Source organism: Ovis canadensis, chromosome 15, assembly GCF_042477335.2.
Source record: "Ovis canadensis isolate MfBH-ARS-UI-01 breed Bighorn chromosome 15, ARS-UI_OviCan_v2, whole genome shotgun sequence".
NCBI classification, from domain to species: Eukaryota; Metazoa; Chordata; class Mammalia; order Artiodactyla; family Bovidae; genus Ovis; species Ovis canadensis.
This window is the reverse complement of record NC_091259.1, coordinates 89,324,558-89,467,066: the sequence shown is the minus strand read 5'-3', so window position 1 is coordinate 89,467,066 and position 142,509 is coordinate 89,324,558. Positions and strand designations below refer to the sequence as shown.

Below are 142,509 nucleotides of genomic sequence, written 5' to 3'. Positions count from 1 at the left end.
GACTTTCCCCCAGGGCACGAGTGAAGGAAACTCACATTCCTCCTGGTGGCGGTCAGGGGATGAATTACTAAGCAGTGGTATGAGTGTGATGGGCTCACCTCCACTCCTTAGCATTCAGGACAACACATGACCCACCCGAGGGGCAGCAGCTTGCTGAGCTCTGGCTGATTATTGCCTCGTGGGCAGAAGGTCAGCTTTGGCCAGATCTGAGATTTCAAGAGAGCTGTGAATGAGATTCTGCATCAAAAGGACCTATTTTAAAGTGTTAGCATCTGAACCAACTGTTTCCAGAAACACTACACGGACCTCAGTCCACAGACTTGAGAGCCTTGGAGGACGGGCTTCCTTCCTCTCCACCACCTGCTCCTTTGTTGCTAAGCACCTTCTTGCATATTTCTGCTTGGTGTGTTAGTTGCTGATGGTGTGGCTCTGCAGGAAGCGAAGGAAAACCCAGAAGAATAGGACAGCTTGTTGACCTCAAGGAGCTCGCGGTGTGGTAGTACAATAGGATAAGGGCAACAACTTTAATAAGACTGCAACAGATGTGGAATAATAATAATAATAATCTTGCTAGTTACACGGATGGAGGCACCTTGTTGGCGTTCAGTAGTTGGAATCTCTTCTTCCAATGCCAGCAGTGCAGGTTCGATCCCTGGTTAGGGAGCTAAGATGTCACGTGCCTCTGGGCCAAAAAAAAAAAAAAAACCCCAAAACATAAAACAGGAGCAATATTGTAAGAAATTAATAAAAACCCTTTAAAAGCGGTCCACATCCAAAAAAGAAAAAAAAAAAACTTGAAAAATAAAATGAAGAAATTGGAGGGTATCGTGCTTAGTAAAATAAGTCAGAAGAGACAGACAAATGCTGTGTGTAATCATTTATATGCGGAAGCTAAACGTAAAACAAAGGGAGCAGATATAACGAAACAGAGACGGATCCCAGATACAGAGGACAAACTGGCGGGCACCCATGGGGATGAGGAAAGGGGGAGGGCGGGGCAGGGAGTTGGAGGGACAAACTCCGGGGTGCAAAATACAGGAGCTGCAGGGACGTGCGGCGCAGCAGGGGGAATGTGGCCATTCTCTTGTGACAGCTTTAAATGGAATACAATCTACAGAAACTCTGGACCACTGTGTGGTACGCCTGAAACCATGGAAGTATTGTAAGTCAACTATGCCACAATAAAATATGTTTTCCCTTGAAATAAATGCAGACATAAAACCATTTAACAGATGGAAAATGCACCCCCTCTTAAACTACAATTGCTGTTTGAAGAGGAGAAAACATATAGGAGAAACTGCAGGGTCTCTGCAAATCCTCTTCTTTTCTTCTCTTTAAGCTGGGTATCCTGGTAGCTGTTGAAACAGCAAAGGGATAGGACCTACCTTGAGTTAGTGACACGCAAGGGCCAGCTTCAAGGGCACAGCAAAGAGGAAGGCCCTGGGGTTCCACTCGCAGACCCAGGAAGGGAGCTGATGTGGGAAACAGGAGCCTCTGAGTCAGACGCACCCCTATGCAGGTGGCGCAGCTGTGCCTAAGAGATGGCACTTGGTCCCCCACTTGATTGCTCTGCAACCTCAAATGCCAGAACGCCTGCTACACACCGAAAGTCCTCGTGTGATTCTTGACTTTTAATGCTAGAGAATAGAGGAGAGGGGCTGTGCTAGACAAAGTGAAGTGAGTCAGGAAGAGAAAGGTAAATACCGTATAGTGATGCCTACATATGGAGTCAGCAACACGGTACTGGCGAGCCTATTCGCAGGGCAAGAACAGAGACAGACTGAGATACCAGGCTTGTGGACGCAGTGGAGGAAGGCTGTGGGGCAAAGGGAGAGAGGCGCGCTGGCATTTGTGCACGGCCCGTGCAAAGTGGGCAGCTGGTGGAGGAAGCCGCTGTTCAGCACAGAGAGCTCAGCTCTGAGCCCTGTGATGACTGGAGGGGAGGAATGGAGGCGCAGAGGGAGGCTCAAGAGGCAGGGAATATGTGGCTACATACAGAGATTCGAGTTGTTGTACAGCAGAAACCAGTACATGGTTCTAAAGCAATTATCCTCCAATTAAAATAAATAAATAAAACCCGAACTTGAAGGGGGCGGGGGAGGCAGAGAGACTGAGTTTCCCTGGGGTGACTTTGACACAGAGACAATGGTAGGATGGTGACAATAATGCATAATCTGAGCCCACTCTGGACCAGGATGAGGATCGTATGTCTGGCAAACTCAGTCCCCAGTTAGCAACTGCAGTGTTGAAGGGATCAGGACCTCTTGGCAACCACTGGACAGTCTGTGCTCTATCTGAAGAGCTAACAAGCTATTTCTTGAGGACCAGATGTTTGGTATTTTAAATTATTGCCGCGTTCATTCTTTAGGTGTTTCTAAGGTGGATGACACTTTACCAAGTGAGGAAGATGAAAACCACTGAAGAAAATATAGGAAAGAAATCACTGCTACTTGAGCTGGGAAGAGGTTTTTCCATGGGACACCAAAAGCACCATTCATAAAAGAACAAATTAATAAGTTGACTTTGAAGGAAACCAGAATGCTAACCCCAAAAGTGAAAAACACACAGTTTATTCAAACATGAAGTGCACATCTTTCAGGAGAAGTCTAAACCAAAAGTAGCTCAAAATGGTACCCTGGAATTCCGGCTTATGTAGTGTCTTCAGCAAGAATAACAAATTTGTAGAGAAATGATAGGGTGAAGGAAGAGTTAGGCTTCCAAGGAGGGCAAAATATGAGAAGTTAAATGTACGGGAGGAAAATTATGGGGCAAAGTTTGTTTGCAGATTCCTCTGGGCTGATAAGAATCTGGCTTAGAAAAAAATAGAATTTAGATTCTGCCTTTAAGCAGAAAAAAAGGAGCTTTTCTGTTTGCTGGGACTTCCCTATAGCTCAGATGGTAGAGAATCTGCCTGAGTGCAGGAGATCTGGGTTCGATACGGGGGTCAGAAAGATCCTCTGGAGAAGGAAATGGCAACCCACTCCAATACTCTTGCCTGGAGAATCCCATAGACGGAGGAGCTTGGTGTGCTACAATCCATGGGGTCACAAAGAGTTGGACACGACTCAGTGACTAACACACACAATTTCTGTTTGCTGCTTCTTCAGTTCAGTCCAGTCGCTCAGTGGTGTCCAACTCTTTGCCACCCCATGGACTGCAGCATGCCAGACCTCCCTGTCCATCACCAACTCCTGGAGTTTACCCAAACTCATGTCCATTGAGTCAGTGATGCCATCTAAACATCTCATCCTCTATCGTCCCCTTCTCCTCCTGCCTTCAATCTTTCCCAGCATCAGGGTCTTTTCAAATGAGTCAGTAATTGAATTTAAATCAAAATAATTATGTCAAGGAGCCTATTTGGGATAAGATTTTGGTTTCCTTCAAAGTCAACTTATTAATTTGTTCTTTTATGAATGGTGCTGTTGGTATCCCATGGAAAAATCTTTTCCCAGCTCAAGTAGCAGTGATTTCTTTCCTGTATTTTCTTCAGTGGTTTTCATCTTCCTCACTTGGTAAAGCGTCATCCACCTTAGAAGCACCTTAAGAATGACCACAGCAATGATTTAAATAAAGAGTGAAAAAGTCTTCGCATCTTCCTTACCTGCTACTCTGCCTACCCTCAGGCCTCATGCAGTAAACAATCTGCCCGGAATTCAGGAGACCCAGGTTCGACCCCTGGGCCAGGAAGATCCCCAGGAGAAGGTCATGGCAGCCCACCCCAGTGCTTTTAGCTGAAGAAGCTCATGGGGATGTGCATGGGATCACAAACAGGTGGAAATAGCTGAGTACCTAACACACACACACTCACTTCCCTACTCTGGACTCTCCAAGCCATGAAGCACAGCAAAGATTCCTCACAATCTAGTCTGATTTTTGAGCTTCCCAACATTTTTCTGACTTGTTTGCCTATAACTTAATGATTGCCTATAACCTCAGATATGCAGATGACACCACCCTTATGGCAGAAAGCGAAAGAGGAACTGAGGAACCTCTTGATGAAAGTGAAAGAGGAGAGTGAAAAAGTGGGCTTAAAGCTCAACATTCAGAAAACTAAGGTCATGGCATCCAGTCCCATCACTTCATGGCAAATAGATGGGGGAACTGTGGAAACAGTGACAGACTTTATTTTCTTGGGTTCCAAACTTACTGCAGATGGTGACTGCAGATGGTGATGCTTGCTGCTTGGAAGAAAAGCTATGACCAACCTAGATAGCATATTAAAAAGCAGAGAGATTACTTTGCCAACAAAGGTCCATCTAGTCAAGGCTATGGTTTTTCCAGTGGTCATATATGGATGTGAGAGTTGGACCATAAAGAAGCTGAGCACCAAAGAATTGATGCTTTTGAACTGTGGTGTTGGAGAAGAGTCTTGAGAGTCCCTTGGACTGCAAGGAGATCCAACCAGTCCATCCTAAAGGAGCTCAGTCCTGGGTGTACATTGGAAGGACTGATGCTGAAGCTGAAGCTCCAATACTTTGGCCAGCTGGTGCTAAGAACCAACTCATTGGAAAAGACCCTGATGCTGGGAAAGATTGAAGGCAGGAGGAGAAGGGGACAACAGAGGATGAGATGGTTAGATGGCATCACTGACTTAAAGGACATGAGTCTGAGTAAACTCTGGAAGATAGTGATGGACAGGGAGGCCTGGCATGCTGCAGTCCATGGGGTCACAAAAGAGTCAGACACAACTGAGCAATTTTCAGTGCCGAAATATTCTTTTTACAACAAACACACAGCCTTCTTTTTTGCTCCTCTAAGCTGTTTAGAAAACAACATCATAGCTTTACAATTAAATTTAAAATTAGTCTTCACTGTCAGATTTTCAGGAACTCCTTGAGATAACCAGAAAGCTATCTGATTTACAACAGTCCATCTCTATGGAGTCAGTGCAGTACAAGTCAGTCAGTATAAGATGAGTCAGACCAAGCCTAAAGCTTCAGGTGATGAGATTGTGGCTGAGATAAAGAGTGGGTGTGGAAGCTGGGGCTCAGAATTGACCAGGTTCACCCTTGTGACTGCTCAGCTGTTATCCATTTCTTTATACTTTAAAATAACATGGTTTTTTAATATAAATAAAAAATAAATCTTATAAAATTTGAAAAAGTGAGCTAAGAAGAAATAGAAGTGCAGAAAAATTAGAACCAAGATGGAGTTTAGTAACAAGAATGCTGTAGACAGGGCCAAATTTGGCTCAAAGCTCTCTAAAGGTCAAAATAAGGAGAGAGACCTCTTTGTTCTGTGGGACTTAGCATGAGATCGAAAGCACCCGGTGTCCCAGAGAAGCCTGTTTCAGGAGGAGGCGCTGTGTGATGTCCAAGAGCTCCTCCGGGTGGCACGTGGTCCCTCAGTCCCTGTTCCATTCTCGGCTGGGATGGAGTTTCAGCAGCCCCTCCACCCTGCTCCTCAGAGTTCTGAATGGAACCTGGAGACTCGGGGGCCCCGGCCAGCACCTCCCCTTTCCCCATGTGTTTTATTTTTTGTCTATCTGCCTTGAATATCTTGAGTCAATGAAAATTGAGTTATATTGATCATTGTATTTATTCAAGCACTTATACTGGGCAAAATAAGGCTTAAAACTCATTCCTTTGTGACATAATATACGTAAGTATCCCGGAAGGGCAAGGAACCTAAAAGGATTTGACGGTTGAGTCTCATCACCTGGGGCTTCCCAAGATCTCTTCTGGTTTTCTTTCATCCAGCAAACTTGTAGAGCAACCACTGCGTGTTCTGTCTGACATTGAGCTCTGGAAGCAAGTCCAGTGAGCACAGCACCTTCCCTTCCCCGATTCAGGGAGCTCCTGATCAGGTTGGATGAAGAACTCATGCCAAGGGTCAGGCTTACAATTACATGCTAAAGAGGTTAGGAGGAGTAAGAGACAGATTCTTCCTGGGAAATGGAAGGAGTGTGTGGCTTCCCTGGTGGCTCAGACGGTAAGGAATCGCCCTGCAATGCGGGAGACCTGGGTTCAATCCCTGGTCGGGTAGATCCCCTGGAGAAGGAACTGGCAACCCACTCCAGTGTTCTTGCCTGGAGAATCCCACGGACAGAGGAGCCTGGAGGACCATGGGGTGGAAAGAGTCGGGCACGACTGAGCGACTCCCTGATGAGACGGTGATGTGGGGTGGGGGAGAGAGGGCAACCAGAAATGCATTCTCCTGCGGCCTCAGGGAGGTGACCTTTGACCCTAGTCCTTTTCTTCCTTTATTCGCTTTTGGCTGTGCTGGGTCTCCGTTGCCGCCCACGGGCATTCTCGAGTTGCTGAGCAGGGGCTGCTGACCAGCTGCAGCGCACAGGCTTCTCATCCTGGCGGCTGCTCTTGTTGCAGAGCCTGAGCTCTTGGGCCCTGAACCCAGTCTGGATTGATGAGCAGGATTCCATCCGTCATCACATGCCATGGAAGTCAGCGTGTGCAGCAGAGAGAGTGTGCGACACGGCAGAGGCTCAGGGTGACAGAGCCGCCTGTGCCTGCTGATACTGCTGCTGCTGCTGCTAAGTCGCTTCAGTTGTGTCCGACTCTGTGCGACCCCATAGACGGCAGCCCACCAGGCTCCGCCCTCCCTGGGATTCTCCAGGCAAGGACGCTGGAGTGGGTTGCCATTTTCTTCTCCAATGCATGAAAGTGAAAAGTGAAAGTGAAGTTGCTCAGTCGTGCCCGACTCTTGGCAACCCCATGGACGGCGGCCTATCAGGCTCCTCCCTCCATGGGATTTTCCAGGCAAGAGTACCGGAGTGGGGTGCCATTGCCTTCTCTGGCCGACTGATACAGTCACCTCCAAAAGCGGAGTGAGGATTTCCCAGCTGGCCCGGGGGTTGGGCGTCCACCTGCCCACGCAGGGGACACAGGCTCGCTCCCTGGGGCAGGACGATGCCACAGGCCGTGGGGCAGCTGGACCTGCGCACCACGACTGAAGCCGGAGGGCCTGGAGCTAGCCCCCAGAACGTCGTCCCTGCGAGCCCGCCTCCACGAGCGTCACTCCGGCGAGACGCCCCCGCACCGCCGCTAGAGTAGGCCCGCTCACCGTAACTAGGGACAGCCCAAGCCCAGCAAAGACCCAGTGCAGCCAAAAACAAATCAACAAATAACTTAAAAAACTATAGAGTGATGCGTCTTTCAATCAAGAGGCTCTAGGTAATTATTATTTGGCCTTCCCTGGTGGCTCAGATGGTAAAGCATCCGTCTGCAATGCAGGAGACTCAGGTTCGATCCCTGGGTCAGGAAGATCCTCGGGAGAAGGGAATGGCAGCCCACTCCAGTATTCTGGCCTGGAGAATTCCATGGACAGTGGAGGCTGTTGGGCTACAGTCCATGGGGTCACAAAGAGCTGGACAAGCCTGAGCGACTAACCCTTTCACTTTCGTGTAGTTATTTATAGAGCTTCGTTTTGGTCTCCACAAGGGTCCAGATTTGGCTGATCCCTCACATAGTCAGTCTTAAAGGGTGGTCGATTTGCCCCCTTCCTATTTATTCCACACCAGATCCTTTTATTACACCCCAACCCCCGCCCTGCTTGGAGAGAGCTCAGGTTTTGAAGCCTTGAGGATGGTTGCAGGAAATGAATTGAGACCATCAGAAATGGGCATTCACCTTCTGTTGAAAGGATCTTCCCAGGCCAGTAGAACAGAACTAACCCAAAAACATGCCAAGTTGATCCAAGAGTCCAGTCCCATGCCAGAATTCCTATGAGCGCGCCCCACCCCCCACCAGCTAGAGTTTGTGGCCCTCATACGCTCTCCCATATTTCGTTGGAAGCTCTGTAACATTTTACTGCAGGTGATCTATGTTTTGTCAGTGTCTTATCCACTCAACTGAGCCCCAAACATACACCTCTGTGTCCTGAGGCCTCATGATGAGACAGCTCGCTGGGAGCTGCTGGATGAGAGGCCCATACCAGGGGACTTCCACGCATTTCTCATTTAATTCTCGGAACAACGTATGACATCAGTCTATGATCATCCCCATTTACCAGCTGATATTAGTTCTCAGAGGGGTGAGACCGTTTTCTCATAGTCACGGAGCTAGGAAGTAGCTGTGCTGGGACTCAAACCCAGTTTGTCTGATTTGATTCTGGAATGCCACTCTTAAAGCAGTGGCAAGTCAGACCCCATAATGCTGGTGTCAACAGTTCCAGATTGAGAAAGGCCAGGCTATTTAATTTTGGCCACCTGATGTGAAGAACCAACTCACTAGAAAAGACCCTGAAGCTGGGAAAGGGAGGAGAAGGGGACGACAGAAGATGAGAAGGTTGGATGGCATCACCGACTCAATGGACGTGAGTTTGAGTAAGCTTCAGGAGTTGGTGATGGACAGGGAGGCCTGGCATGCTGGAGTCCATGGGGTTGCAAAGAGTCAGACACAACTGAGAGGCTGAAAAACAACAAACCATTTCAAGGGACTGCATCCATTAGCTGATTTAATCTTCTCAAGTAACCTGAGAATTTAACATGCTATCTACATTTAACAGAAGACCAAACTGAGGTATAGGGAATTTCCAGAGGTGCATATCAGCCCCAGACCAAGCCAGTGGATTTATTGTGGTCCTCAGCAAATAATTAAATGAAATAATCTCTCCAAAGGGCACATTCTAAATACTCAGAAGGCATGAGCCTTTTTTTTTTTCTTTTCTTTAATTTTCAGACCATGCCATGAGGCATGTGGGATCTTAGATTCCCAACAAGGGATTGACCCCATGCCTCCTGCTTTAGTGGCATAGAGTCTTAACCTCTGGGCAGCCTGCAATGTCCCACAATTATTGTTTTTAATATTTGAGTCATGTAACTTTGGGCAGGTCAACATCTGAACCTCAGTTTCCTCACTCATATCATGAGAACTACTTACCTACTTAAGGTTTGTGAAGACAAAGTAAGATGCTATCATAAAGGTAACATTCATGTAAAGAAAGCCTCTATAAATGGTAATGACCACAAGTCTGGAAAAAGATCAGGAGAGCCACCGGTCAGTCAGTTCTTAGCTGACAGCCTATTCCAATATGCATGTATAGGAGCAGGGGAAGTAGCTCAAACATCCCGGAATCACTTGGATTTCTATTGTCTGCTCTCTCGGGACTCGAGACTTTGTGCCAATACCACCCCATCAGGACCCTGGAATAGTCCACTGTGTAGCTAGAGTTGGTGAAACGGCAAGAAGTAAGACGACTCACCTAGGTCACTCAGACCATGGAAATACAGGTCTTGTCCGCCCTAGGGGGGCAACACTTGCTGCTACCTAGGGCCTCTCCAAGTGCCTTCAGACTTGGCTCTAAAATTCCCACATGAGGGAACCATCTGGACTTGGTCCTGCAGGTCCGAGGGTTTAATGGGACACTCTTGAGTTTGTCCTTGTGACAACTGCAGACCCACCCACACTCTGGGCTTAAATCGCGATGCGCCTTTTGCTGCAAGCCCATCACGAATGGGACACTGGCCCCAGGAGACTTTGGTGTACCGGAGAGAAACAGAATATGCAAACGGAGACGTCTTCCACCGTGGGTGAGGACTCTCAGCTCTCCCAAGCTGAGTTTCTCAGAACAGAGGAGGAGATGGAAGAGTTCTCCCACGGTGATCATAGCTTGTATCATAGTTTACAGTGGGGTCCCATGCGTGTGTGCGTGTATACATACCTGCCATTTCAGGGTGAGTCAAAATGGGTGGATCTGGGCAATTTTATGTGATTGACTTATTTCACAAAATATAACATTATATAAACATTGTAGCTGTTTCATGCAATATACTGTTTTCTGTCTTTTAAAAAATTGCTTTTAAAATGTGGTTGAAAAAACAACCTAATTCATTCCATCATCCACAAGTAGGTCAGCCCCTATTTGGAAAACAAAAATAACAGACCTAACTTAAAATGAGTCCAAGAGGGAACTTTTGGGGTTCAAGGCAATGATTCTGGGGAAATGAATGGACAAAATGAATTTTATAACAATTACAAAAAAAAAAAAAATCTAACACAAAGCTATGCCATATATCCTAGGGTCAATACTGATTCTACCTTCTCTGTCGCTTCCCCTCCTACCCCATCCCAGCCCCCACCAAAGAATACCAGGAACACACCTGCATTTGAGCAAAGCTGGGTTTATTGGCTTTTTGCAACAAAGAAAGTGCCCAACATAAGAATATGGCAAGAAGAATGGCGGGGAGGGCGTGGGGTTGCTCTCGAGAAGCCTTTAGGGAAAGAGATTGTTCCAGGAATTGAGCTTGAATTAGGTGATTTGGGGCAGACTTGAGAAAGCACCGTTCAGTCCCTGTACCTTGAGAAAGGGGGCCCATTCTGCGAGGAGGTATCAGACATCTGGTTACCCAGTCCGTGGGGGACACAGAGTGGACTGAAGCCCTGACCAGGGGCGAAGGGTGCTGCCGCTTGGGCCAAGTCTAGACGGAATTGTTGGCATTCTCTGAGCAGCCAGACGGAGTGGGGCTCTCAGCGGTTTCTGCAGTCCCATAGACTGTCTGCTCCTCTGCCAGGATGCCCTCCGGCAATCTCCTGTAACCCCGCTTCTGGTAGCGCCTGAAGCCCCAAGTTACCCCCAGAGCCAGAGCAATCACGCCCAAGACGGCCCCCAGGCAGGTGGCCGCGATGGTCCCAGCACTGGGCCGGGAACCCCCCTTATCCAGGAGCTGGGCTGCCACGGATGGGTCGTGGATATCGGTCTGCCGCCAGAGGCTGGAGCCCTGCAGCTTCACCCAGGCCCGCTGCCCGCTGGCGTCCACCAGGACCGAGGCCCTGAGGCCGCTGCTGTTGCCCAGCAGGCTGGGGCGGGCCACAAAGGGCGGCAACCGGACCATGAGCTGCTGCGGGTTCAAGAGGAACCCAGCCCGGAGGCAGTATTGGACCTGGCAGCCGCTGCTGAGGTAAGCTGGGTGTTGGCTGTAGCCTTCGGGGCAGGTCATGGGGTAATCCGTGGTGACGTTCAGGTGGAAGACTTCCTTCAGGGATTCGGGGTCCTGGCCCCTCGCCCGGGCCGCCAAGGGGTTGCCCACCTGGCAGCTGAAGAAACCCCCGAAAGGGACCGCGTGGGCCGCGCCCAGCTCCCAGTCACTGCTGACGCACACCTTTAGGTCACCCAGGAGGGTCAGCGGGAAGAAGGACGAGGGGCAGGCCTGGGCGCCGGTGCGGGCGTTGGGGCGGCCGGGGCTGTAGAGGCCTCCGAAGAGCAGGCCGGCCGCGGCTGTCGGGGCGGCCCCCGAGGGCGCGCACCAGGACGCGTTGACGCGCACGACGCGCTGCACCTCGCGGAAGCCGCACATCCGGTGGCAGCAAGTGAAGATCAGCCAGCACCTCTCGCAGCGCGGCCAGCACTGGTAGCTCCTCTCGCTCCACACCTTGACCTCGCTGCTCAGCAGGCTGGCCGTGTAGTTGGCGGGGCAGGAGGTCCGGCCGGTGAGCGGGTTCAGGATGGTGTAGGGCGCGCACAGGCGGCCACCCTCGGGGCCCGTGATCGCCTCGCACTCCTGGAAGACGCCCCCGAAGCTGAAGTTGGCGTGCTGGCCGTCAGTGCACGAGCCATCGTCCACGTTGGCCAGCGGGTCGAAGTTGGGGGCCCCGCGCTTCACGCATCCGGGGTGCATGTTGACTGCGTAGTAGCGGCCGATGGCGCGGCTCACGGCCGCCTCCACGCGCCGCACGGCGGGCGCCGGGAGCTCGGGCAGCGCCTCGGGCTGCAGCAGCGCGGGCAGCGGCAGGCCCGAGCGGTCGATGGCCACCAGCCGGTTGGCGACGCCTTCCTGCCACTTCTGCAGGGTGAGGCCCTCGTAGAAGGGCGGGCCCCCACGGCTGTGTATCTTGGAGGCCACCGTGCCCTGCTGGTACGCCTGCACCAACTGTCTCTGCTTGTCCCAGGACACCACGTCGCCCACCCCGATCTTCCGAGCGAACAAGGCGGAGGCGGCGAAGGTGACGTTGAGCCTGTTCCTGTCCTCGTGGCCCACAAGCTCCCGACTCACCTGGTCCTCCTGCACCAGGGTGGCCCCCACCTCCACCTCGGTGAGGACGTGCGTGCCGTATGTGAACACGAGCATCTCCGCCAGGTACTCCGCCTCGAGGGTCTGGTTGTTCTCCAGGTGGTCGCTGAGGGTCAGCAGGCGCTGCCGGAAGTCGGGGTGGAAGTCAGGGGTCCCCCGGACCCTCACGGAGTAGATGCTGTGGCGCCGCTGCACGCGGGTGGTGATCGTCTGGTACTGCAGGCTGTACCTCCGGACGTTCTGGCATTCCACGGAGAACTTGCCGTTGAGGAAGGAGAGGAAGGAGAACTCGGCATTGACCGAGGCTGCCCAGGTGTCGGTGTAGTTGACCCAGCTGTCCATCAGGTCGGCGCGGGTCTGCACCAGGCTCTCGCGCCGCGGCACCGCCAGCATGCCGTCGGGGATGAGGTACTCGCCGTCCTCGGTGGTCAGACACTGCGAGTAGGCGCGCCCGAGCACCAGCCCCAGCTCCATGTTGCGCAGGTTGTCCCAGCCCGCCCCAGGCAGCGCCCCCAGCACCGACACGTTCAGCTGCTGCTTGCAGCCTTGGAAGCCCCAAGGCCCCTCGTCCGCCCTGCCGCCCAGCCCGACCCAGAGCAGAACCAGCAGGGGTGCCAGGCCCAGGCCCAGGGCCGGGGGCGAGCTTCGCCGGCACAGCTTGCCGCCCCTCATCTCCTCCAGGATCCCGAGGTCGCTGAGGGCGGCCGTCCCCGGCCTGGAGCTGAAATAGGCTCAGCCTCAAAGCCCGGAGGGACTCAGCCCCACTCGGGCCCCTCCCCAAGCCGGCGGCCCCTCCCAGGCGCCTCTCCCGGAAGTCCTCCCAACAGAGGAGCGAAGCGGTCTCTTATCGGAAGCACGGAGGCGCGCGTGAAGCTGATTCCAGGCTTGAGGTCAGGGCGGGGTAGATTAGACCAGGGAATCGCCTGAAGACCCACCAACAACAGTCCAGGACCCAAGAACTTTTCTCCTCCCCTTGTATCTGCGAGGAGCTCTCTAGGGCCCCCCTCCCTGAGATCCGGAGCTGCTCTAAATACACTAGGCTAGGGCTTTGCTGCTGCTGCTGCTGCTGCTGCTGCTGCTGCTGCTGCTGCTGCTGCTGCTAAGTCGCTTCAATCGTGTCCGACTCTGTGCGACCCCATAGACAGCAGCCCACCAGGCTCCCCCATCCCTGGGATTCTCCAGGCAAGAATACTGGAGTGGGTTGCCATTTCCTTCTCCAGTGCATGAAAGTGAAACGTGAAAGTGAGGTCACTCAGTCGTGTCCGACTCTTCTTGACCCCATGGACTCCATTTTAAACTCTCACCAGTCTCTCTCTATTTCTCCTTTCTAACCTCAGTGTAGCTCAAACGGTAAAGAATCTGCCTGCAATGCAGGAGAAAGTGTTCAATCCCTGGGTTGGGAAGTTACTCTGGAGATAGGAATGGCAATCCACTGCAGTATTCTTACCTGGAGAATTCCATGGCTGGAGAATTCCATGGACAGAGAAACCTGGCAGGCTCCAGTCTGACTAACACACGTGATAGTCTCTTTTTACACATTAGAAAATCAGCCCCAGAGAAGTACCCCAAATCGCAGGTTCACACTGGAGCCGGCATTGAGTCCAGGCTCATCTGCTGCCAAAGCACAGATCTTGGTTTAGGGCTTCTTCTTCCTATACACTGTCAGGATCTTCTTTTTCAGAGAGGAAATGTGCGTGTTGAGTCGCTCAGTCCTGTCCAACTCTGTGACCCCACAAACTGTAGCCCACCACGCTCCTCTGTCCATGGGATTTCTCAGCCAAGAACACTGGAGTGGGTTGCCTTTCCCTTCTCCAGGAGATCTTCCCAACCAAGGGATCGAACCCTTGTCTCCTGCATTGCAGGCAGGTTCTTTACCATCTGAGCCATCAGGGAGGAGCTTGTTCTTTATTTCAAAACAATGTTTATCAATTTTCAGTATCAGAACAGCTACACTATTGTTTTCTTTCTCCAAATTGATCCCTACAGAGACCACACCAAAGGAGAGAATGTTTTAAGCCAATTAAGCTGCAGCATACTCACCTAGCAGACCTCACTGAAACCTCATCCAAAAGAGGGGATTGGGTAGGGAAAGAAACTTTAAAAGATCAGCACACTGCCAGCCCACAGATTATAGAGCGCTCTCAGCCAGAGGGGTCACTGGTGTGCCCAACCCCAAAGAAGCAAAGTACCACAATAGTGTAAAATTTAAAAACAGGTTTGTACATAAGCTCTTCGTGCTTTCTCCAGCAGTAACCAATACAAAGCACAATGAGATGGCCCTTTTAGACAGCACCTTCAGACCCAAAAAAGGGTGATGAAATGAGTTTCCTATGGCTAAATCAGTGGCAAAACATACTTTACTTTCTTTCAAGGAGGCAGGCGAGCAAACGTGTTTGCCTCAACATAAGGACCACATCATCCATTCTGTGAGCCCAGGTTGGGAACACGGTAGAGCTGGGACAAGGATTTGGTCTCAGAGGTTTCACCATCTTAAATTTGTTGGGTCACTTCTGATGAAAAAAGAGAAAAAAAAAGTTTCAAAGAAACCGTAAAGCTGAAAACTGGAACAGACTTTTTTGGCTGTCTCCTCCTGCAATCATCTTTGTGGGTTGGGGGTACTTTTTCCAGAGCAATGAGGTTTCCCCAAATGGAGACTTTCTCTGGGCTGTGAGGCTCTCAGTAAGGCAGGCCCATACCTTTTCCCCTCCCCTGTGGAGAAGGTCTTTGAAAAGACCCTGATGCTGGGAAAGATTGAAGACAGGAGGAGAAGGGGACAACAGAGGATGAGATGGTTGGATGGCATGACCGACTCAATGGATGTGAGTTTGAGTAAGCTCTGGGAGTTGGTGATGGACAGGGAGGCCTGGCGTGCTGCAGTCCATGGGATCACAAAGAGTCGGATATGTCTGAGCGACTGAACTAAACTGGTGGAGAAGGCAATATGCATTAAGCCGAAACGTTACCTTCCAAAAGTGAGAAAGGGGTTAGACTGTTGCTTCAGAACCATGGAATTGTCTGGAACATTTTTACAAATGGTTGTTACATCAACAATACGAAAAGGTAATTACAAAATGTGTACATCACAGCAGGCTTTTAAAGACACTTCAAACCGTGCTCACATTCCCTTAAACTTTGTCCCCAAAGGTGTTCTGCCTCTGGCCCAGCTGGGGCTCGGGAAAGGCAGAGATAGTTTGGCAAAAGGGACACGGGGGTGGGGATGGGAGAGGTGTCGAAAGGAGAGATGCAGACTTCCAGTTAAATAACTATCAGCCCTCAGTTTCCAAGTGAGCTTCAGGCAGGGAGTTCTCAGCAGAGTCGGGGGTCGAGGGAGGAGCCGCTAGCGGCAGGGGGTGACCGGGCGCTCTATATTTCCTTCAAGTCAAGCAGCGTCTGCTCCAGCATCCCTTGCTTACAGAGGTGCTGCTCTTGGTTACATTTCACTTTCTCTTCCAAATCGTCCATTGTCTTTTCCAGCCCAGCTACCAATCTCTCAGCAAACTCAACCCCTGTCTGCCTCCTTGAGTTTATAGGTAGGAATCTTTGTCTCTTCCTCATATTTGTCTCCTTTTCGAGAGTACTTCTCTTCAGCAGCTCTCAGGCACTTCAGGTTCAGCTCCATCAGTCTGATTCGCTCATCCATCTCTCGACAATGGCACTCTGCCAGCTCAGCTCGCTCCTCTGTGCGTGCCAGGTCTCCCCCAATAATCCCCAGCTTCAGATCAGTTCAGTTGCTCAGTCGTGTCCGACTCCTTTTGACCTCATGGACTGCAGCAAGCCAGGCCTCCCTGTCCATCACCAACTCCTGGAGTTTACTCAAACCCACGTCCATTGCATCGGTGATGCCATCCGACCATCTCATCCTCTGTTGTCGCCTTCTCCTCCCACCTTCAATCTCTCCCAGCATCAGGGTCTTTTCCAAGGAATCAGTTCTTTGCATCCCAAGCTTACGAGCCACTTCTTCCTACTTCCTGTCTGCCTCTTCTACAATGTGCTTAGCCTCTTTGAATTGGATTTCCCAGAGTCCCAGTTTTTTCTTCATCTTCTAAGGCTCGGTTTTCATACCCTCATACCTCTCTCGGTCTCCTCCCCAGCTCTGTCGGCTTCCTCCAGCTCTTGCAGGGCAGGGGCCAGGCACTCTTGAGTTCAGTCCAGCTCCTCTTAAACCAGCTGGATCTTAGGCTCAAGGAAGCCACCTCAGCCTCCCCTGCCCCGGGCCCGCCTCTCTCCCTGAACCTCCCTCTGGAGGTGTTCAGCGCTCTCGCCTGCATCACCAGCCCGCTGCTGTGGAAGCTGGACCTCCTGCTTCACTGCCTCAGTGGTGCTGATCCTGGCCGCGGGCCCACCCAGCTCCCACTCGGCTCTGCAGCTGCCTCTCGGGGTCGTCTTGGTTTTTGTCTCTCCTAGGACTTTCGGTCCTAAGAAGGCTCTTGGAGAGGGCATAAGGAGTCACCTGACCCAGTGATGTCCCTACCAGTTACACCTGTTGGCAGTGATGTGTTGGGAGCAGAGGTTTATTCACCCTACCTTGTGCGGGAGACGCAAGACTCTCCCTTCCCTGAGGACTGGAGACCGGCCTCACCTTCCCCGGGTCTGAGTCGGAGCCCAGACTCTGCCGTGTCATCAGCTGGGCGCTCCCACTAGCATGGTTTCCCCTGATTCTGCTTGCCTCGTCTGCCCCACGATGAAAGCAATACAAAGCTGTTCAGGCTCCAGCCACTGATGAATGATGCCTAGCACGTTTCCTGGCACGAAATAGGGTGTCCACTCAGTGGAATGGGTTCCGGGGCTGGCTCAAGGTCTGTGTTTTCACCGAGTCCATGTGAATCCAAAGCCCAGCGCCCCTTCTACCCCCGTGGGCTCCCCTCCCATCTCTTTGTGTGCTTACGTTTGCATTTCTTCGATCCAGAAGTGTCACCGGTTTATCATGAGATAATTTGGGAGGATGGTTTGCTAGGGAGAAGGCTGTTCTCAAAGCAAGCAGTAAAGCTCTCCTCCAGCTCTGAGTGCATCTTCCTGTGACACGGACAAGTCCTCATGCTGCTTTTCCCCATTCTAGACTTGTGACTTAGGAACAAGCACCTCATGTCATAAATTCAAAAGAAGCTGGGTATTTACCACGTTGGGTGATGGCTCTTACATTTGATAGCAGTGGATATAAGAAAAGATAGACCTGCTTCGGTGGAATGGTAGCTAAGCATTTGCCAGTGGGGATCGGATGCCAGCAGGAGGAAAGCAAGGAAAACTGTGAGGATATTTTCTTACCAGCCTGGGCAGCATTGGCTAAGACTCGGGAGTTAAAAGGGTCAACAGGTGCCCAGCACTTCCATCCCCCAATTGTCCCAAGGCAACACAAGGAAGACACAGGCAGGATGGTCTTGAGTCAGATGCCATTGCCCTGTGGGACCTTGGACCAAAAGTGTGACTTTCTGTAAAACAGGAACCAATAGGACTTTTCTAGCTACTCACTTCTAAGTAAAAGTGAAAGTCGCTCAGTTGTAATCTGACTCTTTGTGACCCCATGGACTGTACAGTCCCTGGAATTTTCCAGGCCAGAATACTGGAGTGGGTAGCCTTTCCCTTCTCCAGGGGATCATCCCAACCCAGGGATCAACCCCAGGTCACCCACATTGCAGGAGGATTCTTTACCATCTGAGCTACCAGAATGGTAGCTACCAGAGCCCAAGAATACTGGAGTGGGTAGCCTATCCCTTCTCCAGCAGATCTTCCTGACCCCGGACTCTAACCCGGGTATCCTGCATTGCATGTGGATTCTTTACCAATTGAGCTATCAGGGAAAGCCCATTCACTTTTAAAAAATCACAAGAAATGATCTTATGGAAAATGAAAAGAGTCAAGAGATTAGATAAATGAAAAAGCCTCCTTCGCCCAGTTCTACTTTCCATAAATAGGCACTGTTATCAGCTGGGTGTGTGTCCTTTCAGCCACATGCACCCAGGCACAGAGACATCTTTGCACGTCTGGTGCTGGGCCATATGTTGATTTTACTGCGGAGAAAGGGGTTCCCAGGGAAAACGGGGCCACACAGAGATAGACTTGGAAGGAAACCAATCTAAGTCCCCAGGTCCTGATTCACAGGCTGAATTCACTCCCCACCCTACCTCACAGCTCTGGGCCGTGGGGATTCCAGCTTAGAGCCTGGGAGGACTCACAAGTGAGTACTGCTTCGGAGAAGCTGTCCGAATCCCTAACACCCTGCACGTGGCAGGGGAAGCCAGAACTCACTGGCTGCAAGCAGGCCTCCTGAGGTTACTGGCTGAATATTGGCCCCTGCCTAGAGGGGTCTTCTGGTCAAACCCAAGTTCCAGTGTGCGATGCTGCGACCCTAAGAATCTGAGGTTTTCCTTTTTGTTTGTTTAGTATTTCTTCATGGCTCCACTGAGTCTTTGCTGCCTGGTGCGGACTTTCTCTGGCTGCAGTGAGCCGGCGCTGCTCTTCGCTGCAATGGCCTGGCTGCTCTTGTCAGAAACCACAGGCTGGAGGTTCTCTGGCTTCAGTGGCTGCTGTGCGCAGGCTCAGTAGCTGTGGCACATGAAGCTTGTGGGACCATCGGATCAGGGCTCAAACCTGTGTCCCCGTATTGCCCGGAGGATGCTCACCCACTGAGCCAGCACGGAAGTCCCGAGTCTGGAGCTCAAAAAAGTTGTTGCAAGTTGCCAGGCCAGGAGAGCGGGCAATTCACGCTGAAAAGAACTGCACTCCCCCCGAGTTTTCTGGGGGAGCATTTAAAAGGCTAAATTTGGGGCAAGGACCTCAGAGTGCATGAGTTTCTTCTGATGGGTTGATGGTGGGGTAATAGGAATCTCAGGAATCTCCGCCTTCTGGTTCCAACCAGCCTGGATCTGCATGCCTCCAACCTTGTGGTCCGCAAGTGTTCATCATCCTCCAGCAGGGCAGAGTTGGGGGGAGGAGGAGAGTAACTGAGAGATGTGAATCAGACTGTTATCTACAGCCCTTCAGGAGCTCAGAGTCCTGTGATTCTCTGCCTAATAACTGCTTGAGCCTTCTCTTTGGAACTTGGGGAAGGCCTAAAAGATTAAAAAAAATTTTTTTTTAATTTTTAAAATCTTTCTAAAATGTGAAATTCTTTATTTATTTTGCTTTTGGCTGTGCTGGGTCTTCACTGCTGCCTGCGGGCTTCTAGTTGTGGGGAGCGGGGACTGCCCTAGTGGCAGGGCTTGGGCTTCTCATTGCGGTGCCTTCTCCCATTGCAGAGCTCAGGTGCTAGGGTGCGTGGGTTTCGGCAGTAGCGGCACACAGGCTCGGTTGCCTCGTGGTGTGTGGGGTCTTCCTGGACCAGGGACCAAAGCTGTGTCACCTGGAGTTGCAGTGCATTCCTGACCACTGGACCACTAAGAAAGTCCTTTCTTTCTTATTTATTTTTTTAAAATAAGAAACTGGGGACAGGTAGGAAGTTTTATACCCAAGAGAGCTCCTCAGGGTCCTGTTTAATTTCAGTCTCATTTCACTCACTACGAGTCTCTAGGTGCTTAGTTGAGAACGGAATAGAATGAATGAGGATGAATGCGAAGTGATCTTAAATGGCGCCATTAAGGAGGAAATTCCTTTCAGTAGAACCACAGTATTATTAACTGCAGCATTACATATGTATATATTTTTTAAATAAGGACAAACACAAAGTAATCCTGTTGCTTGAAAAATACCCTGCTGCTTGTCAAAGAGAAGGAGGCAGTAAAGATAAAGAAGTGGTCAGGGGAGCTGAAGTTCAGCAGAGCAGGGTTTGGGGCAGAGCACGGCGCTTAGTCCCCGGTGGCTCAGATGGTAAAGATCCTGCCTGTGGTGCAGGAGACCCAAGTTCAATCCCTGGGTCAAGAAGACCTCCTGGAGAAGGAAATGAAAATCCACTCCTTGCCTGGAGAATTCTATGGACAGGGGAGCCTGGTGGGCTACAGTCCATGGGGTTGAAAAGAGTTGGACACGACTAAGTGACCACCAGTTCCCACTCATTAGCCTGTGAAATTGCCCAGCCCGTAAAGCTAATCACACCATATTTCTAGGGCTTCTCTGTGGCTCAAATGGTAAAGAACCTGCTCAATCCCTGGGTTGGGAAGATTCTGTGAAGAAGGGAACGGCAACCCACTCCAGTCTTCTGGCCTGGAGAATCCCATGGACAGAGGAGCCTGGGGCGGGCTACAGTCCCTGGGATGGCAAAGAGTCAGACACAACCGAGCGACTAACACCTTCACACTTTCACTTTCATGACATTTAGTGGCTCTGTGATCGTGGGCAAGTGACTTTATCTCTTTGAACTTCTTTTCTGAAGCCTCCGTGAATGTGAGGGGGAGGAGAGGAACACAGTGATTTAAGCAAGATTATACCAGCCAAGGGTCAGATACGCCGAGGGGTCTGGGGGACTTTTAGTTCGGTCTGTTTATAGTTCAGTACCAAGGGTGTGCGTGCTCATCTGCTCAGCTGTGGCCTGCAGCCCACCAGGCTCCTCTGTCCATGGGATTCTCCAGGCAAGAAGACTGGAGTGGATTGCCATTTCCTCCTCCAGGGGATCTTCCCGACCCAGGGCTGGAACCCTGCATTAGCAGGTAGATTCTTTATCGCTCAGTCACCTGAGAAGCCCCAGTATCAGGGGCAAACCAGATTTCAGGATTTCGACATCCTGAATTTGAGCTGATGGGGATTCTGAGTTATCTAAGCAACTCCTGTCTCCTCTGGGAGCACCTCCACCCCCAGCCTGCCATCCACACCTAACAGTCACCTGCCCAAGGGCCTTGCAGGATCAAAGACCAGCTCCCCCTCCTCCCCTCCATCCCCAGGCCCCTTGGAATCACTGCCTCTTGAATTCTCCCTTCCTTTCCTGTGATAAATTTCCCCAAGGATTCTTCCTGGGTTTGCCTCACCTGGCAATGGATATATGTATGCTCTGCAGCTTAGCTTGGAAAGCTCAGATGGTAAAGTGTCTGCCTGCAACGTGGGAGACCTGGGTTCTATCCCTGGGTCAGGAAGGTCCCCTGGAGAAAGAAATGGCAACCCATTCCAGTATTCCTGCCTGGAAAATCCCATGGATGGAGGAGCCTGGTAGGCTACACAGTCCATGGGGTCGCAAAGAGTTGGACACGACTGAGCAACTTCACTGGTCACTGGTAGCTTGGAGAAGACCTAGAATCATCAAAGACATGAGGAAATTGGCAGGGGACATAAAATCTAGGAAAACCCTGACCACATCCCTGATTTAACCTGTATTTATACCATCATTTTATATATATATATATATTATTTGTTTGTTTGGGCTGAACCTCGTAGCTGGTAAAACTTCCCCAACCAGGGATGGAACTGTGGTCCCCTGCAGTGGAAGCTTGGAGTCTTCACCACTGGGACCAGCCCTACCCAGAATCATTATATCTCAAGCTACAGTGGTTCACAGGATTCCAAAGTGGCTCAGTGGTTAAGAGTCCACCTGCCAGCGTAAGAGATGCCAGAGACTCAGGTTCAATCCCTGGGTCAGGAAGATCTCCTGGAGGAGGAAATGGCAACCCACTGCAGTGTTCTTGCTGGGAAAAGCTCATGGACAGAGGAGCTCTGTGGACTACAGTCCATGGGGTCGCAAAGAGTTGGCACAGCTGAGCATGCACACACAGTGGTTTGTAGCTCAGTAGAAGAGGAAAAATAATTTCCCTCCACCTTTCAGAGCTTGACTGTGACCCTCTGTAATAAAAGATGGACCGACAAGAGAAAGACACATTTAAAACATGTCTACTTCAAGTATGTGTGACAGAGAGCTAGGGGGAAATGAATAGCTTAAAGAGGTTGGCTTTAGAATTTAGGCTTAAATGTCCTCTTAATGGGAAAAGAGGAGGGCCACGTGGAGACTCCTTAGGGCAAGGGTCTGCAGCCTCTGGGACCAAAACCTGCTGATCTGAGGCGAAGCTGAGGCAGTAACAATAGAGACAAAATGCACGCAAACGCCACATGCTTGGGTCATCGCGAAACTACCCCCCGTGCTCCCTGGACCATGGAAACATTGCCTTCCGCAACACCAGTCCTGGGTGCCAAACAGTTTGGGGACAGCTGTCTTCAGGAACAGCAAGGGATTTTTAGGAAAGGTGAGTGGGCCCTTAGGAGGCAGGTGGGAGCTGTGGTTGTGATGAAGTTCATCTGGGTCTGTCTGGTGTTCACCTGTGTTGAGTCCATCTTCCCTGGATGATGAACTCCTCAGGAGGGGGTTTATGATGATAAAGTTCCTTTGGGATTATCTGTCTTCAGGCAGATAAGAAAAGCTCAAAAGGAATCTTCCAGCATTTGGTATTTTTCAAATGCCTTTAGCTCAAAATAAGCAAAACGCCAAAGTCCCTTGTTTGTGCGGACCTGCTCTGCTACCCACCAGCTTATAGCCTTGATTCCAAGCCTGTGAAAAATAGAGGTTTTTGGGTTCCACCGAACAGGAGATTTTGAAGATGAGTTCTGAGAATCTGTATGTTGACCATGTTCTCAGACCCATACTACCTACGCTCCGCAGAGCTTACTCTTTATTGTAACCCACCACTCCATCCTCTCATTAGCATAACTTACTGTTCCAGGAGGTTCTTCCCTAGACAAGTGGCCTAGTTATTCACTGAAATTTTCCAAAATATTCCTCAGCTCCTCAAGGATAGCATCACCAGTTTGTGCCCTAAGGTTATGTAATTTCTCTGCCTTCCCTTGCTTCTGCTGCCAGCCTTAGACTGTTGCGTTCTGATCTCTGCTCAATCTGCATCAAGACGACCCCCACCTCCATCGCAGGACTTCCCTAGTGCTCCAGCGGCTAAGACTCTGTGCTTCCAATGCAGAGACCCCGGGTTCCATGCCTGGTCAGGAAACTAGACCCCCCATGTCACAGCCAAGAGTTGGCATGCTACAACTAACTGGCTAGGTCACATAAGGCCAGGAGTAGACAAACGAATAAATTTTTAAAAGGACCTTCCCCACTCTCCCGGTGAGGGACACGCCTTAAACCAAACTTCCCATTTTCAATCAATTCTAACCTTGCCCTTCCTCCTCTGAGAGGCTGCCAAATCTCTGTGGAGTTGGAGTTCTCCTTGTCTCATCAAGGGGTTGTTTTGATAATATTTGGGGAACTGGCATTCCCTGGTCTCCAGGAGATTCCAGGGCGCAGTTTGATCAGAGAACTACTGGACAAAGTCTCGTCCAAACTGCTGAGCCTAAGGTACAAGGTCCCCCGGAGTTTGACTGTTGCCCCACTTATTACACAAACCCACTGCCCACTGACTCTTTACGAAGCCGTGCACCGTCCCTCATTCTTTTGTGTCTTAGGTACTCTGTGTTTTTCTCCATGCTTCTCTCTGCTCATCCTTCTGTGTCTCAGTGTCTTTTCCACACCTATTCTTGGAACCAGTCTCCAGTGGTCCTTAATTAGCCCCCTCTCCCAGGATTGGTGCGCCCTGTGAGGTCCCAACCCACAGTGAACCCGGACTGGCACTGCGGCTTGCTGTGACTGATTCAGCGTGGTAGGCATTCAGCTGGGCCATCACCGGGCCTAAATGTAAGACCTAGAGACAAGGAAGCATGCCGTGCCCAGAGCCCTGAGCCACCCAGCTCGCCGCCCGTGGAGGCCACGCAGGGCAGGCCAGCCCGGGGAGCTGTGTGCACAGCTGCAGGGTTGCTCTGCCAGCATCCCGGCTTCGCTCAGCCTTTGCGTCATCTCTGTGGAGACTACGTAGGTGAGCTTCCAGCCAACATCCCCTGGATAGAAAGACTGTCCAGGGACTTCCCTGGGGGCCCAGTGGCTAAGACTCAGGGGGCCGGAGTTGGATCCTGGGTCAGGGAACAAGACCTCGAATGCCTCAACTAAGACCTGTACAACCAAATTAATCACTTAATTTGTTTTAAAAGCATTCAGCTCAACCCAGAATAGTTAATCATACAGAATTGCTATCTTGAGCCAGCAGTTGTAGGGGTCGTTTGTCACACAGCAGCAGACCACCAAATACATGTTTTTTAGACTTACCTTGAGAGCCACTCGGTGGAGCTTTTTTGCATTATCTCACTCCACTGCCTTCCTGTGGCCAGAGTAGGAAGTAGAAATCGCCTAGTTCCCTGCTGGAGTGGCAAAGAACACATTGCAGCTTCCAGAATGGAAATTTCCAGCTTTTTCTGGCCTCCTCCTGAAGCGCCTTCCATAAATTCAACCTGTTTCATAGCCAGTGGGCCTCTTTAGGTGAGACAGCAGTTTAGGAAAAACTCTGCCAAGGATCAGAAAAATTTATGATACACACTACTGCCAGGAGATCGTGTCTTGCCTTACAGAAATCAAATCACTTTTCTTTTCTTACTTTCAACTGTCTGACTTTACTGTGATTGATATGTCTACTGGAATATTTAAGAATACAACGTGTGCGTGCCTGCCAAGTGCTTCAGTCGTGTCCGACTCTTTGTGACCCTGTGGACTGCAGCCTGCCAGGCTCCTCCATCCAGGGGATTCTCCAGGCAGGGACACTGGGGTGGGTAACCATTCTCTTCTCCAGGGGGTCTTCCCGACCCAGGAATCAAACCCCTGTGTTGTCCGTCTTCTTCACTGACAGGTAGGTGGGTTCTTTACCACTAGCGGCACCTGGGAAGCCTAAGAGCTTTTCTTTTAAAACCTTTTTGTCTTTCATTTTTTTGACCACACAGTGTGCTGCGGGAGATCTTAGTTCCCAGATCAGGGGTTGAACTATGCCCCCTGCAGCCGAATCGTGGAAAGGGAAAGTGTTAGTTGCTCAGTCTTTGTGACCCCATGGACTGTATGGATTGGGGCCCCCCGGGCTCCTCTGCCCATGGGTTTCTCCAGGCAAGGATACTGAAATGGGTTGCCATTTCCTTCTCCAGGAGATTTTCCTGACCCAGGGATCAAACTCGGGGTCTCCTGCATTGTAGGCAGATTCTTTACCCTGTGATTCTTTGTGACCCCATGGACTGTATGGATTGGAGCCCCCCAGGCTCCTCTGCCCATGGGTTTTTCCAGGCAAGGATACTGAAATGGGTTGCCATTTCCTTCTCCAGGAGATTTTCCTGACCCAGGGATAGAACTCGGGGTCTCCTGCATTGTAGGCAGATTCCTTAACCTGTGAGCCACCAGGGAAGTCAAGATTTGTGGAGTCTTAACCATTATCCTGAGAGCTTTAAAAAGTATTTTAAAATTTTTATTATTAAAATCTTTTTGTATTGAAATATATTTGATTTACAATGTGTTAGTTATAGTTGTACAGCAAAGTGATTCAGATTTATATATATGTATATACACACACGCACATATATATATCACGTCTATTATATATACTGCTTTGTAGAGGAGACAGCAGGCCTTCCCTCATAGCTCAGTCGATAAAGAATCTGCCTACCACAATGAGGTACCATTTCACGCCAGCCAGAATGGCTGTGATCCAAAAGTCTACAAGCAATAAATGCTGGAGAGGGTGTGGAGAAAAGGGAACCTTCTTACATTGTTGGTGGGAATGCAAACTAGTACAGCCACTATGGAGAACAGTGTGGAGATTTCTTAAAAAAACTGGAAATAGAACTGCCTTATGACCTAGCAATCCCACTGCTGGGCATACACACTGAGGAAACCAGAATTGAAAGAGACACATGTACCCCAATGTTCATCGCAGCACTGTTTATAATAGCCAGGACATGGAAACAACCTAGATGTCCATCAGCAGATGAATGGATAAGAAAGCTGTGGTACATATACACAATGGAGTATTACTCAACCATTAAAAAGAATACATTTGAATCCGTTCTAATGAGGTGGATGAAACTGGAGCCGATTATACAGAGTGAAGTAAGCCAGAAAGAAAAACACCAATACAGTATACTAACACATATATATGGAATTTAGGAAGATGGCAATGATAACCCTGTATGTGAGACAGCAAAAGAGACACAGATGTATAGAACAGTTTTTTGGACTCTGTGGGAGAGGGAGAGGGTGGGATGATTTGGGACAATGGCATTGAAACATGTATACTATCATGTAAGAAACGAATCGCCAGTCCAGGTTCGATGCAGGATACTGGATCTTGCCTGGAGAATCTCATGGACAGAGGAGGCCGGCAGGCTCTAGTCCATGGGGTCGCAAGTTGGACACGACTTAGCAACTAAAGAGAGAGAAAAGAGAGATACATAGATGTGTATATACTTTTTAGATTCTTTCCCACTATAAACTTATTGATGGACTCTTTGCAACCCATGGACTATAGCATCTCAGGCTCCTCTCCAGGCAAGAAGACTGGAGTGGGTTGCCATTCCCTTCTCCAGGGGATCTTCCCAACCCAGGGACTGAACCCGCTTCTCCCACGTGGCAGGCAGATTCTTTACAATCTGAGCCAAGAGGGAAGCCCCGTAGTTCCCTGCGCTTTACAGTGGCTCCTTGTGGTTTATCTCTTTCATATGTTTGGCCACCTGACGCGAAGAACCAACTCACTGCAAAGACCCTGGTGCCAGCAAAGACTGAGGGCAAGAAGGGAAAAGGGCCACAGAGGCCGAGACGGTTGGATGGCATCACCCAGGGGACTTGAGTTTGAGCAAACTCAGGGAGATAGTGAAGGACATGGAAGTCTGGCCTGCTGCAGCCCATTGGCTTCCAAAGGGCTGGCCACAGCTTGGCCACTGACCAGCAACGAATGAGAAGAACAAAGCATGCCTACATATTCATGCCTCTCTCACCCCCATATCAGCAACGCCTAATTTATCCCCCTCTCTCTCCCCTGGAATCTAGCTTTTTATGTTTCAAATCACTCAAGTTGCAGTTATCGGATGGAGGCTGGGTTAACTTTTGACACGATGTGAACATATGAGCACAGGGGCAAGTGTAAGGGGAAACAGTGGAGGGTGGCTTTCAGCCCTTTTGGTTTGTGCTGCAGGTTTTTGATGAGATATATTTGCTTTAGAACGTGGTGCTACTTTCTGCTGCACAGCAATGTGAGTCAGCAGTGAATACGCATACATCCCTCTCTCTCGAGCCCCCGGCCCAGGTCATCACAGAGCTCTGGGCAGAGCGCCCTCTGTGGTGCGGCAGCTCCCCACTCGCTGCCTACTTGGCCCATCATAGTGAACACATGTCAGCGCCACTCCCTCGATTCCCCCAGCTCTCCTTCTCTGAAAGCGAAATGAAAGGGAAAGTCTCTCAGTCCTGTCCGACTCTTTCTGACCCAGGCCAGAATACTGGAGAGGGCAGCCTTTCCCATCTCCACGGGATCTTCCCAACCCAGGGATTGAACCTGGCCAGGTCTACTGTATTGCAGGCGGATTCTTTACCAGTTGAGCCCCAGGAGAAGCCCAAAACCATTGCCAAAACCCGGGATTGAACCAGGGGCCTTTAGATCTTCAGTCTAACGCTCTCCTAACTGAGCTATTTCAGCTATTTTTTCTCCTTCCCCACCTGTATTTAAAAGCCCTGACAACGAGAGTGAATGGCTCCCCTCAGTTCAGTTCAGGCTCTCAGTCGTGTTCGACTCTTTGTGACCCCATGGACTGCAGCCAGGCCCCCGTCCATCACCAACTCCCGGAGTTCACTCACATTCATGTCCATTGAGTCAGTGATGCCATCCAACCATCTCATCCTCTGTCGTCCCCTTCTCCTCCCGCCCTCAATCTTTCCCAGCATCAAGGTCTTTTCCAATGAGTTGGTTCTTAGCATCAGGTGGTCAAAGTATTGGAGTTTCAGCTTCAGCGTCAGTCCTTCCAATGAACTGCCAGGACTGATGTCCTTTAGGATGGACTGGTTGGATGTCCTTGCAGTCCAAGGGACTCTCAAGAGTCTTCTCCAGCACCACAGTTCAAAAGCATCAATTCTTCGGTGCTCAGTTTTCTTCTTAGTCCAACTCTCACATCCATACATGACCACTGGAAAAACCATAGCCTTGACTAGATGGATCCTAGTTGACAAAGTAATCTCTCTGCTTTTTAATATGCTGTCTAGGTTGGTCATAAATTTGCTTTCACGGAGTAAGCGTCTTTTAATTTCACGGCTGCAGTCACCATCTGCAGCAATTTTGGAGCCCCCCAAAATAGCTGTCACTGTTTCCACTGTTTACCCATCTATTTGCCATGAAGCGATGGGACTGGGTGCCATGATCTTAGTTTTCTGAATGTTGAGTTTCCATGAACAGTATGCAATAGCTCCCCCTGGTGGTATTTTATTCTGAAAGTGGGTAATACCCAGCAGAAGGCAGGGCAGACAGCACCTGGCAGGCTGTTTTGTGAGCCAGAAAGTCCTTTTCCTTTTCCCTCAATTACGGTGAAAAACACGTAGCAGATTTGCCATCTTACCCTTTTCTGACTGTGTTGTTCAGTAGTGTTGAATATATTCAGTGTTGGGGAACCAGTCTCCAGAACTTTTTCCTCTTGCAAAACTGCAGCTCCACACTCATCTAACGCCTCCCGCCCCTACTCTGCCTGCCTCAATCCCTGGGACAGCTCTTTACTTTCTGTCTCTAAGGATTTGATTATACGAGATCCCAGAGGTAAGTGGGACCACACAGCATTCTCCTTTCTGTGACTGGCTTGTTTCAAGCCGCCTAATGCATTTCAGTTAGCTTAAAGTCTTCAGGTTTCATCTGTGCTACAGCATATACCAGTCCACCCTAAAGAAAATCAACCCTGAATATTCATTGGAAGAACTGATGCTGAAGCTGAAATTCTAATACTTTGGCCACCTGATGCGAAGAGCTGACTCTTTGGAAAAGACCCTGATGCTGGGAAAGATTGAAGGCGGGAGGAGAAGGGGACGACAGAGGATGAGATGGTTGGATGGCATCACCGACTCAATGGCTGCGAGTCTGAGTGAACTCCGGGAGTTGGTGAGGGACAGGGAGGCCTGGCGTGCTGCAGTCCATGGGGTCGCAGGGAGTCGGACACGACTGAGCAGCTGAGCAACAGCAACAGTTCATGAGAATCCCCTTCCTTTTTGCAGCAGCTATTTCTGCACATGTCTTCTCCCTCTTCCCTTTTTTGTTTAATCTAAGGGTTATAGGGCATTTTTTGGTAATTTTATTTATCTCTTTATTTATTTTGGCCGTGCTGGTCCTTCACTGCTACTCACCTGCTTTCTCTGCAGCAAGCAGGGACCGTGCTGTGTGATGCCCCGCCTCTCATCATGGTGGCTCCTCCCACTGCAGAGCTTGGGTCCCAGGCACTCAGGCTGAGTCGTTGTGGTGCTTGGGCTAGGTTGCTTCTGGGCATGTGGAATCTTCCCAGACCAGGGATCAAACCATTTTCCCTTGGATTGGGAGACAGTTCTCATCCACTGTTCCACCAGGTAAGTCCCGTCTTCTCTTTCTTGATTTGACACTTCATGGTATGTCAGGCAGCCCACTCCAGGGTTCTTGCCTGGAGAATCCCCTGGACAGAGGAGCCTGGTGGGCTGCAGTCCCTGGGGTCGCAGACGTGACTGAAGCGAGCTAGCGTGCATCTATTTGTAAGTGGGGCTGTCAGTGTCTCCCTTTAATTTCTTCCTGGGCTGACCACACATACTTGTTTATGTGCATGGGCTGTGTACATGGGGTTCTGTGGAGGAGAGAGCGGGAAACTGATGCGCTTGCTGGGCTGCCCCTCAGCAGGGCATTCTGGGTCTGGGTCTCAGAACCTGGCCATTGTTTATACTCCTTCCTCAATTCAACATCTCTGTGTCTGGGAATTTATTCCAAAGAAATGACTCAAGGAGGAAAACAGTATTCACATTCAACAAACTTGGAGCAGTGCATGGAGGCGAGAAGGGCGGTGCGGCTCTCACATCTCCGTGAGAGAGCCGGCTCTGTGGGCAGCAGGGGGCTGACTGCCTCCAGCTGCTGCCCCTTTGGGCTCTGCTGCACCGTTTGCCCCGGCTCTATACTCTGCTTGGGAATAAGAAGGGCCTCTCTTAGGAAGCGGGCTTTAAGGGACTTCCCTGCAGCTCCAGCGTCTAGGACTCTAAGCCCCCAGTGCAGGGGCCATGGGTTCAGTCCCTGGCCAGGGAACTAGATCCCCCATGCTTCAACTAATTGTTCGCATGCTGAAACTCAAGATGCCACGTGCCACCATGAAGGTCAAAGATCCTGCGTGCTACAGCTAGGACTCAGCGCTGCCAAATAAATCAATAAGTATACAAGAAAAGGGAAAGTGGGCTTTAGGTTAAAACGTCGAGGATGAACACAACCTACTCAGGCAAAGAGAGGGTAGAAGAGTGTTCTTGCAGATGGGCTACTTGTAAGCCAGAAAAGAATGAAGCTTCACCCTGTGACCTTGTTTACCAGGGGCTGTGCTTCCAAAGAAGCCATCTTTTTTTCCACAGATGGCCCCAAAGATGCTTTCCCCTTGAATCTGTAAATGCTACTTCCAGCTGAAAATCCCTGGCCAGACAGGGCCCTCTTACCAAGGCCCTGGATCTTTCGAACAGACTTGGTAAGTGTTGGTGTCATGACTAAGGTTATCTGTCATTTTCTGGATGGTTAGGAAAAGAAAGAAAAAAGAAGGGTCTCCAGAATACTAGGGAATCTATGCAAACAGAGCACTTGTTCATTTCAGCCCTGGTGTAAATACCACAGGGCAATGAAGTGGGGTTTCCACAAAAGAACACACACTCCTCCCTGTTTTGGTGGCCGGATGATGCCTGTTAAAATTAGTCCACCTGCCGCCGGCACCTGAAGCTTGAATGGGCTGGTCCTGTTTCTGTGGAAAAGGGTATCACAAACCTGGAGCAGCGCAAAGACTGGGGAGAGTCAAGACGTTGGGAGAGGGTCACAGAGCATCCCGTGTCTGTGGACAAACCTGGAAGCAAATCCCTAGACATTCAGGGCTGCCGCGGTTGGGGCCTGTGTGCAGCCTGCTCAGCCAGTGGCGTCCGCTTGAGCAGCTCGAGAACAGGATGATCATGACCTTCAGAGGCAGCCCAATGTGCCCCTGGTCTGCTCTGAACATTACACTTGCGCTTTGCTCGGGAGAAATTGGTCTCCTCGGTGATTTCACATCTCGGTTTCATATCTGGAGCCGCGGTGAAAAATTACAATGAAAACATTTTGTTTTGTGTTGGTTAGAGCTAGTGCTCACTTGTGTCCAGACCATGGACTGCAGCCCGCCAGGCTCCTCTGTCCGTGGGATTCTCCTGGCAAGCCTAGTGGAGAGGGTCGACATTTCCTTCTCCAGGAGACCTTCCTGACCCAGGGAGTGAACCGTGTCTCCCGTGTTGCAGGCAGATTCATGCCGATGTTTCCTTGTTGTTCAGTCGCTCAGTCACGTCCAACTCTTTGCGACTCCATGGACTGCAGCATGCCAGGCTCCCCTGTCCTTCACTATCTCCTGGAGTTTGCTCAAACTCACGTCCATCGAGTCAATGATGCCATCCAACCATCTTGTCCTCTGTTGCCCCCTTCTCCTGCCCTCAATCTTTCCCTGCATTAGAGTCTTTTCCAACGAGTTGGCTCTTCATATCAGATGGCCAAAGTATTCAAGCTTCAGCTTCTGCATCAGTCCTTCCAATGAATATTCAGGACTGATTTCCTTTAGAATTGACTGATTTGATCTCTTTGCAGTGCAAGGGACTCTCACGAGTCTTCTCCAACACCACAGTTCAGAAGCATCAATTCTTTGTCACTCAGCCTTCCTTATGGCCCAACCCTCACATCCATACATGACTGTTGGCAAATGATGTCTCTGCTTTTTAATACACTGTCTAGGTTTATCATAGATTTTCTTCCAAGGAGCAAGGGTCTTTTAATTTCATGGCTGCAGTCACCATCCGCCATGATTTTGGAGCCCAAGAAAATAGTGTCTCTCACTGTTCCCATTGTTTCCCATCTATTTGCCATGAAGTGATGGAACCAGATGCCGTGCATGATCTTAGCTTTCTGAATGTTGAGTTTTAAGCCAGCTTTTTCACTCTCCTCTTTCACCTTCATCAAGAGGCTCTTTAGATCTTCTTCACTTTCTGCCATAAGGGTAGTATAATCTGCATATCTGAGGTTGTTGATATTTCTCCCGGCAATCTTGATTCCAGCTTGTGTTTCATCCATCCCAGCATTTCTCATGATGTACTCTGCATATGAGTTAAATTAGCAGGGTCACAATTGACGTACTCCTTTCCCAACTTGGAAACAGTCCATTCTATGTCTGGTTCTAACTGTTGCTTCTTGACCTGCATGCAGGTTTCTCAGGAGGCAGGTAAGGTGGTCTGCCATTCCCATCTCCTTAAAAATTTCCCACAGTTCCCAAAGATAGCATAGTCAATGAAGAATAATTAGATGCTTTTGGGAATTCACTTGCTTTCTCTATGATGCAACCAAAGTTGGCTATTTGATCTCTGGTTCCTCTGCTAACGTCTTTCAGTTCAGTTCAGTTCAGTTGCTCAGTCGTGCCCAACTCTTTGCGACCCCATGAATAGCAGCACGCCAGGCCTCCCTGTCCATCACCATCTCCCGGAGTTCACTTAGCAGCATGTAACTGTAAGCCTGTCCCTTTGCATGAGTTCTTCATCCAGCCTGATTAGGAACTCTTTGAATGGCAGGAGGGAAGGTGCTGTGCTCATCAGAATCATTTCCAGAGCTCAGTATCAGGCAGAAATCCAGCAGATGCTCTGTAAGCTTGCTGATTGGAGAAAACCAGAAGAGCTCTTGTGAGGCCTCAGGTATATGACTCAACTCTCAAATCCTTTTAGGTCACCTGCCCTTCTGGGATTCATAAATTAGTTCATGTATGAAACAGTTTTAAGCTTCATTTTTCCTAGTATAATGCAATGATCAATATAACTCAGTTTTCATTGTTTCCAAATATTGGAGGCAGGCAGACAAAAAATAAGGATAAAAAGGATGGGGAAAGGGGAGATGGCAACATGGGAAAACCCTTGAGTCTCCAAGTTCCTTCAAGAACCCTAAGAAACAGGGTGGAGGGGCTGCTGAAACTCATCCCAGCTGACGACAGAACGGGGACTGACGGACAGCGTGCTGCCCGGGAGCTGCTACTGGACACCACACAGCGCCTCCCCCTGAAACCGGCTTCTCTGGGACACTGGGTCGCTGTGATCTCATGGGCACTCTGAGTCTTGTCTCTCGGACACTGGGTTGTCGTGATCTCATGGACACTGTGAGTCGTGTAGAACAAAGAGGTATTTGTCATTAATTTGACCTCCAGAGAGCTCAGAGTAAATTTGGTTCCTTCTACAACATTCTTGCTGCTAAACTCAATCTTAGTTCCAACTTTCAACACTTTTGTTCCCTCTTGATTAACTCACTTTTTCAAAATTTTACAAGATATGCATTTACATAAAATACCACATATTATTTTTTAAAAATAAAGAAATGGATAACAGAACTGAGCAGTTGTGGAGGGAAATTCACAAGGGTGAACCCGGTAAATTCTGAGCCCCAGCTTCCATGCCCACTTCTTATCTCAGCCACAGTCTCACTACCTGTAGCTTTAGACTTGGTCTAAACTATCCTGTACTTTACAGAAGACAGACTGGTGTTAAACCAGATAGTCACTAGTTAACTCATGGAGTTCCTCAGAATTTTACAATGAAAATTAATTTTAAATTTAATTTTAAAATTATGATGATGTTTTTAAAACAAGTTGGAGGTGCAAATAAAAATGGACTGTGTGTTTCTTGTGAATAAATGTTGCAGCATTGAAAGGCCGGCAATCACTAAGTCATAGGCAAATAAATCAGCAAAGCTGGGGTTCAAAACTCAGACTGGAGTTGGAGCTCTGCTGAGCTTCATGGTCCAGAGAGACCTGAGAGAGTTGGAGATAAGACGTGAAAGGAAGAAGGCTTTTCCATTCTTTCATTTCAATCGCTCATGTGTTCGTTCTTTCGGCTTTGCCAGTGGCGCTGGTGGTAAAGGGCTCACCTGCCAGTGCGGGAGGCACAAGAGACGTGGGTTCTATCTCTAGGTCGAAAAGATCTCCAGAATTCTTGCCTAGAGAATCCCATGGACAGAGGAGCCTGGCGGGCTACAGTCCAGTCAGTCAGTCAGTTCAGTCGCTCAGTCGTGTCCGACTCTTTGCAACTCCGTGAATCACGACACACCAGGCCTCCCTGTCCATCACCAACTCCCAGAGTTCACTCAAACTCACGTCCATTGAGTTGGTGATGCCATCCAGCCATCTCATCCTCTGTCGTCCCCTTCTCTTCCTGCCCCCAATCCCTCCCAGCGTCAGAGTCTTTTCTAATGAGTCAACGCTTCACATGAGGTGGCCCAAGCATTGGACTTTCAGCTTTAGCATCATTCCTTCCAATGAACACCCAGGACTGATCTCCTTTAGAATGGACTAGTTGGATCTCCTTGCAGTCCAAGGGACTCTCAAGAGTCTTCTCCAACACCACAGTTCAAAGCATCAATTCTTCGCACTCAGCTTTCTTCACAGTCCAACACTCACATCTATACATGACCACTGGAAAAACCATAGCCTTGACTAGACAGACCTTTGTTGGCAAAGTAATATCTCTGCTTTTCAGTATGCTGTCTAGGTTGGTCATAACTTTCCTTTCAAGGAGTAAGCATCTTTTAATTTCATGGCTGCAATCACCATCTGCAGAGATTTTGGAGCCCCTCAAAATAAAGTCTGACACTGTTTCCACTGTTTCCCCATCTATTTACCATGAAGTGATGGGACCAGATGCCATGATCTTAGTTTTCTGAATGTTGAGCTTTAAGCCAACTTTTTCACTCTCCTCTTTCACTTTCATCAAGAGGCTTTTTGGTTCCTCTTCACTTTCTGCCATAAGGGTGGTGTCATCTGCATATCTGAGGTTATTGATATTTCTCCTGGCAATCTTGATCCAGCTTGTGCTTCTTCCAGTCCAGCGTTTCTCATGATGTACTCTGCATATAAGTTAAATAAGCAGGGTGACAATATACAGCCTTGACGTACTCCTTTTCCTATTTGGAACCAGTCAGTTGTTCCATGTCCAATTCTAACTGTTGCTTCCTTACCTGCATATAGGTTTCTCAAGAGGCAGGTCTGGTATTCCCATGTCTTTCAGAATTTTCCACAGTTTATTGTGATCCACACAGTCAAAGGCTTTGGCATAGTCAATAAAGCAGAAATAGATGTTTTTCTGGAACTCTTTTGCTTTTTCCATGATCCAGCAGATGTTGGCAATTTGATCTCTGGGTCCTCTGCCTTTTCTAAAACCAGCTTGAACATCTGGAAGTTCATGGTTCATGTACTGGCTTGGTTCAAGCCTGGCTTGGAGAATTTTAAGCATTACTTTACTAGTGTGTGAGATGAGTGCAATTGTGCGGTAGTGTGAGCATTCTTTGGCATTGCTTTTCTTTGGGATTGGAATGAAAACTGACCTTTCCAGTCCTGTGGCCACTGCTGAGTTTTCCAAATTTGCTGGCATATTGAGTGCAGCACTTTCACAGCATCATCTTCCAGGATATGAAACAGCTCAACTGGAATTCCACTAGTTTTGCTCGTAGTGATGCTTCCTAAGGCCGATGGGGTCACAAAGGGTCAGACACAACTGCAATGACTTAGCACAGACGCACAGATTCATTATTTTTTTAATTTTATTTTTTATTTTTATTTTACTTTATTTTACTTTATAGTACTGTATTGGTTTTGCCATACATTGACATGAATCTGCCACGGGTGTACATGAGCTCCCAATCCTGAATCCCCCTCCCACCTCCCACCCCATACCATCTCTCTGGATCATCCCCGTGCACCAGCCCCAAGCATCCTGTATCTTGTATTGAACATAGACTGGTGCTTCATTTCTTACACAATAGTATACATGTTTCAATGCCATTCTCCCAAATCATCCCACCCTCTCCCTTTCCCTCAGAGTCCAAAAGTCCGTTCTAAACATCTGTGTCTCTTTTGCTGTCTTGCATAGGGGGTCATCATTACCATCCTTCTAAATTCCGTATATATGTGTCAGTATACTGTATTGGTGTTTTTCTTTCTGGCTTACTTCACTCTGTATAATCGGCTCCAGTTTCATCCATCTCATCAGAACTGATTCAAATGTATTATTTTTAATGGCTGAGTAATACTCCATTGTGTATATGTACCACAGCTTTCTTATCCATTCATCTGCTGATGGACATCTAGGTTGTTTCCATGTCCTGGCTATTATAAACAGTGCTGCAATGAACATTGGGGTACATGTGTCTCTTTCAATTCTGGTTTCCTCAGTGTGTATGCCCAGCAGTGGGATTGCTGGGTCATAAGGCAGTTCTATTTGCAATTTTTTAAGGAATCTCCACACTGTTTTCCATAGTGGCTGTACTAGTTTGCATTCCCACCAACAGTGTAAGAGGGTTCCCTTTTCTCCACATCCTCTCCAGCATTTATTGCTTGTAGACTTTTGGATTGCAGCCATTCTGACTGGCGTGAAATGGTACCTCATTGTAGTTTTGATTTGCATTTCTCTGATAATGAGTGATATTGAGCATCTTTTCATGTGTTTGTTAGCCATCCGTATGTCTTCTTTGGAGAAATGCCTATTTAGTTCTTTGGCCCATTTTTTGATTGGGTCGTTTATTTTTCTGGAGTTGAGCTGCATAAGTTGCTTGTATATTTTTGAGATTAGTTGTTTGTCAGTTGCTTCATTTGCTATTGTTTTCTCCCATTCAGAAGGCTGTCTTTTCATCTTACCTATAGTTTCCTTTGTTGTGCAGAAGCTTTTAATTTTAATTAGATCCCATTTGTTTATTTTTGCTTCTATTTCCAGTATTCTGGGAGGTGGATCATAGAGGATCCTGCTGTGATTTATGTCAGAGAGTGTTTTGCCTATGTTCTCCTCTAGGAGTTTTATAGTTTCTGATCTTACATTTAGATCTTTAATCCATTTTGAGTTTATTTTTGTGTGTGGTGTTAGAAAGTGATCTAGTTTCATTCTTTTACAAGTGGTTGACCAGTTTTCCCAGCACCACTTGTTAAAGAGATTGTCTTTAATCCATTGTATATTCTTGCCTCCTTTGTCAAAGATAAGGTGTCCATAGGTGTGTGGATTTATCTCTGGGCTTTCTATTTTGTTCCATTGATCTATATATCTGTCTTTGTGCCAGTACCATACTGTCTTGATACTGTGGCTTTGTAGTAGAGCCTGAAGTCAGGCAAGTTGATTCCTCCAGTTCCATTCTTCTTTCTCAAGATTGCTTTGGCTATTCGAGGTTTTTTGTATTTCCATACAAATCTTGAAATTATTTGTTCTAGTTCTGTGAAAAATATCGCTGGTAGCTTGATAGGGATTGCATTGAATCTATAGATTGTTTTGGGTTGTATACTCATTTTCACTATATTGATTCTTCCGATCCATGAACATGGTATATTTCTTCATCTATTAGTGTCCTCTTTGATTTCTTTCATCAGTGTTTTATAGTTTTTGATATATAGGTCTTTAGTTTCTTTAGGTAGGTATATTCCTAAGTATTTTATTCTTTTCGTTGCAATGGTGAATGGAATTCTTTCCTTAATTTCTTTTTCTACCTTCTCATTATTAGTGTATAAGAATGCAAGGGATTTCTGTGTGTTGATTTTATATCCTGCAACTTTACTGTATTCATTGATTAGCTCTAGTAATTTTCTGGTGGAGTCTTTAGGGTTTTTTATGTAGAGGATCATGTCATCTGCAAACAGTGAGAGTTTTACTTCTTCTTTCCCAATTTGGATTCCTTTTATTTCTTTTTCTGCTCTGATTGCTGTGGCCAAAACTTCCAGAACTATGTTGAATAGTAGCAGTGAAAGTGGGCACCCTTGTCGTGTTCCTGACTTTAGGGGAAATGCTTTCCATTTTTCACCATTGAAGATAATGTTTGCTGTGGGTTTGTCATATATAGCTTTTATTATGTTGAGGTATGTTCCTTCTATTCCTGCTTTCTGGAGAGTTTTTATCATAAATGGATGTTGAATTTTGTCAAAGGCCGTCTCTGCATCTACTGAGATAATCATATGGCTTTTATTTTTCAATTTGTTAATGTGGTGAATTACATTGTTTGATTTGCAGATATTGAAGAATCCTTGCATCCCTGGGATAAAGCCCACTTGGTCATGGTGTATGATCTTTTTAATGTGTTCTTGGATTCTGATTGCTAGAATTTTGTTAAGGATTTTTGCATCTATGTTCATCAGTGATATTGGCCTGTAGTTTTCTTTTTTTTGTGGTATCTTTGTCAGGTTTTGGTATTAGGGTGATGGTGGCCTCATAGAATGAGTTTGGAAGTTTACCTTGCTCTGCAATTTTCTGGAAGAGTTTGAGTAGGATAGGTGTTAGCTCTTCTCTAAATTTTTGGTAGAATTCAGCTGTGAAGCCGTCTGGACTTGGGCTTTTGTTTGCTAGAAGATTTCTGATTACAGTTTCAATTTCCATACTTGTGATAGGTCTGTTAAGATTTTCTATTTCTTCCTGATTCAGTTTTGGAAAGTTGTACTTTTCTAAGAATTTGTCCATTTCTTCCACGTTGTCCATTTTATTGGCATATAATTGCTGATAGTAGTCTCTTATGATACTTTGTATTTCTGCATTGTCTGTTGTGACATATTCATTCTTAAGGGGCTGCTAAGAAGGATGACCCTTTACGAAGTGGGGAAGTTGAAAAACACGGAAGAAGAAAATATAGGAAAGCAATCATTGTGGTTTGAGTTAGGCAAAGATTTTTAGATGTGGTGGCAAAGGACCATTCATAAAAGTACAAATTAATAAGTTGAACATTGAAGGAAACCACAAAATTATTTTGAGCTAAAGGTTAGTAAGAAGCAGCAAACACAGAAGAAGCTCCTGCTTTTCTGACTAAGGGCAGGATTTAAGTTCTACTTTTTCTAAGTCAGACTGTTATCAGCCCAGAGACGGCACCAGAGGAATCTGCAGGTAAACTTTACTCCATTAGTTTTCCTTTCAACACACATATATTTACCGTCCCACAGTATGCCCACCTCGGAAGCCTAAGCTTTTGTTCATCCAGTCATTTGTCTACAGATGTATTATTCTTGCTGAAGATGTTACAGAAATTGGAATTTTAAGGCACCATTTTGAATTACTTTTGGTCCAGTTTTCTCCTGAGTAGAGTTCGGTGCATGCTGTAATAAACTACTTAAAAAAAAAAAAAAAAAAGAGCTTCAGCTGAAAATCTAAGGGGGGCAGAAGTAATGTTTTACCTTCCCTACAACTTCATCAAAGTTTAAAAACTGGGCTGAGGGGAGATGGACCCAAAGCTCTGAAACATAAAATTCATATGAATCTGAGGTCAGCAGACATGGCCCACGGTCTGGGACCTGTTTTTTGTCAATAAAATTTTATCGGAATGTGGCCATACTCATTTGTTTCTGTGTCACCTGCAACTGTCAATTTTATAAAACTGTGGACCTTAATATGTCACCACCTCACAGCTTAAGATTCCCAGTGCTTTCTCTTTGCAGTATTGATACCCTTTAGCCAAAGACCACTCTGCAATGGCAGAGTTGAACAGTTGCAACAGAGACCCTGTAACACAAAAGTCTAAAATACTTAATATATAGTCTTTAGGAAATAGTTTGTTAACCCTTCATATAAAGCACAGAATGTCCAACGGACACCCAGAGCTATTGACCCCTTCAGCACTAGAATGACTGAGGACGGAGGTTGTCAAACACACCATCCTTGTCATGGTCCCCCACTTCTGTCCAGCCCAGAGTGCCTCTCTCCTAGAATCCAGACCCCCTCCAAGTTACCCCAGTGTGTCCAACAACCAGTATCATTTCCATGAAAACGTTAGGGAAGCATCGATGTGAACAGTGATCACCCTGGCGCACACCAGCTTCCCTTCTCTTCATCTCTGTCTCCAGCTGCGTCCCTCCTCTCGTCCTGGTCACCTTGGCTGAGCATCTACATTATTCCAGGGAAGACACAGCCTGGGCCTTCAAGGAGCCCACCTTCCAGCAGAGCAGAGACATAGACATAGATAACACTGGGCAATGTGCTGAGTCATGCAATAGCTACGGAAAGAGAAAGTGCAGCTGGAGCCTCACAGAGTGACAGAGAGAACCTTTGATGGCTTGAAATCAGCACTGTGTTTCAAGTGGGTGACCAACAAGGGCCTACTGTGCAGCGCAGGGAACTCTGCTCAGTGCAATGTGTCAGCCTGGATGGGAGAGGAGTTGGGGGAAGAGATGCATGTATGTGTGTGGCTGAGTCCCTCCACCGTTCACCTAAAATTGTCACAGCATTGCTAATCAGCTATATACCCATACCAATTTTTTTTTAATTTAATAAAAAAAAGTATGGCTTTTATTGAAGGCAAGAGGAGAAGGGGAGGACAGAGGATGAGATGGTTGGATGGCATCACCGATGTGATGGATGTGAGTTTGAATGAACTCTGGGAGTTGGTGATGGACAGGGAGGCCTAGCGTGCTGCAGTCCACAGGGTCGCAGAGTCAGACGCGACTGAGTGGGTGAACTGAACTGATGGCTTTTGTATTCAAATAGTTTGGTTTGAATTGCAGCTCGGCCAGTTCCCAGCTCTGCCGCTGGGAAAAGGGTCGCTGATCTAAACCGAGACCCTCATGGTTTGAGCCCCAACTTTCCCTTTCAGCTTCCTTCTCCCCCACCCCTTGCACCCTGCTTCTGTGCTCCACACTCAATGTATTTAAAAAACAGGCTTCCTATCTCCTACGTTACCTCTGGTAGCTCAGCCAGTAAAGAATCTGCACACAATGCAGGAGACCCTGGTTTGATTCCCTGCTTGGGAAGATCCCCTGGAAAAGGGATAGGTTCCCCACTCCATTATTCTAGGGCTTCCCTGGTGGCTCAGCTGGTAAAGAATCCGCCTGCAATGTGGGAGACCTGGGTTCAGTCCCTGGGTTGGGAAGATCCCCTGGAGAAGGGAAAGGCTCCCCACTCCACTGTTCTGGCCTGGAGAATCCCATGGACTGTACAGTCCATGGGGTCACAGAGAGTTGGACACAGCTGAGCGACTTCCCCTTCACTTCCCTTCACGTTCCACCCAGCGTCTGCAGGCACGGATACTCCGCGTCTCCTGTGTGTTCCTTCTCCTCCTGGTTGGAGGGTGCTTTGTGGCCTCTCTTTCTGGGGCTCACTAGCCTTATCACCATCTTCCCGCCCCAAGCCCTCTGTGCTGGTCTTCAGAGATGTTCTCTGCGCTCCATCCCCACTGTCACTTTTAATTCAAATTTTCCATCATCTGGATTTTTCTGCTTTTTTCTGGTCTTGCCCCCATAGACCCATCTGTGCGTAGTGGTTTGATTGCTCATTTTAAAAATGCAGACCCTAACATGTTACTTTACAGCTGAAAACTTTTCCAATGCTTTCTCTTTGCAGGGTTGCTATTCTTTAGCCAAAGACCACCAGAACAACACCTGGAGTAACCAAAGCCGGGTTTATTGGCTTGTTGCAACAGGCACCTCAGAATGGATGTGTTGGGGGGGGGGGGTGGTTTGAAGCCATAGGCCTTGGCCTTGGGTTGGTTAGTTTGGGGAAGGATTCGATCAGGGGTTGTGTGTTCTGGAATCGGAGTCTGTTAGAAAGTAGGGCCGGTTCCGTGACTGATGTCTTGGTCCTTTTTATCTGGAAGGAGCCACCCTTGGTTGCCACATGGACGTGCTCGTCACACACCGACTGCTGTCAGCCTGCTGGCTGTGGTCAGCACTGCAGAGAAAGCTCAGCTCCCTGTCCTCACAGAACTTTATTGTTAGGGACGGAGGAAGAAAGTAGCCCTGGTGTCCAGGGATGTCCAGAATTGAAACGATGATCCCCCAGCACCATGATACTCTTACAGGGTCGGTCTGAGGCTCACAGCTAGTGACCCTGCACATTTCAACAATCTCACAGAGTTGAAACCTCAGGCAGAGTTATCCTGAGCCCGTGATACACGCCGCAGAGCGAGGTCACTGCGTGGATTTTTCTAATCACACACAAAAGTAAGATCGCTGCGCCACCGACAAAATAACCGGTTAGGAACTCGCCTCACTTTCTTTCCTTCTAAAATATATTCATTTATTTATTTGGCTGCACCTTCTCGCTCACATAGACAGACTTTATTTTTTCCTTAAAACTCTCTCGAAGTTTGGCGTTGCAGACACATTTTCCCCCCGAGAAGCTAAACAATTACCTTTTTATCTGGTGGCGTGTGAGGCCTCCTGGCTTCGCTGTGGCTCGAGGACTCCTTAGTTGTGGTGGGTGGGAGCTAGCGCCCTGACCAGACAGGGAGCCCAGGCCCCCTGCGCCGGGAGCTGGGTGGCTTTGCCCCGGACCACCAGGGCAGCCCCAGCTCGCCCCCACCTTGTGAGAGCATCCAGACCAGAGCAAATCTCTGATTCCTTCTGCCCTGCCCCTAACCCCCCAGCCAAAGCCTGAGTGCTATGGCAGGCTCTCTCCAGCAGTGTCTTGAGGACGGGACGCTCCTTCCTCCTCAGCACCCACGGGTAACACTCCCTTTGACGTCGGTGCTCTCCCTGCAGGTCTCCTGGCGGCCAGCTCGGGTCAGTATTCAGGTCTCGGGGGACATAACCAGCTGAGAAAGGCCTTGATGGCTTCCCCCTCAGTAATCCTGCATCACATCTTCAAGCTTCTATATACACTTTATCACTCCCTTGGTTATATTACCATCACTCTTTAGAGGCCGTCTTTTAAAGTGTCGCCTCTGCCTTCGGCTGTGCTGGACGCTGGCGCCTGAGGGCTCTCTCTGCTGACAGTGCGGCCTTCTCACTGTGTTGCTTCTCCGCCGCAGACGGCAGGCTCAGAGTCAGGCTCAGGAGCTGTGCCCCTGGGATCTTCCCAGACCGGGTAGGGAACCTGTGTCCCCTGAACTGGTGGGCAGATGCGTAACCACTGGACCCACCAGGGAAGCCCCTCGGTCATATCACTCTGTGCTGCCTGCCTCGCCCCACCCGAACACTGGGTCTAAGAGAGCAGGGAAGCCCCTAACATTTGCACAAAGAGCCGGACGTACCTTTCCAGGAACAGAGGAGCATCTTTTTAACGAGTCTGTCTCTGGCAGCTCCCACCTCTGATTGCTGTCTGAGTCTGTTTTCTAAAACAAAGGGCAGATACCAGCACTACCCATCTTCACAAATGTTTCCTAGAGTCCTTCTTCAAGGCGTCATCCGCTTGCTCCTCTTGCCGAACCTCCCACTGGGGCTCTTGGTGAACCCCGAGCTGCAGGCATGGAGAACATTCTGGAACATGCCACATGCCTTCTGGCAGCCAGACCTTGACAAGGGCTGCTGCTTCTATCCGAGATGTTCTTGCCCATACCCTACCCTGCCCCCCGCCCCCGGCTTATATTTTCTCCTGAGGGCAAAATCCTGGTCATTTTTCAAAGCCTGGCTCGCAAAGAGCCTCTCTGAAGTGGCTCTGCACACTTCCCTCCTCGCGGCCCCTCCAGGCCTCGCTTAGACTCTGGAAGGACTGAGTCTGCAGCCCGCTTTCTGTTGTCGTTTCTCAGGAGGACGTGTGTGTTTCCGGGGCAGCGGACCGTCAATCCTTCATGCCTCTGTTTCTCCAGCTGTAACACCGGAACCTCAGCACCTACCTCACCTGGTTCTTGGGAGGTGCCTGCCACTCTGGGTGTGAAAGAGTGAACACATGCAGCGGGACCGCCCAGAGGCTCCCTATGATGAGGCTGGTCTGATGGAGAAGCTGGGGGGCCCATGCGGAATGCCGGGACCAAGCCCGTTCTCCTAGCGCAGCTGGGGCAGCGGGTGCGCCTCTGGCTTCCTCGGGCAGTGCATCTTCTGTTTGCTTTTTATTCACTTAGTTTTGGCTTCCCTGGGTCGCCACTGCTGCGTAAGGGTCTCTCCCTAGTTTCCGGCAAGCAGGAGCTACTCTTCATTGCGGTGCAGGCTTCTCATCACGGTGGGCGGCTCCTCCAGTCGTGGGGCACCGGCTCTAGGGTGCCAGGCCTTCAGGAGGTGTGGGGCATACACTCACTTGATCTGCGGCGTGCGGGATCTCTCTGGACCAGGGGTCGCACCCGTGTCCCTGGCATTGCAAGGCAAAGATATTCTTAACCCCTGGACCACCAGGGAAGTCCTCCTGCACGGTGTTTAATGATGCGATGAAACTAAATGAAGTGTGAGTTCCCTCCCGTGTGAGGAGCAGAGTGCTGCTACACGGCAGGATGACTCCAGGTCTAAATGCGTGCTTTAACGCGTCCTGGGGGTGTCTTGGATCTTCCCTCTAGCTCAAGTGGTAAAGCATCTGCCTGCAATGCAGGAGACCTGGGTTCGATCCCTGGGTCAGGAAGATCCTCTGGAGGAGAGCATGGCTACCCACTCCAGTATCCTTGCCTGGAGAATCCCACGGACAGAGGAGCCTGGTGGGCTACAGTCCATGGGGTCACAGAGTCAGACATGACTGAGTGACTAACACTGCTTCTGGAGGGTGCCTTGGTTTGCACACTTCCTTGGCTCTTTACCACGCATCTCCAGAACGTGTCTGATGCTTGTGGAAACCGTCTTTTGGATGCAGTGGACAGCCTGGTCTCAGCTCTCCAGGGCGGTGGGTGATTTCCTGGAGGCTCTGCGTGAAACCACATCGGCCTCTAGTGGCCAAAGGCCCACAGTGCAACAAGCCGGGTGACATCTAGGCTCTGGCGGAACGACCCCTAGGAAGCCCCCGGGACTTATCCGTGAGACACTTGTAGAGCTCTCTTCTCAGCAAGAAGTCTGCCATTAGTCCAAGCTGTTGGAGGCATTAAGTATACTCGATGTTCGCATGTCACTGACAAATACTTTCAGATAATCAAATGTGTCTGCGCTGTATAAAATCCTGTGAAGTGAGTTGTTATTGCCATTTCAGCTCAGGAGAAACTGACTTGCTCCCGAGTTTGGGAACCTAGTACAGTTTGTTGCAGAGACTGTGTAAGGTCTGTCACTGGCTGTGTGCAAGGAGAGTGAATCACAGGGAGGGAGAATGGATATTTCAGGCTAGAGCCATCTCGATGCCTAGGGGTCCCATGACAGCCAGGGGTAGTGGGGTGAGCTTTGGAGCCAGAACTCTCCAAACCTCTCGTATACCAGAGGAGGGAACTCAGACAAGTTACCACCCATTGGTGTTTGCCCTGTTAGTGAAAGTATTTCAGGGGAGTTGCTGTTCAGTCGCTAAGTCCTGTTCAACTGTTTGTGACCCCACAGACTGCAGCACACCAGGCTCCTCTGTCCCGCTGTCTCCCAGAGTTTGCTCAAATTCGTGTCCATTGAGTCAGTGATGCTGTCAAACCATCTCATCCTCTGCCGTCCCCTTCTCCTTCTGCCTTCGGTCTTTCCCAGCATTAGGGGCTTCAGAAGGCTGAGTCAATGGCATAAAGCAGCGTAGAGGCGTCTAACGTGAGTCAGTGCAGCACCTCCTCTCATATGACTTTGAACATGTGAATAAAAATGCAGAATCTCATAGGCGTGTTTTAATATTTTCCACTGTGGATTTTCCTCAACTTGGTTTCTGCCTAAGGTTTCTTCTGTTGCATGTAAAGCTGGATAAAAGAAAATCTCCGTCAGCTGCAGGCAAGCTGGTAAATGTAGGCGAAATCTATCTTTTTGAGGCTGCCTGGCCGGCCTTGGGAGCTGTGCCCAGTGGCCTGGCATCACAGAGCTTTGCCCAGCACGCTCGAGTGAGCCTGGCCCTGGCCGGAGGGATTACGTTTCATCCCATGTTGAAATCACTTGAAATTCCCCCTGTTCATCCAGATACAGAAATAAAAGCAGCAACTCGTGGTCTTGCTGAGCCAAAATCTTTATTGTTAGCCATTACCGAATCCCTTATTCTTTCATTTTGGCATCCATCTGCCAAAAATAGACTGTTGTCAAAATAGGGTATTTTAAGAGCCACATGCGTGCAGATTTTCATACCTCACACCCCACAGGTATTTCATCAAAAGACCAAATTATGCTTTTATCATTTTTATCTGTAGACCTTAGAGTTCAATAGAAGCTTCTGAATGAAATGATGACTTTCTTTTTTATCATCTTCACTTTTTAAAAACCATTTGTCTGGCTGTGCCAGGGGTTCAGGGCGGCACACAGGGTCCTCAGTCTCCACCGCGGCATGCAGACTCTTTGGTTGTGGCATGTGGGATCTAATTCCAGGACCCGGGGTCAAAGCCAGGCCCCCTGCGTTTGGAGCTTGGACTCTCAGCCACGGGACCATCAGGGAAGCCCCTCGTTTTCACTTTTTACATGTACTGCCATCTGGGTGGGTCACTCTTGGGTCTGAGGCTTGAAGCTGAGGCAGGATGAGAGGCAGGAGGTCAAAGCATCCTTTTATAAATGCCCTGGCCCCAACACTCATACAGACACACACACAGATTCATCAACTGGAGTGACATCCGCATCTTTCTTTTTCCCCTTTCTTCTCTTCACCAATCCCTTTCTCATCCCCCTGCTTCCTGCATTTCTATTTCACCCAAGAGAAAGAGAAGGCGCCCAGCTACATCATGAGCTGAGGGTTCACAGACAGAAATCCTTCTAAATGACTTTTCAGCTGTTTACCGGTCCTGTCCCTCTTTGACTAGCGCTCACCATCGGGCTTGAATCCACAGCCGCCTGAAACAACTGTGACTCCCAGGCTGCAACCTCACACTTTCCATTTGTATTAAAACTCTCACTTCCCTCGAACCTGACTGTCTTAATGTCAGTTTTCTTCCAGGCGTGGACTTTCAGTTTGTTCTAATTTTCAAGTCTTTTTCCAAATTACCTTTGGAAATCAATGCATGAAGAATTTGCCAACTCTCACCCATGCAGTTCCTGGACAGGTTCAGGAGTCTGTCCCCACAGAGAGGCCTTCTCTGGCGGGAGTGTTTATTTCTCTACTTCTGCTGTGCCAGGTCTTCACTGCTGCATGCGGGCTCTTCGTTGTGGGGAGAAGGCTTCTCTGGCTGTGGAACGCAGGCTTAGGTGTCTGGCAGCACGTGGGATCCTAATTCCCTGACCAGGGATCGAACCCATGTCTCCTGCATTGGAAAGTAGATTCTTTACCACCTGACCATCAAGGGAGTCCCAGTTCTCTTTACAAAATAGGAGTTAGGGGCTGTGAACTAAAATTTTGCCTTTTCAGACCTTGTTAAGCCTGGTGCTCTGTGACAACCTAGAGCAGTGGGCTGGGGTGCCGGGTGGGAGGGAGGTTCAAGAGGGAGGGGTCGTCTGCACGTCTATGGCTGATTCATGTTGACGTATGGCAGAAAGCAACTCAATGTTGTAGAGCAATTACCCTCCAATTAAAAATAAATTTTAAAAAGGCCTTATTATATGTAGCATTATATATATGTACTGGAGAAGGCAATGGCACCCCACTCCAGTACTCTTGCCTAGAAAATTGCATGGACGGAGGAGCCTGGTGGGCTACAGTCCATGGGGCCACTAAGAGTCGGATATGACTGAGCGACTTCCCTTTCACTTTTCACTTTCCTGCATTGGAGAACGAAATGGCAGCCCACTCCAGTGTTCTTGCCTGGAGAATCCCAGGGACGGGGAAGCCTGGTGGGCTGCCGTCTATGGGGTCGCACAGAGTCGGACATGGCTGAAGCAACTTAGCAGCAGCAGCAGCAGCGGCAGCATATATATGCACAGAACATTGTCAGTCCCTTACTTAGTCCGCTTCATCCATTTCAGATGAGCATGATGCGGTGTCTACACATTCAGATCCACATGTTTATGTCTTTGTTATCATGGACAAGTGCCCATTTCCCCTTTATCCTTTTCTAAGAAGTCTATCCGTTTCCTGCAGGAGAAAGCGACACACAGCTCCTCGCACGCCGCCGGGGAATGCCCTCAGAAGACATGCTACTTTTGTGACCTGATCTTTCTGCCTCCTCCCATCCAGCAGTTAGTACTTACACCTTTCCTGGACGTGCTGCCACTTCAAATGTGTGTCTAGTAGATAAAAATTCCTCCAGGTGCGACTCAGCAGAGCTGAAGCCAGGCTCCACTGGCATCTGAAACTCCTGCAGATGTCCTACGAGACTCCGTAGGCCTCACCTAAAGACCCAGCATGCCACCATGAAGACCAAAGGTCCTGGGCACCGCACAGGACCCGAAGAAGCCAGAGAAATAAATACAGTTTTAAAATTGCACAGGGACTTCCCTGGCAGTCCAGTCATTAAAACTTCGCCTTCTAGCGCAGGGAGCGTGGGTTCCATCCCTGGCTGGGGAGCTAAGTAAGAGCCCGCATACCTCCTGGCCAAAACACCAAAACTTAAAACAGAAGCAATATGTAACAATTTCAATTAAGGCTTTAAAAACGCCCTCCCCCTCCCCCCCCCCCCCCACGCAAAATCTTTTTTAAAAAATTGTACCGATTGAGGGACTTAAAGGTGTAATCAGTACTTCTCACTAAGAAATGTCAGAACATTCTTCATTAAACCAAAAGAGTCTTATGTACTGTACAGATAAATCTAAGCATTTCATATCAGTAAGCAAGTGTTTTATCAAAATACTGCTCTTAAGCAGAAGAAACCACTGAAACAAGGAAAAGCTTGAATGAAATGCACCTCTACGCATTCACTCACTGCGTACACACCATAACCAGCGTTACAGACCAGCAATAAACTTCTAGAGCCGAGCGGCCCCCGCTGCGCCTCATCGCCTCATTTCCTTCTGGTAAGGACGCTCTTCCCTGGCTCTCCTCACGGTTCCTCTGCTCCTCACCCTGCTCTGAGACACACTGGACCCCGTCTCCTCGGGAAGCGCTTTCTGCCCCGCGGCCGGCCTTCAGCTGCGGGCCGCTTACACGCAGCTCGGACTGCAGTGCAGGCCGGGCCTGCGGCCCCTTCCGGCGCGCGCCGCGCCTTCCCTGCGCGCCGCGCCTTCCCTGCGCGCCGCGCCTTCCCTGCGCGCCGCGCCTTCCCTGCGCGCCGCGCCTTCCCTGCGCGCCGCGCCTTCCCTGCGCGCCGCGCCTTCCCTGCGCGCCGCGCCTTCCCTGCGCGCCGCGCCTTCCCAGCGCGCCAGAGCCTGGCCCGCTGTGCGCCATCAGGTCACAGGGCGCGGGCACAGACCCACAGGCAGCCAGCCCTCTCTGACTCCCCGTCTTTTAAGAAGAAAAGAAGGTGGTCCTTAAAAGAAGAAAAGAAGGCCCAAGTAAGTAAGCCAAATTGATCTGAGCCCCACCCCTGAGCGTGCATCCATTGGCGTTGTGAAGTGAGCGACACCCAGGAACTTCTGACGCCCCGCCCGCCCGCTCACAAGCCGGGCTTAAGGGGCCTTTCCTGCAACACCCGCGTTCACGAGTCGGTGCTTTCCAGAGTTCCTCTCAAGAACATTAGGCGCAGAACCCTGCCCTTTGCTGAGACGTAGGAAGGCCGTGCTGCGTGGCCTCAGAAGCTCTGCATTCCCACGGGAGCACAGCGGGCCTCACGCCCTCCGCGTGGCTAAGGCCAGAGGGTGGCTGGTGGAGGATTTCGACTTTTTCACCCCAGCAGCGTCCGACCCGCCGTTCAGGGAGGTCTGGGCTACGGGGCTCGTGTCACTCGCTGCGGTGCTGATTGCAGCGGACTGAGGCAGCCTGGGGGACGCTGTGCCCAAGGCCACACTCAAGCGCATCAGCGGGTATTTGAAACGCGCCGCGGGCCTGCACACCGCCAGCTTCCAGACGCCTGGCGGACCGATCTGAGGGTCTCCGCTCTCTCTTCCTTGCCAAGTACCGGGCTCAAGCGCTGGCGCTGCCTCTAACGCCCTCAGGACACGGGTGGGGGCTGTCTCCCCAGCCCCGGGGACAGAGTACACGCCCTTCCCAACAGGCAAAGGAGCCGTGACAGAGGCCCGTAACCAGGCCTCTACAGTGAAGGGCGCACAGGCTTTGGGACATGAAACGTCTGGGTCCAAACTCAAGGGTGCTGTCTGCTAGGCGGGTAACCCTGAACAAGCTGTGCCCACTTCTGCGAGCCTGTCTTCTCATCTGCCAAACGGAGATCCCACCGCCTCCCTTAGCGGGGCCGTGGGAGATCGTGATTCGCCTAAAGCCCCTGGCAGGGCGCTTCAAGCAGCAGATACTCAACACGTGCGAACCACGATCGTCATTATCCCAGAGTTTGAACTGGCGAGAGTCCATGATTTTAATTCACTATTTCAGTCTTCTCAGAAGAGTCATCCACGACTGGAGTTAAAAAATATATTTATCCTGTGAGGCTGTTACATGCCTGCAGAGGTTGTTGAGTGGGTGGGAAAGATGGGAACACTGCGGTGGGGGATGCTGCCTCTGCCTGCGTTCCTTTATGGCACGCGTGCACACACGCACACACGCACCCCAGAATAAACCTGTATGCCCACCATTCCTTTATGGCACGCGCACACATGCGCACACACACACACACACACTCACACGCACCCCAGAATAAACCTGTATGCCCACCATTCCTTTATGGCACGCGCGTGCACACGTGCGCACACACACACACACACACTCACACTCACCCCAGAATAAACCTGTATGCCCACCATTCCTTTATGGCACGCGCACACATGCACACACACACACACACACACTCACACTCACCCCAGAATAAACCTGTATGCCCACCATTCCTTTATGGCACGCGCACACACACACACACGCACACACACACACTCATACCCCAGAATAAACCTGCACGCCCATCTGTCCGTGTCTCTAACCCTGTGAAAATGGCTGTGGTTTTAGAGGATTTCAAAGCTAAGACTGGGTAACTGAGGCCTCAGAGAACACTGTCTCTTCCATCAGGAGAGAAAGCCAGTGAGAGGGGGCGCAGTCACATCTTCTTGTCCTCGGTGGCGCGATGGCTCCCACGTGTGGGGACCCCACTTTGCCGAGAGATGGTCCGCAGGTCATGCACGGACCTCACCGTCCACCGAGAAAGCTCTTGCAGCACCTTTAGGCCCCACAGCTTCTTCTCAAAGAGACCAGCATCCCCAGTGAGAAGGGGCGGCCCGCCAGCCTCCCTGGGGGGCACCCTGTGCTCCAGCAGTGCCATCAACTCTTCCAGCTGGTACGCGAAGGCTGCCACCTGGAGGAGGATGGTGTGTATCGCCTGGTGGAAGTCGTCTTCAGCCGGGGTGAAGTGTGCCCGCTGGTCCTCCAACAGCCGGGCCAACATCCCGTGGAAGGCACGGTAGGCCTGGAGGTTCTCCTGGAGCCGCTCCGCCTCAGTCAGCTCGCTCCATCTGCTGGAGCTGGCCGTCGGCACACCTTCCAGAGAGTCCAGGCTCACGTTCCCGTTCAGACCCTGATGCTTCATCTGGCCAAGGATACAGAGAAACGTCACCCCTCCTGCAGTCCCTCCACCGTTCTCACGCCACCGCCAAGTCCCACATATGCTACTCACCTCCCTGGTCAAGGGTCCAGATTGTAAAGAAAACAGTGCTCAAGAGGAATTCTTCCTGCGGGATCTGTGACTGGCGTTAGGAAGACCCTATTCTCCCAGAATTTATACACACCGCTTGGACTACCTGTTCACTTTTCTTGGGAGAATCCGCAGCTTTTGCTAGGTGCCAAAGGCTGAAAGCCACTGCCTGGCCTAGAATAGCTTTTCCTCCCTACTTGACACTCCCTGCTGGCACCCGGAATATTACCATCATACTGGAGTTTAAGTATTTTAAATATACCTCAAGATACTGGCCATACCTAAGCAGCTCTAAAACACAGCCTTGACAGAGTTGTTCTAATAGCCCTCTCCACTGCCCACTCTCACTGGTGAGGACAGTCATCTATTAGAGAAGTCAACAGCTGTATATATATATATGTAATTTGTATTTTAAAGTCTGATTTCTGAATGTTGGGGCTTTAGGAAGATAAACCCACTCTCCAGGAACTTAAATTCAGAGCTCCCCACAGGAGCCTGCAGTTCCCAAAGCAGGCCCTAGGTGGAGACTGATGGGAATCTTCCTCTACAGAAAACGTACCCCATGGTTAGCTCCTTAAGAACTGGACACTTCCCCAGTTCCCCAGGGTTTCTTCCAGATTTTTTTTTTATAGGTGACCTTTCTATTTAGACACACAAACACTTCTGATTGTACAGGGTCCTAATACTATAATAGGAAAAATTGGTTGGTTTATACTGCTCTTCACCCAGCTCTATACACCTTACTCAGACTTTTGTTTACATAGTTAAAAAAGTCAGAACAACATATACATGAAGAACCCAAACTTGGGAAGGCTCATGGTTCATCTACTCTGAAAGAATTCAGACAGGTATTCAAATTAGGAACAGCCTCCAAGACATGTAGACAAATCTACCTAGAACCCCATGTATACTTTCTTATTTAAAGAACACGTTTCCTAAATAGCATGTATTTAAAAAGTCTTAAAGGACTTTTCTTTCGGGAAAGGGCCATGTCAAACGACAGGTGCCCAGTGTATAAAGTGACTGCTTGATTAGGGCTTTTGTAACCGGTAACAAGGCGGAAATATGACAACGGGCGGGGTCAGAAGAGATGAAGTGAAAACAGACAGCAAGGTCGGCAACTTACGTAAGAGTCCACCAGAGCAGTCAGGTCTGAACGGATCTTCCGTGCTAGCCAGATGGAGCGGCTACACAGGTCCCGGCGGTGAGGAGGGGGCAGCGGATGCTCCGCGAACGCCATCCCAACTCAACGGCCAGGCCCAGCAAACAAGGGCGCTGGGTCTGTCTGTCCACACTGGCCCCAATCAGAAATGTGCCTCGCGGGCCAAATGCCCTGGGCATCTCTCCTAGCCGGACTGGGACTGCGCACCCCCACCCCCGGCCTGGCTCAGAGGCGGCAGCAAATTCCTGGCTGCGGATTTTGCGCGTGTGGAATCAAAGGCCCCTCTCAGCCGGCTTCCGTCCTGCAGCGTCCGCCTCCATCCCGCTCCTCCTCAGTGCCTCGTGTACTTGTTTTCAGGGCACTGTCTTGCTTTTGCACTTAGCAACAAGGTCGCTGTCACACTCTCAGGACGCCCCTGCCTAATGTGGCCTGTTTCATACACACGTACCATCAGGCCATCTTATTGCCACCCGCCCTGTGCCCCCCAGGTCCTCCTCTCTCCTTTGGCCTGGTATACGGTAATATTGCTACTGTTACTGATACAGCTGCCATTCAATAAGCATCTACCCTGGGCCAGACATGGTTTAAAGCCTTTATTTGATCTTTAGAATACTTCTACAAGATAAAGTTTTTTTCATTTTACACATGAAATGCAGGCTTAAAGAAGTTACTTCATGTGCACAAAATCCAGTACCTGGGTTCAAAATTTAAATATAGGCCTTTGATTCTACAGCTGTTTCTCCCACTGACTTTCCAATTTCATTCTTTGGCTGGTTCATATTTTGTTCAAGACACAAAGTTTACATGAAAGAGATCCTGTAAAAATACAGCACTTTCCCCTACTCCTACCCTTTGGCTCTGTGTTTAAAAATTGAATTTGCACTTGATTACAAGTCAGCCAAGGGGGCATCACTATCTTCTCAATCATGGTGGCCCCCCTTGTAGCTTCCAGGATGAGGCAGGGACTGTTTAGGCCTGTTCTCTTCCAAAGGACAGGAAACACCCAACCCTGACTTGGTAACATTTCTGGCAGTCTCACTCAAGTGACAACACGCTTTTCTTCTTTTTCCTTATCCCAGTCATACCACAGGCTTCTTAACCAAATGAAAATTCCTAACAAAATTCCTAACAGAATGAGCGGGACTGAAGCGAAGGCAGGGTTTAAGTGCTTAAAGCGTTGCTCTACCGCATGTAACTGTAGGTTCCAGGGTGATGCCAACTGGGTTAAGAGTCACATGTTTCGTCCCCAAATGAATCACAGACACTACCTGTGAATTGAAACAAATGCCTTCTCAGGGGAAAAGTCCCACAAACAACGATCGAGGGACAGAGAGGGAAAGAATGGGCCGGGGAGCTGCCGCAGCAGGCCTTTGGGGAAGGCAGCTGGAGCCTTTTTTTTAACTCTGTACTTTTACAGACACTGAGTTTTGTGAAGGAGCACTGACATTAAATACTATCAGGGTTTTGTCATCATCAGAGTGAAATTAACCCCATAGCTTCCTTTACTATATTAAGATGGCCACCTTTTCCAGACAGTTGAAACATGGAAAGGATTTCAAGTTTTGCCATATGATCAGAATGGTGTCTCAGTATTAGAAATCAAGAACTAAACAGAGTCAAAAGCTAACGACCTGATTCGCGACAAGTGCAAACAAGAGTTTCTGCCACATAACTTGTTCTGAGGGCACTTGGTTTTCTCACTGAGCATATCAATTATTTCACCCCAGCGTAACTATAACTCAGTACAACCAAGGAAGACCAGTAGCTTCCATGAAGACAATTTTTATTATTCTTCTTTACATTTTATTTTGGATATGCCTTAGCTAGATTAAGAGAAAACAAGGATTTGAAAAGCAGAGTATCCCTTTTATTATAGTTTCTTTTTACATAAGCTTTTCGACCTACATTCAGGTCTCTCTCCCATCAGAGGAGAAGGGTCCTGCACATTACAACAGGCAAAAAAGGCTTTTAGGAAATAAAATATTTTAAATTGATTCGTTACAATTTTTCAATTTTCTTGAGTACATTGGAAGGTGGGAGAAAGGCAGGAGGGAAAGATGGTGCTTCAAACAGCCTGACCGTAATAACCTTAGTGAGGTTTAGTACACTCTATATTTTTCTCCAAACAGGTTCTAAGGAGGTTCAAGTGCTCTATGTGGATGCTTTTCCATACATTAATGTATCTATTTTCACTCCCAGTCATCCTGGCCAGTGTTTATCTAAATTCTCTGAAACATATTAAGTCTCAATTATGCAAAATAACCCCGGGCAACCACAAATAAGGGGGAAAGCGCACCTCGGAGAAACAACACCTGTTTCAAGTACGTTTCCAAAATTCAGAACCGCTGATTAAAGATGAATATGCTGTGGGAAGAAGGTATTAAAAATGTACCAGAATTTGATTAAGAGTAGGAAACGGAGAATTTTAAGACTGAGTTCCTTAGAAGGATGGTGACGTAAACGTCTGAGGAGCAGAAAGTTAAAGGAAGAGAAACTGGTGACAGCTCACTCAGAGCCACTCTCTCCTTTGCTGGCATCCCCGTCTCAGAAGGAAGCAAACTGAGCCCATGAAAAATACCTGAAAATTCACCGCAGCCTGCTACAATAACTCACTGAAGCAAATTACAGGCAAATGGCAGCTGTGAAGAGTGACAAGGGGAGTTTCAAATCAGGAGAACCGATGAGCTGCTCTGGGTGGGGAGGAGTGTGATAAAGGGAAAAAAACATTTTCCCTCTGTCTCCAAGTTCTCTTTTAAAAATGCAGTTTGCTTTTGTGTAGGTGGCTAAAACATTCGATGACTAAGCGCTGCAAATGTAATTCACGGAGACCAAGGATAAGGTCAACGTGATGATGGCAAGAAGCGGCGGCTACAGACGCCGGCTAGTGAACCAACGGGCTTAGACGGGAAAGGAACTTCGCTGTAGACCCGTCCGATTAATCTTACAGTGGTTTCTCATCTACTCGACCCGAGAGTCAACCCCAAGCCCTCACTGTGGTCAGGAAAGCACACTCCACACCCTCCCCCCCTTACTCCTCTCTGCCCGGCCCTGGAGGCGACAGCAAAGCCTCCCCACGGGACACAGACAGCAGCGTCTGAGACGGTCACTGCAGATGCTTCCCTCCCTAACCCACGCACACCGGTGGGTGTAGAGCAAGCTTCTTTCAGAGATGGCATTTTGTTACCCTTCTTTTTAGGGGGGGAAAAAATCAGAGAGAAAACTGATAAACTTTGTAGTTTTAGTGTTTGTGAAAAACAAGCTGTTCCTTATTCTGTTCTCAGCAAAGCTTCATTCTTTCCAACAGCCGTTATACATCTCTAACAAACAATGAACAGGGCAAGCCTTTAATTTCAGTTTCTGAGGTATGTAGGATAGAAACTGCCCTTCCGGTTCTCTAAAAATGAGCCAAAATGGGTCTTTAGTCTTCTGGACGTTATTAAGTTGTACAAAACTGTCTCTCTCCCGTGGACAGTAGTAAGCGATCCACCCCATGGAAGTCCCTATCTCAAGGGCAACGGTAATTCCTGGAATCTCAGGTGGAAGCCAAAGCATCATACAGACTACTAACTGTGCTGAAGACTTCCTTCTTCTGAAGTGTTCTTACAAGGGAAACAGAACAGAACAATTTCCTTTGACTTAAAACCATCTAACTCAGATGATTCCTTTTCTGACGGCAGTGCCCTTCACCAAATGGGAGCTGAGACGAACCCACGATGAAACAAAGCAAAGACAGAGGGGCCAGAGGTGGGCTGACAGGGGGGTGTGTACAGAGAAACGATAGGGACAAAGAAGAACTCTCAAGAGAAAACCTTCATCTGTAGTTCAGACCCTGAATAACCTCCCTCCTCCCCTCAAAATTCCTGAACCACGATGCTCTGCAAGCTCGAAGAGTGCTAGTTACCACACCCCACCGTCCTTCCCTGAAGAGGCTTCCAGAAAAGCACTGTAGTGATTCTGTCGGTGCTGAGGACCAGCTTTTTGCAAAGGCCACTGGAGCGCTATGATTTCAGGGGCTGGCTGTGCTTCTTCAACCCTCTATCTTGCCTTCTACAAGTACCTCTTATGCAAAGGACCCCACGTCAGAATAATGTAATCTTGCCCAGCCCCACAAAATATAGCAACAAAGACAAAAAAAAAAAAAAAAAAAAAGAAATCAGACTTTCCATTAATAAATAAGGAATCTCAGGTTCCACAACACAAAAACACACATGTTCAAAGTGCAAATTTCTGTCATTAGTCTGGGACTTCTCACCCATAGAGCCCTGTCTATGGTCGGAGACCATGTGGCGGGCGGCCCCTCCTTGCCAGGAGCCTGCTTGCGAGCGAGTGAGCACCATTGAGAACCTTATGGAGGGGCTGGGGGGCACGGCGAGGAAGACGGAGAAGGCCAAGAGGAGGGAGGTGGTCCCCACGCAGCCTGCCTTCCTTCCTTCACCTGGAGAGAGTGGAGGGAGAGGGGGTGAGAGATGTGCGCTGTTTTAACAGCTCACCCTGCTCAGGGGCCTTAAAGTGCCAAGTCAAGCTGCCAGCCTCCAGAGATTAGAAGTATATGATACTTGGAAGATACATGTGCTGCAAGGGTTGACGCCAGGACCACGGGGCAGCGGGAGAGGAGGAGGAGGGAATCGAGAGGATATCAATATATCATTAAGAGTTAAAAGCTGATCCAGAGCACACTGAAGCTACGGGGTGAAAGGGGGGGATCTGCTGATGAGCAGGAAGTCTGCCTGGGTGGAAGTGAGTTTAGAAAGAACCCTTCCTTTAAGAGCTGTTGCAGCGGCTTCTTTGTCGAGCTTTCTGGGAAAGGCAACGTCAATTTTATGGAGGGGGTGACAGAGGGAGAAGAGGGGCTGTGTGTGTGTGTGCTGTGACCCAATGGAAAGAGCAGGCCCTTCAGTTATTTCACTAGATTTTAAATGCTTTAAATTTTTTTTTTGTCCTTTTTGTCTTTTAAATACAAAGTCTGAGCCGTCCCAGCGCCCGGTCCGCCCCTGGCTATGGCCCCGCTGAGTCCGAGTCTTCGATCAGGACCTCTGCGGTAGCACCGAGGATGTCCGAGTTCATGACCAGCCCGTCCGCGCCCGTGCCGCCCCCGCCGCCCACGAAGAGCTTGCCTTCGGTCACCAGGCTCACCCGCTCGGGCCCGCCACAGAAGGCCTTGGACACGCCCTCGGCTTCCAGCAGCAGGCACTCTCCGGGGGCGGGGTTGCCCAGGGGCTCGGGAAGCAGTGGCAGGCCCTGGCCGCCGGCGGGCGGGCTGAGGGCCTCGGGGCTGGTGCCCAGGATGTCTGTGCTGGTGATGAGCGCGCCGGCGTTGGCGGCCAGGGCCTCGGCGATCAGCACCTCGGGGTGGCTCTTCGCTTTGTGCGCCACCACGCTGTCCTTCTTCTCAAACTTCTTGCCGCAGATGCTGCAGGAGAACTGGTAGAAGGCGTCTGCGTCGTGCTTCTTCATGTGCCAGTTAAGGGACGCCTTCTGCCGGCACGTGAACCCGCAGATCTCGCACCTGAGAGCGAGGCAGCAAACGGCCCATCAGAGAGAGAAGCGCCCTCTCATCCCGGGCCGGGGCCGCACGGACAAACGACTCAGCCATCCAGGCAGGTCCCTAGGCATCGCCCCCCAGTCCACGCCCGCTCTCACACAGGGAACACCACACGCCACGAGAGGGGCTTCCTCCGGCGGGGCGCGCCCGGGAGCGAGTACTCACTGGAGCGGCTTCTCGCCCGTGTGGATCATCCGGTGCACCGCCAGGTTGTGGGAGCTCTTGAAGGCTCGAGCACAATATTCACAGATGTAATCTCTCTGGTCTGAGAAAAACAATGTGATTAGTTACTGTTCCATTTGGAATCCCTCTTACGTATTTGTTCCTAGCTTACAAAAAGCAAGCAGACAATCAGGCAGGTGCATTCAGAGTCAAGGCAACATGGAGCATCAGCACCCTGGATAAACGAAAAAAAACAGACGGCGGGAGGGGATTCCCTGGCAATCCAGTGGGTTAATGTCTTGGCCAAGAGCAGTTCCTGGTGGGGCAACTGAAATCCCACACAGACTGCACAGCACACTCAAAAAAGAAAAGTATCATTTTCATCTTTTTTTTTTTCAGTCTAGCCATTCGTTAACATAAGAATGTGTTTACAGTAACAAAAATAAAAAACACAGCTAGAGAGAAATATGAGAATGTGAATCCTAATCTCAGTTTTACCAGTAAGTCACATGCAGGATAAACTGCTTAGCAAGTAAACAATTATATTTCTCACAGCTTTTATTCTTAAAACAGCTTTTTCACAGATTGTGAGAGCTGAATGGTTACCTACAAAGAAGCTGGCGTTCAACAACAGCATTAAAGAAAGAATTTGACGTTACGTAAAGAAAACGGATCCATACTCAAAGTGGTACTCATATCTTCTGTTTCAGATTTTTTAAAAAAAAATGTTACCCAAGATAAACAATTTAAACTTCTCTCAAAAAATCCTACGGGGCAAGGAGCACTGGACTTATTTTCTTCTTTATCAACTGGTTGGGGATAAAGTGGACAAACAGACGCCCAACGTCTACTTGCTGGACAAATGGCCACTACACTCTTTGTACGCCTTTCACTTAAAATGACCAGAAGCAGTCACAGTGAAAACACAAGAGGCAAACAACATCCAATGTAATCCTACCCTCCATCCCAAACAGTTCTAAAAGTGACTGTGGGAGAAGAGCCACGTCTCTCCCACCTGAACGCACGGAGGCGGCACCTGGGGCTCCAGGGGACGCAGAGGTGGACTCAGCAGGTCGAGGCGGGGCCTGGGGTGCGCCACCTCTAGCAGGGGCTCAGGACGCCAGGTCTGTCCGTCTGCATTCCTCATGAACAGTAGGGTCTGGAACGCACACTCCCAACCCAGGGACAGAGCTTACCATCTCTCAGGTCTGGGCCACGTTCCCAGCTCCACGGGAGCATGACGAACCCATGTGGAGCGTTTCACATACTTAAGGAAATTATATTTTCAAAGGAAGCCAATTCACACTCATTTGGAAGAGTAAAATTCTCCAACACTGACATCATAAAATGGTATTAACTACATACAAATATTTGGAAAGGATTTAATTTCTAAAACAGTGTCTGTCATAGTCGGCTTATAAATTCTAGCTAAAGTAGTCTAAACTGGCTGTCAGAAATTATTTTCTATGAACGAAACAGTTTAACAGGGAGAAGGGCAGAGGAACAGCCGCTCCTTTAGAGAAACAGTGGGGATGGCGTCCTCACTGAAGAGGCAGAGCAGGAGGCAAGGCCTGCAGCCTGTGGAGCATGGAGACCTCAGGTTACACCCCAGTGCTGGGCCCACCAGGTGCCCGGCTCTGTGCAGTAGCCAGCACCGCACACGCCGCCCCGTTTCCTCCTTATAATGACGCAGCGTTGCTGGAATCATCACTAAGCTTACCCAGCCCAATCTGTTCCTATCAGCTGCACTGCACCGAACTGTCGAGTGGCTGAAAGTGAACACTGTCTGAACTCCTTTGACAACATGCGTCACAAAGGCACTCAATTCCTCTTTTCCAGCCAACAGCTCCTGTAGGAGGCTGCATGTGTGCGCAGTTGCTCAGCAGCGTCCAACTCCTCACGACCGCACAGACTGTAGTCTGCCAGGCTCCTCTGTCCCTAAGATTTTCCAGGACAAGAACACTGGAATGGGTTGCCAATGCCTCCTCCAGGGGATCTTCCTGACCCAGAAACTGAACCCATGTCTCCTGTGTCTCCTGCACTGGCAGGTGGATTCTTTACCACTGAGCCACTCGGGAAGCCTCACAGGAGGTTACATGTGGATTCAATAGCTAGCCTTTGTGATTCCAATAGCAGCAGAAGTCTTGGGAGATTTTTAGTAGGCAATATGAACTATAAGCAAGCCTCCTTACCATTAGGGCTTTCCCTACATACTCCTCATTTTCAGTCCAGGCAGTTACTACAAGTATCTATCTAACTGAAGCAGAATTAGAAACCACCCCCAAAATTATTCTTATTATTTTTTGCTAAAAACTAGCTATGTAACCACTGGCAAGTTCCCTAATGCTGCCCAGCTTCTCGTTTATTGGCTGTAAAACAAAGAGTACTATAAACAAACCTGGTGATGCTGGATGGATAGGTTAGAAAAAATACTGTCACCAATCTACACACTTAACAGGGCATTTCTAAGAAAGTACCTGTATGATGCTTGGCATGTCGGAGAAGCTGCTTCTGGAGCCTGAAGAGTCGTCCACAGGAGGGATGGGGACATACATATTTCTTCTTCAGCAAATGCTGGTATTTAATGTGGTGCTGAAACAGTAAAACAAAGGGAAGAGAGAGAGAAAAATAACGGCTTCCAGGAAGCTTAGCTCATTCCTTCGCAAAGTCAAAAGTATTGAAGGAAAACCAAGCCCTCTGTCCGTGAACAGGGAGCACCGTCATAGAGCGCTTCAGTGCCTGGCTCTGGCGCTCACTCGCTTGCGACCGCAGAAGACACACTGCCAACACCGCGAGCTCCAGTCCCCACGTGTGGAAGGAGGTGACGACAACCGCGTCAGTGTTGTGGGAACAGAAGTCGGGTACTGCACAGCGCCATGTGCAGCGAATGGCACATGGCCAGAGAGCCACAGCCATCATTAGAGCAGGAGCAGAAGCAGGGAGCAAGGCCCTGGTCGTATGTCACACTTGCTACTCAAGATCAAACACTTCTTTAGCTTTAGTAATTAATATTTCCTGTCTTCTGCCAGACCTAAATACAAGCTGTATCCTTATTCATTAAAAAAACTCACTTAAAATAAAAACCTCAAACTAAAAATTTATTCAAAATAGTAATCAAGAAATCTTACATTTTAGTTGTTAGCCTTATTCTTTAATAATAGACACTAAAAACAGAACCTGTTTAACTGTGTCTTGGTGTGTTATCACACAATCATCTATTGTATCAGGCGCAGTTACACCATGAGAAACACTGGAATACCCCAAGATTCCAAGGAAACATTTACGTTCAGGTTCTCAATCACTTAAAACAACAACAAAAGCCCAACTGAAGTCATTTGATGTTTTAAATGACTGTTGTTGACACTGCACAGTAATGATGAAGCCTGCACCAGTCCACAAACCAGAAAGTCTCAGTGAGCATGGGAACTAGTAACGGGAAGCGCCCTGCGAGTCCGCCTCCTCTGGAACAGCCCCACTGACCTGCAGGTAGCGCGGGTGAGCAAGGACGGTCCCGCAGCCTTCCATCTCACAGCGCACGTACTGGATGGGGGGCTTCTTTCTAGTGACAGCACAGAAGGGAAAAGTCAGCAACAGCAGGGAGGCAGTATGCACACTGGCCTCTCACTCCGACTGCACTATAGGGGATAGCTGTTCTATAGTACAAAGAATTAAAATCTTGCACAGAATTTATGTTAGAAGTAATCAGAAACTACCAAATGTTTAATTTTTTAAAAAGAGCACAAAATAAACCAGTAACTCCACCAAAGGCAAAGAAGTGTTAAATTTTTTAGAAACTTTAAGATCCTGCAATGGAAGTTAAAGCATAGTAGCTCTGCATCAAGGACACCAATGAAGCTGCTTCTGTGAAACTCTTAACTAGTCATTCCCACAGGATAATCCTAAGGGCTTACCGTATGAGTGAAGGGCCCAGTGCCAGCAAGAAGGCACAACCCTGCAGGACTATAACTCACTCACCTCCTTTTGGGTAATCGTGGGCTTTTGTCATCTTTCCGCCTTCTTCCTCTCCTGTAATTAAAGAACAGCTTAACTGTCCACATAGTCCAGACTGAAGCCTATACGTTAAAGATTAACTGAGGACATACACTCAAGATCGAACAGCTGGTGGCAAAAACAACGGATAACCCACAACACATAAAGCCAAAGACAAATCCTGCAAAACCAAAGACTTCACTCTGAAGCCACTTTACCTATAAATGAGGCCGCACCAAAGTTAACTGAAAAAGTAGAGGAAATTAGCCTATTATCTAACAGCCCTAAGAATACAAAGGATACTCTCCTTGTAACAGACACAAAAGCCTACACACTTAAAAACAGCTATCTCTGCAACAGGAACTAACTGCTAGGCACGAGCTTTTACCTGATCAAAGTCATTACACCATACGCCTTATTTGCCATACTTTTTTTTTGCTCTCTTTACTTCCCTCTCTGCGTCCCTACAGCCACTGACCTACTATACTCAATGGAACATCTTTAAGTACTGCCGTGAATGAAACTTTTCAAGCTGCTGAGGAAAGTCTTTCCAATCACACTGTCAGCTGCTTGAGACAGCAATATGTGTATGTCAACACTCCTACCCTTTTCCCCCTGGTGACCTGGAAATCTGCTAAGCCTCCATTTTCAGGAGTAACTGCCTACTCACTTCCTAGGAGGCTCCTCGCCTTCCCTGATTTCATTCTCTTCTTCTTTCACCTCTACCTCGACTTCCACTTTTATTTCCTTCTTCTCTTTCTCTTCTTTCACCTTCCCTGATTTTCTCCGTGGCTTTGGGGTTTCCCTGCAAATATAAACACATTTCAACACTGGCATCGAGCAAAGGACTCTTTCAAGAACATCTGTGAGAGAAGGGTAAAGCCTAGAGTTATCGCTAATTTATTATAAAATTATGCTCCTTGGGATACGAAATGTGGTTTCTAGACACTATTCGTCATATGGACAGTAACCATACATCTATTTAAAGCCAGTGAGATGAGCCCCACCCCCAAGCTAACAAAGCCTTAGAATCAAATCTCACTATAGATGTAAAGAAAAACAAAAGTAAAAATATTCTAAGTGTTCCGGCAACTCATGACATCTTAAAACAGGCAGATGTCATTATAATTTGAATATGAGCCAAACAAAGTTCCACAGATGGAAGGGTGCGCTGCAGCAGGGAGTAACAGGATGATGCCAGGTTTGCCAACAAGCGCAGAGCCACTCCTTTAAAGATTAAGTCCATATCCACTAGTTTGGCAACAAGGTGAAATAAAAGCAAAAATGCTTTCCTAACATTTTCCACCAACAAACCCGAGACATGCCTTTCTAAGTGGGGTTTGTAGGTCTCATCTCTTGGATCATCTTTAAATGGTATTTCTTCTTCACTGATCAACATCTCTTCTTCCTCCTCCTCTTCCTCATCACTGCTAAAAAGAAGCCAACAGAGATTAGAAATCCTAGCTGTTATAAATCATACCTGACTGATTTTATTCAGCAATTTACTTAGACACAGCCAAAGATTCACAGTGTTACCTAGGATTTCCATTCTAATGATCTAGCTGGACTGCAACCTAGCTCTTTCCCCCAAAGAGTAATAACTGGAACTAAAAAGACAAAAATCCTAGACATATTCTCATTTCATTAAATACAGGCAAGGCAAAGATGGCTCAGTGCCACTAAGAGTTTAAAAACAACTGACTCAATTATTTCAAGTAGAAAACCTCTGAGTCATGAGATCTGACTGACTGGTCTTCATCCCCTTTACGTCCCCAAGGGTTTAAATATGAAATATTGCAAAGTTTCTTACCTAATGCCACCTGGAGACTGATGCTCTTCTGCATCTAGAAAAGGTATAAAATAGAACTTTTGGTATGAAGGTATAGATATTTTCTCTCTGCAGCCAAGAGAATCAAACCAAATTAAGTTTAGAGTCATTATACAAATGGAGAATTCTTTGTAAACTATCAAAAAGGATCCTTCCTATAACACCACACGTGACCCTAAAAGTCAGGCTGTTCTGGTAAATGTTCAACATGACATAAAAATCAATAGGCAACTGGTGATTAAATAATCACACTCTGCTGGCACTGTACCATAATCAAGCTGATCTGTGTTTGGCTCTGACTTGCAGATGAGCTGCAGGGAACCAGTCTTGGACCGAGAGCTGCGGGTGTTCTCCGCGTCGCGATGCCGAGAGACGGATGTGCGGCTGCTGCCGCGCCAGCCCCGGCTAGGCCGAGCTGCTGCCGCGGGAGGTTCCTGAGCTAGGGGAGACTCTTCCTCCTCTTTCTCTTCCTTGGGATCTAGAGGAAAACATATATCATTCTTTTAGAGTTTACAGTTGACCGATAGTCATTTCTGTGTATCTCTGACGATAACACCCACCCCCCACCACCTGTGGACATAATTTTACTGATATAATAGAAGCAAGATGAGGGGAAAATCTGATAAAAACTTATCCTTACTGTCATCAGTCTAAAGAAACAGCTTTGTAGGTTGCAAAGCAGCAATTTTATATTTATAGTTTATATATATACTAAAAAATAAAATGCTAAGAGAAATATACCTAAGATCTAACCTTTTGTTCTATATTTTAATCGTTAGATCTAAGACATGAGAGTGGTCCCCAAAAGATGACCAGATCTACAGAAGTATGAGCAAGAAGAAGCAACTTCTAGATGATTTAATAATCAAACAATGTTGCACTAGGTCTGTCTAGTCAAGGCTATGGTTTTTCCTGTGGTCTTGTATGTATGTGAGAGTTGGACTGTGAAAAAAGCTGAGTGCCGAAGAAATGATGCTTTTGAATTGTGGTGTTGGAGAAAACTCTTGAGAGTCCCTTGGACTGCAAGGAGATCCAACCAGTCCATTCTGAAGGAGATCAGCCCTGGGATTTCTTTGGAAGGAATGATGCTGAAGCCGAAACTCCAGTACTTTGGCCACCTCACGCGAAGAGTTGACTCACTGGAAAAGACTCTGACGCTGGGAGGGATTGGGGGCAGGAGGAGAAGGGGACGACCGAGGATGAGACGGCTGGATGGCATCACGGACTCGATGGACGTGAGTCTGAGTGAACTCCGGGAGATGGTGATGGACAGGGAGGCCTGGCGTGCTGCGATTCATGGGGTCGCAAAGAGTCGGACACGACTGAGTGACTGAACTGCACTGAAGAGTGCAAAAGAGCAATTCCATCAAGAGGAATTCCTTTGTATCTATTCAATTTTACTTAGTATATTAAAAATAAGCCTATTTTGACCATGGAAGATCCTTTCAATAATCTCAGAATGGAAAAGTCCTTTCTAAGAACAGCACAGGATTTTAGGTCTTAAGACTGATACATCCAACTTTATAAACATAAAAAGTTTTCAGCATGGCAAATTCCACTATAATCCAAGTCTAACGGCCCAATAGAAAGATAGCAACTCAGTAAAAATGGTTTTCAAACGTGTGAACAAACAAAAACAATGACAGCAAAGCTCAATCCACTCCTAACAAGAGAGACTCCAATGAAACCGACAGTGCCAGGGTAGTGTTCCCTTAGAGCATTGGCAGCAATCGGGACGCCTGCCAGCACACTGTATTGGCAATGTTGTAGGAAAACAGAAACTCTTGATAGAGATTAACATGTGGAGGTTAGTAAAACCTTTCTATAATGGACAATTTGGCAATATCTATCAAAATTTTAAGTACATATACCTTTCCCAGTAAGTTCAACTACTAGGAATTAATCCTACAAAACTAAGATCACACTTATAAAACGCACATCCATATAATGTCTAAATATTATACATGTGTATATATACATAGTATAAATCTACCTATCTACATACCAATCTATATATATCACAACACTTCTGTACAGATTAAAAGAAACATAAATACTCGCCGCCTTCCAGGGAAGATCTAAAAGCACTTCCAGGAACTCCGCCTCACAGTATCTGCCCTATGAAGAGAAACTGGCACGTGGAGGCTCACTGCAGCATGTTTAAAATAAAAAGCAGAAACAATGTAACTTTCCATATTTACGGGAAAGTGTTTATTAAAAAAAGATACGAAAAATTAGCTTCCTTTACTGCAGAACAAGGTGGTGACTGGCAGTTGTTTCAGTTTTAAGTACACTGGTTTGAAAATTTTATGAGACCATATTAAAGTAATGAAATAAAATTCATTTGAAATGCAGAGATGAATAGCAGTGGGAACTTCAACTTGTTCAAGATCACAAAATTATTTAAGTAGGCCTAAAATTAAAAATCCTGTCTCGGGCTAGTAATCAAGGACTTTTACATCTAGGTCACCACCGCTTTTAAGAAAATTTCTTCAAAGGGAGAAACTCAAAACCCTTTATAAAGTACTGCAACATTAAATAATAAAGAGAAAATTAAAATTATTTCTTTTACTCAAACTAGCTACACTAATGTGGGCTTGAAACCTATTCCATAACCTCCTATACTCAATAAAGCTCTTCTCTACTTCATGATGAAAGGATATGCCCACAGCTTCTCAAACTGTGGGTATTATCCACAGGACAAATGATGGTAATCTGATGAGAACTGCTATCTTTACAAATAAAGCACAGCAGCCTGTTTTATTGAGCAACTCACACATCACCTAAAACTCCATAATTTTTTAAAAGAACATTGTCAGAGTGACGACAACAAAAATGTCCCTCATCAGAAAGGCGCACACACACCACGGGCACCAGAATCACCGCTGTAAGAACTCTGCGGTACAGTCACAGGTTCTCAACCACCAAGTACACCCCGAAGCAAGAAACAAGGTGCACAAGCCACGTAAGGACATCTGTAGATCACAAGCTGAGCACAAGCAAAGAGCCTCAAGGCAGACCACAGAAGACAAAGAGCATGCTCAGACAGCTAAAGGAAATCTCACGAAACTAAAGGAGATCGGATGACGGCTCAACAAATAGAAAATATGCCAACAAACAGATAGCAAATATATAACGGAATCAAATTCTGGGGCTAAAAAGCATAATATCTGAAATGAAAAATTCATTAGATGGTTTCATTAAACAGCAGATTGAGAAAGGAGACACATTAGCAAACTTAGATAGGTCAACTGAGAGCATCCACTCTGAAACAGGAAAAACTTAAGATAGGTCAACTGAGAGAGAGCATCCACTCTGAAGAACAGAAAGAAATGAAAAATTAACAGAGACTAAGAGATCAGTGGGGGACCACTAAAACAAATCAACAAAGTCCCAGAAGGAGAGCACAGAAGGGAGCACAAAGAATCTGTTCAGTTCAGTCGCTCAATTGTGTCCTACTTGTGACCCCATGGACCGCAGCACGCCGGGCCTCCCTGTCCATGACCATCTCCCAGGGTTTACCCAAACTCATGTCCATCGAGTTGGTGATGCCATCCAACCATTTCATCCTCTGTCATCCCCTTCTCCTCCTGCCCTCAATCTTTCCCAGCACCAGGGACTTTTCAAATGAGTCAGCTCTTCCCATCAGGTGGCCAAAGTACTGGAGTTTCAGCTTCAACATCAGTCCTTCCAATGAACACTCAGGACTGATCTCCTTTAGGATAGACTGGTTGGATCTCCTTGCAATCCAAGGGCCTCTCAAGAGTCTTCTCCAACACAATTCAAAATCATCAATTCTTCGGCACTCAGCTTTATGGTCCAACTATCACATCCTACATGACTGTTGGAAAAACCATAGCTTTTACTAGAAAAACCATAGCTTTGAGTAGATGAACCTTTGCTGGCAAAATAATGTTTCTGCTTTTTAATACGGTGTCTAGGTTGGTCATAACTTTTCTTCCAAGAAGTAAGAGTCGAAATTTTAATTTCACGGCTGCAATTACCATCTGCAGTGATTATGGAGCCCAAGAAAATGAAGTATGTCACTGTTTCCATTGCTTCCCAACTATTAACCATGAAGCAATGGGACCTGATGTCATGGTCTTAGATTTTTAAACTTTGAGTTTTAAGCCAGCCTTTTCCCTCTCCTCTTTAACTTTTCACCAAGGCTCTTTAGTTCCTCTTCCCTTTCTACCTTAAGGGCAGTGTCATCTGCATATCTGAGGCTACTGATATTTCCTGATTATCTTGATTTCCTACAATCTTGACTCCAGCTTGGGTTTCCTCCAGCCCTGCATTTCACATAATGTACTCTACAGAGTGCTTCCACTGCAGATTAGTGGGTTCAATCCCTGCTGGGGGAGTCCTGAAAGATGATGCTGTGAAAGTGCTGCACTCAATATGCCAGCAAATTTGGAAAACTCAGCAGTGGCCACAGGACTGGAAAAGGTCAGTTTTCATTCCAATCCCAAAAAAAGGCAATGCCAAAGAATGCTCAAACTACCGCACAATTGCACTCATCTCACACGCTAGTAAAGTAATGCTCAAAATTCTCCAAGCCAGGCTTCAGCAATACATGAACCGTGAACTCCCTGATATTCAAGCTGGTTTTAGAAAAGGCAGAGGAACCAGAGATGAAATTGCCAACATCCCGCTGGATCATGGAAAAAGTAAGAGAATTCCAGAAAAACATCTATTTCTGCTTTGACTATGCCAAAGCCTTTGACTGTGGATCACATCAAACTGTGGAAAATTCTGAAAGAGATGGGAATACCAGACCACCTGACCTGCCTCTTGAGAAATCTGCATGCAGGCCAGGAAGCAACAGTTAAAACTGGACATGGAACAACAGACTGGTTCCAAATAGGAAAAGGAGTACGTCAAGGCTGTATACTGTCACCCTGCTTATTTAACTTCTATGCAGAGTCCATCATGAGAAACGCTGGACTGGAAGAAACACAAGCTGGAATCAAGATTGCCGGGAGAAATATCAATCACCTCAGATATGCAGATGACACCACCCTTATGGCAGAAAGTGAAGAGGAACTAAAAAGCCTCTTGATGAAAGTGAAAGAGGAGAGCGAAAAATTTGGCTTAAAGCTCAACATTCAGAACATGAAGATCATGGCATCCGGTCCCATCACTTCATGGGAAATAGATGGGGAAACAGTGCAAACAGTGTCAGACTTTATTATTTGGGGCTCCAAAATCACTGCAGATGGTGACTGCAGCCACGAAATTAAAAGACGCTTACTCCTTGGAAGAAAAGTTATGACCAAGCTAGATAGCATATTCAAAAGCAGAGGCATTACTTTGCCAACTAAGGTCCGTCTAGTCAAGGCTATAATTTTTCCCGTGGTCATGTACGGATGCGAGAGTTGGACTGTGAAGAAGGCTGAGCACCGAAGAATCGATGCTTTTGAACTGTGGTGTTGGAGAAGACTCTTGAGAGTCCCTTGGACTGCAAGGAGATCCAACCAGTCCATTCTAAAGGAGATCAGCCCTGGGATTTCTTTGGAAGGAATGATGTTAAAGCTGAAACTCCAGTACTTGGCCACCTCATGCGAAGAGCTGACTCACTGGAAAAGACTGATGCTGGGAGGGATTGGGGGCAGGAGGAGAAGGGGACGACAGAGGATGAGATGGCTGGATGGCATCACCGACTCGATGGACATGAGTTCTGAGTGAACTCCAGGAGTTGGTGATGGACAGGGAGGCCTGGCGTGCTGCGATTCATGGGGTTGCAAAGAGTCCGACACGGCTGAGGGACTGAACTGAACTAAACTCTACACGGAAGTTAAATAAGCAGGGTGACAATATACAGCCTTGAGGTACTCCTTTCCCAATTAGGAACAGTCCATTGTTCCATGTCCAGTTCTAACTGTTGCTTCTTGACCTGCATACAGATTTCTCAGGAGGCAGGTAAGGTGGGCTGGAATTCCCATCTCTCTAAGAATTTTCTTCAGTTTGTTGTGATCCACACAGTCAGAGGTTTTGGCGTAGTCAATAAAGCAGATGTTTTTCTGGAAGTCTCTTGTTTTTTCTATGATCCAGCAGATGCTGGCAATCTGATCTGTTTCCTCTGTCTTTTCTAAATCCAGCTTGAGCATCTGGAAGTTCTTGGTTCACATACTGCTGAAACCTTGCTTGGAGAATTTTGAGCTTTACTAGCGTGTGAGATGAGCGCAATTGGACAGTAGTTTGAACATTCTTTGACACTGCACTGGAATGGAAATTGACCTTTTCCAGTCCTATGGGCACTGCTGAGTTTTTCCAAATTTTCTGGCATATTGAGTGCAACACTTTAACAGTATCTTTTAGGATTTTAAGTAACTTAGCTGGAATACCATCACCTCCACTAGCTTTGTTCAGTGATGCCCATTTGACTTTGAATTCCAGGATGTCTGGCTCTAGGTGAGTGATCACACTATCGTGATTGTCTGGGTCATTAAGATGGTTTTTGGTATGGTTTTTCTGTGTATTCTTACCACCTCTTCTTAATATCTTCTGCTTCTGTTAGGTCCATACTATTTCTGTCCTTTATTGTGCTCAGATTTGCGTGAAATGTTCCCTTGGTAACTCCAATTTTCTTGAAGAGCTCTCCAGTCTTTCCCATTCGGTTGTTTTCCTCTATTCTTTGCATTGGTCACTGAGGAAGGCTTTCTTCTCTCTCCTTGCTATTCTCTGGAACTCCGTGTTCAGATGGGTGTATCTTTCCTTTTCTTCTTTGCCTTTTGTTTCTCTTTTTTCTCAGCTATTTGTTAAGGCCTCCTCTGATGACCATTTTGCCTTTTTTGAATTTCTTTTTCTTGGAGATGGTCTTGATCACCGCCTCTTATAATGTCACAAACCTCCATCCATAGTCCTTCAGGCACTCTATCAGGTCTAGTCCCTTGACTCTGTGTCTCACTTCCACTGTGTAATCATGAGGGATTTGACTTAGGTCATACCTGAATGGTCTAGCGGTTTTCTCTACTTTCTTCAATTTAAGTCTGAATTTGGCAGTAAGGAGTTCATGATCTGAGCCATAGTCAGCTCCCAGTCTTGTTTTTGCTGACTATATGGAGGTTCTCCATCTTTAGCTGCAGAGAATAAAATCAATCTGATTTCAATGTTGACCATCTGGTGATGTCCATGTGTAGAATCTTCTCTTGTGCTGTCGGAAGAGGGTGTTTGCTATGACCAGGGCATTTTCTTGGCAAAACTGTTACCCTTTGCCCTGTTTCACTTTATAGTCTTAGGCCAAACTTGCCTGTTACTCCAGGGATCTCGACTTCCTACTTTTACATTCCACTCCCCTATAATGAAAAGGACATCTTTTTTTGGTGTTGGTTCTAGAAGGTCTTGTAGGTCATCACAGAACCATTCAACCTCATCTTTTCTGCATTACTGATCAGAGCATAGACTTGGATTACTGTGATACTGAATCATTTGCCTTGGAAACGAACAGAGATCATTCTGTGGTTTTTGAGATTGCACCTAAGTATTGCATTTCGGGCTCTTTCCTTTTCTATGACGGCTACTCTATTTCTTCAAAGGGATTCCTGCCCACAGTAGTAGATGTAACGGTCATCTGAGTTAACTTCCCCCACTCCAGTCCATTTCAGTTCACTGATTCCTAGAATGCCGACATTTACTCTTGCCATCATCTCCTGCTGACCACTTCCCATTTGCCTTGATTCATGGACCTCACATTACAGGTTCCTATGCAATATCATTCTTTACAGCATCAGACTTGACGTCCATCACCAGTCAGATCTACCACTGGGTGCTGTTTTCCCTTTGGCTCCGTCTCCTCACTTCCTGGAGCTCTTTCTCCACTCTTCTCCGGCAGTGTATCTGGCACCTACCAACCAGGGGAGTTCATGTTTCAGCGTCATATTTTTTCCCTTTTCATGCTGTTCATGGGGTTCTCAAGGTAGGATGCTGAAGTGATCTGCCATTCCCTTCACCAGTGGACCATGTTTTGTCAAACTCTCTACCATAACCCGTCCGTGTTAGGTGGCCTTACATGGCATGGCTCATAGTTTCATTGAGTCAGACTGATCATGTGGTCAGTTTGGTTAGTTTTCTGTAACTGTAGCAGAAACAATACTCGGAGAAACAAAAGGCAAAACACCCCCACCAATTCTGAGACACGAATCCACACAAACAAGCAGCTCCATGACCCTGCTTCCAAACAATCTTACATTCACAGGTTCTCAACACCTTTTGAGAGCCAACAATCCAATCAACAGAAAACAGCTCTACAAGTATCAGACAAAACAGACTTCAAGTCAAAACCTGCTGTGAGAACACAAAGTGAGACAGTGTATATTAGAAGTCAGTCAAAACGATGTAAGAATTATAAATCTATACATATGTCATACATGAAGTAAAAACGACAGATCTGAAGGGGAAAATAGGTATTACTCAAATCAGTGAGAGACTTCAATATCTTACTTTCAGTAACGGATAAAATGACTACTCAGAAACTCAAACAGGAAATAGAGGACCTGCACAACAGTATTTAAAATAATTAAAACAGGAAAAAAAAACATATACAAAAACAGCAGAATATACAATTTTCTCAAGTACACTCAGAAGATTATCCAGAAAAGACCATTTATTAGGCCAGTTAAGATATTTAAAAAGACTGAGTGAATTCCCTGGTGGTCAGTGGTTACAACCCTTAACTTCCATCGCAGGGGGCATGCAATAGCACCCGCCCAACAAAGCCCACAACATATCACAAAACATGGACTACAGCAAAAGCAGCAGTCAGAGTGGCATAAGTGGCCAAAACACAAACACAACAACACATGTCTAATCAATAACCTAACTTTACACCAGGTCAGGAAGCAACAGTTAGAACTGGACATGGAACAACAGACTGGTTCCAAATAGGAAAAGGAACATGTCAAGGCTGTATATTGTCAGCCTGCTTATTTAACTTATATGCAGAGTACATCAGGAGAAACGCTGGGCTGGAGGAAGCACAAGCTGGAGTCAAGATTGTAGCAAACCAAGATAATCAGGAAATATGCAGATGACACCATCCTTATGGCAGAAAATGAAGAACTAAAGAGCCTCTGGATGAAAGTGGAAGAGGAGAATGAAAAAGTTGGCTTAAAGCTCAACATTTGGAAAACAAAGATCATGGCATCTGGTCCTATGACTTAGCTCTGGGGTTTTGATAAATGTCCTTTACCAGGCAGAGGAAGTTCCTACTGTGTGTTATCTTGAAAGTTTGTTGATTTTGTCAAATGCTTTTAAACTACATCAATTAGGATTGATTTTTGTGTGCTGAACCACCCTCCTGATCCTGGAACCACTTGGTCATCGTTTTAATGTGCTGCACTCTCTAGATATGCTAAAATAGATTGGGAAACAGTGGCTGACTTTATTTTGGGGGGCTCCAAAAACATGGCAGATGGTGATTGCAGCCATGAAATTAAAAGACGCTTACTTCTTGGAAGCAGTTATGACCACCCTAGACAGCATATTAAAAAGCAGAGAGGTTACTTTGCCAACAGTAGTCTTTCTAGTCAAGGCTATGCTTTTTCCAGTGGTCATGTATGGATGTGAGAGTTAGACTATAAAGAAACCTGACTGCAAAGAATTGATGCTTTTGAACTGTGTTGTTGGAGAAGACTCGAGAGGCCCTTGGACTGCAAGGAGATCCAACCAGTCCATTCTGAAGGAGGTCAGTCCTGAGTGTTCATTGAAGGACTGATGCTGAAGCTGAAACTCCAATACTTTCGCCACCTGATGTGAAGAGCTGACTCATCTGAAAAGACCCTGATGCTGGGAAAGATTGAAGGCGGGAGGAGAAGGGGATGACAGAGGATGAGACAGTTGGATGGCATCACCAACTCAATGGACATGGGTCTGGGTAAACTCTGGGAGCTGGTGATGGACAGGGAGGCCTGGTATGCTGCAGTCCATGGGGTAGCAAAGAATGGGACACGACTGAGCGACTGAACTGTTTACACCTTAAAGAAAAAAGGGGCGGGGGAAGCAAGCCAAATCCAAAACTAGCAAAACAAAGGAATAAAAAGTGGAGATAATTAAGAAAACAGTAGGACAACAGAGAAAAAGATGAAACCAAGTTAGTTGTTTGAAAAGATCAACAAAATCAACAAGCCTCTAGTTAGACCGAGGGGAAAAAAAGGAGGCTCGAACTACCAAAAATCTGAACACACTTAATAACAAGTGAAGACACTGAGTTGGTAATCAGAAATCTCCCAGTGATAAAGAAAAAAGCCTAAAAGGAACCTCCCAACTCATTCCATAAGGGCAGCATAACTCTGATATCAAAGCCAGACAAAGATACAAGAAAACTACAGATCAATATTCCTGCAAACGAAACTCAGCAGCATATCGAGACAGTGCAGCACATTAAAACGATGACCAAGTGATCCCAGGATCAGCAGGGTGGTTCAGCACACAAAAATCAATCCCAAATGATGTCATTTAAAAGCATTTGACAAAATCAACAAACTTTCAAGATAAGAACACACAATAGGAACTTCCTCTGCCTGGTAAAGGACATTTATCAAAACCCCAGAGCTAAGATACTTACTGGCAAAAGCTCCTTCCCTAAAATCAGAAACAAAGTAACGATGCCCTTTGCCTCCTCATCTATTTAACACTGTACTAGAAGTTTTAGCCAGAGTCTTAGGCAAGAGAAAACAGGCACAAACAGGAGAGAGTAAAGCTAAATCTATCTGCAAATGAAACGACCTTATTTCTAAAGAATCTGCAAAGAAAAACTATGAAAGGGAACAAAAATTTAGGAGAGTTGCAGAATACAAGATCAACAGGCAAAAATTAACTGCTTAAACTATACCAGCAAGAGCAATCCAAAAAGGAGAATTAAGACAATGATTCCACTCCACACTTACAGTTCAATCAAACAGAAACACACACTTAAATACTGCTAAAATGGCAAGACTCCCTCAAAAGATCTACAGATTAAATAGAACCCCTATCAAAAATTTCAGCTTCCTTTTTTGTAGAAATTGACAATGTGATCCTAAAATTCATATGAAAATGCAAGCAGCCTAGTTTAGTCAAAACCACCTTGAAAGTGAATCTCGAGTACGCTGTCCAATCTCAAAACTTACTACAACATGTGGGACTGGCAGCAGGGTGGGCATCCACACTGACGGCACCCTGCCGCCAGTGCAGGTGTACGCCCAGGCTCTCTGTGCGCTCTGCTCTGGCCTGTCTCTCTGGGACCACGCAGACTGTCGCCCACCAGGCTCCTCTGTCCACGCGACCGTCCCAGCAAGAACGCCCGAGTGGGATGCTTTCTTTATCCCCTCCAGGCGGTCTTCCCAAACAGGGATGGATCTAATGTGGCTCCCGCACTGCGGGGGATACTTTACTACCCAACCACCGGGAAAGCCCCCAAAACCCAAACACCTATGGTCAAATAATTTGACAAGGTTTGTGGGGAAAGAATAGCTTCTTCAACAAATTGATATACATGCAATGAATGAAGCCGGACCCTTACCTTATACCATACACAAAGATTAACTCAAAATGGATCGGAGACCTAAATGTGAAGAGCTAGCACTAAATGACTTAGACGTGAAGTCTACAGAATGGAAGAAAACATTTGCAAGTCCTGTATCTTACAGGAGCCTAATATCCAGAATATAAGAAAAAGTCAGTTTAACAACAACAGACAAACCATCCAATTAAAAAGTGGGCAAAGGGCTCGAACAGATATTTATCCAAAGACAAACAAATGCTCAAAAATCACACAAAAAGATGCTCACTCTGAGTCATCAGTGAAATGTAAATCACAACCACAATGAGACTACTACTTCACACACACTCCAATGCCTACAATCATAGCAACTTTACAAATGGGAAATGACAAGTGTCAGAATGTAGAGGAACTGGAACTCTGCGCACTGCTGGTGGGGATGTGAAGGGATGCAGCCATTGTGGAAAACATTTCGCAGCTCCTCAAAAAAAAGAAAAAACCAAACACAGAATTACCACTGGTTGTTGTTCAGCTGCTAAGTCATGTCCGACTTTTTGCGACCCCCAAGAACTGCGGTGCGCCAGGCTTTCCCGTCCTTCATTATCTCCCTGCTGCTGCTGCTGAGTCGCTTCAGTCGTGTCCGACACTGTGCGACCCCACAGACAGCAGCCCACCAGGATCCACTGTCCCTGGGATTCTCCAGGCAAGAACACTGGAGTGGGTTGCCATTTCCTTCTCCAATGCATGAAAGGGAAAAGTGTAAGTGAAGTCACTTATTCGTGTCCGACTCTTGGCAACCCCATGGACTGCAGCCCACCAGCCTCCTCTGTCCATGGGATTTTCCAAGCAAGAGTACTGGAGTGGGGTCCCACTGTCTTCTCCCATTATCTCCCTAAGATTGTTCAAATTCATGATCACTGAGTTGATGATGCCATCCAACCATCTCATCCTCTGGTGCTCCCTTCTCCTCTTGCCCTCAGTCTTTCCCAGCACCAGGGTCTTTTCTAATGAGTCAGCTCTTTGCATCAGGTAGCCAAAGTGCCTGTCAACTCCACTCCTACATATATACCCTCAAAGTTGAAAACAGGTATTCAAATACTCGTACGTGGATGTCTGTAACAGTCAATCCACAAATGTGCAAACCACCAAGACATCTGTCAAACACCGAACGGACAAACAAACTGCAGTATTGCTCATAAGGAGGAGTCAAGTACCTTTGGGACTGACTGATACTGTTATATTTAAAATAGATAACTAACAAGGACCAACTGTACAGTACAGGGAACTCTGGTCAGTACTCTGTAACCACCTAAATGCGAATGAAAGGGATACATGTATATGTATAACTGAATCACTTTGCTGTACACCTGACATGAATACAATATTGTTAAACAGTACTCCTATATAAAAAATAAAACTAAGTTAGTGTTTTTTAGAGGCTGGAAAGGGGCTGGGTGGGAAATGACTCCCTTTAATGGATACAGGGCCTCTGCAGATGGAGGTGATGTCAATGTACTAAAGGGCACTGAAGTCTATGTTTCGTGATGGTTAACTCTGTTCCATGAGTAAGGCGTCAGGCAGCCACTGCGGGTGCTGTGAATGCCACACGGTAGGACGAGGCAGAGTGGGCAAACTGAGAGCGGGGGATGCTATGAACTGAGACAGAAAGACACTGGCACTCCTGGCAGGCATGCTTCTCCCAATTCTTCTAGGTACCAAAAGATGAAACATAAAGTGAATTTTCTCAACCTGAGAGTAGCCGACAATCCTTTTAAAACAATCTAACATCAAATCCAAAAGGTGACAGCCATTTCATCACGATAAAACACTTCAACTTCTAAGTTTTGCCCTAACATGGTCTGGTCCTCCTTCAGCCTGGCGCCTCACTTTTCTAATTGAGGCTGAGAGAAATTAAACCACTTATCCAAGATTACAGAGTTAACACTGATATAGTGAACAGGGAAATGGCTGGTTAACAGGCTGGAACAAACTAGAGTGAAAGTCTCATCTCTAATTAAATATTTACATTTTTGGAGAAAAACTAACAAACCTTAAATACTTGTTAAGTGCCTAATATTTTCTCCCTTTTTCTAAACTTAGTCCTCACAATCTTGCCAAATAATATTTTTTTTAATTGTTGAGGAAAACAAGTAACTGACTTTTGCAAGCTCACCTATTAAATGGTGGAGCTAAGACTGGAACCCAGGTATATCTAAGTCCAAAGTCGATATTCATTCCACTACACCACACCTATCATATAAGAAAGAAATGGGAAAGCGCCAGTCTAAGAGCTTAATGCAGATTTGAGAGCTGGTTCATTTCCACCAAGTCTCAGGTTCAAGTGCCAGAAGAGCGGCTCATTTATGGAAGATACTGACCTAAGAGACCACGAGAAGAATTATTTCAAGAAAGTGAATTCTTAATCTAAAACTGCAGCAAACATTCACAGCATCATTATTCACAGTAGCTATTTAAAAAGTAGATCAAGTGATGAACAATCTGTTTAGGTCAAATGGAGTATTTTCACACAAAGGAATGAAAATATTTACACATGCTACAACATGGAGTAACCTAAAAAATTTTGTGCTAAGTGAAAGAAGTCAGACTCAAAACAGAAAACCTCACATATTATAAGTCTGTATACAACATGTCAGAAAAGACGTATCTACATAGACAGAATTACACACTTAAAAATGTATTTTAAACTATCGATATGTAAACTGTGCCTCAATAAAACCGTGTTAATAAAATAGGCATTGCAGCATTGAGTCATAAAGGCCAATAACTCAAACCACCCAAACGCCCATCAGTAGTAAATGGATAAACTGGGATATATTCCCAAGTGGAACAGGACACAGCAATGAAGATAAACGCCTATAACAAATGCAACACAGAGGGGTGCCACACAGCGGGGAGCAGCAGAGGCCCCACACAGAGCTGTAACGCACTGCTCCACTTACGTAAAACTCACAACTGGCACAAGTAATCTGTGCTGTTCAAAGTAACAACAGTGGTTACACTTAGGGATGGCTGACTGTGTTCTGTTTCTTGAGCTGGGTAATGTTTACACGGCTGGGCCTGCTTTGTGGAAATGCACGATGCTGGACACTTCCGTTGAGTGTGCTTTCATATACGTGCGGTGTATCTTAATAATTTCTTAAAAAAAAAAAAAAATCACCTGTAATCTACTGCCCCCTCCCCAGGGGTTGGGGGAGAATCTGAGAAATACCAAACGTCCTCCAATCAAGTAATAGTTAAATAAACACAGAACACCGACGTGTAGCAGTCACAGTTGGAAGCCCATGCAGGAACTTGTCTCTTTCTGCTTCCTTAGAGAATCAATCCCACTGCTAAAAGACATGTTGGGATTTGAGTGTAAACTAATGGTTTTCACAGTGTAGTTTGCAAACTCCTACGGGTCCCCAATACTCTCAAGAAGTTTTCAAAGTCAAAATTTGTCACAAAAAACCTGCTGGGATTTTGATTTTGATTACACTGCAGTTACAGATCAATATGGGGAGAAATAAAACCTTAACAATGAGTCTTCAAACTCACGAACAAGGCACACCGCTCTTCATTTAGGTCTTAGTAATAACTTCCCTCAGCAGTGTGCCGTACTTTTCAGTGTATGCTTCCCATCTTCCGTCACATTTCTCCCTAAGTAATTCATACTTTTGGTACTATTGTAAGCAATATTTTTACACGCAAATACAACTGATTTTTGTATGCTGATCTTGTTTTCTGCGGGATGACTTCAAGAGGCCTTGCAGCTTTTGGACCACTGTCCTAAGACCACACAACATGAAAATGTCTGAACTGGAACACCACTGATGAGAATGGCCGAACTGAGAAATAACCAACTATTGTCTTTTAAACCACTAAGCTTCTGGAGGCTTCCCTGGTGGCTCAGAGGTTAAAGCGTCTGCCTGCAATGCGGGAGCCCCAGGTTTGATTCCTGGCTCGGGAAGATCCCCTGGAGAAGGAAATGGCAACCCACTCCAGTATTCTTGCCTGGAGAATCCCATGGGCGGAGGGAGGAGCCTGGTGGGCTACAGTTCATGGGGTTGCAAAGAGTCGGACACAACTGAGCGACTTCACTTCACTTCAAGCTTTTGGATGGTTTGTTATACAATATAAAACTGACACAAAAGTTTATATAGAGAGTCACAGTAAAGAAAATGGGGTTTAGAAATTCTCAAAGAGTTAAAGCTACAAACAGAATCAGTCAATAAGAAGGTAGGATATACGTTGGGAGTCTAGGATCAAACAAGCCAGCCACATTTAAGGAGATATGTAAGCAAAAGACAGACCCTCAGGAATTCTCAGTAGGGTATTAACTGTACTAAAGCTAAAGGGGGTACTCGCCTGGGTCTGTAACAGTTAGATCGACCTGGCTAGTTTTAATTCAGAGGAGCTTGATCCTTCCTGGGACTTAAAAGATCAGGGGTCATTAACTCAGAGCTAATTTCTTTGTGTCAGAGGATCTTGCCCACCCATAATCTCGGTGTAAGGAGAGCATTATGCCCACAGGTCGAGATGAGTATCTCTTAGGAGTTTCCGGTTCTTATCTGTTGAGGGGAGGTCTGCCCACTCAGGATCTTGGGCCTCTTCTGCCAGGGTGTTCTGTTGCAACTCTCAACTGGTTGTGGAGGAAAAGGGATCTCAATGTAAAATAATTATTATATATAACAAGTTAAACTTACAACTGTGTCAAGACAGTTCTGATATGCTGAATCATAATAGGCAAATTATTACACACCTATCTTCTTTACATGTAAGGGACAGAAAAACTCACTGACCTGATTGATAAAACATCCCATAACCGAAAGGAACTGATAATCAAGGCTTTCTAAGCCCAGGTCACAATCCACACTAATCAAAGATGAGGTATGTCTGCACGTCTAGGAAACTAGAACAGAAAGGAAGAACCATCGGAGGTCTGGATATCTGAAGTAGAAAAACAGTCTGAAGGCTCCGGGACATTCCTAACAAGGCACAAGTTGTTGAGCAGATCTTTCCCACCTTGAGAGGAATAATAATGTGGTTCCTGTCACCTTAAGATAAAGGGATAGGAAGGAAACCGGATAGATAAAAAGACTATCTGGTGTACTGTCAGCCTCTTGAGACATAAGCATTACAATAGTCAGAACTTGAGTCTCAGAAACCTGATCCTGTGACTCTGTGTATTTCTATAATTAGCACTACTTTGTTTTCCATAAATAATTAGTAAAGTCCATTTTGAAATATTAATATTAGCCGATCTCAACATATTTAAAGAAGTCAGGGAAAGCAAGTCCTCTGTTTTTTTAAAAAAACGAAAACAAAACTAGTATTTAAGCCGACTTTAGAACAGTTTATCATTGTGAAGACAATGTTTTTTGTACATCCTTTGTGCAGAAACTCAGATGGTAAAAATTAAGAATTTATATACTACCACAGGAAAACAGAAATACTCCAATGAAAACAATCTAAATAAACCCCCAGATCTGATTAACTCATTTGGTGATTCTGTCCAGGCAATCTTTCCCAAACATCACTACAACAGGAAGAGCAACTAAAAACAGCAAAATGATATTAAATAAAGGATGGAGCCCACACTTTAATATAATCAAATTTTTTAAACAACCAAGGTTCCAAACTGTTTCCTCCCAGCTCTAATTTCACGAGATATTCTTTAAGGGAAAGGAGGAGGGGCTGCCTTACATGCAGCTTCTGTGCATTTTGGCATCTACATTGCAAACTACCCAGAAACAAAGTCTGTGAAGTTAACACGAGCAGGTAAAGCAACACTGGGATGATTAATCACTACACTGAAGCGAATCACTCCTTTACCTTCCCTGTGTTACAGGTTGGAATTTCTCCACCCCACACTTACTCACCACATAACCTAGTGTCTAGGATGGTGCTGGACACACAGGGAATGCTCAGCAGTCACTTGCTGAAGGAACTGTTTGTGAAGCAATTTTCTACTGCATTCTAGACACATCCATCAGGGTTAAATAAACACCGCAGACAAAGGGACCTAATGCCCTTCTTTCCTATTATTTCAACTTGAAAAATGACCACGGCACTTTGCAATTTAGTCATTCTGAAGCAGCAGCCAGTTCCTTTTCTGAGTGTGCATTATCATTTACTCAAACCTGTCCAAAGTTCTCGCCTGTAACTGAAGGAGAGCACTTTATTTCCAAGTTGTCTGGAGTAAGAGTAAAAAATAATCCTGAAAACATCTTTTCAATACTAATGAAATAAAGAGATATCTTTAGAAATTCACCTCCATTTCTGTATTCAGTCATCTAGTTGTAGAATTATGAGACACTTACATACCTACATATGCAGCTCAGACTTGAACGATTACTGTAGTAACTAAACTTACAGAGACTCAGATGGGAGTTGGAGAGGATTTCTTTGAAATTTTATAAGCTTAACAACAGTTACTTTTTATTGAGTCTTTACTGGAGTCAGTTAACTAGGTTATTTGCAATAAAAGGCAAAACTCGAATTCAACCCATGAGCTGTAACTCCAGATCCAGAGCACTTAACTAGGGGATTAACGTGGGACTTAAAGATTGACTTCCCCGTGATGCAGGTGTTTTTCTCGCTGAGCTTCAGCGCAGGTGATTCACAACGCTGCATCAGTGTCAGGCGCACGGCAGAGGGACTCGTTTCATACACACACACCACCCACCACGCTTTCTCCGCTTCCTTTCCATCATAACTAGACACTGACTATACTTCCCTGTGCTTACACAACAGGTCCTTGTTGGTCATCTATTTTATATATAGTCGTGTGTATCTGTTAATCCCAAACTCCTGATTCATTCCCCCCTCCTTTCCCTTTTGGTAACCATAAATTTAAGTTCATTTGTATCTTTTTTTTTCCAGATTCCACAAATAAGCAATTATGTGTTATTTGTATTTGTCTGACTTACTTTACTTAGTATGATAATTCTAGGTCTATTCATGTTGCTGCAAAAGTCATTATTTCATATGTTTTTACGGCTGAGTATGCTAAAGGAGATTAGTCTTGGGTGTTCTTTGGAAGGAATGATGCTAAAGCCGAAACTCCAGTACTTTGGCCACCTCATGCGAAGAGCTGACTCATTGGAAAAGACTCTGATGCTGGGAGGGATTGGGGGCAGGAGGAGAAGGGGACGACAGAGGATGAGATGCCTGGATGGCATCACCGACTCGATGGACCTGAGTCTGAGTGAACTCCGGGAGTTGGTGATGGACAGGCAGGCCTGGCGTGCTGCGGTTCATGGGGTGGCAAAGAGTCGGACACGACTGAGCGACTGAGCTGAATATTTCAGTGTGTGTGTGTGCCCATGTGTGCACATACACTGGAAAATATACATATACACACACACACACACAATCACAATCCCCATCTTCTGTACCCACCCACCTGTGGAGGGACACCTGGGCTGCTTCCATCTCTTGGCAACTGTAAATACTGCTGCATGACACTGGGCATGCGCATCTTTTTGAATTAAGAGTTTTCATCTTTTTCTGATAATACACCCAGGAGAGGGAGTGCTGCATCATGATAGCTATTTTTAGCTTTTTAACAAACATCCATACTGCCCTCCACAGTGGCTGCACTAAGTCACACTCCCACCAGTAGTGTGGAAGGGCCCCCCTTTCTCCACACTCTACCCAGCATTTACTATTATAGACTTTCAGATGATGGTGATTCTGACCAGTATGAGGCAGTACCTCATTACAGCTTTATTTCCATTTCCCGAATAATTAACACTGATGAACATCTTTTCATGTGCTCGTTAAGTCATCTGTACCTCTTTTTCAGATAAATGTCTGTTTAGGTCTTCTGCCCATTTTTTTGTTTCTTTTTGATATTGAGCTGCATGAGCTGTTTGTATTTTTTTGGAAATTAAACCCTTGTCAGTTGCAGTGTTTGCAAATATTTTCTCCCAGTCCACACTGCTATCATTTACATAAGAGGATGTTTTTTGCCTATCTTCTTTGAGTTTTATGGTGTCATATCTGATATTTACATTTTAAGCCAATTTGAGTTTATTTTTAAGTCTAGTGTGAGGAAGTGTTCTAACTTCACTGATATACATGCAGCTAGCTGTCCAGCTTTCCCAACCCCACTTGCTGCAGAGACTTGTCTTTTCCTCACTGTATATTCTTGCCTCTTTGCTGAAGATTAACTGACCATAGGTGAATGTGTTTATTTCTGGGCTCTCTATTCCGCTCTATTGATTCATGTCTGTTTCTGTGCCAATACCACTCTGTTCTGACTGCAGCTGTGTAGTAGAGTCGTTCTCCACATTTAAGTCTTTTACCTCCTCGGTCAGGGTTTTTCCTGGGTATTTTATCTTTTTGAGGCAATTTGAGAGTTTTTTTTTTTTTTTTACTTTCTCTTTCTCATATTCCAATGTCAACATAAAGAAATCTGTTAGTGCAACAGGTGTCTGTATGTTTCTCTTGTGTCCCACTACGTTGCTCAGTCTGTTTATCAACTCTAATAGTTGCTGTGCAGAGTTTATTTGCAGTAAAAGACAGAAATTGAATTCAAATTCTGAGCTCTAACTCTAAATCCAGGGCGTTTAACAAGTGGGTTAAAGTGGTACTGACAGACTGAACTACCCGAAATGCAGTTTTACTCTCTCCTCAGTGCAGGACTTTATGCAACATGCCAGCGTCTGGTTTAAGAAATCGACACAAAAGATCAATTAAAAAGTCATCTACAACAGAGTTCTTAATTTCCACCACATTCTGTGAGTTCACTCCAAGGCAACCCAAAATAATTTCTTTTGACAGTCTTTAGACACAGGAGATAATTCTAGCTGACAGATGCAGGCTGTGGTTTTTGTCTTAGTAGAAATTGCTCTGTTATTTGTCACCTGTCACAGCATTCCCCCCACATCCTAAAATTTCCAAAATGATCTCTGAATAAGGAACACAAGAGCTTCCATTCTTGACAGACATATCCTAATTTCCAAGTATCAACAGCAACAAAACCCAAAACCTCCTAAACAAAACAGTCATGCAAAGCTTTCTACACAAAAACCTGCCTAGTATGAAACACTTCTGCTTGGTATACTATGAAATGAAATACTAGCAGATTCTAAAATTCAGAGGAAAAAAAAACCTGCTCACTGATACCTAATTGCTCACAGAGTAAGTTACTGGTCAGGTATCATTCTTCTAAATGGCACAAATTCAGGTTTTACACTCGACCTATACATGCATATTGCAAAGCATTCTTTAAAAGAGAAAAGTCCACACTGAGGATAATATGTACTCATATTACATATATACATAATAAATTAACTGATTAATACTTTAGGACTGGACCAAGATTAGACAAAGTAAATGAAATATGCTTAAATGTATCTTTTAGTTTTAAGAAGGATGCTATGTATTTGAATGCAGTATCAAGGAACAAAGTCAATAACTAGGAAAAAAATTTAATAAATGAGCAACTGGCTCAACATGATATGGGCAATTTTAATAAACCAATCTGCAAAGCCAGAACACTCTTTTTTTTTTTTTTCAGAACACTCTTTTAAAAATAGCATTAAAAAAAAAAACCTGAACATTAGCTTCCCTTCATAATCCAGATAAGAATACTTTTAATACATATATCTGGTTTGGTACTTGAAATAACCTAATGGGCCCATTTAATTATTCACCAGGCTGCAATCTTAAAACACTTTTCTTTCTGCATTCTTCAAAATGCATTTATGACTCTCCACAAGAGTCTATACTGTACTCTGTACACTGTGTATCATTCCGCTCTGCTACTTCACTGAAAAACCAAGTAACTTTAAAAATTACAATAAAGTGACATCAAATAATCTGATTTCCCATTATTAGGTTTTTAAATAATATTAAAATGTTCCACTTGCCCAAACCTGCCACCCTCTTAAATATGGCCTATCTATTCCAACAATTCATTACCAAATAAGCCACTTTTAAATAGGAGCAATCTGAATGATCAGGTTGAAGCTCATTCTATTTTCTATCAGATTATAAACTAGTCACGTAATGTTTATGAGTGCTAAGAAGGACCCATCTTACCTTTCTCAGTTGATACTTTTTCTATGCATCTGAAACAAAAGAGAATCAAATGGTAAATGAATAATTTTGCACATTTTCTTAAAAAAAACAAACATTTATCCTTTTCAGGTTCATCTCCAGAGTGATACAGAAAGCATCTAGAGCAGCAGTGTCCAGCTGAACTTTCTGCAATGATAAAAAACATCCTACATCTGTACTGTCCAATATGATAGTCTCCTGAACGACTGAAATAGCTATGTAGTTGAGGAACTCAATTTTCAGTTTTGATTAATTTAAATAGCCACAAGCAGATATCATATTTGACAGCACAAAGCTAGAGTATCATTCAAAATAGTTGTTTTTAACTGTAAAAAAAAACTGATACAAAGAAACTACTGCTAATTTTGTTGTATTAAATGGTCATAAAAGAAAAATGTATTTTACACAAATGCAGTAACTAGTGGTGCAATGAAATATTTGAGATATCCTCCAAAATACTCCTGCCAAAAGAAAAACAGAGGGAAGGATAAAGGTAGTGAGAATGGCAAAATCTCGGTAACTGTTAAATCCAGGTGATAAACACTGAGGACTCATTATTATCTCTACTTTGGATATATTTGACAATTCTCAAAATAAAAATTTAACGAACCTAAGAGAAAATCCTAAAATTATTCATTTGTTAAACTAAAGTCAAAATCTATTTCTAAAATGGCAGCAGACTGGACCTAGAAATAAATGTAACTTGAACTTTACAAATTAGATAGGAAGAGTAAAGAGTCTTATGTGTAATAAACTGGAGGTTAAAAAAATGTCATTCACATGTTTTTAATTCGGGGAAATTTCTATCAAATGTTAACTGCTGAGTACAGTATAATGACTCTCCTCTATAGCCCTTACCCAAATTCAAAGTTGACCTGTCTTGGATCTTTCCCAAGATGCCAAACAGCATCTCTGAGCAGTATAAAGTTTTCTCCTTTTTTTCTTTTTTGAAAATAACCCTAATACAAATGAAGACTCTCATGTTACAAAGAATATCCAAGCAGATACTGAAGCCACAGCATAATACAAATTCTGTTCTCTTTAGAGACACTAAATATCATTTTCTCATCTCATTCATTTTTTAAAAGCTTGGTATTATAATTTATTATATTTTTAATGTCCCAATTAACAACTGACATAGGAATGCTGCTCATCACCCTAGCTCTAAATGAAAAGTTTCCTAAATCACTGCTAGATGCGGACACACTATGCAGTAAACTTTCTGAAAGCCCATGGGAACGGCTCAGGGTTCCCTCTACCAAGCTCACTGCAAAAGGGAAACTCAGGATTTGGGGCTTATACAATTGAAGGCTTCTCTAAAGAGCCACAGAATCCAGAAATTTTTCCAGTTCAGAGTATTACTGCCTCTTCATTCTCACTATCATGACCATCACCTTCTCCTTACAAAAAGAAAGTGTGAAGCAAAAGCTTACTACCATTTTACTTTCTGCAAGAAAACAAACCCCAAATGGAATTCCATATACTGGAAAACAGTGCAGTATTTGTTTCATTTGTAACCCATCTGAACCTGCAGGTTCACCACTAGGAATACTGTTCTAGCCTATATTCCCATATTCCTTACGGTGAGGAAAGAACAGCTTTTCTCAACAGCTAAGTGAGAAATTAAAAAAAAAAAAAGTATATAAGTATTAAATTCTGAAATGCATCAGATAATCTAAAGGACTTATTATCACACAGTAGGAAGAAAATAAGTGTTTTGCATTTAAAGTAATCTTATTTTAACAATTATAGTGTTTCCCTATTAGGAGAGAATGGATGTTTTAATTTCTAAATCAGAAATAAGCTGTAGTGTGTGTATGTATACACAGATACCTGTATATACCTGTATGTACCCATACATAGACACCTATAAACATCTGCATTTGAAACATAAGAATCTTAACTCTGGAACTTATTGGCTAAAATACAGCAAATAAAGAGCCTAATTCTTAGTACTAATATATAACCTTTCTTCAAACTTGGTTTATCTTTCCTACTAGCCTTTAAGCTTTTAATTTAAAATGATTATAAATTTAACTGAATGCCTTTTGCTTAAGCACATTCACTGAAAAATTCTTTTTATTCCCCTTCACAAAGAGCTCCTATTCTTTTCATTAATTCCTGAGTATGTCAATGCAAATAGAAAAATTGTTATAAGATTAGGAAAGTTTATAAAAACAGTAATTGCCATCTAACTGTAAAGCTCATTCCATAAATCATAAATTATCAGCTAAAGATGAAGAAGCATATTCAAGGAGGTTAAGTGACTTGCCCAAGGTCAGTAAGCAGTAAAAAGCAATGCTTTTTTTCTATTTTGCCTTGTAAGAGGAATCGAAAATCCAAGTCTATTTACTGACACTTGAAACCACTGTACAATCAAGTCACTTTGCTGTTTCCTTGATCAAGAAAAACAAGGGTAGGTTAGACAGTGATTACTGGGAATTTATTGGGAGAAATGTTATTTGGAAAACAGAGCTGAAATCAAGGTCAGAAGGAACTTAACCAGGGTTCAGTGATCACACATTTCAAAACTTGAAATGTCTTAATGGATAAAGTTTCTCAATTACTTTTTAAAATTTATCACTCTGAAAATCTGTAAACTGTGCATACATTTGACAAACCTCCACTAATCCATGCATCGTCCCCCTTTACTGAAATCCATGTCTCATTTTTCTTTATAAATCCTGGCTCAGCACACTACCAGATCCAATTATTTGCTTAATCAAGGTTTACTGGGCTGAAATGCTGTAGCAGTTCTTTGATTTCCAGGGTATGTAGTAAATTGAAAACATGTAATTAAAAAATTATTAAAGTGAAAATTTATCAAACAATCCAATCAAAACTGCATAATTTAAAATATACAGTTAAGAAATAGTTCCGAGGCTAAAAGAACACTATGATCTTTATGACACTGGATGAGAGAGAGGAGCACTTTTAAGAATTAAGAGTTTTCTTTCCTCCCCACAAGGAATACTGAGGAGAAAAAAACTGAAAGAATTTAATTAAGTCCTCATCCAACTTCAACTGTTGTAACATTTACATTGTGGAAATAAAACTACTCAGTACCTTTTTGACAGAAGTTAGGGAACGCTTAAGATTGTCTCTGAGTAAACTGATGAGTCAGCGGGAGGGAAAGGTGCTAAGGAGATATAGCCATCTATAACTTTCAAATGGGTAGGTGAAAATGGAAGGAAATTTTAAAAGATTAAGTTATTAACCTTCCTGTGTATGGCTATAGAAAAGATTGAAAACCCTATTTGGCAGAATTTACATGAAGAACTCCCTACACAGCAGCTATGCCTCCACTGCGTCACTCCAGCAGAGGCCTGCCTGCTACACGGCCACACGCAGTCGACGCGCGGAGCAGGTGCGGACCGCCGCTCAGAACACACACGTTCAACAGTCCCTACGTGCCATGCTTTGTATTAAGTGCTGCACTTAAGTCTCACAAACTCACCTCATTGAGCTTAACAGTATTTCCTGTAGATAATAAAACTGAGGCAGAAGCAGTTTAACCTGTCCAAGGAATTTATATTCAAATAAGGCCAATGACATCGTTTCAAATTTATGGTAGTAAAAACTGTTTAAATTTTTTGTGTCTATGAAACTCACAGCAATTATTAATCGAACCCTAACTGCATGCAGCCCAATCATTTATAAATACAAGTTTTTGTTGTCCACAGAAATTTAATTTACACAATTCTCTAAATATGTTAATTGGTGAAAGTTGCTCAACTGTCCAGCTCTTTGCAACGCCATGGAAAATACAGTCCATGGAATCCCCCAGGCCAGAATACAGGAGTGGGTAGCCTTCTCCTTTCTCCAGGGGATCTTCCCAACCCAGGGATCGAATCCAGGTCTTCCGCACTGCGGGCGGATTCTTTACCAGCTGAAAGAAAATGAAGTCGCTCAGTCCTGTCCGACCTTTTGCAACCCCACGGACTGTAGCCTACCAGGCTCCTCTGTCCACGGGATTTTCAGGCAAGAATACGGGAGTGGGTTGCCATTTCCTTCTCCACTTTACCAGCTGAGTCACATGTTAATCAAATAACATCCAATAATTTGAAAGCACATCTAAAACACAATATACCTTTGAAAGTTACTTCTTTCTGAGAGTCTTCCAAGACAAGTATGCCACAGTCACAGACTTCACTCTTAACTGTGGAGCAGGTGTGTTTCAAATTTTAAATTGACCAGGCCTGTGTAAGCCAAATATTGTCAGGATCTCTACTGGGGAGGTAGCGTGGCGGCGGCGGCCGGGGGTATTTAAAACTTATTTCTCCCCTCACCTTCAATTTTTCCTGCTTTTACTTTTTTTTTTCACTTGAAAGTCAAAAAGACACAAAAGTCTTCAGCAACTAATTCCATGGCTAATGGGCTTAATTTCTACAATTTACAAACACGTGTGCTTCACAATTAGTGAATTAGGCACAGAAACATTTTAATGAACAACTTAGAAAATATGTAGATTCCTGGTCATCTTGGTTCCTCTACGACCTCTCGGGAAGGAAAGAATTCCTTTCATATTCTTCAAAATTTTAAGGACGAAATCCCTATTTATTAAAACACTTCCAAAAACACACTTGTGTGCGCCTCAGGTTTATCTATAGGAGATAATGTTAAGCTCAATGAGATGAGTTTGTGAGACTTAAGTGCAGCACTTAATACAAAGCATGATACGTAGGAAATATTGAAAGTTTTTGTTTTTGACAGTCGTCAAAAAAAAAACAAACCATCAACACACGCATTTCAGAGTCTACACTTAAAATTGGCAAGCCACGCTTTTATCCTGTTTTTTTTTTTTCTTTTTCCAAAAAACGAGTGAAAACGTGAAAATTTAGTACGTTTGAAAAAAAACCCAAACAAACTGTGCTGAGACTGATCAGGAGGGAAGGGTGGCGGAACGACCTCATCCTGCGCGCTGAGCGCGGAGGCCCCGCCGCCGGTTTCCCAACGGGGCCGCGCGGTACAGCGGAGGCCGCCGCGCGGGGGACGGGGCCGGCGGGCAGAGGGCGCGCGGGCAGCCCGGGGCGGCGGGGCGGCCGGCAGAGGCGCGCCCCGCGGGGGCCGCCGAGGCGGGAGGGGCGGCGGGGGCGCGGGCAGCCCGGCGGCGGGGGCCGCCGAGGCGGGGCGCGGGCGGCGGAGCGCCGGGCCGGCCGGCAGGGGGCAGAGCGGCGGCGCGTCACGTGGGGCGGCCGCTACGGGAGCCGCGAGGGCTGCGCGGGCGGAGGGGGGTCGCTCCCACCGCCGCGGAGACGGCGTTACTCACAGCAGGCGCGGGCTCCTCTTGCCCTGGGCCGGGGACGGCGGCTTCGCGGCCTGGGCCGGCTGCCCCGGGGCGTCGGCGGGCCTGGCGCTGGGGCTGCTCCTCCGCCGGCGCGGGTACTCGGCCTTCCTCCGACGGGACACGGCGGCCGCGGCGGCCGCGGCGGCGCGGCCCCGGTCCCGGCCTCCCCTCAGCACGCGGCTGCTGGGGGGCCCCGCGGGCGGCGCCGCCGCCGCCTCAGGGGGCTGTGGCTGGGGCTCCGCCGCCGCCGGCCCCCCTCCCTGGTCCTGCCGCTTCGGGGGTCGCGGCTCTTCCGTCTCCCCCGGCATCGAGACGCGTCCGCCCCCCCACCCCCTGGTCCCGGCGGCGGAGGCGGCGGCGGCGGCGGCCGCGGCGCTGCTCCCCCCGCCCCCCGGAGCGGCCGGCTCACTCACTCTGCGCGCCTCTCTCCCCCCTCCCCTCCGCCCGGCTCCGAGGGCGCCCCCCCCCGCCCCCTGCCACTCAAGGGCCGGTACCGCTGGCGGCGCGCGCGCGCGCCCGCCACAGGCGCACAGCGGGCCAATCAGGGGGGAGAAGCGGCTCCTTGGCCCCGCCCCTCGCGGGGTTTCACGTCGCGGCGTCCCGGGCTTCCGCCCACCCCCACCCCGGCCTTCCACCAATCAGGAAACGGCTCCAAGGGAGCGCGCGAGGTTTCCTTCCCCGCGCACCCGTTCTCACCGTTAAACGGCTGCGTCTCGCGACAATCCCAAAGTGACCTTTTTTTTTTCCCCCCCCACCTCCGGAGCTCAACGCGCGCCCGGGGCAGTGGGAGGGGCAGGCCTCGCGAGGGGGCGGGTGGGAAACGCACCTCCTTCCCCGCCTCGCGCGCACCCTGGGCTGGCTGCGCGCGCACCTGCCGCCCTAAGGAGCCGCTAACGCCACAAGGGCTTTCTATCCTTCTCCCTTAAGCCGCGGAGGGAGCCTCGGCGTCCTTCCGCCTCCACCCCGGCCCCACTTTCCTGTCTGTGGCCTTTCTGTCCCCAGCGCCGCGAGGTCTTGCGGGGAAGAAGGGGGGGATTTTTTTTTTTTTTGAGCTGTCGCTTCTCCTTTAAGAAAAAAAGCCCCGTCGGCCGCCGGATGAAAGTCTCTGAAAAAATGGCGGCGGTGGGACAGAGGCGGGGTCGTAAGGGCAAGGAGGACCCGCCTTCTGGCGCATGCGCGTGGTCGTCTCGCTCCGAGGCATCCTGGGAAGTGAAGTTCCGCTTCCCCCTGAGCCTTCGGAAGACAGCTGGGAACCCCGCGGCGGAGAGGATGCTGGGAGGCTTTGACCGTTGCGCGCTGGGAGAGGTAGTCGACTGTCCCGTCAGTTCGAATTCGCTCTTCCGGGAGGCGGGGTTTCCGGGTTGGGCCTGAGCGCCCGCCCGCATCCGGGTACGCCTACCGAGCCTGTCGCTGGTTGGGTCGCCTGGCAGTTTCCCGTAACTTTTCGCTCGGTGTTGGCGAACCATGTCAAGGTGGCCGCGCAGTAGCCCTCACCTCTGGTTAGACGGCGCCGCCGCGGGGACGGGCTAGCGTTCACATACATCTCCTGCATTATCCCATCTTCTCCTGTGCGCGTCTGGAGGTCAGGAGTTGACTGGTCCCGTCGGCTCGTAGTGGGTCTGGCACAATTCCTACCCCTCATCCGATCCTTAATAAAAGTTTGTGGAAAGACTTGTGGAGTTGCTTTTCCCCCCCTGGATGTCAGGGCTGAAGACTGGCACCCGCTGCTTAGGCTTGGCCGTGCCCCCTGGGTTGGAGAAGAGTGGTGAAGCATTGTTGGCGTGACTCCTGTGACCTGCCCAGATACCTGAAGGCTTCCCACCGCCACCTCCCGCCACTCCCCACCCGAAACCGTCTGCTTCTGCGGTTTTTAAATGTCGCTGCTACACAGGAAGCACGGTCAGAACAGCAGCTTTGTCAGAATTTCTTTTTCCACCAGCGTGTGCAGCTAAATGACTAGTGCATCAAACGGGAGTTTCCATTTGCTTATCAACCAAGTTGCCTTCGGTGATGGCTCTGAACTTGCATTGCTTCCCCCCCCCCCTTTTTTTTTCTTGCGTCCATTATAATGAAGGCGCGACCTGCAGGAATGCTTCTCAGTCCCGGAAACCAAAGCACCCAGGGTTAAAAATCTCCAAAGTAAGTGGCTGGAAACAAGCTCTCAGAATCCAATTCTACATTTCACATGAATCATTTAGTTGAACTGCAGATAGAGTCCAATATTTTGCAAGCCAAGTGCTGAAGAGCCTTTTTCCTTCCAATGTTTGGGCTCAGTTCAGTTCAGTGCAGTCGCTCAGTCGTGTCCGACTCTTTGCGACCCCATGAATCGCAGCACGCCAGGCACCACTTCAGATTGGGCAAATGTTCATCTTCTCTGTGGAGTGTTTTGCACTTTGATGGGGCTAAAGGCATTTCAGTTGTAAAAACTGGCATAGTGTGGGTGGGAGTTTTTCAAAGCTGTGTTTGTAGTGAGCAGACTTTTGGAATGACGCTGACATCCAATGGCTGCGAAAAGTAATGCAGAGGTGGGATCGCCTTTACGTTAAAAAATAAAAATAAAAAAGTTTTTAAGAGTCACATAGGAATGGAGAATGAGTGATTCAGTTAACCGTAAAAAAGACCTCTGGGCTGTAGAGGAAAGAGAATACAGGCTTCGACATTAAATCTATATTTTAAGTATTATAGTAAGTAGCAAACTTACTAATTCTGTTAACTTTAGCAAGTTTCTATTTCACTACTTGTGAAAATGGGGATAATATCTATTTAACAAGACCATAGTTTTACTTTATGTACTGCCGCCTTATAGCTGACCTTTTGAAAGTGCTTTATTCAAGGTGAATAAAATCCCAGTAGCCAAAAAAGAGGGAACGCTGACCCCAGTGTCACTTCTGAGAGAAATTAAGGCCATATAACTAGACGGCAAGTGTGTATGATTGAAACATCTGCCCCTAAGAACCTGGTGTCAAATCTTCCCGTTTCATTCTTCATGACACCTCTAGATGACTGCATTTTAAACCACTGAAATAAACCTGGCCGGAGAATCCAACTGTAAGCCTGGTCCAGAGAATCCTGTTCTGCCTTTAATAGGTTGATGATCTATTCAGAAAAGCAAATAAGTATGATTTCTGGATAATTGGGTAAAGACAGCAAAATGAATTGAGCGCTAGTGAAGGAGATTATGCTTCCATGGTCTTTCAGCTTCATAGAAAAAAAAAAAAATCAGAATCTTTCACAGCAGGCTACCCTACCCACTCTGGGAAAGAAACACAAATGCAAATCTGCCATTCCCATGAATTTAAGATAAATCCAAGCACATAGTAGGTTCTCAAATTTTTCAAAATTAGTTTTGCTTCTTTATCACCTTGGCCAATGCACAACCAGAACTCAAATCCAACAACCTATCTTTCTATGTCTCATTTTTAAAACTCTGACTTAAAAAAAAAAAAAACATCAAAAGCGAGGAAAGTGAAAGTGAAGTCGCTCAGTCTTTGCTGACCCCGTGTACTGTGTAGCCCACCAGGCCCCTCCGTCCATGGGATTCTCCAGGCAAGAATACTGCCATTTCCTTTTCCAGGGGATCTTCCCGACCCAGGGATCGAACCCAGGTCTCCCACATTGCAGGCAGATGCTTTAACCTCGGAGCTACCAGGGAAGTAACTCAGAGGTTAGAGAGAGGAAGTGCTAAGCAAATACAGGAACCAAAAAAAGGCTATAGAGGCTGCTTCGCGCTGGCTCATTCAGTCCCTTTGCGGTCCTCTTCCCCAGCACATGCAGTGCTCTACAACCTGTGTGTGGCGCCAGGGCATCTTGGGTGCGAGACGATGGAAGAGCTAGGTGAGTGAGGAGCTTCTTGGAGGAGCAACTCAAAGGGACCGAAGACTTGGCTGCCCTCTCCATGGGTGGTGGGGTGTACTTCTAGCCCGATGGAGGATAGTGTTAGAAGATTTTCTTTTCACTGCTTTCCTGACCTCAGGCCAACCAAGAGTGAGGCATGAGGAACTATGTTATTTTGGGGAACTATGGGTTCGCTGTTTTTAGAGACACAATAGGCAAAGAATTTGGTACTAACCACAGAGTAAACTCTGCACAAATACTTTTGAACTGAGTTGTGCTTGAAATTGTGATTTTGTTAGGAGCGATTTTGCTCCTTGGTGGGCTGCAAGGAGATCATAGTCGGGCTACAGAGTCGGTAAGTTCAGAGATGTGATTTGGGGAGGAAAAGAAATAGGGGGGACTGGGTAAAGGGTGTTACAAGGAGAAGAAACGGACTAGAAGTATGAGAATGAGGGATCCGCAAAGGGTGGAGAAAGGCCAGAGATTTTCATTTGTTCCGTCGTTGAGCATTAAATCAAGAAGACACAGCACTGTTACTCCAGTGCTTTCATTGCTAAGCTTTTTACTGAGAGCAGCTCTGAAGGAGCAGATGACCATGGCCTGCAAATATGACACCTCCTTCCACTCCAAAGCAACTGCAACCAGCGCTGAAGCTGTGGGCCGCATTGCTCAGAGAGATCCCTGATTTCAGACCTTGGGTGTGCCGTCAGGCTTGTCGTTCTCGGGACTCATGCCACATCCTTTGCCAATTTTTGTTGCCATCGTGCTTACAAACGCTGAGTCACTAAACTTTACCCAGTGTCCAAGCTGTATAATTCCACGGTGTCTTGGGTGGTTGTATGTCAGAAGAGCAAATGACAGCAACAAGAAAAATCTCGCATGTTGTCTTTTTTTAAACATGTTTTGAGAGCTAGAGGAGTAGAGGAAGGAAGGAAGCCAAATTAGAGACAGGAAGCGATGTTAATGAAAAGGAAAAGGGTTTTAATATTAACGTGTGAACTATTTTGGAAGTAAAGTCTATTTTAATACGTGGAGTAGAATACATTTTGAACTTGGGGTAGAATCCCAATTCTTATCCTGTTGGAGAGATTCATGTTTTTGGCTGAATTCCACCCGAATCCAGCTCTGCTCTTTTAGGGATACGCCATGGCTTTCATGGAGAAGAAAATGGGAACCCACCCCAGTATTCTTGCCTGGAGAATCCCATGGACAGAGGAGCCTGGCGGGCTACAGTCCACCAGGTGGCAAGAGTCAGACATGACTGAGCGGCTAAATAGAGAGAGAGATGGCTTTCATGTCGTCATTGGAAAGGGAACTAATCCTTATTCAGTGACTTAAGCTGAAACTCTACATTTTTATACATGTTAATCGTGTTAGTGTTCCAAACAACCCTCTGAAATAGGTATTATCCACGTCTTTTTTTTTCAAATAAGGAATCAAAAAACAAAATAACTTGTTCAGCGTCACTCATGGGAACACCTGACGAACTGGCTAATTCAAAACCTGACTAAGTGACAAGGTGTTCCTTTGGAAGTCTGTTGGCCCTGGTGTTCCAGCCAATAGGACAACCCAGACAATTAAAAGATTAAAAAAAAATAGATTGGTGCGGCTTCACATTTCCGCAGCAGGATGAATGGTAGAGGAGTCTGGTCCCGAAATAGAGAAACTACCAGCTGGCCTGGAGGCAGCGTTCGCGCGTGTCAGCCAGGCGGCCGCACCTCCCCGGGCCATTACCTCCTTCGGACTCGGCAGCGCAGGTCCGCCTGGAAGACGCGGGGTGGCTCTGTCTTCTCCCACGTGGGGAAGCAGCGGGGAGGACGAGTCACCCAGTGGGCCAGGGTTTCCTCTTGGCAGCACTGCCGCCCGAGGTGGGTGGGTTGTGTCCACTCGGGAGATCTCACCCAAACCCTCATTATGGGGGGTGCCACATACGGGGGAACCAGGAGCAAACTGCCGCTCTGAATGAACTCATTACAGTCCACTGAGACACTCAAGAGACCTCCCTTAATTCTTTTCCTGTAAATGTTGACATTGCTTGATTTCCTCAGACAAAGGGCTATAAAAACGGATGGTAGAGTTTTCAGTCTGATACCCCCAACCCTGCAGCCATAATCCCTTATTTGTCATACATTGTGCATGGGGATGACCCAGAGAGATGTTATGGGGAGGGAGGTGGGAGGGGGGTTCATGTTTGGGAAAGCATGTAAGAATTAAAGATATTAAAATTTAAAAAATAAAAAAATTAAAAAAAAAGTTCAGTTCAGTTCAGTCACTCAGTTGTGTCCAATTCATTGCAACCCCAAGGACTGCAGCACGCCAGGCCTCCCTGTCCATCACTAACTCCCAGAGTTTGCTCAAACTCATGTCCATTGAGTCGGTAATGCCGTCCAACCATCTCATGCTCTGAAATTAGTCATCTTCAAATTACAGAATCTGGCCAAAAGGCAAGATAATCTCAGAGTGTTGGTGATATGTATACACATAGGAAACAGGAAGAGAAAGGGCTGTTAACGCATGACTGAAAGGAGTTTTAGTAACTCTGGTTAGCTGGTGCTTGTAAGGGTAACCTACTTTTAGGGGGATGGTTTGCTTCTCTTGTAGAGGGTCGTCCCTCTCCCCTCATCTTTTTTTAAAATTTATTTTAATTGGAGGCTAATTACTTTACAGTATTGTAGTGGGTGTACATGTGTTCCCCATCCTGAACCCCTCTCTCTCTCTCCCCTCATCTTTATTGCAAATGCGTTTTTATTTTGAATCCGAGAGGAACCATGACTTCTGTTTGCAGTAAAGCTTATGAAATAGAAAAGAAAGAAGCTGTATCTTAATAGAGGGCTACAGAATAAAAATATGGAACTCAGAAATTTGGCATTCAGTCTGAGAGAAAAAGTTTTATTTTCTATTTCTACCTTAGTTTTCTTTAAAAAATTAAGAAAAAACCTTTATTATAGAGAATTTTAAAATTTACAAGACGAAAAAATAATGCTTAAATCTGATGTACCCCTGAGTCACCTTAAACAGGTAACAGCTCTTGGTCAATCTTACTTCATTTATACACCCACCCATTGCTTCTACTCCTAGATTGTTTTAAAGTAATTTCAGGCATTGTTTTGATTTCATCTATAAACATATATTTATCATTATGTAAGTAACTCTAATATCATATCCATAAAATTCTTAATAGTAATTCCGGATGGACAGGGAGGCCTGGACTGCTGCAGTTCATGGGGTCGCAAAGAGTCGGACACGACTGAGCGACTGAACTGAACTGAACTGAACTGAATGGCATGAGAGACCATTATCACACCTAAAACATTAACAGAAACTACAGTATTATCAAATATCCTTGTCACACCCGAAATACACTAACAGTGCTTACTACTTACTGAATTTTCAGACACTGTTCACTATTTCTAATTCTTTCTTTTTTGGTGGTTCTTGCTTGTTTATTTAAGATTCATCCACTGAATGAGTTATAAATCTCTGGAATCTTTTTTAACCTATTGGTCCCCCTCTGTCTCTTCTTTTCCACTGATGTTCATTTGTTGAAGGATCATTAGCCCTGAAGAGTTTAGCTCATTTTTTTAATCTCCAAAATGGTGCATACAATTCAATATATTTGTGAGACAGATGCTTGAGAAAGATCTGCAGAAGGTTTCATTTGTAAAAAAAAAAAAAAATCAGATCTTTTCTTACACCATTAAGAAATACCCATCCCCCAACATCGGAAATGAAATCATTTTTTAACGACCTGTAAAGTTCATTTTCCCCATCTGAAGACTTTAGAGTTAGGTAGATCCTTGTTGCTGCTAAGTCGCTTCAGTTGTGTCCGACTCTTCGTGACCCCATAGACGGCAGCCCACCAGGCTCTGCTGTCCCTGGGATTCTCCAGGCAAGAACACTGGAGTGGGTTGCCGTTTCCCTATCCAATAGGCAGATCCTTAGGAATAATATAATGCAGTGTTTTGTAAAGGTTAAAACACTACAGTCTCTGATAAGAAATTCACTGGAGGTTCACTCTGGGTGTGAGTCTGCAATTCACAAAATGCTATTGTGATAAATTGCTTCATTATGTGGGTGAGAAAACAGCCTCAGAGAAGCGCATGTCATGGAAAGACGACCTAGAGAATCCACATGGAGAAGAGGTCTGGTGTTTCTGACTTGCAGACATCAGGGATCAGGTAGTTCAGGGTCAGCCAGGGTCTGCATTCAGTAGGCTGGGTGCTTAGTCACTCAGTCGTGTCTGACCCTTTGCAACCCTGTGGACTGCAGCCTGCCAGGCTCCTCTGTCCGTGGGATTCTCCAGGCGAGAGTACTGGACTGGGTTGCCACTTCCTACTCCAGAGGATCTTCCCAACCCAGGGACTGGAGCTGCTTCTCCTGCGTTCTTTACCCTCTGAGCCATCAGCTGGCACTCAGGAGCAGCGCGACCTTACACAAGACATTTTTCTCTTTCTTAATCTACAAAACAAGGACAATACTATCACTTGACTCAAAGTATTAGGATGACTAATATATAAATATATAGCTATTATATATCATATAATATATTAATACTATAATTTATATTTATATGAATAATATACATGTATGTCCTGTGTTAATTTTATTATTACTATTAATCTCCTGAAAACAGAAAGTTGATAGTGTAATACTCATACAAGAAAGTCCGTTGGTTTCTCCTAAGAAAACTACAAGAGAAACAAATCTCAGCTGTTTGGACTGCCGCAGCTTGTTCGATTTTGCAGTATGTTTCCAATCAATCCATTTTTCTCCCACACTTTTAAAAGACAGAGTGCCAATACCTTGAGAATTTTGTTACATGCTGGGGATATAAGGAAAAAAAAAAACCATCAGGATTAAGAATCAGTTTTACTGTACTGATATGTTTGGGAAAACTGTAAAATAATAGCTTATATTTTTCTGATAGGAAAACATGTGGCATTTACACCTAGAGTCTATTATACAGAGCGAAGTAAGTCAGAAAGAGGAAGATAAACATCGAATATTAGCCCATATATACGGGATCTAGAAAGATGGCTCTCATGAGCCCGTTTGCTGGGCAGCAGGAGATGCAGACGTAGAGAACGTGCCGTGGACACAGAGGGGGATGGAGACGCTGGGAGAAACTGAGAGTGGCATTGCAGCGTATACATTAGCAGATGTGACATTAGGTGGCCAGCGGAAACTCGCCGTATGACACAGGGAGCTCAGATCCACTGCTCTGAGACAAACTAGCAGGAGTGGGGAGGCAGGCGGGAAGGAGGTTCCAGCGGGGGGACATGACATGTGTATACCTATGGCTGATTCATGCTGCTATATGGCAGAAACCAGCACAGTATTGTAAAGCAATTATCCTCCAATCAAAAATAAGTAATCTAAAAATATGTTTTAAATTTACTCATTTCCTTGGCTGTGCCAAGTCTTAGCTGCGCACGTGGAATCTTTGATCTTCAGTGCACTGTGTGGGATCTAGTTCCCCGACCAGGGGTTGAAACTAGGCCCCCTGCCTTGGGAGTGCGGGGTCTCAGCCACTGGACCCCCAGGGACGTCCCCGTTTACGTTTCTCTAATTGGAGATCTTCGTGGGTGATCCCCTCTCAATGATAAAAATGAATACGGGGCAAGATAGAAAGTCAAACTGTAGACTGAGACCATGTGATTGAATGCAGCTGTCGGAAATGAGAAATAGGCTACAGTATGCAGAGGCCATAAACATATCCTGGTAAGACAGACCATATTCTTGAAGTCAAAAAAGGAGTAAAGGAGGATGTTTGAGTCTAGATTTAACTCTTAACCTAAGAGAAGAGGGAGATAAATGGCAGCATCGTGGGGATACTCGAGAGGATAATTATTCTATGGAAGATGTGCACAGTCCATATCACGATTCCCTTGTATCTTTTGATATAGATGCCTTGTTGGAGGAACTGGAATACTCTACCTTCCAGGAAAGTGATGAATACTCCAAGGCAGCTTCTCCTCCCCTGTATCAGCATTCCAGAAAGGAGAGTAACCTTGCTGAGACTTCAAAGGTCCCTTCCGTTCCTGATGACACGAATCCCTTTCCGGTAAGTTTTCATTTATTGAAGTGCCTTAAATATTTGAGTGCATTTCTGAAAATTAATTGTATCTCAAATAAAATTATGTTAAAAGGAGAATCACATATTCAAGAGAGAAAAAAAACCTTCTTAAAAATTAAATTTTTTTTTTAAATGATAAAGATGGTTGTTTTTGGAAAGAGAAGGAGCACTGAGAAAAGCATCATAGAAGAATAAGTCTTTGGAAACTGTGTTTTTTTCTTATGAGGGCCTGGAGCTGGTAGAGTATTGTGTAATTCACTTGGGATATTCTGCTATCACCATCTGGGTATCAGAAGGCATGTTGTAGTTTGATTGGAATATCACTCAGTAAGGCCAGAGATCACCTGGGCAAGGCCAGGTGACAGTTTAGCTAAATCTTCTCAGTTCAGTTCAGTTCAGTTCAGTCGCTCAGTTACGTCCAATTCTTTGTGACTCATAAATCTTCTCAGGATAGCTTTTTTAGGGTATTCACTTTCTGGCTCTTTTCTGCTGCATATATTAGGAAATTCAATTATTAGTATATCCAGAGGTGAGGAAGCTCTGGGGAACCAACCCAAGAAAGCTACACTCAGGAAAGATTATGAATTAACCTCCCCGGAAATCCAGTTTATTAACTTCTGGTTAGAATGTAAATGATCAAGCAGAACAGATACGAATAACATTTGTTGAGATTTGTTGAGATGCATCCTTTCCTATGGATAAGTCTGCATGCATCTACTTTATAATTAGAAGCTTACTTGGTGAGAATGGATTAGTATAGGAGGGATTAAGAAGATGCTTTTCATATCTGGTGTTTCTGAACGATGATTGCTTCTTTTCTTTTTGGCCACACTGTTCTGCATGCGGGATCTTAGTTTCCCGACCAGGGACTGAGCCTGTGCCTCCTGCATTGGGAGAGCGGAACTTAAGCACTGTACCCCAGGGAAGTCCCTGAACCGCGGTATTCTGACCCATTCTTGTACACTCTAGGAAATCACCAGCAGCACAGTGGATCTTAAGCACTGTACCCCAGGGAAGTCCCTGAACCGTGGTATTCTGACCCATCCTTGTACACTATAGGAAATCACCAGCAGCACAGACTTGAAACCTGAGCCTGTGGGAAGGCTTCCTCTTTAACTGCTCTTCCTTCCATATGCCTGTACAGCTTTCAGGACACACGTTTCTCTCTTTTCTAGGGAGCCACTGTCTTTGTTCTCACTGTGAGGTGTAGCCATAGACTCCTAACTGGTCCCCTAGCCTGCCCCCCTGCAATTTCTTCTCCAAATTGCAGTCAGGATAATCCTGTAAAACTTAAATCAGATCACCTCATTCTGCTACTCAGAACCCCGTGATGAATTCTCATCTCATTTGCAGTAAAAAGCCACAGTCTTTACACTGACCTTATTTATGGGGTGACCATATGTGTTGCTTCACTTGGAAGAACCTGGGTTTTTCCTTATTTTCTTGACATCCTATTATTGACTTTACCTTTTACCCCAGATTTTCCTTTTTTTTTTTGGTGAAATTTTTAAAGTTAGTATTAGCTTTAAAGTAAACCAGCATGGATTATAAACCCCCAGTTGGTTCTTCTGGCTTCTCTCACAGTCTCCTGCAGTATATAAAACACATGTGCAGGGAACAGAGTTCTTATTTTATTATTGCTGTTGATCAGTCTTTCAATTCTGTCTGACCCTTTGCAACCCCATGAACTGCAGCACACCAGGCTTCCCTGTTCACCATCTCCTGGAGCTTGCTCAAACTCATGTCCATCGAGTTGGTGATGCCATCCAACCATCTCATCCTCTGTCGTCCCCTCCTTCTCCTAACCTCAATCTTTCCCAGCATCAGGGTCTTTTCAAATGAGTCAGCTCTTCGCATCAGGTGGCCAAAGTATTGGAGTTTCAGCTTCAGCATCAGTCCTTCCAGTGAATATTCATGACTGATTTCCTTTAGGATGGACTGGATGGATTTCCTTGCTGTCCAAGGGACTCTCAAGAGTCTTCTCCAACACCACAGTTGAAAAGCATCAATTCTTCAGCACTTAGCCTTCTTTATGGTCCACCTCTCACATCCATACATGACTACGGAAAAAACCATAGCTTTGACTATATGGACCTTTATCAGCAAAACGATGTCTCTGCTTTTTAATACACTGTTTAGGTTTGTCATAGCTTTTCTTCCAAGGAGCAAGGGTCTCTTAATTTCATGGCTGCAGTCACTGTCCACAGTGATTTTGGAGCCCAAGAAAACAAAATCTGTCACTGTTTCCACTTTTTTCCCATCTATTTGCCATGAAATGATGGGACCGGATGCCATGATCTTTGTTTTTGGAATGTTCACTATAATTATAGCTGGATCTAATAGGTGTGGTTTAGTCGCTAAGTCATGATCGACTCTTGGCAACCCCATGGCCTGTAATCCACCAGGCTCCTCTGTCCATGGGATGCTCCAGGCAAGAACACTGGAGTGGGTTGCCATTTCCTCCTCCAGGGGATCTTCGCCACACAGGGATCGAGCCTGAGTCCCCTGCACTGTAGGTGAATTCTTCGCCAACTGAGCCACAAGGGAGGTCTAGGGTCTAAGAGATGCCTAATGACAATGACTACTCTCATCTCCTGATCCTGTTAGGATACAATCTAACTGGCAGCACCCTTTGAAGGGCGATACTCAGGGTGCTGGCTGTTACAGCTAGAGCTCGAGCACAGCAGTCAGCGGCAGCTGACTCCTCTGGTCTTAAGTGGTGGCAAGAAAAATGATGAGGTATTTTTTCCCCCTGGCCACTTGTCATAGTACCTCTCGTGCCCTGCTGTGGTCCGTGAGATGCAGAGACTCTCCTCGGGGTCAGAGAGAAATACAGGAAATACAGGAAACTGTGGCTTAAGGTCATATACATCTAGCTGAAGAAACAGAGGCTGAGCACTCTTGCCATAGGGTACAGTGTGATCTAAGTGTTCTTGTTAAAGCAGTTTTGTCACTGATTGTATATTAAAGATGTTAGTTTTATTATTTGGTAATGCTTTGAAATTCTGTCATGAACACTTCCAGCAGCATTTGGCTCAAATCCAAACTGATACCAAAACTACACATTTAACTGTCTCAATAAAGTTGATGTTTGGGACTCTGATGGTCCCGCAGTTAAGCATCTGCCCCCTAAGTGGGATCTATTTATGCTAATAGTCACTTTTGAAGTAGATCTTGATGCTTCTTCATGTTTGTGTCTTCTGGTTTTCGAACTGACAATGATATTTCTACTCCCCACCCCCATGTGGGATGGTAAATATTAACAAAGTTGAACAAATACTTTGTGCAGAATACACACCCATGATCACCTCTTCTTTTTAAAAAAGCTTTATGATTTATTTATTGGTTGTGCTGGGTCTTCATTGCTGCATGTTGGTTTTTTTCTAGTTTCGGGGGGCTTTCTCTCATCAGGGAACATGGGCTGTAGGGAGTGCAGGCTTCAGGATTGGGGCACCTGGGCTCAGTATTTGTCCAAGGATTGAACCCACATTCCCTGCTTGGCAGGCAGATTCTTAACCACTGGATCTCCAGGGGAGTCCGATCCTCAACTTTCTTGAGACAATTAAACGTGTAGTTTTGGTTTTGAAAAGTTAATACTTAAGAAGAATGTGCCAGATGACAATTCAATATGTGAAGCTGCAGGAGATATGTTTACACCCCATAGTGATACCTTCCATATGGATCAAATGACTCTCCTCAATTAATGTTGCTCATTTTCAATTCTAAGTTTTCTTGTGCTTGTAACTAAAGTGAACTAGTGATAACTAATTGACTCTTTTTGCAAGCCACCAGATAATGTCAGATTAAATCAGTTAGAGGCCTCAATTAGAAACTTTAGTTCCAAATTGGTTTAATTGTTACAGCTCATTCAAAGGACCGCAGAAAAGTACTTAGAAGTTTATTCTTCTGTCTAAAATGAAGCATCTGATATTGCTAATGCCATTGTAAATTTAGTTGAAAAGTTCAACAATGGAGATCAATGTTGTTTGGAGGGGGTGGTAATGCTAACACAAAGTTTGACGGAGCACAGCCTACTGGCAAAGCCACTGTGTGGAGCAGATAGGTAGTTGGAACTGGTCGTGATGTGCACAAAATTCATGACTGCATCCAAATAAGCTTCTGTATTCTACCAATCAGAATAGAAACTGTGGTTGTTAAAATTTACAAAGTCTCTCTCTCTCTATATATATATACACACACAATCAGTGGAGAAGGAAATGGCAACCCATTCCAGTATTCTTGCCTGAGAAGTCACAAGGACAGAGGAGCCTGGTGAGCTACAGTCTGTGGGGTCACAAAGAGTCAGACATGCCCGAGCGACTTATCACACGTGCACACACACACAATCAGGGTGTGCGTGTGTGTATATATGTTTATATATATATATATATATCATCTACAAAACTTTTGTGACAGAAGCTGTTGTTGAATCTAAAAATATGTATTAGCATGGTTGTATATATTTTCTCTATTCATTGCCTGTTATCAACTGGGTTTTAGAAATGTCTGAGCCTCTGAAAAGTCACTTTGTAAAGCAACCTCAATGGAGGCCATGTTATGTGCAAAATCAGTTGGAAGTATTTAATCAGATTATTTAATGCATGTAGCATGAAAATTCAGCTTTTGAAGTTTTTAAACAAGTTGCAATTATGTGCAACAAAGTTTGCAAAAAGGAAGTAACTCAGATTTCTCCTTACAAAAGCCTGGGAGGAAATGAACCAATCAATCAAAAGATGAGCCCTTAAACATTTTAATGGCCTAACTTGAAAATCATGTTTTGGAAACATCTCAACTTTGATGGACCTCCTGATTTTAGTTGAATAAATTTATATTCCCATCAGAATGGGATGAAATTGTGAAGGCCTATGATTTTGCAGTATCTACATTTGATGAAATGTTAGAAGGCATCTGTCATGTAAAAATATCAAAGAAAGTTGTGCTGGATGGAGGCAGAAATACCACATGTGTGAAAATATTGGAGCTGAAATATTTACACATTTTAATATAGAAAATAGGATTGAAAATACCTTCCGCTCAGCAGAATCTGCTCCAAACTTAGAGGTTCATCACCATCTAGACAGGGAGTATCTTCTCAATTAAAATTATTATGGGCCATGGAGAAACCAGAGAAGGCAATGGCACCCCACTCCAGTACTCTTCCCTGGAAAATCCCATGGACGGAGGAGCCTGGTGGGCTGCAGTCCACGGGGTCGCTAAGAGTCAGACACGACTAAGCGACTTCACTTTCACTTTTTACTTTCATGCATTGGAGAAGGAAATGGCACCCCACTCCAGTGTTCTTGCCTGGAGAATCCCAGGGACCGGGGAGCCTGGTGGGCTGCCGTCTATGGGGTTGCACAGAGTTGGACATGACTGAAGCGATTTAGCACCAGCAGCAGCAGCAGCATGGAGAAACAGTGTCAACAATTTCAGATATATTAACCGTAAAACGCAGCTTCACAGAAGATTGCAATTTAATAAAAAGTGTAAAAATAAATAAGATCATGTTGAAAAAAGGCATTTTTTCAGAAAAATTTTAGCGTCACGATGTTAAAGACAATGGCTAAGTAGCCAATTAAGATGTGCATACATATATCTCAAAAATATTTACCTGTGCCATTTAAAAATGCTCAAGTAATCAATATAAAAAATACAAAAATGTTTTGCTTTCATGTTCATAGCTATGTATCATTTTAAAATGTTCTATAAAATTTTATTTTGAGTAGAATTAGTTGATAGGTCCACCAATATGATAAAATAAAAATATTGGTCCATAAATACAAGTTTTAAAAATTAAAGTAATATTAGTTATTTTCAGTACTCTCTTTCATTCGCAAGGACTTCCCTGGTGGTTCAGCTGGTACAGAATCCACCTGCAATGCAGGACACCTGCGTTGGATCCCTGGGTTGGGAAGATCCCCTGGAGAAGGGAATCGCCCCTCCAGTGTTCTGGCCTAGAGAATTCCATGGACTGTATAGTCCACGGAGTCACAAAGAGCTGGACAGTACTGAGCGACTTCCACCTCACGTCACTCTCAAAGGTGTCCCAGTCTGAATAATAAAGTAGGTGGTCGCCGACCTGCATGAACTGGGCCCTGACTCTGTTCTCGCCTCACTGGTGCGCTCTGCTCGGGCCGCGCTCGTCTCTGTTCCGCAGGTGCTCGACAGCGGAGCCAGTGACACCTGCACGCTGTCCTCATTCCCTCCTTGCCCAAGTGCTCCTTCCCCAACCAACATATTGATGAATGCCATCCCTCCCCCTTTTCTCATCTCCTTTGTTGTTGTTAGTCTCTAAGGGGCGTCTGACTCTGTGTGACCCCATGGACTATAGCCCCCACCAGGCTCCTCCGTCCTTGGGATCTCCCAGGCAAGAATACTGGCGTGGGCTGCCATTTCCTTCTCCAGGGGAACTTCCTGACCCCGGGATCAAACCTGCATGTCCCGCATCGGCAGGTGATTCTTTAGCAGTGAACCACCAGGGACGCCCCTTTCTTTTCTCCTACCCATCATTAATGCTTATTATTTTTTTACATATTAATTTATTATCTGTCTCTCACCACCGTAATGTAAGGCTCAGGAACAATTTCTATTCTTTTTTGTTTTTTGACTCCTGCGTCCCTTAGCCCTCACACCTGACAGGCACTCAATAAATACTTGCTCATGAAATAAACTACGGGTCAGCTACCCTTTAGAGTCACTCCTTATTTCTTCCAGTGCCTTGACTTGAACCGTGTTATACTCTTCCCCGACTCCATCCTGTCTGGTTCAAGGGGCTTCGCCCTGGCTCATGCTGTTTTGCGGTTCTTTTCTGAGAGGGGTGACGTCTCAGTTTCAGTGCTTTGCGGGCGGGGCGGGCGGGTTGGTCCCTGTATTTGTTCACAAGCCAGCTACTGTGCCGAGAGTTTGGCCTTTCTCTATGGGATGGCTGCTACTGCTCTGCCTTGTCAAAGATTTGACATATGCTAGTTATCAGTCCCCTTTAGAAGCTCCAGACATCTTCTAACTCTGGCTGTGGGTAAGTACTAGTATTCTTTTTAAATTTATCTTTTATTAAAAAATTTACTGAAGCATAGTTGATCTCAGAGAAGGCAATGGCACCCCACTCCAGTGCTCTTGCCTGGAAAATCCCATGGGCAGAGGAGCCTGGTAGGCTGCAGTCCATGGGGTCGCTAAGAGTCGGATACGACTGAGCGACTTCACTTTCACTTTTCACTTTCGTGCATTGGAGAAGGAAATGGCAACCCACTCCAGTGTTCTTGCCTGGAGAATCCCAGGGATGGGGGAGCCTGGTGGGCTGCCGTCTCTGGGGTCGCACAGAGTCGGACACGACTGAGCGACTTAGCATACTTGATCTACAATGTTGTGTTAATTCCTGATGTGCAGCAAAGAGATTCAGTTATCATATATACACATGTATATATATGTATTATCTATTTCTTTTTCATGTCCTTTGCCATTATGGTTTATCACAGGATATTGAATATAGCTCCCTGTGCTTTACGGTAGGACTTTGTTGTTTATCCGACATTCAAATAATGAGAAATTCATTCCTTATTCTTCTCACTTGCATGTCTTAGGTGCAGCTTGTGTATACTACCGAAATCCAGGGACCCAACGTCTACAGGTATTTTTCTTTTTAATTAAATATTTTAAAAATTAAGGATACTCGGGCCATCATTTGCTTTGCTCAAGTGTTTGTTACTAGCATTCCTATTTCCCTCCCCCTCATTCCATGGTCTGTGAGCAGTGGTGGAATTCTGCCAGCTGACACGTGGCAGTTTCTCAGGGAGCCTGGCTTCTAGACGGGTCATCTACTCATCCATGCGGGTGGATGCTGTTGTTTCCTTTACCTCCTGACAAAATGTAAACAGCTCGAGTTACCACAGGTGCTTTTGACCCAGCTATTCCAGATACCGTCCTTCAGTTCACAAAAGAGAAAACAGCCAAAGAAATGTCAGCAAGATGCTGACAAAATCAGAGCTAGGATCAGGGCTGAACTAAGACAGTGGGTTTCCATGACAGGTTGATGAATATATGCTGTTTCTGTTCTGTTGCTAAGTCATGCCTGACTCTCTGCAACCCTATGGACTACAGCACGCCGGCTCCTCTGTCCTTTACTGTCTCCCAGAGTTTGCTCAAATTCATGTCCGTTGAGTCGGTGATGCCATCCAACCATCTCATCCTCTGTGGCCCCCTTCTCCTTTGCCTTCAATCTTTCCCAGCATCAGGGTCTTTTCCAGTGAGCCGGCTCCTTGCATCAGGTGGCCAAAGCATTGGAGCTTCAGCCTCAGTAGCAATCCTTCCAGTGAATTTTCAGGGTTACTCAACATTTATTTAGCGGTGGAGGGATTTCCTTTTAATAAAAGCTACATATTGCTGCAGATTCTACTTACTAAATGGTCTCTTCTGGCCAAGGCAGAGTTTGACAATCTGAAAAATTAAAGGGCCACTGTTTCTGTTCTCTCTTCAGTTATAACTAGAAATTAAAAAAAAAATCAGACAGCATTCTGGGAAACAAATCAGAGGGTTTAAAATGTAAATGCTAAAGCTTCACGCTTGGTAAAGAAAACTACACCACATTAACGTGGTTTCAGCATTGCAACCAGTAACACACGTGGCACAAAGATACAAGGAGGGCCTGTGCTCTCTTTTGAAGCCTTGGCACGACTTCCCATTTTAGCGGGCTTTCTGCTCATGTGAGAGTGAAGCCAACTCACTCATACGTATCGCCAGCTTATTCCAGTCCTAGGGAGCTGCCTGCTGGGTGTGCCCCTTAGGCCTTCCCGTCTCCCTCCTTTGTAAAAAGAAAAAAAAAAAAGCAAAACATTAAGTACGTGGTACACTGGAGCTTCTCAGTTAATATTTAATATTTTTTTATATTGAGGAAACCAAGACTTAAACACAAGGATATCTGTATGAAACCCAGCCCGGCCGGTGGCCACTTTGCTGTGTACCTGGCCTCGTGACCCACTGACCGAGAGGCACCCTAACTCCCGGGCACCTTTCCTCTGGAGTACTGATCTTCGGGGAGAAGGAAATGGCAGCACACTCCAGAGTTCTTGCCTGGAGAATCCGTGGGCAGAGGAGCCTGCAGGGCTACGGTCCATGGGGTCACGAAGAGTCGGACACGTCTGAGTGACGCGCACACACACACAGATCTTTGGGCCAGGAGAGCTGACCCTGCGGGTCGGGTTTTACCAGCTCCAGGGTCCGTAGGCTCCCACCGGCTGCAAACAATGGAAGGTGCTCTGGGGAGACTGGGCCGGGCGGGTGGGGGTGCTGGGGGGAGAGGGGTGCAAGGCAAGGACGGTTAGGGCGTGTGCTCGCCCAGTCTCTCTCTCCACAGCGTCTCTGACAGCAGTTGTATCTCCTATGGCTTCTGATTCCCTCCTCTGCCTGGGAACCTGGGCTCCTGGGGGCTGGTAACTTAGCCTCTTCTTTTTGTGCCTTTGACCTAATGGCTTCTTGCTGAACCTGATCTCTGGGTTCCCTCAGTGTTTCCTGTTTGCTTCTGAGCTCTCCATCACCCGTAATTAAATTGCTGAATTAAATTCCTTCTGCTTACCCTCAGTCTTTGTATTTTCCTGAGCAGATCTCAATCGATGCAAATACCACTGCTGAATGATACTCACCGTGTCGTTCTGTGTGGGAGAGTGATATGAAATCCAGGTGACCTAGTCAGTATGTGACAGGCTGATCCAAACCCGAGGCTGATAAAACTCAGAGCTCGCAAGGCTTCCATGTGCAGATTCAGCGCGAGACACAGAAGCAAGATTCCTGCGTGCTGTTTCCTCCGTTGCCTTTGACTTGCTTACATTAACCAAACGTTACTTTCAACCTTGAAAGTATGTTCAATACCAGGTGTGGCTATAACAATATGATGGTTTTTAGAAATGTATCTTTTATATGACCCCAAATAATTTTAGTTAAGAACAGGGAGGGACACTTCATAAACACATTGCAGAGGAATAAATAGGGGAAAAAATAAAGCCCTTCGCTTGGTAAGTCTTGAACTCAACTTTTATTTTTTTTATGGTTTATCATAGGATTTTCTTTTAATTGGAGGATAGTTGCTTTACAAAGTTATGTTTGTTTCTGCTGAACAACAACATGAGTTGGCTCTAAGTATACACGTCTCCTCCCTCTCGACCCTTCCCCACTCCAGCCCACCCCTCTCATCATCACAGAGCACCGAGCTGAGCTCCTTGTGCTATACAACAAATCTGGTCCCTTAGACCACTCGGCCATCCTGACACCCATATTTGTATCGTTAAGACGTCTGCATAATGAAGTTGTTACTGATGGCGTACTTACGTACTTTTATCACCTGGTATCCGTGGTAAAGAAGCCGCCTGCCAGTGCAGGAGACTAAGAGACACAGGTTCAGTCCCTGGGTTGGGAAGATCCCCTGGAGAAGGGCTTGGCCACCCACTCCAATATTCTTGCCTGGAGAATCCCATGAACAGAGGAGCCTGGGGCGGGGGCGGGGGTTACAGTCCATGGGATCACAGAGTCAGACACAACTGAAGCGACTTAGCAAGCACGCATCATCTTAGAGATGGAAGGAGAAATCAAAGGAGCTCTGATTTGAGGGTTTCTCTCTTTTCAGGAGCGTTTCCTGTAGTGAAGTCATCATCGACACTTCAAGAGATCTTTCATTTCTTATTTAGAAGTCGATACTGTTGACTCAGTTACTCCTAGGGTATCATGACAACGATCTCTCTTTCTTTCTACACTGCACTAGGCGCCTAGTTGGGAACTAGTGAGAGGGCCTCCCGCGGCAGGCAGTAGGGCTTGCCCTCCCAGGGCAGGGGCACGGGGCTGATCCCTGGTTGGAGGACTAGGATTCTGCACACTACAGAGCACAGCCAAAAAAAAAAAAAAAGGGGGACAAACCAGTGAGAGTCCTTCACTAAGAGTGAGAAGGCCCATCTGTGCGGTGAACAGGCTTTTGGATTATACAGGGCCCCTCGAGACGCTGCATTTTTTCTACGCTGGGACACAACAGAGAGGTGTTCAGTCCTGCCACCTATTGTATTCCTAAGTACATGCCTGTGGCAGCAGTTCCTGAGGGATTAAGACTGAAAAGAGTTGCGTGAGAGAGAGAGCTCCTTTGCACTTTGTTGGAAACCTCCAAGGACTAAGTCCGTTACTTGCATACCTGACCATTTTTGTTCTTCGATTAACTACCCGCCTCCAGAAAAAAAATCAAACCCAAATTTGTGTCTGGCAGGAAGCCATATTGTAACTAAAGGACAAAGTCTTTTAAGAGGGGAAAAGATCCACTTTCCCGCTACATTTTCCTTGTTGTTAGATGTTCAAACGTACGTGAGCCAGTAGCAGGACATGTTGTACCCAAGAGATGGTCTTTTTTATTAAGAGAGGAAGATGTCCATCTTTCTTCTACTTTTTCCCTAGTTGATAAATACATAAAATAAGTAAAATAGTAAGATGTTTGTTGTCATGTATGAAACACGTTTAGTGAATGATTTAGAATATTTGACTTGATGGCTGTGTGTGTGTGTGTCTCTCTCTCATACACACACACATCGTCTGGTGGGTTGTTAGCTAAGCTTCTTGATTAACTTGATGACAAACACTACTCCAGATTCCGCTACTTATATCACCCCGTAATTCCACTTCTCAGAATGTACTCTCTGGAAGTGAAGGTATCAAACATCTGTTTAGCAGTGTTGACTACAACAGTGAAAATCAGAAACAATCTAGGTGTCTAACAGTAAATGATCGGTTTAATAGATTATAGCACATTATGCATTTGAAAACTGTATAGCCTTTATACATCTTTCAAAAGATAATTTAGTGATAGAGAACACAAGCTTAGCAGTCTGCAGGCCCAAATCCTGTTATTTGCCTTTTGTATAGGGTAGAGCAAAGGTTTTAACGTCCATAGGCCCCAGTTTCTCCATCTGGGGGTGGTACTGCTGCTGCTGCTAAGTCGCCTCAGTCGTGTCCGACTCTCTGCGACCCCAGAGATGGCAGCCCACCAGGCTCCCCCATCCCTGGGATTCTCCAGGCAAGAACACTGGACTGGGTTGCCATTTCCTTCTCCAAATGGTAGTACTACTTACCTCTTATTGTTTTTGTGAGGATTTAAAGAGAACCCATGCAAAACCCTTTAGAGAGGGCCTACTGTTATATACCGGAGAAGGCAATGGCACCCCACTCCAGTACTCTTGCCTGGAAGATCCATGGACGGAGGAGCCTGGTGGGCTGCAGTCCATGGGGTCGCTGAGGGTTGGACACGACTAAGCGACTTCACTTTCACTTTTTTACTTTCATGCGTTGGAGAAGGAAATGGCAACCCACTCCAATGTTCTTGCCTGGAGAATCCCAGGGATGGGGGAGCCTAGTGGGCTGCTGTCTATGAGGTCGCACAGAGTCAGACACAACTGAAGTGACTTAGCAGCAGCAGCAGCAGGGTTATATACACATTCAATAATTGTTAACTCTTATGGTTGCAAGGGATAGATAAGGATGTGAATTAGGGGATGGAAAAATGTTAACTTGAAGAATGTTAACATGAAGAAAACCAGTAATATTCAAATTTCCTAAAATCATACACAATCATAGAAGAGTGTAAGAACATAAGCCATCGTGTCTAGGGTGTTCAGTTCAGTTCAGTTCAGTTCATTCGCTCAGTCATGTCCGACTCTTTGCGACCCCATGAATTGCAGCACACCAGGCCTCCCTGTCCAACACCAACTCCCGGAGTTCACCCAGACTCACGTCCATCGAGTCAGTGATGCCATCCAGCCATCTCATCCTCTGTCGTCCCCTTCTCCTCCTGCCCCCAATCCCTCCCAGCATCAGAGTCTTTTCCAATGAGTCACCTCTTCACATGAGGTGGCCAAAGTACTGAAGTTTCAGCTTTAGCATCATTCCTTCCAAAGAACACCCAGGGCTGATCTCCTTTAGGATGGGCTGGTTGGATCTCCTTGCAGTCCAAGGGACTCTCAAGGGTCTTCTCCAACACCACAGTTCAAAAGCATCAATTCTTTGGTGCTCAGCCCTCTTCACAGTCCAACTCTTGCATCCTTACATGACCACAGGAAAAACCATAGCCTTAACTAGACAGACCTTTGTTGGCAAAGTAATGTCTCTGCTTTTCAATATGCTATTGCCTCTCAAAAGGAAGAAAATGTGTGCTTTTATTTTTTTCTTTGTATTCCTCTTCAATTTTAAAATGTTCTACATTCAACATTGCTCATTTTATACTGAACATAGTTTTTCATAGGAATCGCAATATTGTGACTATGTTATTGTAGTATCCTGAAAGTTATTTAATGGAATCACAGTTGATGAACGCGCGTGTGCATCTAAGCTACACGCGTACGTGAGAACCGCACTGTTGAGGCCCAGCCTGCCGGTCCTGCCGTCTGTTTCTGTCAGTGTCTCTTGCCTAGTATGGCTGACCTTTGTTTTGAAAATATAACTTCATACACACAATTATTTTATGAACTCATGTATGTAAAAAGTCAAAGAGGTATCTTCTGCTTACTATTGTGTATACACCTAAAACTGCTCTGAAAAATAGTCTTTAAAAAAAAAAAATCAAGGCAGAGAATTCCCTGGCTGTCCAGTGCTTAGGACTCCGTGCTTTCACTGCCGGGCCGAGGTTCAGTCCCTGGTCACAGAACTAAGATTCCACAAGGCTCACAGCACAGCCCAACGCAAACCAAAAAAAGTCAGACAAACTGGTTATATCCAGGGTAAACTGTGAGACCACCTCCAGCAGCGTCTCTCCTCCCACCACCTACTTACCAGCTCAACAGGTTGCTGTCCAGTCTGTCTTTTTACAGATCTTTGTTTGTGAGTTTCGGACTTATGTATCCGTGTTTCTAAAAAATGATGTCAATGGAAGGATAGTTTTCATATTGTTCTGGGCCTTGTTTTTTTAAGTTAGCAGTATAAATTAGAAGTCTTCCTTAGCTCATATAAATCTGTTGACTTTTTTTTTTTTAGCAGCCACAGGGTATTTTATAGTGTGGGTGGACCATAATTTATTTGACTGTATCTCCATTTAATTTTAATTTGCTCATAAAACTATACTGCTTTTGTGTTTCAAGGCGTGTCTTGGTGCATGTATCTTCATAGATATGTCCAATTTTTCTGTAGGATAGAGTCTCGGAAGTAAAATTGCTGAGTTGGTCTAGTCTTAGTCACATCTAAGGGGTTGGTGGGTCTCACCAGGTGGCACGGCGGGAAAGAACCCACCTGCCAATTCAGGAGACATAAGAGGAGCAGGTCCATCCCTGGGTCGGGAAGACCCTCTGGAGGAGGGCGTGGCAGCCCACTCCAGTGTTCTCACCTGGAGAATCCATGGATGGAGGAGCCTGGCGGGCCGCAGTCCATGGTTCGCAAAGAAGCAGAGATGACCGAAGCGACTTAGCGCGCATGCACAGGGCTAATGGTTAGAACTGCATTTTCTGGTATTTTAGGCACGGTCTAATGCTTATTTGAGTTTTGGTGTGTTAGTTTGATTTTTTTCTTTCCTCCTTACAGTGAGATTCCAGACCCAAAGAAATCGCCACCAGCTTCTAAAACCTCAGCAGCCTCACAGTTGGATGAGCTGATGGCCCAACTGTGTGAGATGCAGCATCAGGTGAGCACAGTCTTGTGACGCAGCCCGCAAGGCTTCTCACTGGGGACCTCCGCCCTGCCCTCCCGCTTTAGAAACTCTCCCAAGTCCTTACTGATCCTGCCGGGCTCAGTTTGGCTCAGTGGATGAGCTCACTGAAGTGTAGCTGACTTGCAGCGTGTTGTATTTGTTTCTGGTGTTCAGCAGGACGGTTCAGTTCTGTATCTCCATCTCTATCTCTATCTGACTTCTTTCTGTTAGAGGTTATTACAAACTATTGAGCACGGTTCCCTGTGCTGGGCAGTGGTAGGTGCCTGCTGGTTATCTGTTTTATGTATAGTAATGTGTCCATGCTAATCTCAAACTCCTAACTTATCCCTCCCGCCCTTTACCCCCAAGTGTGCTAAGCAGCTTCAGTCATGTCCGACTGTCTGCGACTCCATGGACCGTAGCCCACCGGGCTCCTCTGTCCACGGGATTCTCCAGGCCAGAAGACTGGAGTGCTTGTCATTTCCTCCTCCAGGGATCTTCCCGACCCAGGGATTGAACCCTTATCTCTCACATTTACTGCGGTGGCAGGTGGTTCTTTGTCATTAGCGCCACCTGGGAAGCCAACCCTTGGTGACCATACTTTTTTTTTTTAGTCTATGGGTTTATTTCTGTTTTGTATTTAAGTTTATTTGTGTTGGTTTTTTTCAGACGTCTTATCTGGATATAAAAGACTGTTATACAGGTTCTAATTTCAAGGGGCTTGGAGTGTGCTTGATAAAGTGAGACATAAGACTAGGCGACATTTATTAGACTAAAAGATAGACTGTTTGCCACTAAAGCTGGATAAAGTGTGGAAGGGCTGTTAAAGAGGCCTCCCTGAGTTAGAGGAGACCCACGGCAAGCTGGAGCATAGCAAGGGAGAGCAAGCGTGGCTTTGGAAGGAAGGATGAGTCCTGAACTCTTACAGAGAGAAAACCCACCCCTCTTGGCCTAGCCTCTGGGCTTCCCTGGCGGCTCAGTTGGTAAAGATACACCTGCAAGGCGGGAGACCTGGCTTTGATCCCTGCGTCAGGAAGAGCCCACTCCAGTGTTCTTGCCTGGAGGATCCCATGGGCAGAGGAGCCTGGCGGGCTGCAGTCCACGGGGTCGCAAGAGTTGGACACGACTGAGCGACTAAACCACCGCCACCGCCATAGTTGGCCAACACGGTGGTGATTTCAGGTGTGCAGCAAAGTGATTCAGTTCCGTACACACACGTATCCTTTTCCAAATTCTTTTCCCATTCAGGTTATCACAGAATATTGAGCTAGAATTCTTAAGGTAGAGAATCCAACCATTCTGAATTGGTTGGGGTATTTGACATGCACACTTGAAGTGACTATGAAGTAATTTCAAGGCAGTGTATAAAAATGTGTGTGATTTGAAGGGCAGGAATCATCTCTGTGGCTCACCTTTGGCTTTCCAGTGCTGTTTCTGATGCATTATGAATAATGCATATTATTAGAAAGACAATGAATAAATATTAGAAACAAGTTTTTTTAGTATTTACAATAAAGCTGAGCGCATTCCTCATCGCACTGTCTATCTGAAAATTGTTGTTTAGTTGCTAAATCATGCCAACTATTTTACAACCCCATGGACTATAGCCCACCAGGAGCCTTTGTCCTTGGGATTTTCCAGGCAAGAATACTGGAGTGCGTTGCTATTTCCTTCTCCAGGGGATCTTCCCGACTCCAGAATGGAACCTGCATCTCCTGAAGCAGCAGGCGGATTCTTTACCACTGAGCCACCAGGGAAGCCCATACCTGAAAATACTAGGGGAAAAAAAAAAAAAAAAAAAAAACTACATTAGCAGTTTTAATTGTGTGATGGTTTAAAATTGATTTATCGTGTGTCTTAGTTTATTTACATTTAAAAATTTATGTTTGTGTTTTGAATTAGCCATACCTTTACACTATTCAAAAATCCAGAGCACAACAGTGTACAGTGAAGTATTCCCAGCCATCCAGTTCTGCCCCCTGGAGGTATTCAGTGTTTTCTATTTTTCACATAATCCTTCCAGAAGCACTCTGAAATATACCAGCAAATAGATGTAATTGTATATATAGACACAGACACATTGCTGTGTTTTTGCTTAGTTACTTTCAGGCCTTTTCGATGTTAACCTTTAGAACACAAATCTCTTGAGCATTAACTAACATTATATAATAGGAGAGGAAGGAAGTGTGTCAAATGCTAAGTTTCTTGAAGGGAAATGAGCATTTTGGCTTAGTGAGATAGCGGGAGGTTGTCCCAGGCAGAGGCCTGAAGGCAAAGGGGAACCGATCGCTTTCTCGGGAGACTGCTAGGAGCCTGGCTGGCTTTACACAATGGGGGCTTTTTACTGAGTAATCAAAGATTAAATCGGAAAGGTGAAGTGGGGGCGTGGATGGGAACCGAAGCGACCATCTGATGCTGCGGCTTCAGCACCGGAGGCCGTGCAGAAGCGCTGCAGCCCTCTGGCCCGGAAGCTGCGGTACTCTGGAAACTGGGAGTTGAGAGAGACGAGTTGGGCAACTGTTCTGTCGTTTGAAGTCTTCCCTTTGAATGTTTTATCACAGCTGCATTGGAACTTCTCTTTAATAAATCCAACCCGTCACCAAGTTTTATCTGACCACCTCTGACCACCTTCTCCACCATCACTGGCCCAAGTCATCTCTGATCCCAGCTGTTTTGAAAGTCTCCTGCCTAACGAGCGCCTCTGATTCCTCTTGCTTTGTCCACACCTAATTAATTCCTCACTCAGCTACCGCAGGGATCTTGTGACTCAGATTCTTTCCCTCTCATGCTTGAAGTGCCCTGATGGTTCCCTCACCCTTGGAATAAAACTGGAGCTTTATTAAATAATAACAATTATTTATTTTTGTTAATAAAACCAAAGCTTTATCCTGCGGGCTCTGTGTGATCATCGCCTCTTTTTCCATTGTTTTCTCCTGCCTCACTCATCCTCACTCCCTCTGTTCTAGCCTACTGACCTCTTTTTACTTTTTATGTCTATCTCATTCCTCTGGGCCTTCCTTCCCTATAGAATGCTGTTCTCACAATTGTCAATATTTCTGTGTCTCAGTAAATCACTCAAATATCTGCTCAGGTATCAGCTCCTTAGCCTCCTCTGATTGCCCTCATCTGAATCCATTCTTCCTCACCATCCCACTCTCTGTCTTTTGTTTCAATATATAATCCATATCTCTAACCTGACATCTATTATTTCTTTAATTGCTTACTGTCTGTTACTCAGAGAAAATAAATTCCATGAGGGCAGACACTAGGTTAGTCTTGAGAATTGCTCTGCACCGCGAGCCTAGAGCAGTGAGTGGCACAAACCAGCTGCCCAATAAACACGGCAACATAAATGAATAAAACGATGAATTGTTGATCTGCAGTCATCATACGAGATAAGGCGTCATCTTCCTACGTTCAGTTTCCAACTGCCAGAAGAAATCTGCAAACAGGAAGACTAGCCAGAGCTCATTCAGCCTGAGGGACTTAGAATGAAAGGCAGGTGAAAGCATTTTTTTTTTTTTTTGGTGTTGCAACGTTTAATTCTTCCAGCGCCTTGGAGGAAGTTCAGGGAAAGACTACGAGGCCGTGCAGAAGATGCCAGAGGATAACTCTCTTTGTGGTTCTCTTCTTGGTACAGGTTGCAGCAAAAGCAGATGCCAGCAAGAAACCCGTATCCGACAAGCAGGATCACAAGGCCTCCCTGGACTCCATGCTGGGGGGCTTGGAGCAGGACTTGCAGAACCTGGGAATTGCCACAGTACCCAAGGGCCACTGTGCCTCCTGCCAGAAGCCGATCGCTGGGAAGGTGGGACGGGCCAGGACACTGGTGCCATGGCCATCCATGTCTGTGTGTGTGTCGGTCTCCACCCTCCAAGGACTGCTCTTTCTTCTTATGACCTAGGACAATTCAGTAATACTTACCGACCCTTCCCAGTGCTCCGGGTGCGGAACTAAGCACTGTACGAGTCTTCTTTTATTTAATGGTTGCATTATCCCTTCAATCCTGAATCAGGAAGATCCCCTGGAGGAAGGCATGGCAGCCCACTCCAGTGTTCTTGCCTGGAGAATCCCATGGACAGAGGAGGCTGGCGGGCTACAGTCCATGGGGTCACAAAGAGTCAGACACGACTGAGTGACTGAGCACACACACACACACAGCCCTTCAGTGGTTACAAGCTCTTTGTAAAGATGAGGAAACTGAGGGCCCAGGGTCATTAATTGACATGTCCAAAGTCTAGTAAGAGGTTGACGTAAGATCCAAATCCAGGAGATTCTGGCCTGAGAGTTCGAGCTGGTAACCGTTTTCCTCTACTGCCTTATGGAGAATAATTTTCCCTCTGCTCCCTTGGTTCAAATCTTCCCAGGGCAAAGTGACTGATTATTCAGCCGATCCCAGCGTCATAGCATGACCACAAATTCCTGCTTGGGCACCATCCTTCATCCATGGCATTATAAAGGGCCTTGAGACCTGACTTTCCACAGGGTGTGAGATGAGGTGTCCAGATCAGAGGAATAAAAACTGTCATTGGTCTTCTCCTGTTCCCAGGATCCCTTTCAGGCCAAGCGTGTCATCCATCACCACTAAGCTCTATTCCGTGTCTGTAATTTTCTGGGGCAGTATAGCGGAATGAGCATTTATTAAGTCAGGAAAGGCGACAGCATGCCATTATCCGTGAAGTATGGACCACAGGTGGAGAAGGGAATGGCAGCCCACTCCAGTACTCTTGCCTGGAGAATCCCAGGGACAGAGGAGCCTGGCGGGCTGCAGTCCATGGGGTCGCAAAGAGTCGGACAAGGCTGAGCGACTCACACACACACACATACCCATGGACCGCAGGCCGCGTGAGCGCACCCGAGGTCTTGGCCTCCGTGTGGCCTAACTGCAGGGGGTGTCGTTTCCATGGATGCTGCTGGAAGAGCACGCCCCAGGGTCGCGCACACTGCGGACCCCGAGTGCCCGCGCCCCCACGCCAAGCTTTGCTTCGCGCTGCAGGTGATCCACGCGCTGGGGCAGGCGTGGCATCCCGAGCACTTCGTGTGCACCCACTGCAAAGCGGAGATCGGCTCCAGCCCCTTCTTCGAGCGGAGCGGCCTGGCCTACTGCTCTGAGGACTACCACCGCCTCTTCTCCCCGCGCTGCGCGTACTGCGCCGCCCCCATCCTGGACGTGAGTGAGCCCCGCGGCCCGCGCCTTCGCGCACGTTTTGTTAGAGCCCGGCTCCTGTGTTACGGCTCTGCAGCCTCCTAATCGCTCTCCGTTGCTTTTCCAGAAAGTGCTGACGGCCATGGATCAAACCTGGCACCCGGAGCACTTCTTCTGCGCTCACTGTGGAGAGGTGTTCGGTGAAGAAGGTACGGCCCGGGCGGTTACAAGAGGACCAGCAGGGCTTTCCCTGATCTTCTCTGCTGGGCCTGGTTCCTGCCTTGACCCCCCGGGTGCCCATTTCGGTACCAAACGCCATCCCTTTCCTGCCTGATCTGACATTGATACCTTTTGCTTAAATGAAAATTTTAAATCAAAGTCATACAAATGCATAGTTTAAAATGGAGATACTACGCCGAGTAATATTAAAAAAGAACACTCCTTTGCTTTTCCTTTTTCCACCCCCAAGTCCAGTTCTCCTCTCTAAATATTTTAGCTTCTTCTATTATTTACTTGTGGGGCTTTCCAGGTGGCGCTAGTGGTAAAGAACCTGCCTGCTGATGCCCTGCCGGAGACGCAGGTTCCATTCCTGGATCGGGAAGATCCCCTGGAGGAGGGCATGGCAGCCCACTCCAGTATTCTTGCCTGGAGAATCCCATGGACAGAGGAGCCTGGCGGGCTACAGCCCGTGGGGTTGCAAAGAGTCGGACACGACTGAGCAACTAAGCACAGCACATTATTTACTTGTATATTTTAAACCGTATATTCCTCTATATGGATTTTTTGTCCAATTTTAGGCATTACGTGTTAACTTTCTGCCAAGAGAGATAAGGATTTAGAAATGTTATTACTCCTCCACCCACCCCCAACATCATTCCCCTCCCCTATTCTCTCAGTTATAATTAGGTCATAATTATAAATCAGATCAGTATTCAAGTGTTCATGTTGGCAGTCACATATATATTGCTCACAGTTGAGTCGTGTAACAAACTGTGATATAGTACAGTGTAGATCTGGGGGTTCATCTGCCTGGTTCAAATCTGGGCTGTGGCATTTATTAGCCATATGATGTTCAAGTTATCTTTGGAGCTCACTTTCCTCATGAGTAAAATGGACCTGATAATAATGCTTGCTTTAGAACCTCCCTCGTGGTCCAGTGGTTAAGACTCTGCGCTTCCAATGCAGGAGCATGGGTTTGATTCCTGGTTGGGAATCTAAGCTCTCACGTGGCCATGTAGCACGGCCAAGAAGATTGTTTGTTTTTTTTTTTTTAAGTAAGAAAAAATGATAATGCTTACTGTACAGGGTCATTATGAGGATTTTAAGAGACAATATCAATGCGTTTGCAACAGTGCCTGGCACATGAAGACTGACAATGAAGATGACGATCGTTCTCGTGGTGTCCTTTTCATACACACGTGTTATTTCCTGAAATTAACATCTGGATCCCTTTTTCATTAGCTAAATTCTCATTGTAATTATCACTAATTTATCTGACAGAGCTGCGAAATCCCTCTCAAAAATTGTCAACCGCTTCTGGTAATACGTCAGTTCTGTTCGTTTCTGTCTTTTTTTTTCCTGGAGACATCTGTCCAGGAGACTTTCATCCTTCTGTTCCAGCCTGCCTGCTGAGAAGCAATACTTTATCTCAGGAATCCCTTATGCTAAATCCTTTCCTCCATCTTTGAATGTGTATTATTGCTTTTATTTTGGTGGAGCACACCCTCCAGTAGCTCCTGGTAAAAGCTTTGAAACCTTGAGCATCTGAAAATATCTTGTCTACCTTAAGTAGACAGGAGCAGGCAGAAGCTGTCCCTCGCCATTCTGAAGACACTGCTTCACTGCCTTCCTGCCTCCGTGGCTGAAGTTTTTTATTAAGCTTTTGTTCTTGTTCCTGACCCTTTCTGTGGGACCTGTTTTGCCCCTGTTGCAGGCTTTTTACTCCCTTCTGTTTTTTGCATTGTCTTGATTTTTTTTTCTGACTTCTTCTTTTTATGTTTGTTTTGAACCAATATAACTCATGTATGAAATCAGAAAGCTTCTTTTTCTTGTCCTTTTAGAATTAATTCACAGGGAAAGTTGTCTTCTAAATAAAAATTTGAGGCGGTCTTATGCCTTTTTTGATTATTCTGAATGACTTACTCTAAATAGAAAAGTAAATTTAAGACACAAAACACAAGTCTAAATCCTTAGGTAATTCATTCTGTATAATAACTAAAGCTTCCAACTTATTTAAAGTGACAGCTACTCTCTCCCCTGGTGGGGCCTTTAAGCTGCAGAAGGCCAGGTCATTGGTCCTTTCTTGCTTTTATTCTCACACCCACTGCTAATCTCCATAGCTGACCCCTCCAGGGTAGAAACAGGGGTGGAAGGGTTTAGCTTGGAGGGCAGAAAAGTTCTAAGTTGTCTAATTTGCTTTGAACTCTCTGGGCTTGGTGTATATTTAACTCAGACTTTCTTTTTGCTGTTGTTTAGTTGCTAAGTCGTGTCTGACTCTTTTGTGACCCCGTGGACTAGCTTGCCAGGCTTCTCTGTCCATGAGATTCTCTAAGCAAGAGTACTGGAGTGGGTTGCATTTCCTTCTCCAGGGGATCTTCCTGACCCAGGGATTGAACCTGGGTCTCCCGTGTTGCAGGCAGACGCTTTATTGTCTGAGCCACCAGGGAAGCTGGCTAGAATGACTGCACTTAATTTCAGGTGCCTCTCTCTATTCAGTTTAACCAGACTCTCACCTGTGGATCTTTTCTGGGGAGGAGTCAAATTCCATCAACTGTATGGAAGGGCACCCATGGCCAGCTCTCAGAGTGGTCCTGTTGCAGTCGCTCTCTTGACTTGAGGGTCCCTGGGACCATGCCTCATGCCTCTTGGCGATGGTGGTGAAGCAGGCATAGCCCAGCTTTCTCAGAGAAATCCCTGTCTCAGCCTCCCTTTCTCTTTGCTGTTGTTCAGAGGCTCAGTCATGGCCCACTCTTGGCGACCCCGTGGACTGCAGCACGCCAGGCTTCCCTGTCCTGCGCCATCTCCTGGAACTTGCTCAAACTCATGTCTATTGAGTCGATGATGCCATCCAACCATCTCATCCTCCATCTCCCCTTCTCCTCTTGCCTTCAGTCTTTCCCAGCATCACGGAAAAGATCCTTTCTCTTTACCTGTTTTATATCCTAGGTGTAAGGGAAGAGTCCAAGATTTGTGCAGATAGTCCATAGCTGTCTACTTTGAGGGACGTCTTGCCGCACACTTTGAACTTTGACGTCTATCACATCTTGATACCCTCTATCCCGTTGCATTGGTCTTCACCAAGTGCTGCTGACCTTTCTTGCCCATTCTTTATTTAAGAATGAATGAAACACTTTAATGCTAACCGGAAGCTCTGTGGGTGAGGCAGAACGTGTTGACTGGTGGGCCGGTACTCAGGTAGGGTGCTGCAGGACCCTTAAATGTTAATATTTTAGGTCTTCTGTCTTGAATAAATTTTACCAAAGAGTTGTGCTCTCTGTCAGCTTTACAAAAATTAGTAAAAGGGATTAGGGGATGGGGTTTTTACCGTTCAGTATGACAATTTTTATTTAATTCCCATTTTTTACTAAAAAACGTAAAACTTTAATTCCGTCAGGCTTCCCTGGTGGCTCAGATGGTAATGGCTTTGAGCTGCCTTGTGGCTCTGCCTGCAATGCAGGAGACCCAGGTTCGATCCCTGGGTCAGGAAGATCCCCTGGAGAAGGGAATGGCAACCCACTTCAGTGTTCTTGCCAAGAGAATCCGTGGACAGAGGAGCCTGATGGGCTATCATCCATAGAGTTGCAAAGAGTTGGACATGGCTGAGTGACTAATACTTTTAGTAGAAAGCTTGACTTCTTTTCTTATAGTACATGTCCAATATCCCTGAACATTGAGACCCTCTGACTTGAGATTTACAGAAATAATCATTTCTGTAATTATTATTTATAGAAATTATTATTATTATTTATATAATTGTAAATTATTGTTATTTACAGAAATAAATTCTGTAAATTATTATTTACAGAATAATCATTGCATCTTACAGTTCAGATAGGGAATCTGATTTTCTGACAGTTCTTCAGACTTTCAACCAATCCTGCTCACAGCCTTGAAGACTATTTTATGAGTTTAAAATAATCCGAGCCTGAGCCCCTTTGATGTTTTGGAGCTCAGGATGGTTGAGGGTTTTTTTGGCTGTGTTACTCAGCATGAGGAATGTGGGATCTTCGTTCCCTGAGTAGGGACCAGACCCATGTCCCCTGCAGCGGAAGCGCAGAGTGTTAACCGCTGGCCCAGGAAGCCCCCGGAGGGCTTCAGTTTTACCAGCATCTCCCTCTTTAATTATCTAGGTTTCAGGTTTATGTTATTGTTGTTGTTTGTTGGTTTAGTTTTGTTTCTGCCAAGCTAGGTGCCACTCTAACACCCACTTTAAATTTTAGACGATTTTGATAGTTCACCTGTGGCGTGGTCTTCCCTTTTCTCTTTTCCCCATGAATCTTTCTGTTTTAAATAATTCTTAACCTATTGTGATAGTGATGATTCAAGAGGATGTGAAGCCCCATGGTATGCTAGTTCTCCTGGGGGCCAGGTCTTAAATATCAGGCAGGTTAACATGTATGTGTGCTAAGTTGCTTCAGTCGGGTCCAGCTCTTTGTGCTGCCAGGGACTCCAGCCCTCCAGGCTCCTTTGCTCATGGAATTCTCCAGGCAAGAATACTGAAGTGGGTTGCTATGCCCCCTTCTAGGGATGGAACCTGACCCAGGGGTCAAACCCCTATCTCTTATGCCTCCTGCACTGGCAGGCAGCTGCTTTACCACTAGTGCCCCCTGGGAAGCCTTATGTATATTCCCGACTATTACTCATTTAATCTCCAGCACAACTTGGGGAGAATAATTTTACCAAATATTAGATGGAAGCACTGAGCATCGGGGAGGTAAAGTCACTTTTTTTTTTTAAAGTCATGCAGCTAGAAAATCAGAGAACTGGGATTTAGACTCAGGTCTCACTTCTGCACGCTCCGTGTTTTCTTCTGCACCATTGAAGCTGCCCCTTGATGGAGACTGAGCCCCTCTTCTGCCATTGGGTCTCTTTACTTTCTTGGCACAAACACGGGACACTCTATTTGAAGACAGACCTGGGTAGAGTAGTGCTGATAAAATCCACTAGCAAAGTGTGTTGTAGTGAGTTGCTTGCTCCCTGAAGCTTGTTCCGTGCTTTTCACAAATCATTAGGTCTTTCATGTTCAGACTGCACTTTAGTTAAACAGCATTTTTCGTTGACATTTAGTCTAAGTCATGGTCAATTTGTATTGCACTGGTCGCCATAGAAGTCTGAGGGTGTGTTGGGTGAAAGAGTCAGCAAGTGAATACTGCCCATGGATAATTATGATGGGAAGGTGCCTGACAGCAGACACCAGTGCATACATATTTCAAGAAGAGACGTGAGTTAAATACAGAAGAAAAGTACCCTGTCCATAGGATAACCAGGAAATGCCTTGAAGGTAGCTAGCTTGCATTGTTTTTGGCTTGGGCCCTTTCTAACTAGACAAGGCTGAATTGGTCATTTATGACTTTATATAATCGATATGAAGCCACACTTAAAGCATATTTATTGAGACAAGTGACAAAAAAGGCCCGTTACTAAGCAGAAGCTCCTCTTGGGTTGGCTGTTTGCTTTCATCCATTGTTTTCTGTAAACGCGCCTCCTGCCATATGGTTACTCCATTAATTAGGTGGCATCCGGCCTGGCCCCGAGCCCCACAGTCCCACACAAAGTTCCTGTAATGACAGCGCAACCGCCGAGCCTCCTGGGAAATTAAATCCGTCTGCAGTTTTGTTTCAGTTCAGAGGATTCCTCTCTAAGGCTCACTAAGCACACCAGCCCTTAGCACCCTCCCGCAGGGACCAGGTCCCCAGTGCCCGTGTCTTCCTCTTTAATTGTTCATTATCCAGGCCATGCCGGTGCCCCCTAATTTCCCCGGTGGCTGCGAGCCTCACCAGAGTACAAACACCTTTCTTCCCTCAAGGTGTTTTTAACAATTTTGCAAATTGTTAGTGTTTCTTATCTGTCCTCCAGAGTAATTGGCCCCGGAGAGAGCCTCCAGGAAAGTTAAGTGCTGAAACTTTTCTCAATTTGTTGGATTACTCACTGCAGGGGTATCACAGCAAGTTGGGCTGATTGCCTTCGCGTCCTCTCCTGGGGCTCACCTGAGCTAAACCAGAGGCTGTTACTTCCCTACTGTCTCATGCTTGAGACCAGCTCCCCTGTAAATGCCTAGACGAGGGTCATTCCTAGGGCAGTCGGCCTGTCTCACAATTTTCTCAGATGACACCTACTTCTAGGCAAGCTTGGTTCTACCCCATTTGTTTTATGAAACATCAGCATCAGCTTGGGGACTTGTCAAGGATGCAGAATCTCGAGGCCCAACCCAGGCCAACTGAACCAGAAGCGCTGGGTGGGGTGGGGCCACGCAGTCAGCGTATAGACCAGTTCTCCAGGTGGGGGATGTGTGCCGTAGTCTGTGTGCCGCAGAAGCAAGGAAGATGGCTGTGGGTGTTGGTTTGCTTGGCTTCCCCTGATGGCTCAGCAGGTGAAGCATTGGTCTGCAACGCAGGTGACTCAGGAAACGCGGGTTCAATCCCTGGGTCGGGAGGATCTCCTGGAGGAGGAAATGGCAACCCACTCCAGAATTCTTGCCTGCAAAATCCCGTGGACAGAGGAGCCTGGCGGGATGCAGTCCAAGGGGTCGCAAAGAGTCGGGCACGACTGAAGTGACTTAGCATGCCCGCTTTCAGTTGTCCTTGATCAGACTCTAGACGTTCTTTGACAGAACAACTGAGCTCTTCTTTGTCTCAGAGGCAGAAAAGAAGGACACAGGACAGCCTAAAAAATTATTGGTTTACATTCTTAGATCTAGAGGCCTCAGAAATCTATTAAATCGTCTGCTTCTCAAAGAAAGCATAGTTGAACAAGGCAAGGCATATCAGAAAATGCCCCGAGGTTATGGGGCACTGCAGCTGCACAATTTGGACTTGAACCCCTGGCTCCTCCTATTGCCTCTTTTTGGATCTGGTTGCTATGGTCAAAGTGTGTTTCTAGAAATAATGTTTCTTGTGTTTTGCTTACATGCTGTTTGAGTGGGGCACATTTAGAGATCTCTTCTATTTACCAGCTTACTGGGTTATGATATTTAAACTCAGCTGATACTCGCAGTTCCTGCGGAAAGTTCAAGGTGACAATGCGTTTAAGGTCAAGGATGTGACGTCCAAGTTAGACTTTGAAGCTAGGCCTAGATTTGAGTCAGTTCCTCCACCGCCTAGCTGGTTATTTGTAATTTCGCTGAGCTTCCCTTTTCTCCCTTGTAAAATGAGAGGGTTGCTATGAAGAATCTAATTTCGATTTAGTCCTGCAGGGAGAACCCTTAGTTGGAACCAGTAAAACAGTAGGTGTTGCAAAAATGAGGTTGCTACTGGTCCTCTTTGTTTTAGGTGGAATCTCCTTGGAAATGCTAAGGAGACTTTCTTCTAGAAAAGCTCACCTGTTTATGCGTGTTCTAGTTAATTTTGATGCGGGGCGACCCTCTTCTGAAGCCATGGTCTCAACCTTGCTGTTGTAGTATTGTTCACAGGCCTGCGAATTCGATGCATGTTTTTTGAGCAGCTTCTATCTACGTATCAGGTACTATTCTAGGAACTAGGGGGACAGTGACAAAAAACAAAGTCCCCGCATTCATGCTGCGTATGTTCTAGTGAGAAAGACAGACGGCAACCAAACGGCCGACTAACTGATCACCTAACTTACTCTGTGCCTTAGGAGAGGGGATGAGGGAGAGCAACAGGGTTCTGCTTGGAATAAAGTGGTCTAGTTGTTGTTCCCTTAAGCAGACCCCTGAGTTAAGTGCAGAACCAAACCATCTGAGTGTCTTAGGAAATGATTTTTGAAGCAGAGGGAATATATCACACGAATAAGTGCTTGAGGATGAATCAATTTATTATATTTTTCTTTTTTTTAATGTGAAGACAATAAGACCTTGCATAAAATTTTATTTGTAATCTATTAACTTCTTAACCTAGTGCAACAAAAAATTTGTCCTACCAATATTTTTCTACATTTATTAATATTTGTGTATATATAAAAGTTACAGTATGCTTGAAATTCCTTTTTTTCCCCTTAAGCGTTTTCCCATGTTGTTTAATAGTTTTATAATAATTTTAATAATATCAGTTATTCCATCAGGGCTTCATGTAGACAAAATATAAAAGATTATATGCCTGAAGATGTTTACTAAAGCATTATTTATAGTTCCAAATACTGAAAACAATTAAATGTGTTTGTAGCGATATATTTAGATTGCTTGTGTTTTCTTAGTACAGCTGTAATGACTATCTTTAAACACAGAATTTTCTTCTATTGAATTATTTATGTAGATTAACTTCTAGGATTGAGATATTTATATATTTTAAAAATATTGATACACATTATCAAATGACTTTCTAAAAGAATAATGGAATAGTAACATTTATCTTTGTCACTAGGAATATAAAAATATGTGAATACCTCCATATGTTTTGAGGCACTGCATATATATTTATTTAACACTGTTTTTACTACTTAGCTAATTAGAAATTAAACTACTCATTAGCAAAAACTTGGAACTTCAATACTTTCTTTTACGTTTCATTCTTAGCCATAATGTTGGATACAGTACCGGTAAAAGTATTTCTTCTTGGGCTAGTTGTTTATTTGTGAAACAGACTTATTTCAAAGATTTTTAAAAGCAGTCACCATGGGTTTCTTATCTCGCATCATCTGGACACAGGATCTTTAAGAGCCAGGGGTTTTCTAATCTGCACCTAACAGCATTTCAAGTATTAAAATGAAAGCACTTAGACCTCAACACATTTATTTTTAAGCTTTTTATTATGGAAATTTCAATAAATACCAACATTTTGCCAAACGAATTTCCTCTAACCACTACTAAACCACCTAGCCTTTTCTTTCGAGGGAATAATTTAAAAGCAAATCCTAAAAATCATATCATCTCACCATTAAATACTTCAGCCCATGTCATCTCCAACTGATGAACACCCTTCGTACTTCACAAAACTAACAGTTCCTTATTTTCATTTAAAACCCACATCCCAATTTCTCAAGTTTCTAAATGGTGTTATTCAGTTGCTTTGTTTGAATCAGGATCCAAGCAAGATCCTTTATATACTGCCTTTGACTGCTTTATCCCTCAAAATTTCTGAATCCTGTAACAATCCTCTCTTCCTCACTTTTTTGTAGCGTTGATTCATTAGGAAACTGGAACCTATGTTCTATAAATGCCCCATATTCTTGATTTGACTGGCTGCTGCCTAATGATGACGCTTACCTTCTTTGCTCTAACTTCATCTTACCCCGCCTTCTCCAGTATTTTCTGTAAATTGTTAGTTTAGACCTAGAGACTTGATTCAGTTTATGTTTAGTATTTAGGGGAGAATAGGTCATAGATCCTGGCTGCTATGTACTTCTTGTTGAGTCATATCTAGAGGTATGTAATGACTGGTTGACCTACTTTTGAAAAATGAAAGTGTTATTTGCTCAGTCGTGTCTGACTCTTTACTACCCCGTGGATTGTAGCCTGCTAAGCTCCTCTGACCATGGAATTCTCCAGGCAAGAATACTGGAGTGGGTTGTCATTCTCTTCTCCAGGGGATCTTCCTGACCCAGGGATCGAACCCAGGTCTCCTTTATTGCAGGCAGATTCTTTACCACCAGGGAAACCTGACCTACATTTACTGATGCTAAGATTGACCACTGGTTGCAAGCAGTGTCAGCCTCACCCCTCCATTTTCAAGTTCCCTGTTGATGATCATTGCCTATCACCAGTGAGCTCAGTTGTAAAATGGTGACTTTTCCATCACTCTTTCAGCGTTTATTAGATGGGATTATATAAACAGTACCATTTCATCATTAACTATTTAGTTATCTTGAAATACATCTCAAAGAGGAAAACTGAAGAAACATTTTACTATGAATAAATGGTTTTACCATGAATAAATGCTTTTATAACCTTATTGAAAAAAGTTTAAAAAATTTTTGTAGCTCTTTTTAGAATACAGCCTATGTATAAATAAATTATACAGTCAAAATCCTGTGTTTTAGAGCCACTGAATGAATTGTTGCCTTCTTCAGTCATATTATCAATTTGATGTATGGTTAATTTGCTAAAACTTGATTAAAATTTTAGAGATTGATTTTTCTATTCTTTTTTTTTTTTTTTTACATTTTATAAAACAATAATTGAAATCGTACATCCAGTTTGGAACTCCTTGATTTAGCTATATTTTCCTGATATATAGGTAGCAAATATTTTCCTCAGTTTCTTGTCTTTGTCTTTGCTAATGATCTGTTTTGGCCATCCGTAAGTCATTCCTATATATTTTCAATGTAGCTAAGTTTATTAATCTTTAACTTCCTTTTGAAATTTGAGCCAATCTTAGCACAGTTTTCTACTCCCCAGTTAAAGAGGAGCCCATCCACTAGAAAGACACGGCATTTGTCTAGGGCTGTGCTGGGCTTCCTCGCGGTGAGGGCATCCCTCCAGCTTTGGCAGGCGGGCTCCTCTCTGACTGCGGGGGCAGGGCTTCTCCCTGCGGTGGCCTCTCTTGTTGTGGAAGACGGGCTGGAGGGCACTGAGGCTTCAGTCGCTGCAGCCCCGGGCTCCAGAGCGCAGACTCAGTAGTTGCGGCGCACGGGCTTAGCTGCTCCGTACGGGCTTAGCTGCGCCGTGACACGTGGGATCTTCTCGGATCAGGCGTCTAACCATGTCTCCTGCATTGGCAGGTGGAGTCTTTACCGCTGAGCCACCAAGGAAGCCCCCATCCATTTCTAATTCACATGTTTATATGGTTTGAATTATTACATTTGGATTTTTGCATCAATTTGGAAATTATTATTTAATATTGCTTTCTTTTAAAATATTAGACACTTTTCTCCCCCCCAGATACCGTTTTAGATACTGGGGATTATAAAGTGACCAGACCAAAATACTTAGTTTCTTTCAGAGCAAACATTCCAGTCAGAGAGAAAAGGCAATGAAAAAAAGATGAAGAGATAAATACAGGCTGCAGAGATTCTCTCTGATTAGAGGATATTTGAGTTGATTTCTGAAACACGAGGCGGGGCTCGCCATATCAAGGCCTGGGAACGCAGAGGCCGATGTGCAGAGGCGTTGAGGAGGAATAGACCTTAACGCTTATTAAATGCTTGCGCAAATCAGACAGGCTGCCCTGGTGGCTGAGTGGTAAAGAAGAGATGTGGGCTTGATCCCTGGGTATCAGGAAGATCCCCTGGAGAGAAATGGCAGCCCATTCCAGTATTCTTGCCTGGAAAATCCCATGGACAGAGGAGACTCGTGGGCTACGGCTCATGGAACTGCAAAGACTCAGACACCACCTGTGACAGAACCAGTGTGGACCAGGCCTGACTCAGAAACCCTGTGGCTGCACTGCCTCGCGCCTTTCTTATGACAGCCCCTTGACGCAGGCGTCTATCAGTGCATTTTAATGTGGGAGAGTGTACGTCATTGCCCTCTTCTCCATCTCTCACTTGGTTTAAGGTCTCAAACCGCAAGAGCAAACCCTTGCTTTCCCTCTCTCCAGGCTTTCACGAGAAGGACAAGAAGCCGTACTGCCGGAAGGACTTCCTGGCCATGTTCGCACCCAGATGTGGGGGCTGCAACCGGCCAGTGGTGGAAAACTACCTTTCAGCCATGGGCACCGTCTGGCACCCAGAGTGCTTCGTGTGCGGGGTGGGTATCCCCGCTTATCTTCTGGGTTTCGGGAAAGGCAGGGTTCTCCTTTCTGGGGAGCAGCTGGTAAGAGGGTTCACAACTCGGGGCGAGAATTTGACAGGGGCTTCTTAAAAGAAATACACATTTTTCTCGGCCATTAGAAGGAATGAAATAATGCCATTTGCAGCCACATGGATGGACCTAGAGATTGTCTTACTGAGTGAAGTCAGACAGAGAAGGAGAAATGCAGTGTGACATCCTTCTATGCGGAATCTAAAAAGGAAATTAGCTGTGTCCATGCGTCACAAAGAGTCAGACACAAGTTAGCAGCTGAGCAACAACAGCAGAAGAAATGAGTTTATTTACAAAGCAGAAACAAACTCTCAGACGTCGAGAGTGGATTTACGCTTGCCGAGGAGGCGGGAAAGTGAGGGAGTCTGGGATGGATATGTTCACCCTGGTATACTGATAGTGGATAACCAACAAGGACCTACCCTATAGCATGGGGAACTCTGCTCAGTGTTATGTGGCAGCCTGGATGGGAGGGGAGTTTAGGAGAAAATGGATACATGTTTATGTGTGGTTGAGTTCCTTTGCCGTCTACCTGACACTATCGCCATCTTGTTCATCGGCTATACTCCAATACAAAATTAAAAGTTTCTTAAAAAAACACACACACACACACACACACAAAACACAACATCCATGTGGGCATTTGCTTGTCTGGTTTGCAGAGGGGCGACATTCTAACCTCGGTGTGCCCACTGGCGGGAAACTGGCAGGGATTTCCAGGCTGAAATTTCGCTGACACTTTACTCCTTGACATCTGCACCGCTTGTCTTTCTCTCCCCCTCACCTCCCAGGACTGCCTCACCGGTTTTTCTACCGGTTCCTTCTTTGAACTGGACGGGCGGCCCTTCTGTGAGCTCCACTACCATCAGCGCCGGGGGACCCTCTGCCACGGGTGCGGACAGCCCATCACGGGCCGCTGCGTCAGCGCCATGGGCTACAAGTTCCACCCCGAGCACTTCGTGTGCACCTTCTGCCTGACGCAGCTGTCCAAGGGGGTCTTCAAGGAGCAGAACGGCAAGACCTACTGCCAGCCCTGCCTCAACAAGCTCTTCCTGGTGTGACCGCGGCTGAGCCCACACGCGCCCTCTTCTGATCTGCTGCAAAGTTTAAGCCAAGAGAGGGAAGAGTACGTTTGTAGTTCCTGACCTTCTTCTGCTCAGCAGGCTTAGAGGGAAAGCAAAGGTGATGGACAAAGACGGGAGCGTCTAGAGGTGACGTGACTAGGCTTCCGGCTGCAAGGTCTGCTCTCAAGCCTTTTTTTTGAACAATGCAGTTGACTTTTGATCTGGGACCTGCTGCAGTGCCTCTGCAAGTGCATTTCCACATGCGCGCGTCCGTTCCACTCCTGCCTTCCTCAGCTTTCTCCACTTTCACCTCTACTGATGGTCCTACAGATAGATCTTGTCTGTTTAGCCTTAGGAGCTGGGTCTTTTAAGCTACCCCCATTTCCCTGTGACTGACTTTCCCACATCACTGCTGTGGGCTTTGTTCCTGTGGTTTTGGCAGGAGGATAGTTGCCTTTCCGCGCTGTGGGGGTCGCTGCTGCGGGGCTTTCCTCTCGCTGCTAGAGATCACTGTGTCTCGCTTTAGTTCCTTGTGTTTCCCTTCAGTGTGTTTCTCCTTTTCAAGAGAAAGTAGATTTTAACTGGAAAGCTTTGACTCCGGACATCACTGATGAATAAAGGAACCTGTGGTTTTAATGACTCAGTGTCATATTCGTTTGGTAAATGAATTTTCTGCTTCCCATGTTGTATGCCAGGCACAATATGCAATTAAGTTTGTATCAAACCTCTTGTTTACTTCCATACAACGGGCCCTTTTGTTTACATCAGAAGAAATGAAAAGCAGAGACTCCTAGTCATTGACTTTTAATTTGGGCTCGTAGCTTTCACTTTATTTTTTTGCACTTAAGTGATTGATTAAAAGATGGCAAAGCTTCTTAACAGTTTTTTCATTGCTTTGTTTACCTTTGGAGGAAAACAGTTTCCACTAGGCAGTTGCGAAGTCATATTTGCATATGCGTGCATATCTCCAAACTCATAAAGCTGTATGTATTCATTCAATTTTCTTGTATATCAACTGTATCTCAATAAAGCTATTTTAAAAAGTGAAATGTGTGTCTTCCTTCGACTTCACAGTCGTTGCATGAAAACAAGCAGGATGGCTGTTCTTACAGCATCTCTGAAGAAGGATACTTTAAACCTCATTTCACCGTTTTCCAGTTTGGATTAGGAAATCCAACCCCGCCCCGCAAAAACAAAACAAAGAAACTCCACTTACTTATTTGTTCCTCTGAAAAATATTATGAGTAAACTTGTAGAAAAGCTTGTCAGACTAGTCAAGAGTCTGACTTTCTCAAGTTCTATCTCAAGTCAATTTTAAAGGGAGTCATGCTTCCTCAAAAGAAATCTTGATATGCTCTGTAACGTATCTCTCTTACCATGATATTAAAAATAACCATATGATTATTTGTTATGAAAATTTTTTAAATCACTGAGGAAATCCCCTTCCCTGGAGGTATTTTTTAAAATAGGACTGAATTTTTAAAATAGACTGATGTCTTTAGATTATTAACGTGGGGACAGAACTTCTAGGAGGGCAGGAATGGATGAAATGATTCTTGCCAAGCTTTATCCTGTTGGCCCCCTTTATTGGAGTGAGTGGTAAGGGGGATTTGGGATTTGAGGGTTAAAAGGAACTGGTAACAGTGAAATTCGACAAAATAGGAACTCCAAATGCGCCCGAGCTGGGAGGGAGGCTGATGAGACAGGGAGCCAGCTGGCCTCTCGTCCTGCTGGCCAAGTACCAGGCTAAGCAAAACATGTGTTCCTTTTCTAAACATCCTCTTGACTGCATATAACTCTGTGATGGTGTTTGCAGGTGTTAATATGGTGGTATTCGTGGTTGGTTTGGGATTTGACGAAAGAAACGGGGTTTTAACCAGAAAGAACGTTCTGGTGGTGACTTTTTTTTTTTAAGGATTGGCTATTTTGAGATTTCAGTAGAACCTACGTATTCAAAAATGTCAAAGAAAAACCACAGTTTACTAAGGTAAAATTAAGAAGTGAAAATTTTTATTTTCATAATGAAAGTGGGTTTATATTTGTCCAAAAGGGGATTCTGTCTTCTGGACTACTGTTTCAGCAACAAGGAAACCACTGAAAAGTTAAAAGTTCTCCTTTTTTTAAAAATAATACTTTTCTCATACTGATAATATACCTGTTTACTTGGTTCTGAGTAACTCATAGGTTTTATTTTATTAATTGATTTTTTTTGGCTGTGCCATGTGGCTTGCAGGACCTTCGTTCCCCAACCAGGGGTTGAACCCAAGCCCCCTGCAGTGGAAGTGCAGAGGCTTAGCCACCAGACTGCCAGGGAAGCCTCCAAAGTTTTCTTTTTACTTTTCGGCCGTGCCGTGCAGCATGCAGGATCTCCGTTTTCTGACCGAGGATTGAACCTGTGTCTCCTGCAGTGGAAGCCTGGAGTCTTAGCCACTGAACTGCTGGGGAAGTCCCCTCTTAGCTTTTAAAAAATAAAACCTACTCTCAAAAGACAGGGTTTTTCCTGCCCATGAGGATATATACTTTTATAGAAGAATGTGCGATTGATTGAAAACTCTATCCTCAAGGAGGAATCATTCAGTTTGGCCAATGGGCCTTTGGAATAGAGTCCTCCAAGGTGATACTTAGACAAAGACAACAGTCGTTTTTCCATAGGAGTTCTAGCACGTAACCTTGTAGGATGGCTACTGGCCATAAGCTCCCTGTTTGGGCAGTAGAGGGAGACAGAGTGCTTTTCTCTAGCTTTGCAAATGAAAGTCCCCAGATTCATCCTATCTGCGCTCGCTTAGATCGCATTAAAATAGAAAAGGAAACACTCAGCCATGTCCAACTCTGCGACCTCGAGGACTGTAGCCCGCCAGGCTCCTCTGTCCATGAGATTTCCCAGGCAAGGATACTCGAGTCGGTAGCCTTTCCCTTTTCCGGGGCCTGGAGGTAGGTGGGCGGGGTGGGGGGGACGGTGTCTTCCCAACCCAGGGATCGAACCCGTGTCTCCTACGTTACTCTCAGATTCTTTATTGTCTGAGCCACCAGGGAAGCCCACATACCCACCCAGTGACTTTTGCTGGGGGACTTGTACTATGCAGCCCCCCTTAAACCAAACTAGATCATTTCCAGAGTTAGGGTCAGAACCAAGGTTTTAAAAACACAAGGGCCCTGTGCAAGAGATGTGGATACTTAAAAAATCTGGGGACTGGGCTAAAGAGATCAATGAATCTTGAATATGTAAGACCATAAATGTTCAAGGGCAAAAGAGTTTCAAGATGATACAGAAGGTAACCAAGCAGATCTTTCCAGTGCCCTGAGGGAACACGCTCGCGAACTTCACATAATGTAAAAGCGGAGGGGAGCCTGGAGTGAGGATGTGACAGAAACACGCAGCAGATGCTGACCTTCCTTGGGGCTTAAGAAACATCCAAAGCAGCTTCAGCTTGAGAATCTGAGACAGGAGATCTTCCAGCTGAAAGAGAAGTGAGGAGTTACGACTGTGTTTAGGGGCAAGCGTCGCAGCTGTGCACGTGTGTGTGTTCAGTCGCTCGGTCGTGTCTGACTCTCTGCGACCCTGTGGACTGTAACTCACCAGTCTCCTCTGTTCAGGAAGGTTTTCAGGCAAGAATACTGAGTCTGTTAGTCACTCAGTTGTGTTTGACTCTTTGTGACCCCATGGACTGTAGCCTGCCAGGCTCTTCTGTCCATGGGATTCTTCAGGCAAGAACACTTAGAGAGGGTTGCCATACCCTTTTCAATTGGATCCTCCCAACCTAGGGATCAAACCCGGGTCTCCTATATGACAAGAAGATTCTTTACCCTCTGAGCTACAAGGGAAGCCCGTTAGGTGTCAGCAGGTCCTTAATAAGAACAGAGGAGGCAGTCATCACAATATGAGACTGAAAAAGTGACTACTTGCCCTCAAAATGCTGTGAGGTTAGTGTGATTAGATAAAACTCTCCATCAGAGCAGCATGTACTCGCTGAGAACCCAGAGGTGAAAGGAGAAATGGAAACCTGCTGGGAGACCCTGGATCAGGAGGAAAGAATCCTCAGACCAGTGCTGGAGCTTGAGCTGTGCTTGTTACGGATGTACAGCTTAGCCAGAAGGCAGCAGTGTCTCAAATCTATCCTCAAATCTATACAGAGTGAGGTAAGTCAGAGGAGAGAAACAAATATCGTGTATTAACACATACAGGAGGACTCTAGACAAAGGGTGCTGATGAACCTGTCTGCAGGGCAGGAGTAGAGACGCAGACGTGTGTGGACACGGGGCGAGGGGCTGGGGGGGGCGGGTTGGGAGAGTGGGGTTGCTGTGCACACAGCACCACGTGTGGAATAGGGACGGCCTCTGTGCAGCGCAGGGGGCTCCGCCCGGCGCTCTGTGATGGCCTGGGGGGGGGGGGTGGCGGTGCGAGGAAGGCCGAAGAGGGAGGCCAAAGACGAATGCACACATCTGCGTCCTTGTACAGCAGAAAGCAGCACAGCGTGCCAACGCAATTAGACTCCACTGAAACACGAGCGGAGATTCATGCCACGGATGCTGCTTGGTCTAGTGCCTCTCCGTAGAAAGTGGCTCAATCTCTAACGTCACTGTGATGCTGTGTGTCTGTAGTGAGAAAATGTTCTTGATGTCTTACTTGCAAAATGAAAAAAGACAATTTGGAAAATTGTAAGAGAATTGTTATATTTACCTTTATCCTGAAAACTGGTACTTGAAGAAAATTGGGTTAAAAAGAGTTGAGGAAGAGAAAGAAGATATTTATAGTAATTCTGAGAGGAGCTTGTAGAGATACTTTTTAACGTTTTGGAGGTTGAGGGTGGAGGTTTTCATTATGTCCAATGACTCTTGGAAAACATGACTTTCCCTGTCTGGTTGCTTTTCATTTTCAGACATGAGTTCAGAGATATTGGAATCTCAGAAGTAAGGTGTGCTTAAGGTGTGCCTCTAAGGGGTGCTTAGAGGGAGAAAGATTTTCCTAAAATAATCTGAAAATTTTGGAAGAGAAGGGGAAGAAAGAAGGGAAGGGAGTTATGGGCTCTATAAGTGAATGTGTGAGTTGCACCAGTTGAAAATTCCAGTGCTTCCAGGAAGCCTGGGAAAACAAGAAGGGTGGCTTATAGCACGCTCTGTGGGTGAAAGAGAAACAGTGGTGGGGCTGGGCCCCGTCACTCAGCTAATCCCCTCCCACAGACTAAGGTGGCAGAGCACACTCTCTGTGGGGGAAAGAGAGACAGTGGTGGGGCTGGGCCCCGGCACTGAGCTAATCCCCTTACACAAACTCAGCCTGGAGGGCCTCTTAGTTTGGGTTCTCCTGGAAGTGGGCCCAAGACTAGGATTTGTGTGCAGTAGTTTATTTAGAAGCGTTGTGGGTGTACAGGCAGGAGAGCAGGGAAGTGAGACAGGGACTAACAGGCACTAACAAACCGCTTACTGGGGTGGAAAGTCAGAGCTCGAAACTCTCGACGACTTCTGGGGTTTATTAGCCCACACGGGATGACAACCAATCCCCCACCCGGCCTCTGCTGCCTCTGCCCTGCCCTCTACGCAAGCTGGATATGCTTCTGACCAAAGAAAGCCCTTAATCTGAGTGACAGGTGCTTTCGGTAGGGAGCATCAGCTTGCCCCAGGTAGTGAGGGCCAGCAGGCACAGGAAGTCAGAGCATCAGTGGGGTAGAGTCAAGAGGAGGTGAGCCGGCGAGAAGAAATTCACGGGAAACATCTTCGACTCTCATCTGGAGTGCGGGCTTGCACTCAGTCACTCGGTCCCGACGCTTCGTGACACTGCGGACTGCAGCCTGCCAGGCGCCTCTGTCCACGGCACTTTTCTGGCAAGCGTCCTGGAGTGGGTTGCCATGGCCTCCTCCAGCTGGGATGTATAGTTAGCCGTTTGTTTTCAGAACTTTAATAGGGTACATGCATGCAGGAGAATATTACTCCGCCATAAAAACGGACACAACTGAGTCGTTTATGGGGAGGTGGATGGACCTAGCTAGAGTCTGTCATACAGAGTGAAGTAAGTCAGAAAGGGAAAAACAGATATTGTATATTAATGCATACCTGTGAAATCTAGAAAAGTGCCACAGACGAGCCTATTTACAGGGCGGGAATGGAGACAGAGAGGTAGAGAGCAGATGTGTGGGCATGGGAATGCTGAAGGGGGCTAGGGTGAGCTGGGAGATTGGCATTGACATAGATACACCACCATGAGTACAGCAGACAGCTAGTGGGGCGCTGCTGCACATCACAGGCTGCTCAGCCTGGTGCTCCGTGATGACCTAGAAGGGTGAGGGGGGGTGGGAGGGGGGAGGTCCAGGAGGGAGGGGACATATGTTCACATAAGCCGACTCACTTTGTTGCACAACAGAGACTAACCCAACATTGTAAAGCGACTCTGCCCCAATTAAAATAGAATAAAATGTCCCCCGTTCTAGAAAGCTTAATGCATTTCATTAAGTGTAGCGATGGTTGGGGGGATTTAGAGAGGAAAAGAATGGGCATTTCCATTTTACCCGTGGAAAAATGGCAATCACACAACTTGGCCACAGTCACTCAGTTTTAGTGATGGCATTAGAGCCGGGCTGATGCTTGCTTATAGAATCCCTTGCCTGGGACACTTTCTCTTAGGCTTTACTTCAACAGTGCGAAATACATCTCAGAAATAAGGCCCATGAAGTGAATTTTCAAGGATGGCTGAGGGCCCTGGGGCAAGAAAGGTGACGCAGTGGTGTAACCTATGTTGTTTGGGATATAGTGGCCAGAACTGTAGCCTTGACATCAGACAAACCCAAGTTCAGAGGCTGAGTGCACCATTTACAGACGGTGTGAACCTTAGTTAAGTTATTTATCGTCTCCAAACTTCAGTTTCATAATATGCTAAATGTGGGCAATAATCCCATGTGGGTTTGCTCTGAGGATTAACCAAGATAATAAGTGGGAAAGAGCTTTGTAAACCTCCAAGAACCACACATAAAAGGCATTAACAAAATAGTCCAAGAGGTACGTGAGGAAGGCAGTACAGCTTCCATCTCTAGCATTTCCATGGAGACTATGAAAATATAGCAGGCTTTTAGTTGCATTTATATGATTTTAGAAATCTTTTTCGGGGCCCAGGACGAAAGCTGATGGAATTGAAACCGCTGGGAGATTAGGAGCAGAACTTGAGTGTGAGCTGGTAATCTCCCTTCGCAGCAACATATTGACAAAGTAGCGCTCAAGACGGATTTCCACGGCACAGGACATCCATTCAGTCAGCTGCTTCCTGTAGGCAGAAAGCAGTGAGTCCAGCTTAAGGAAGCAGAGCCAAGGGGGCAAGAGTTCAGGGGCCTTCCAAGGCTGCGGTCGTCGCTGCCTGTCAATGGCCTGACCACAGTTTCAACAAGATTCCAGGAGAGCCCTCGCCATCATCATCACTTGCATTGCCAGAGGTGCTGTACCAAAATACCACAGACTGGGTAGCAGAAAGAAGGGAAATGTATTTTCGTTCGGTTCCAGAGGCCGGAAGTCCACGATCCAGGCGTCCACGGGTTTGGCGTCTCCGAAGGCCTCTCATTTTGCCTTGCTGGTGGCCGCCTCCCCCCGGGTCCCCGTGTGTCCTTTCCTCTCTGCATATGTCTCCCTGGTGCTTCCTCCTCTTCTTAGAAGAACAATAATCTGTTGGTTTAGGGTCCCACCCTTATGGCCTCATTTAACCCACATTAGCCCCATCTCCAGGGCTCCTCAGGCGGCGCTAGTGGTATGGAACCCTCCCGCCAGCGCAGGAGACATAGGAGACACGGGTTTGCTCCCTGGGTTGGGACGATCCCCCAGAGGAGGGCACGGCGACCCACTCCTGTGTTCTTACCTGGAGAATCCCATGGACAGAGGAGCCTGGCAGACTACAGTCCATGGGGTTGCAGAGAGTCGGACACGACTGAAGCAAATGAGCACACATGCATCTCAAGATGAAGATGATACTAGAGGGAACAGCTGAGATGGAGGCTGAGATGAGACGTTATAGGAAGGGTCCAGCTTCTGTGCATTATGCCGACGTTCTGGGACACAGCCGACGCAGCTGGTTTCTCTTTTAAAGGCGAGCGGGAGACATATTTCAAAGCACCAGTTTAAGCTGCTCTTTTTTATTTTTCACAAAGAAGCCCTCAGGGTTTGCAAATCTACAAATAGATACTTTTCCATTTTCATTCCTAATGAGAAGCATAGAGTGCTTTTTTAAGATTACCATGTCTGATGATCTGAATGCTAGTTTGGTGAGTTAGAGACAAACACATTTCTTTTAAGTTGAGCTCCTCAAATGGCATCTCTGTCCCTACTCCACTTTATTAAACCGAGAATCAGGTAGAAGATGCAAAATTCGGTAGGCTCATTCTGTTTTCAGGCCAGGTTCTAGGCTCCGGAAGAAAATCTGAGTAAGCCTTAGTCTTTATCTTCGAGGAGCTTACAGCCTAGGAAAGTCACACATCCAGGCCTAATACGAGCTTGTCTGTACAGAAGGGCTTCTTGCCTGGCAGCAGAGGTGAGGGCAGTGAGAGACAGAGGAACTGGGAAGCAAACGAGAGGAGGCAGACGATGCACAGAGCTAAACAGATGGTTGGATAACATCCCCGACTCAGTGGGCGTGAATTTGGACAAACTCTGGGAGATGGTGGAGGATGGAGGAGCCTGGAGTGCTACAGTCCATGGGGTTGCGAAGAATCAGACACAACTTAGCGTCTGAACAACAACAACAAAATATCACAAGGCGGTTGGAAGAGTGCTGTAAATAGAAGGACACACATGTGGTTTTCATAATCTCAGCAGAAAGCTGCATAGTGGAGATGGCTTCAATTTGAAGCCAAGGGAAAATGAGAAAGGAAAACTGGGGCATTCCAACCCCGGGGAAAGGCAAGAAGAAAGGCAAAGAGGAAAAGTGCTTGGTGTGTAGGTGGAGAGAGGAGCTCCTTTACTGAGGATCCACTGTGCCTTTTCGGGTGTGTAGGATGAAGTAGGGTACTTGGTAGTAATAAAAGAGAATTGGCATATACCTGCTACTATATGGGTGGTAAAGAACCCACTTGTCAATTCAGGAGACATGAGAAATGTGGGTTTGATCCCTGGGCTGGGAAGACCCCCTGGAGGAAGGCATAGGAACCCACTCCAGTGTTCTTGCCTGGAGAATCCCATGGACAGAGGAACTTGACAGGCTATGGTCCAAGGG

The 142,509-nt window shown here is 46.2% G+C and overlaps 4 protein-coding genes, 1 long non-coding RNA gene, 1 other non-coding gene and 1 pseudogene across 17 annotated transcripts; 1 reads left to right on the top strand and 6 right to left on the bottom strand.

The window, feature by feature from the left end:
- Window positions 1-10,375: 10,375 nt before the first annotated feature.
- LOC138420264 (macrophage-expressed gene 1 protein-like) lies at window positions 10,376-12,637 on the bottom strand. The gene has a single exon (XM_069553368.1). The coding sequence runs from the start codon at window positions 12,635-12,637 to the stop codon at window positions 10,376-10,378; it is 2,262 nt and encodes a 753-aa protein (XP_069409469.1).
- A 2,691-nt stretch (window positions 12,638-15,328) lies between these two features.
- LOC138420425 (tropomyosin alpha-3 chain pseudogene) lies at window positions 15,329-16,029 on the bottom strand (annotated as a pseudogene).
- An 11,252-nt stretch (window positions 16,030-27,281) lies between these two features.
- On the bottom strand, window positions 27,282-27,354 carry TRNAF-GAA (transfer RNA phenylalanine (anticodon GAA)). Its single transcript has one exon. It is a non-coding gene; the product is annotated as a tRNA-Phe (tRNA).
- Window positions 27,355-45,622: 18,268 nt separating this feature from the next.
- Window positions 45,623-48,937, bottom strand: LOC138420081 (uncharacterized). Of its 6 annotated transcripts, none has more exons than XR_011249182.1 (4): window positions 48,420-48,937; window positions 47,738-47,878; window positions 46,638-46,854; window positions 45,623-46,127 (listed from the first exon to the last, which is right to left on the bottom strand). It is a non-coding gene; the product is annotated as an uncharacterized lncRNA (long non-coding RNA). The 6 variants fall into 6 exon arrangements; XR_011249183.1 differs by having other exon boundaries at window positions 48,439-48,845; XR_011249184.1 differs by having other exon boundaries at window positions 48,391-48,829.
- Window positions 48,938-49,992: 1,055 nt separating this feature from the next.
- CNTF (ciliary neurotrophic factor) lies at window positions 49,993-53,215 on the bottom strand. The gene is made up of 2 exons (XM_069553220.1): window positions 52,340-53,215; window positions 49,993-51,108 (listed from the first exon to the last, which is right to left on the bottom strand). Exons 1-2 carry the CDS (start codon window positions 52,451-52,453, stop codon window positions 50,623-50,625), a joined length of 600 nt encoding a protein of 199 aa, XP_069409321.1. The 5' UTR covers window positions 52,454-53,215; the 3' UTR covers window positions 49,993-50,622.
- A 926-nt stretch (window positions 53,216-54,141) lies between these two features.
- On the bottom strand, window positions 54,142-91,852 carry ZFP91 (ZFP91 zinc finger protein, atypical E3 ubiquitin ligase). Of its 7 annotated transcripts, none has more exons than XM_069553213.1 (12): window positions 90,714-91,078; window positions 88,902-89,333; window positions 85,427-85,455; window positions 64,166-64,375; window positions 63,880-63,913; window positions 63,395-63,499; window positions 62,740-62,874; window positions 62,055-62,105; window positions 61,560-61,638; window positions 60,557-60,671; window positions 58,083-58,182; window positions 54,142-57,881 (listed from the first exon to the last, which is right to left on the bottom strand). In XM_069553213.1, the coding sequence occupies exons 2-12, from the start codon at window positions 89,096-89,098 to the stop codon at window positions 57,371-57,373; spliced, it is 1,566 nt and encodes a 521-aa protein (XP_069409314.1). In that variant the 5' UTR covers window positions 89,099-89,333; window positions 90,714-91,078; the 3' UTR covers window positions 54,142-57,370. The 7 variants fall into 7 exon arrangements, with proteins under 7 accessions (XP_069409314.1, XP_069409315.1, XP_069409313.1 ...); XM_069553214.1 differs by having other exon boundaries at window positions 63,395-63,496; XM_069553212.1 differs by lacking the exon at window positions 88,902-89,333 and having other exon boundaries at window positions 63,395-63,496; window positions 90,714-91,852.
- A 2,542-nt stretch (window positions 91,853-94,394) lies between these two features.
- LPXN (leupaxin) lies at window positions 94,395-134,380 on the top strand. Its single transcript, XM_069553219.1, has 9 exons — window positions 94,395-94,565; window positions 100,472-100,629; window positions 108,219-108,265; window positions 115,165-115,264; window positions 118,911-119,078; window positions 120,267-120,440; window positions 120,544-120,625; window positions 132,065-132,213; window positions 133,059-134,380. Exons 1-9 carry the CDS (start codon window positions 94,553-94,555, stop codon window positions 133,326-133,328), a joined length of 1,161 nt encoding a protein of 386 aa, XP_069409320.1. The 5' UTR covers window positions 94,395-94,552; the 3' UTR covers window positions 133,329-134,380.
- The last annotated feature ends 8,129 nt before the right edge of the window (window positions 134,381-142,509 follow it).

Excerpts from the sequence above, each read along its gene's own strand:
- LPXN (XM_069553219.1), top strand. Across the intron at positions 100,630-108,218 it reads ATGACACGAATCCCTTTCCG|GTGCAGCTTGTGTATACTAC; the intron begins GTAAGTTTTCAT and ends TGCATGTCTTAG. Across the intron at positions 120,441-120,543 it reads GCGCCGCCCCCATCCTGGAC|AAAGTGCTGACGGCCATGGA; the intron begins GTGAGTGAGCCC and ends TTGCTTTTCCAG.
- ZFP91 (XM_069553211.1), bottom strand. The coding sequence starts at position 91,039 with ATGCCGGGGGAGACGGAAGAGCCGCGACCCCCGAAGCGGCAGGACCAG. Across the intron at positions 60,672-61,559 it reads CTCACCCGCGCTACCTGCAG|CACCACATTAAATACCAGCA; the intron begins GTCAGTGGGGCT and ends TTACTGTTTCAG. Across the intron at positions 57,882-58,082 it reads ACGGGCGAGAAGCCGCTCCA|GTGCGAGATCTGCGGGTTCA; the intron begins GTGAGTACTCGC and ends CCTCGCTCTCAG.
- CNTF (XM_069553220.1), bottom strand. The coding sequence starts at position 52,453 with ATGGCGTTCGCGGAGCATCCGCTGCCCCCTCCTCACCGCCGGGACCTG. Across the intron at positions 51,109-52,339 it reads CTGCTCTGGTGGACTCTTAC|ATGAAGCATCAGGGTCTGAA; the intron begins GTAAGTTGCCGA and ends ATCCTTGGCCAG.
- LOC138420264 (XM_069553368.1), bottom strand. The coding sequence starts at position 12,637 with ATGAGGGGCGGCAAGCTGTGCCGGCGAAGCTCGCCCCCGGCCCTGGGC.